We start from the raw sequence: 124,426 nt of genomic DNA, 5'->3' as shown, positions 1-124,426 counted from the left end.
ATTATACAGCAGTGGAAAACAGCCTGAATGTCCTGACGCTGAGTTTAAGCTTGTCAATAACGGTATACATAATTGATGGAATGGCCAGAATGGAAAAACCTATTAGCCTGCGTCCCACAAATGCTACTAAAGGGTTGGAACATAATTAAATAAATAGCTTTACTTGTTTCACCGCTGAGTGAAATAGGCACTATTTCACTTATATAGGCACTATTACACTTATATAGGCACTATTACACTTACATAGGCACTATTACACTTACATAGGCACTATTTAACTTATATAGGCACTATTACACTTACATAGGCACTATTACACTTACATAGGCACTATTACACTTACATAGGCACTATTACACTTATATAGGCACTATTACACTTATATAGGCACTAATACACTTACATAGGCACTGTTACACTTACATAGGCACTAGTATGCTTATATGTATAATATTTCTTTAATATTGTCCATATAAACCTGTTCTACACTCTTTGGAATTGCTGCTAGTTTACACTGTTATGTTATTTGTTATGTATATTTACAATTTTTATATTTTACTTACTACTGCATAGATGTGTGCCCTGTCATAAGAATTTCACAGCTCAGAACCACACTGTGCTATTTTGTGCTTTTGACAATAAAAATACTTTGACTTTGAGTGCTGTGACAGTAAGAGCCTATACAATATTCCAATTTATTGACATATGATTTACTTACTTGATATGGGCTATGCAAATTGGCATATCCCATACCAAGTTGTAGAGCAAGAATCCATCGCCAGGCCAGCAAGCTCTATTAGCTAAGTATGAGAGCATCAAAATCTCAATAAACAGTTTGCACACACCTTTAAAGTCGACTGCAATGTTTAAACCACACCCTGGGTGTGGCCTAGGCCATATGTCTTAAAACAAGTCAATAGTTTGTTTATAGTATGTGTATTTGTAGAGCAGCGACAGACTGATGTCGGGACTGTCAAAATAAAGTGTAACTGTCAAAATTGTGTGTAATTTGGTCAGCTGTGGAAGTGTGGTTAGGGGCTTGATGCTTGGCAACGTGGCTGGATTGACTTCCTGCCTGTTGGGCCCTGTCCCGGCCTGTCTCGAAAGGGCCATGGTCTCACTGGACCTCCCTGTCTCAGCCCCGAGGTTTTACACTACAACAGTATTCTGCTGGGGGAGTAGGGTCAGTTCTCCTACTCCACAGTAAATCCTTGTAAGTCTAAGGAATGTGCTCTCAAAGTTTTCCTTGTCTCCTGCCCCATCTAAACTTAGGAGGACATGAGGTCTTGGTACCAGGCTCGAAAGACTCGTTGCTGTCCCTGTCCTCCAGGTTGTGTTACTACGGTCATCTACTCAGATGATACTACTGTCATCTACTAAGATGATACTAATGTCATCTACTATGATGATACTACTGTCATCTACTCAGATGATACTACTGTCATCTACTAAGATGATACTACTGTCATCTACTAAGATGATACTACTGTCATCTACTCAGATGATACTACTGTCATCTACTAAGATGATACTACTGTCATCAACTCAGATGATACTACGGTCATCTACTAAGATGATACTACTGTCATCTACTAAAATGATACTACTGTCATCTACTAAGACAATACTACTGTCATCTACTAAGATGATACTACTGTCATCTACTAAGATGATACTACTGTCATCAACTCAGATGATACTACGGTCATCTACTAAGATGATACTACTGTCATCTACTAAGATGATACTACTGTCATCTACTAAGATGATACTACTGTCATCTACTAAGATGATACTACTGTCATCTACTAAGATGATACTACTGTCATCTACTAAGATGATACTACGGTCATCTACTAAGATGATACTAATGTCATCTACTAAGATGATACTACTGTCATCTACTCAGATGATACTACTTGCATCTACTAAGATGATACTACTGTCATCTACTAATATGATACTACTGTCATCTACTCAGATGATACTACTGTCATCAACTCAGATGATACTACTGTCATCAACTCAGATGATACTACGGTCATCAACTCAGATGATACTACGGTCATCTACTCAGATGATACTACTGTCATCTACTCAGATAATACTACTGAATAAGTGAATACTTACAGGATATTTTTTTTATTTTTCAATAGTTAAGCATAAATTAAAACAAATGTTTTCACTTTGTTATTGTCGGGTGCTGTGGGTAGATTGATGGCAAAATAATGAATGAAGTGAACTATAAATTAAATCTACAAAACACCCGAATTTGGACTAAGTGAATGGATCTGATGACTTTTCAAAGGTGCTGTAATTTAACCATTCTTGTCTATCAGTGTCCATCTGAAACTGCACCATATTGATGCATTCAGCTGTTTGATTGTTCCAGGGGAACAATTGCTGCTAGCCTCCTTATCTTTGTCTTTGGGCAAAAACCCCATTGTCTTCACATCCTATACATGTTCATGTACTCTGTGGTTGCTACTGTAATTCCCAAAGTCCTTCACCGGTTTGAACTAGAATGCCTTCTTCTGTGCTGAGTTCTGACACCTGTTATTTTTTTGTGTAGAACACGACTTTGTGTCCTTGGAAAGTGCCATGGAAGTATTATGTTTCATTATAATTCTTATTGTGCACCAGACTTAAGCCTAAAATCAGTGCTTCATCCAGATGTACCACATCTTTTTCAGTTGTTACAGTGGATATAAAATGTCTACACACCCCTGTTAAAATGCCAGGTTCTTGTGGTGTATAAAAATGAGACAAAGATAAATCATGTCAGAACATTTTCCACCTTTAATGTGACCTATAACATGAACAATTCATTTGAAAAATAAACTAAAATCTTTGAGAAAAAAAAAAAATATCACAATAACCTGGTGTGCACACCCTTAAACTAATACTTTGTTGAAGCACCTTTTGATTTTATTACAGCACTCAGTTTTTTGGGGTAGGAATCTATTAGCATGGCACATCTTGACGTGGCAATATTTGCCCACTCTACTTTGAAAAAGCGCTCCAAATCTGTCACATTGCCGAGAACATGTCCAGTGCACAACCCTCTTCAAATCACCCCACATATGTTCAATTAGATTCAGGTCTGGGCTCTGGCTGGGCCATTTCAAAATGTTAATCATCTTCTGGTGAAGCCATGCTTTTGTGGATGTGGATGTGTGCTTTGGGTCATTGTCGTACTGAAAGGTGAACTTCCTCTTCATCTTCAGCTTCCTAACGGACGCCTGAAAGTTTTGTGCCAAAATTGCCTGGTATTTGGAACTGTTCATAATTCCCTCCGCCCTGACTAAAGCCCCGGTTCCAGCTGAAGAAAAACACCCCCAAAGCATGATGCTGCCACCACCATGCTTCATTGTAGATATTGTGTTTGTGATGGTAATTCCATGTATCGACACTCGGAGTAAGGGACACAGAGACAAAGTTCTCTTTGTACATAATTTTATTAATTATTATGCACAGAGACTATTATGAGAGATGCGTCAACCGCTTACACAAACATGATCGTCTGAGGAGCCTCTAACTAATATAGCTCATTCAACCGTATATATCACATAGGAAAAAGGGGTGTGGTAAGATGCTGCCATCTGTCTCATGTCAATCAAACACCTTTCCCTTTGTTCTATCACACAAGTCAAATGCTATCTTCCCCCACCTTATCCTTCCTGCCATAATGTTTACTGTAGTGTTTACCCAAAGGGGCCAACTGACCTTACTGCCCCCTGTTGTATCTTCTCCTATCCTGTCCTAAAACCCATTGATCTGCATCTGGACATCTTAACAGTGGGACTCAGTCCTTTATTCAGTGAGAATACATTGTATAAAGAAATTTCCACAACATGTTCTTTGGGTGATGTGCAGTGTTGTTTTTGAGCCAAACATACCTTTTGGAATTATGGCCAAAATGTTCAAACTTGGTTTCATCAGACCATAACACATTTTCCCACATGCTTTTGGGGGACTTGATGTTTGTTTTTGCAAACTTCAACCGGGCTTGGATGTTTTTCTTTGTAAGTTTCTTTGGATGTTTTTCTTCCGTCTTGCCACCCATAGCCCATTCATATGAAGAATACGGGAGCTTGTTGTCACAAATGTAGCACACAGCCAGTACTTGCCAGACATTTCTGCAGTTCCTTTAATAGTGCTGTAGGCCTCTTGGAGGCCTCCCTGACCAGTTTTCTTCTCGTCTTTTCATCAATTTTGGAGGGATGTCCAGTTCTTGGTAATGTCTCTGTTGTGCCATGTTTTATACACTTGATGATGACTGTCTTCACTGTGTTCCATGGTATATCTAAGGTTTTGGAAGTTCTTTTGTACCCTTCTCCTGACTGATATCTTTCAACAATGAGATCCTTCTGATGCTTTGGAAGCTCTCTGTGGACCATGGCTTTTCTTCTGAGATGCAACTAATAAAATGTCAGGAAAATCCTACTAGAACAGCTGAACTTTATTCATGATTAATCAGAGTCACTTTAAATGATGGCAGGTGTGTAATGACTTCTATTTAACATGAGTTTGTTCTGAACACAGCCAGTTTTATTTAATTATGATTATTTTTAATCTTGTGATATGGTATTGGATGCTGTTGCGATCTTGGCCAATAAACATGTGCTTCAACAGGATTTTCCTGCTTAAATGTTTTCACATTTTAAAATGCACCAACAATTTCTGCAAGAATAAAACATAGAAAATGAGCTGGGTTCAGATGGATGTATTTGCTCTTAATGAACTCTCACTCAAAGTAATAACTAAACACCCATTTGGCTCGCTACAATATTTGAAAAAACTAGGCTTTCTGGGTTTGCTACATTTCCTTCATAGTGCTCAAGATTAAATGCGTGCCAGTGGATTTCGTTTGGCTGGCAGCAATCAACGAAATGTGAAACAGCTCTTGTGAGAGATACAGTAGACCTCCAATGGTACAGTGAGGGGCAAACAAGGACAACTCACTGTGAAATGAGTCACTCATATCGAATTTGCTGAAGTATCTCATTACAGTTATGTAGGTTCTTTAGAGCTCCGTGGGTTCAGCTTAGATCTTGCAGGGTTTGAGTCCCGGGAACGCCCGTGTGTAAAATGTGTGTGGTAGGTAAGTTGCTTCAACTAAAAAGTGTCTGCTAAATCAGATATTAAATCCACAATAGAATAGATCCTATGGGGGTTTCTGTAAAGGACTGCTGTTGTAAGATATTATCAGATAACATTATTACATATGCCACATATCACTGCCTTGTCCTTATTGTGGGTTAGTAAAACTGTCTTAGTTGTTTGTTTTTGAAGTCCTTGAAAGCAGATCTTTTGGTGATGAATAGTACAAAGACAATAATGTCTTTGTACTGTTTTGTGCCCCATAATTTCTAGGATGTAAAATGAGATAGGCAGTTATTGCTGCTTCACCCTTTTGGGCTCTCATCTGCAGAACTAAGTATGTTGTGGTAAGTCAATCCCCATGGCTTTTGTGTTTCCCCCTTTCAATCATCTGGAAACAACACCTGTCAGGTCATGGATATTAGTATATTTTGTTACTTTCTCTTTAAGGAATCATCGTTGACAGTTTCTCAAATGTCCAACCATAGTTGTTGTGGGACTATTTTAAACTCATATATCTAGATTATTACATTAAATTAACCTAAATATACAGTGTATTCTGTTAGTAATGTTATGTGTTTTTGGATCCACAAGCTATTAAAAAAAACTGTACATTTTGAAAAATTCTCGCTTATTATGCTAAACAAAATATATAAAGAGCATCTATAGTCTCCTGTGACCTCCTTGATCCTATATAGCTGACAGTGTCAAATGAAACAAAAGCCAGAAGAGCTCAGTCACTCCTTCAACAGTGGCCTTCATTCTTCCACTGTATAATTCAGACTCAAAGCATCGGTGTGTTCCAACTTGAATCCTATTCATTTCATAGTGCACTGCATTTCAAACCCTGGGTTCTATGGGCCTTGGTTAAAGGTAGGGCACTCCTAGGCAATAGAACATTATTTGGGATGCATACCATTACAAAGTAGTATCCCTCTAAGGAGTGCATGGGCATACCTTATTTGGGACGCGGGCCATAACAAAGTAGTATCCCTCTAAGGAGTGCATTGGGCGTTTCTCATTTGGGACGCGGCCCATAACAAAGTAGTATCCCTCTAAGGAGTGCATGGGCGTTTCTCATTTGGGACGCGGCCCATAACAAAGTAGTATCCCTCTAAGGAGTGCATGGGCGTTTCTCATCTGTGTTGTCTTCATCAGCCCCTTTCTCTTTACCCAGAGATGATCCCTGGCACTCAGTTCGTTGTATAATCCATAGGGCTCTGATGGGAAGTAGTGTACTATGTAGGGGATAGTGTACCATTTCAGATACAGATACTGCTGTTGCCTGCCTCCTATAAAGCTGACTCAATTCCCTCTCTCACGCACACAAACAATTCGCAACAAACTCTGGACACCGCAACGGAAAAACTATTCAAAATGGTGAGATTGGCTAGAATGGGAAATTATTGTGTGAATTTAGTTATTTATAATTTTCAAAAAGTTGAATACACATCTGATGATTTTTTTCTCTGCTCATCGTCTAGTTATGTTTGAATTTTTATGTGCAAGTTCGTGATTTGAATACACAGAATTTGAATGTTGGTCATTGCTTCACATTGGATATTGAAATGAAAATACATGTTATTTCGTTCCTGACTCTGTACTTCTTCTAAGTCTTACCATTATTATTAAATTAAAATCCTAGAGGTAGATACCCATTTTATGAATGGTGGCCCTGAGGGGCAAAATGTGTAATTTCATCTCTCTGTTTATCATGTAGCGTGAGTGTATTTCAATGCATGTCGGCCAAGCCGGAGCCCAGATGGGCAATGCCTGCTGGGAGCTGTACTGCCTGGAGCACGGGATCCAGCCAGACGGACAGATACAGGGCGAAAGAGTCACTGGAAAAGAAGATGATTCCTTCAACACCTTCTTCAGTGAGACTGGAGCAGGGAAACACGTTCCGAGAGCAATTTTTATAGACCTGGAACCTACTGTGATTGGTGAGTGACTAGACACTGTGAATTAAACTGACAAACAGAGCAACCTGTTGGGTTTGTGTAAGTAGCTGAAGGTCTTTGGTTCATTAGCACTGTAAATGGGATTCTGTTTAAGGACTCTGGACACAGTCCACATGCATTTATTCACCTGCTTACAAAAAACACTGATGTGGCCCAAAAGGTTATGTAGTATTATAATGTTCACATGACACAGCCCGAAGAGGACTGGCCACCTCTCCTTTCTCGGTTTCTTTCTAGGTTCCCACCCTTCTAGGGACTTTTTCCTTGCTACTGTGAATGAATACCATGTTGTTGCTTGCTCTTGGGAGTTTCAAGCTGGGTTTTTGTTTAGGCACTTTGTGACAACTGCCGATGTTAAAGGGCTTCATGAAATACATTTGATTGATTGTCAGCAATATGGCAATCAACTCCTGGGTGATGGTTGAAGTGGGAGTACTAACATAGTTATTCAAATAAGCTTTAGATCACTGTTGTAGCATAGACCATTCAAGCATGATCAATCATTAAATATTTCTGAAAAGTTATTCCTTGTCTCCAGATGAAATTCGTACAGGTATGTATCGCCAGCTGTTCCATCCCGAGCAGCTGATCACCGGTAAAGAGGATGCTGCCAACAACTATGCCCGTGGTCACTACACCATCGGCAAGGAGATCATCGATCTGGTGCTGGACAGGACGCGCAAACTGGTGAGCCACATTTCAGGCAGGTTTGTCACCTCTTAAAGCTGAGTGTAGGTTTAGGGTTAGGATTATGGTTAAACCTGGGATTTTTATTTGTGTTTGCATTATAATTTTAGAAAGTGTCCATGTATTCGCTATAAAAGTGGAACAATAGTGTTGTAATCTGATGTGATACTTGCCTCTAGAGTTTCCCCTACTACCTGGTATTGTTTTCAAAATACAAACTATTTCCTGGTTGCATTCAGAAGTTTCCTGATAAGCGTTTACATGATATTTGAAAAAAATATTACAGGGAATCATTTTACCAAGTACATTTCTGTCTAAAATATGTTGTAAAACTGATTGGCAAAAGAAAAACCACAAGGAGGCCTGATTCCATGTGTTTCACTTTTAAAGGCAAGGAGGAGAGTGAAGATGTCAGAAATGTCAACGTTTACGTGGGAGCCCCAGGAGTTTCCCTCTGCTGTTTGAATATATTAACTGAGTTCAGGAGATAGTTAAAAATACATACATATTATACAGTATTGTGAGAAAGGACACCCGCAACATTTTGTTGACTTATAGTTATTTGAAATATACACTTTTGTATATTTATACAGATTTAACATTTACACTTCACCATATTTTTGCAGTTAAAATAAAGACAGATGAGCAGGGAAAGTAAAGTGAGATTATTTGGGGAAGTTCTTTAAGAATCATAGTTCTGAAGTGTAAATAATGCACAATCTGTATTTGGAAGCAAAGTGAACTTTTAACTTATACCAATGTAATTCCTGCTCCGAATAGAAAGGAGCCCCAAATTTGCCTCTTCCACATCTAGATAATGCTTTTGATCACTAAAGAAAAGTGGAAATCCATGCCATATGTAATCTATAACTAGGAGGGACCTTTGCTTCTTTTGATCTGCAGAGGAAAAGTTACGACCCACAGAATAACTACTTCAAATATCAAAATATAAACGGGACTATGAAGGAAAACATGCCAGGCTTCTATTTTTAATTGGACATTACAAATCTACAAATGAAAAGAGGGTTTGTTTAGAATTGTTTCCTGTTTTTCCTATTTTATTTTCCATGTATTTATTATTTTGGTTTTCATTTAGTATTTTTCTATACTGTATGAACCTGAATCTGTTAAATAAAGGCAGAGAGGAAGGCTGGTCCAGACAGACATGAAGAAACTTGGTTTGGCGTTATCATACAGGAACGGTAACGTCAAAATCAGAAGAAACATTGTTGATGACTCTTAGAGTTACAACAGATAATCTACAACTAAAGAAAAATCCAGACCACAATGTAACAGGCATTCCTCTCAGAGCCGACTGAAAGAAGCTCAAAGTCTTCACCAATCAAACCATCTACACTGCTCAAAATAATTAAGGGAACAATTAAATCACACATCGGGTCTTGATGAACAAAATATATTGAAGATCAAAATCTTTAATGTACATTGTTTAATTCGTTGAGAACAAAATTACATAATAAAAGCCAAAATCACTAACCAACTGAGGGCTGGATTCAAACTCACACCGAAAATCTAAGTGAACAATTGAACTCAACTGGATTCAGGTCTGGTGAACTTGTGGGCAAGTATATGCCTCCAAGTATATGCCTTCCCAGACCATCACTGATCCACCGCAAAACCAGTCATGCTAGATGATGCAGCATAATATTCACCACTGCATCTCCAGACTCTTTCACGTCAGTCACATGTTCTCAGATTGAACCTGCTCTCATCTGTGAAATGCATGCTCGATTGGATCGAGATCAGGTGATTGACTCGGCCATTGCAGAATATTTTTTTGCCTTAAAAAAATCCTGGGTTGCTTTTATAGTATGTTTTGAGTAAATTTCCATCTGCAAATTGAAGCGCCATCCAATCAATTTAGCAGAATTTGGCTTAATCTGAGAAGACAATATATCCCTATACACTTCTGAATTAATCCAGCTCCTTCTGTCTTTTGTCACATTAGTTAACACTAGTGACCCAGTGCCATTGGAAGCCATGCATGCCCATGCCATCACACTGCCTCCATAATGTTTTACGCATGATGAGGTATGCTTCAGATATTGAGCCGTTCCAAGCCTTGTCCATACATTTTTCTTCCCATCATTCCGGTACAGGTTGAGCTTAATTTCATCTGTCCAAAGAATGCTGTTCCAGACCTGGGCTGGCTTTTTAAGATGTTTTTTTGGCAAAGTCTAATCTGGCCTTTCTACTCTTCAGGCTTATGAATGGTTGCACCCTGGTGAACCCTTTGTATTTGCTCTCGTGAAGTCTTCTCTTTATGGTAGACTTGGATAATGATAAACCTACCTCCTGGAGAGTGTTCTTCACTTTGCTGAATCTTGTGAAGGATTTTTTTAACCATGGAAAGGATCCTACGATTATCCACCACTGTTGTCTTCCGTGGAGGTCCAGGCCTTTTCGTGTTGCAAAGCTCACCAGTGCATTCTTTCTTTTTCAGAATGTTCCAAACTGTTGATTTGGCCATTCCTAATGTTCTTGCTATCTCTCTGATGGATTTTTCTGCAGCCTAAGGATGGCCTGTTTCACTTCCATTGAGAACTCCTTTGACCACATGTTGTGGGTTCACAGCAACAGCTTCCAAATGCAAAGGCCACAATTTGAATCAACTCCAGACCTTGTACCTGCTTACTTGATGTACTGTAACTTGAATATATTTAGGTAAAAAGCCAAAATAACAAAACTTGTATTAGCGTCCAAATATTTTCTGACCTAACTGTCCGAAAAAATTTTTTAAGGATTTATTTAAGGATTTAATATTTAAGGATTTAAGGATTTCTGGCCACTGTCAATTTTACCAGCTCACCTCCAAAATCTGCCTTGGGAAGATTTTAAGCTAGCAGACATGCTAGTTGGGCACATTTACTACAATAGCATTACATCTAATGATGTTATTGTTCCATTTCAGGCTGACCAGTGCACTGGGCTCCAGGGATTCCTGATCTTCCACAGCTTCGGAGGAGGCACCGGATCTGGCTTCACCTCCCTGCTAATGGAACGCCTGTCAGTCGACTATGGAAAGAAGTCCAAGCTAGAGTTTGCCGTTTACCCAGCTCCCCAGGTGTCCACAGCTGTGGTGGAGCCGTACAACTCCATCCTGACCACCCACACCACCTTGGAGCACTCTGACTGTGCCTTCATGGTTGACAACGAGGCCATCTATGACATCTGTCGCAGGAACCTGGACATTGAGCGTCCCTCATACACCAACCTCAATCGTCTGATTGGACAGATTGTCTCCTCCATCACTGCCTCCCTGCGATTCGATGGAGCCCTGAATGTGGATCTGACAGAGTTCCAGACCAACTTGGTGCCCTACCCTCGTATCCACTTCCCTCTGGCCACCTATGCCCCAGTCATCTCTGCTGAGAAGGCCTATCACGAGCAGCTGTCAGTCGCTGACATCACAAACGCCTGCTTCGAGCCAGCCAATCAGATGGTGAAGTGTGACCTTCGTCACGGTAAATACATGGCCTGTTGTCTCCTGTACCGTGGTGATGTTGTTCCCAAAGATGTCAACTCTGCCATTGCTGCTATCAAGACCAAACGTTCCATCCAGTTTGTGGACTGGTGTCCCACTGGGTTCAAGGTGGGAATCAACTACCAGCCTCCTACAGCAGTTCCTGGTGGAGACCTGGCTAAGGTCCAGAGGGCTGTGTGCATGCTGAGCAACACCACGGCTATCGCTGAGGCCTGGGCACGTCTAGACCACAAGTTTGACCTGATGTACGCCAAGAGGGCCTTTGTGCACTGGTATGTTGGTGAGGGCATGGAGGAGGGAGAGTTCTCTGAGGCCAGAGAAGACATGGCAGCCCTGGAGAAGGATTATGAAGAGGTGGGCACCGACAGCGTGGGAGAAGATGAAGAAGAGTACTGAAATATACCACTGTTATCTTGTGACCTAGTTGAGCTACAAAGAAGGATTGACATAATGAGAGCTAAAAATCTATTTGCAAATGTCTTTAATTCAGCATTCTGACATGCTTCCTTTTGCCTAAAACGTAACAATGAATCGTTGTGTTTCTCCATTCGTATTTACACTCACCTAAAGGATTATTAGGAACACCTGTTCATTTTCTCATTAATGCAATTATCAAATCAACCAATCACATGGCAGTTGCTTCAATGCATTTAGGGGTGTGGTCCTGGTCAAGACAATCTCCTGGACTCCAAACTGAATGTCAGAATGGGAAAGAAAGGTGATTTAAGCAATTTTGAGCGTGGCATGGTTGTTGGTGCCAGACGGGCCGGTCTGAGTATTTCACAATCTGCTCAGTTTCTGGGATTTTCATGCACAACCATTTCTAGGGTTTACAAAGAATGGTGTGAAAAGGGAAAAACATCCAGTATGCAGCAGTCCTGTGGGCGAAAATGCCTTGTTGATGCTAGAGGTCAGAGGAAATGGGCTCAAGCTGATAGAAGAGCAACTTTGACTGAAATAACCACTCTTTACAACCGAGGTATGCAGCAAAGCATTTGTGAAGCCACAACACGCACAACCTTGAGGCGGATGGGCTACAACAGCAGAAGACCCCACCGGGTACCACTCATCTCCACTACAAATAGGAAAAAGAGGCTACAATTTGCACGAGCTCACCAAAATTGGACAGTTGAAGACTGGGAGTCTGATGAGTCTCGATTTCTGTTGAGACATTCAGATGGTAGAGTCAGAATTTGGCGTAAACAGAATGAGAACATGGATCCATCATGCCTTGTTACCACTGTGCAGGCTGGTGGTGGTGGTGTAATGGTGTGGGGGATGTTTTCTTGGCACACTTTAGGCCCCTTAGTGCCAATTGGGCATCGTTTAAATGCCATGGCCTACCTGAGCATTGTTTCTGACCATGTCCATCCCTTTATGACCACCATGTACCCATGCTCTGATGGCTACTTCCAGCAGGATAATGCACCATGTCACAAAGCTTGAATCAGTTCAAATTGGTTTCTTGAACATGACAATGAGTTCACTGTACTGAAATGGCCCCCACAGTCACCAGATCTCAACCCAATAGAGCATCTTTGGGATGTGGTGGAACGGGAGCTTCGTGCCCTGGATGTGCATCCCACAAATCTCCATCAACTGCAAGATGCTATCCTATCAATATGGGCCAACATTTCTAAAGAATGCTTTCAGCACCTTGTTGAATCAATGCCACGTAGAATTAAGGCAGTTCTGAAGGCGAAAGGGGGTCAAACACAGTATTAGTATGGTGTTCCTAATAATCCTTTAGGTGAGTGTATATATGTTATCCATCTGAATAGCGGACGTGGTAATGAAAGATGCTTCAGCATCATGCTTTTTAAGCTGATTATCCATGAATCCTGTGAGAGGCCTTAGTTTAAACCCAACCGCAAGACCTTTTATATTGTATCGCCCATCCTCTACCTTCCCCCAACCACCTCCCCTCCCCCACACATCAGCCCTGTCCTCCCACACACACATGTCTCCTCTACTAAACCACCTCCCCTCCCCCACATATCAGCCCTGTCCTCCCACACACACATGTCTCCTCTACTAAACCAATGCCCCTCCCCCGCATATCTCCAGTGGAATTCATGTAATGAAAGGACTCCTATTAAAGCCTGTCTATGCAATTCAGCTGTCTGTGAGGAGAGATAGACCGGTGAGAATAAGTGGCCCGTTTCACTCACTTTACTAACACAAATGTGGCAATGTTAGAGCAATGGGTCAACGGTCACCTGTGAAATTATTCATGTAATAATTCAAACTATAACTGAACTGTTAACAATTGAAGGTTTCTACTCGGTAACAGTACGTTTATCATTGAGGAATGAGGAAATCAACAGCATCTTTCCAGTTTAAATAGATATATGCTACTACATTGAAGCTGTCAGTTTGACGTGCATTGGAAAATAAAGAAATGGCAAATAAAGAAATTGTGATTTTCTTTGTGAGTCTTTTCTTCAAATAGAAAGCAGCATTGCAGTCAGTCCAACAGCAGAGGTAACCAGCCTTGCACCTATGCTTTCATGAAATGGATTTGGAAATGTGTGCTGAGGTGAAGACAGTGCAGGAACATGCCAGGGAGCATTGGAGTGAGGTCCAGCCTTTTGGTAACGTGGATTGTATTCAGTAACACTGAAAGGCAAGCTGCGTCAAAAGCCTTTAGGACCACGCCCAATGAAGAGCCCTCACTGAAAACCGTTGTCGGAGTCTCACAGTGTCAGATTTCAAGAAAGCATTTTAGTGGTGTGAAACAAAAACCAGAGAGATGCACTGTGTTACATGCAAATGCCTTTTCACCGCATCTTTGTATGCTTTTTGTGAAACTAATTCACTCTAGTAAGCTCAATGCTATTGCACAGTTGAACACATCATTGTTCAATGCTAGCAAGCTGGCTATATCTCACAGGTCAATAACAATTATCAGCAGTGGACTGGCCAGATGGCATTTCTGAAAAATACCAGATGGACTGGTCAATATCTAGGTCGTATTTTGTGGACAATGTTGTATTATTTGGCAGACAATGGGGAACTCAAAGGGTAAATGGGCTTCTGTGGGGGCCTTAAGCAAAGGAACAAGCCAGTAGTGGGGTCTTAAGGTATATAAATAGGCAAGCATGTAAGAAATCCCTAGGCTGGTATCTGGTCCCAGTCCGCCCCTGCCCAGAATTATTCTCTGCGTAGTACAAATCAGCCACTCAATGCCTGCAGGAGGAGGGACTTCCCTTTTCATTTCCCAGCGACAGTGTCTGCCACCAATAACCAGCCTCCGCTCTAGCTTCCTGCCAGGCTGTCTGCTTTCCTGCGTATATAAACCCCACTCCTTCCTTCCTCCTGCAGTTCTGCCTTCTCTTCTGAATCCTCAACGTCAGCCTGTGAAGGAAAAGAAAACCAGACAAAATGGTGAGTGGTGACTACTGATTTAATATATATCTATAAATACATACATTTATATACATGTTATTTCATTTTTTTTCTGTTACATTATGTTAAAATGTTAGGATTAGATAAGATTGATGAGAGCTTAGAAGGGATCATCCTTTTTGGAGGGAAAAGCATGTGTGTGATGAGATGGTAATTCATTTACAGAAAGCTCATGTGATGAAACATTTTTGACAAAGTAATCTATAATTATGCGTCAAATATGGTAGGAAATCTGTATTTAACGTTGTAATGTGTACACTTAGAATACGTTGACCTTATTGCTAGACTGGACACAACTCTGGATATAAAACCTGAATTGCTCTAAGACAAAAACCCAAATTGCTGTTTTCTTTAGAATTTGTGTGAAATACATGTACTGGTTTCTATTGTATTTCTGCTCTTCAAAGTGGGGGGTGGGATGATCGAGCACAAAATAGAACAGGGAGGAGCGGTTGGAAATGGCAGCCATTTTCTACCAAAGACTAACTGAATACTTAATTATTCCAGCCCCTCCCTATCACCTCACAGCCCCTCAACTCCGACGTCACATGCTAAGGAAATTGCCTCTGTAACAGAACTTTGGGCAATTAAACGCAAGAACCCGACTACATTGAAAAACCCAACTACATTGATATGGTTTTTGAACAGTGACATGTTCTTATGAGCATGAACTTTCCGTTATCTCCAGCTGTTACACTGGAATCACCATGAGGCAAAACCAGAGATAGGGAGCGAGAGAAGAGATGAACAAAGGGAGGGGGGGGGGGGGGCAGGGAGGGGCTCACCAGAGTAAAGCTGTGTTTGTACGTGGGAGTTCGGCTCATTCAAATTAGACATTACTTATTCCTTTATGAATTAACAGCAGGAATGTGTGAATCAATTAATATGTTAGAAAAAATAAACATACTTATGATTTATTTTATGACATTCCCCATCCTACGCCCCCTCTACACCTTCATTTCAGTCACCACCTCGCACATGTGACGTACTTTGTAAGCGTACTTTAATGTGATCACAAGGTCATTCATAGGCGTACAGAAACTGTTTTATTAAACAAATAAACCAATTCATAATGTTTATAATATAGGTAGATAAATGTAGTTAAAATGTCTACCAGGCGGAGCATTAGATGTCTCCATCCATCACTGTCTTGATCTACCCCCACCACCCACCCGCTCCTGAATAATTGCACTTTAATTGCATAGCCACGAATTAGTAAAGGGGACCCTTATGAATTAAATGTGTGGATCCATGTAGCATCCATATAATTTCCTCTAACGCCATGTTGAATGTCGGGTTTTGGTTTCACCAGTTGGCTTTCTGTCAATCAAACAGGCACGTGTGTGAATTAGCAATCGACTTTGCTTCAAAATCACTTTGCTACACGCTTGGACATATTTACTAAGATCTTTGAATGGGAACATCTTATTACAGATACTAGATACAGAGAGATTAAAATAAAAAATGGCCTACTAACGGTGGTTGTATATTTTATATTGTATAAGTTATATTTCGGTTACATATTCTTCAATGCAGCTTAAAACCCAAGCATTTACGTAGGACCTTATGTTGACATTTCCTTTTTGTTGACATTGTTTAACATCTCTATTTCAGCGTGAGTGTATTTCAATGCATGTCGGCCAAGCCGGAGTCCAGATGGGCAATGCCTGCTGGGAGCTGTACTGCCTGGAGCACGGGATCCAGCCGGACGGACAGATGCCCAGTGACAAGACTCGTGGTGGTGGAGATGATTCCTTCAACACGTTCTTCAGTGAGACTGGAGCCGGAAAGCATGTCCCACGTGCCATCTTCGTGGATCTGGAGCCCACTGTCATCGGTAAAATGCTTCTTAGTGCCTGCTAACAATTTAATCTACTAGATCATGTTTCAGAATATTAAAATTCTGAACTTACATTTATTAGGACTTCCATAGAATATGCTAGGATACTTTGATGTTCTCTAACAATAAACCGCTAATTTGCTGACATTCTGAATCTTTGTCCAGATGAGGTCAGGACAGGTACCTATCGCCAGCTGTTCCATCCCGAGCAGCTGATCACCGGTAAAGAGGACGCTGCCAACAACTATGCCCGTGGTCACTACACCATCGGCAAGGAGATCATTGATATTGTGCTGGACAGGACACGCAAACTGGTGAGCGATCTTTCTCTTTTTCTCATTTCACTCTCAATCTAGAAAGTACCTCATGTCTGAAAAAATATATAGATAAGTACAAGTAAATGAAAAGACAACCATTTGGCTCTGTTCCTAAGGTAACATCACTTCTAACAATGTTCTTGTACCATTTGGTCCGTTCAGGCTGACCAGTGCACTGGGCTCCAGGGATTCCTGATCTTCCACAGCTTCGGAGGAGGCACTGGATCTGGCTTCACCTCCCTGCTGATGGAACGCCTGTCAGTCGACTATGGAAAGAAGTCCAAGCTAGAGTTTGCCGTTTACCCAGCTCCCCAGGTGTCCACAGCTGTGGTGGAGCCGTACAACTCCATCCTGACCACCCACACCACCTTGGAGCACTCTGACTGTGCCTTCATGGTTGACAACGAGGCCATCTATGACATCTGTCGCAGGAACCTGGACATTGAGCGTCCCTCATACACCAACCTCAATCGTCTGATTGGACAGATTGTCTCCTCCATCACAGCCTCCCTGCGTTTCGATGGAGCCCTGAATGTGGATCTGACAGAGTTCCAGACCAACTTGGTGCCCTACCCTCGTATCCACTTCCCTCTGGCCACCTATGCCCCAGTCATCTCTGCTGAGAAGGCCTATCACGAGCAGCTGTCAGTTGCTGACATCACAAACGCCTGCTTCGAGCCAGCCAATCAGATGGTGAAGTGTGACCCTCGTCACGGCAAATACATGGCCTGTTGTCTCCTGTACCGTGGTGATGTTGTTCCCAAAGATGTCAACTCTGCCATTGCTGCTATCAAGACCAAACGTTCCATCCAGTTTGTGGACTGGTGTCCCACTGGGTTCAAGGTGGGAATCAACTACCAGCCTCCGACTGTGGTTCCTGGTGGAGACCTGGCTAAGGTCCAGAGGGCTGTGTGCATGCTGAGCAACACCACAGCTATCGCTGAGGCCTGGGCACGTCTGGACCACAAGTTTGATCTGATGTACGCCAAGAGGGCCTTTGTGCACTGGTATGTTGGTGAGGGTATGGAGGAGGGAGAGTTCTCTGAGGCCAGAGAAGACATGGCAGCCCTGGAGAAGGATTATGAAGAGGTGGGCACCGACAGCGTGGGAGAAGAGGATGAGGAGGGCGAGGAATATTAAACATTATTCTCTGCCACCCTACATTCGAATACTGACGGTTGGAGGCCCACACGCAACATGAAGACAACTCTTTCCAAACTGCAGTCTATCTACTACATCTAGTCATGTTGTGTTGGCATTTTCAATAAACACCACGTCTCTTGTCAAATGAGTTCATTTTTGGAAATGTTTTAAGACTTTTCACAGCGGCCATTAATAAGGTCTCCATAAATGCTGTCAAGTATGGACCAGTCAAGGTAGTGGGATCATTAAACTGACCCATCCTATTTTGAGTTTTTAGTCTCACACAAGTGAGCTAGCAGTATGGGCAGTATGGAATAAATTCATAAGTTGGGAATGGGTTTTCCCTCGTCTAATATAATTGTATAGACCATGAATATCAAATTCAGTATCAAATTCCAGACTGCAAAAAAAATATGTTCTAGTTGAGAATATAGCCTATAGCCTATCTAGCAAACAGGTGATCTCCCGATGTCTTCATTTTTATTGACCGGCAATACTCACTCATCTGACCAGGCTAGTATGCCCTGCCATCTAGACCTAGCAACGATCACATTTCAGAGAAATTCTGTAGCTATAATAATAATAATATATAATCTGTAGCACAGATTTTCAATGTAAAATACTGCCAGTCAGCTATGCTGCATTGTGATCTTCAATTTGCTGCACTCAAAAATAACCAAAATACACAATTTTCTAATTATAGTTATTTCAATAGATATGGAGGAATAGAAACAGTGGCTCTTGAGCTTGAACACCAAAATTCCATGATGGATTGCAGGTAGTACCGCAGCTTTCAAGTATTTCAAAGGGGGCATTTCCTCAATGGCTGATGCCAATGCTGAACTTCCAATGTCTGCAGTTTAGCAGTGCAGTAAGGACTAAAACCTAATCGATGTGTCATTTCAGGCTTCTTCTGCAGAATGTCAAAGTGCCTAATGCTGGCCCAGGGTTTTCTCCAAGTTTTCCGAAAATTTCTGGGACATTTTGTTAGATATATTTTTATATTCAAATTTTTTAAAGAGATTTTTTTATTTGCTTTGTAGGGTTTTTGTAAAATATAATATATTTTTAATAAAGAACAATTTGCAGCACTGACAAAATGTGGTTGTTTTGTGGTCTCAAACCACTGAACTTGCCAATATTTATCATCAAGAATATGAACTATATGGAGTTATAATGAACGGTGCAAGTGTTGTGTAATCTTTAACACATCGCTATATCTTACAAAGACCAAAAAGCTATGCTGAATGTCTTTCCTCTAAGCCACGGGAGGTGGACAATGCATAATATTTACAAAATAGCTTGTTCGGGCTTCTTAAAGAAGTGTTTTCCTAGGACGATATGGGCGTGGTCTGAATGGGAAGAGGAAAACTAAAAATGACCTGTCATTGGCAGAGTCTGTTTTTCGTATTGGTCTGATTGACAGTGATGGTACCATGGTAAGACAACTCTCACCCATCAGAAACAGGCTGAAACAGGTCACAATTTAAAGTACACTGGTGGCCAAATGTTTGAAATAATGTACAGATTTTGCTGTTTTGGAAGGAAAGTGGCATTCAACTAACCACAAAGTATAGTCAGGAGATAACTGATGTAAAACAGCAAAATCACTATTTGAAAAATCTAGACAAGTCCCATTTCCAGCAGACATCACTCATGCTACTTTGCTAATTAATCATGCAACATTGCAAATTTGGTACCAGAAAATAACTTCCAATTATATCAAACACTGCTGGTTTATTAAATGAAGCTTAACATCGTCTTTGTGTTTATTTTTGATTTCCCACAGCAATAGACAGGCACGTCTTAAGGTCAAAATTAGGTCAAAAATTGCAAAGATGAACAGTTAAGTCTACAGACATGTCTGTTAATCATTGTTTTGAGGAATGAAGGCTATACAGTGCCAGAAATTGCCAAAAAACTGTAGGTGTAAACTACAGTCTTCAAAGACAAAGGACAACTGGTGATGAGTGGGTAGAATTAAATCAAGCTGTCAGTTGAGGAAACAAACACAATGTTAAGCTTCATTTAACAAACCAAATAGCTTTCCGCTGTGTTTGATATACTAGGAAGGGATTCTCTAGTACCAAATTATAAATTCAGCATGATTACTCAAGGTTAAGCTGTTGGAGTGATGGTTGGTAATGTTTTTTACGTCAGTTATGTCCTGGCTATACTTTGTGATCAGCTGAATGCTGCTTTTGTCAATAAAAGTACCAATTTCCTTCCAAAACAGCAAAATCTGTACATTATTCCAAACTTTTGGCTGAGTACAGGTGACCCCAACTGACAGATCCACAAATAATCTTGCATCATGAATAACAAATCCTTATTTTTCAGATCAGTCAGTCACAATTAACCCATGACATATCACAGGTTTGATCCTCTCCAACCAGTCAGTGACAAGTTAAGGGAATAGTGAGAAATCGGTTCAATTTCTTCTGTTGCCTCCTTTTCTGAGGGTCTGTGTTTATACCAGTTTGGGCATAAAATATCTAAATGTGTAGCAGTAATATGTGGTCTGTAAGAGTAACTGCCTTGATTCCTCCGCTGTACAACCACACACTGCTAGGCCCACTGAACCCAAGGACTGCTGTCAAACGCAAAGCTTTGTCACCATTGTTGCACAAAAGGCGTGGTCCCACGTGAGCCAGTGGCGACAACTACCTGTCTCTGAATGACGGATATACCAACTGTTGCCGTAAAATTCCCTACAGGTTCTCATTTGGTTCGTACAAAAATAACTTTCACAAAATGTTGACGTAACGTTCCCTACAGGTTCTCCTTTGGTTTGTACAAAAATTACTTTCCCAGAACGTTTACTGTGCTTGAGAGAACACTCCAGAACATTCCATTAACGTTCATATGACCCCCTCCAAAAAGCGTTTCTAAGAACATGTACAAAACCATTCATGTCAATATTTCGAGAACAATGGTCCATCAACCACCCCCCACCCCACAATGAAATGAAACATGAATGTCATACACATTAACGGAGCTGGCCAAGACTGACTGACTGACTGACGTTAAATAGCGTAGTGGTTAGAGACGCGGAGCTGCAACCAATAGGTCTAGCTTTTGAATCTCCTCGCAGTCATAGCAAATTAACCAATAGGATTTGTTCCGGACAGACACAAACTTTGCTGACTACAACCTTCAGTAGCTACTTTCAGGGGTGACTGGTCATTATGGGCATGTGGGGCTGTTGACAACAGCCCCACCTGTTGTCAACAGATAGAACTGCAACAAAATTATGCTATTTTTATTTCTCCTAGAATACTTCATATAATTGATTATCTATGAATCTATCTTCCTAAATTGCATATCATTTGTGTTAGGATTTTATTTCATGTTCATTCGAGTTCGCAGTAGTAGGCCATAGGCTAAGCGTAAATGTGGGACTAGCCCCTCTCTCACAATGCAAAGTACATTGTACATGTGAAAATATTAATACGCATGCTCAGAATGTTAGTGTGATCAATGTAGATAACACAAATTTGATGCCAGGTGGGTCTGACAGTTGGTAGCCCCACTACAGGGTCATTTCGTATTTCAGACCTGATTGGCTCTCTGTCTGTCTGGCGCCAACATTAGTTGGCAAGAAGAGCGAGGAGGGTAGATTGTCTTAGCTAGCTTGTTAGCTTCACAAACGCCAGATAACTTGAGAAAATGAATCAAGTGGATTTCATACTCAAGCACCGGTTTGAAACCCTTAATTTGGAGGAAAAACTTGAAGTAAAGCGACTTGGTGCCCATCAGCCACGGGATATTGTCATCACTCAAACTGCTGGTAAAAGTAACTGCAGGTTTAACATGGAATGGCTTTTGAAGAAAATGTGGCTAACGGTTAGCACACAAAAGAAGGCACTCTTCTGTTTTCCATCTTCTTCATGTTTTCCATGTTCTATTTGGTACAGATGGTACTTGGTTGAGGACGGGTTACAAAGATTTGAAACATCTTTCTGAGAGGATTGCAAAACATGAAAGCTGCGGGAGTCATCTGGACAATGCTGTGAAATTGGGCTTACTTGGAAGGGTAAATATTGCAGCCCAAGTTGACAGTGCAGACTGTGGACTCCCTGAATCCTGGAATATTCAGATGCATTTTCGAGACTGTGTGAGGGTGATTCGAGACTTCAGAGGCACTATGACGCTCAGCCCATCTTCAAAGGGACATCTAGCACTGTTCAAAACGAACTGTTAGAGTGTATGTATAAGGTGTACAGGGAGGAGATAGTCAAGCAAGTGGACGAGACATCATTTATTGCCATAGAGCCAGATGAGACAACTGTTGTCTCCTGTAAATCACAAATGGTGGTTATGTTGCGTTATATGTAACCTGACAATACAGTGACGGAGAGGTTTTAGAGTTTGTGGAAATCAAAGATAAAACTCTCTAACAGCATCAAGGGTGTGCGGGAACCACTAAAGTTGGGAGAAAAGCTGATTGCTCAGATTTATGATGGTGTGACTGTAATGAGTGGAAACGTCCGAGGGGGACAGACGCTAATGAAAGAGACATACCCACATGCCCAGTTTGTTCACTGTTATGTTCACCAGCTGAACCTGACCTTGCAGCATCCTGAAGGTGTTTTTTTTCAGATTTAACTGCTTTTGCCACCTTTTTCTCTGGCGCTCCAAAACGTGTTGTGCCACTTGCTGAGGCAACACAGAGACGCATTCCAAGGCCACCCGCTGTATGATGGAACTTTAAAAGTAGAACTGTCAATGCAGTTTGGGAAAACCGCGCTGCGCTGCTCCTGTGTATGGAGGACATACGCACACAACCAGGATGGGATGAGGCCACCATAAGTGAGGCATACGGCCTGTCAAAAAAACTCAGGGACCGAGCCTTTCTGCAGATGCTGGAATTATTTTTCTTCCTTAAGCCAGAAGTTGATGTATACAACACTCTGCAAAAATGAACCATTGATGCATCTGGGATTAGAAGTGCGCTCACTCATTTCAAGGAGAATGTCCAGAAGCAAACTGATGAATGGGCTGCCACCGTTCACGATAGAACAGATGAGCCAGGATGAGGAGTAACCAACACAGCACCGGTGATGAGGGAGGCATGCGACACAGTCATCTCCCAGGTGGAGCAGATGTTTTCACAAAGTGATCACCTGATCGCTGCCAAGCTGGTTGACAGTTTGCTCTTCCCACAATTTGTCCTGTCATTTCCTACATCTGAGCTTGACTGTGCGGTAAAACTATGGCCTCTAGGAAACGAGGAAAGGTTGAAGTCTGAGCTGACCATTTGTTACCGCCACTCTGAGCTTCACACTGGTAAGACGGCCCTGTCTCTGTTAAGATCCATCCATGAGAAGAACCTAGAGGAGGGTTTTGCTGAGCCCGTCACTCTGCTGAAAATTATCATAACAACACCTATGATGACATCCGAGTCAGAGAGGAACTTTTCCACTGAAGAGGGTAAAAACCTTCACTCGCAATACTACGGGACAGCTGCGACTCAACACATTGGCCATGTTGTCCATCAAAAGCCAGCCGATTCAGCAGCTACATGACTTCATTCCCAAAGTCATTGAAAAGTTTGCCCAGAGGAAGAACCGCCATGCCACCTTTCTCTTCAAGTGAGCCCTCAGCCTTGGTGAGTGAAAGCATATTTTATCATCCTGCCTTTGTGGTGCTTGTCCGTGCATTGGTCATATTTTTGTGCCAATCGATTGATATAGATGGTGACAAGTGTCAGTGTGTCCATGCTTATCTATTAAGGTTGTTGTCCTAGAATGGATCTGTATCCCTAAAAAGTTGTCTTTCCACTTCATTGTGGCCTTCAGTGGTGTTGAGCTCATTGCTGTTCGCGTATGGCCCTGTAGGCACACTGGTTCTGAGCTTGGTTGCATTCCTAATTTAGGTTTGTAAATGTGACAGTGGTAATTTTACATGTGTTTGAAAGAGGAGAGCAATAACACAAGAAGGTCATCTGCGTCTTGTGAGCAACATTAAAGAAACACTTCCGGGTCACGAAAATCTGGAATTTTTCAAAATAAAAGAGACCGACGAATTACTTAAAAACTGAGATAAATTGAGTTTATTAATTGTTTGAGAACATGTACCTCTCAAAACATTGACAACAATTCAAATATGATCATATTTAAGAGTAATTTCGATAAAACGTGGGTGTTAGTGGGTGTTAAAACACGTTCCAAGGGTAAAATTCAGACATTGCCAATGACAGAATATGGAATACATATTGCCTCATAACTAATAAACTATTGAATATTCCACAGAGAAAGCAGTGTAGGAAATGTCCAGGAGAATGTGTAGAGTAAGACAAACCTGTCTAATCATGGGGAACAGTGTGCTACATCTAGCAACACAATATTTCCACACCCTCTTTTTCCACAATGCAACTCAATGGATATGAAATACATATTGGCCTATAAAAAAAAAACTATTCTACACGCCGCGGTGAATGTATTTTAGGAATTGTCAAGGAAGGTGGATAGAGTAATTATATGCAAAGATATCAAGGGGCACTCTGTATTTGCAATTGTTGCTGGTGTTTTACTCCGCCCACCCCATTGGCCACAATGCAACTCAATGGATATGAAATACATATTGGCCTATAAAAAAATATATATTCTACACGCCGCGGTGAATGTATTGTAGGAAATGTTCAGGAGACTCTATAGAATGATTATATGCAAAGAAATCAAGGGGCACTCTGTATTTGCAATTGTTGCTGGTGTTTTACTCCACCCATTCCATTGGCCACAATGCAACTCAATGGATATGAAATACATATTGGCCTATAAAAAAATATATATTCTACACGCCGCGGTGAATGTATTGTAGGAAATGTTCAGGAGACTCTATAGAATGATTATATGCAAAGAAATCAAGGGGCACTCTGTATTTGCAATTGTTGCTGGTGTTTTACTCCGCCCACCCCATTGGCCACAATGCAACTCAATGGATATGAAATACATATTGGCCTATAAAAAAAAATAATTACTCTATCCACCTTCCTTGACATTTCCTACAATACATTCACCACGGCGTGTAGAATTGTTTTTTTTTTATAGGCCAATATGTATTTCATATCCATTGAGTTGCATTGTGGAAAAAGAGGGTGTGGAAATATTGTGTTGCTAGATGTAGCACACTGTTCCCCATGATTAGACAGGTTTGTCTTACTCTACACATTCTTCTGGACATTTCCTACACTGCTTTCTCTGTGGAATATTCAATAGTTTATTAGTTATGAGGCAATATGTATTCCATATTCTGTCATTGGCATTGTCTGAATTTTACCCTTGGAACGTGTTTTAACACCCACTAAATCATTCTCAGCCTCCCCGGGAAAGTCTATGCCAGGGTTCTGGAGAGGAGAATACGGCCGATAGTAGAACCTCAGATTCAGGAGGAACAGTGTGGTTTTCGTCCGGGCCGTGGAACACTGGACCAGCTCTATACCCTCTACGGGGTTTTGGAGGGTTCATGGGAGTTTGCCCAACCAATCCACATGTGTTTTGTGGATTTGGAGAAGGCATTCGACTGTGTCCCTCGCGGCATCCTGTCGAGAGTGCTTCGGGAATATGGGGTCCTGGGTCCTTTGCTAAGGGCTGTCAGGTCCCTGTACGACCGAAGCAGGAGCTTGGTCCGCATTGCCGGCAGTAAGTCAGACTTGTTCCCAGTGCATGTTGGACTCCGGCAGGGCTGCCCTTTGTCACCGGTTCTGTTCATAATTTTTATGGACAGAATTTCTAGGCGCAGCCAGGGGCCAGAGGGTGTCAGGTTTGGGGACCACACGATTTCGTCTCTGCTCTTTGCGGATGATGTTGTCGTGTTGGCCTCTTCAAACCAGGACCTTCAGCATGCACTGGGACGGTTTGCAGCCGAGTGTGAAGGGGTGGGGATGAGAATCAGTACCTCCAAATCCGAGGCCATGGTCCTCAGTCGGAAAAGGGTGGCTTGCTCACTTCAGGTTAGTGGAGAGTGCCTGCCTCAAGTGGAGGAGTTTAAGTATCTAGGGGTCTTGTTCACGAGTGAGGGAAGGATGGAACGGGAGATTGACAGACGGATCGGTGCAGCCAATGGGGTGGGCGGAGTAAAACACCAGCAACAATTGCAAATACAGAGTGCCCCTTGATTTCTTTGCATATAATTACTCTATCCACCTTCCTTGACATTTCCTAAAATACATTCACCGCGGCGTGTAGAATTGTTTTTTTTTTATAGGCCAATATGTATTTCATATCCATTGAGTTGCATTGTGGCCAATGGAATGGGTGGAGTAAAACACCAGCAACAATTGCAAATACAGAGTGCCCCTTGATTTCTTTGCATATAATCATTCTATAGAGTCTCCTGAACATTTCCTACAATACATTCACCGCGGCGTGTAGAATAGTTTTTTTTTTATAGGCCAATATGTATTTCATATCCATTGAGTTACATTGTGGCCAATAGGATCTAGGATGGGTGGAGTAAAATGCCAGCAACAATTGCAAATACATAGTACCCCTTGATTTCTTTGCATATAATTATTCTATAGAGTCTCCTGAACATTTCCTAGAGTACATTTTTACAATATACACTAAGCAAAGTGTCAAAATAGATACATTTAATATTATTAAAATCGCGTTTTACCTCGGACTTCTATTTTGAAGGCAAAATCCGAAAACCGGAAGTCTTATTGTTGCTACGGAATCTCTAATGTTGCCAGCATGACGCTAATAAGAAGGTCTCTCACTCTCTCCACTATGTGTACTACAACACCTAGTAGAAGCAAGCCGCTCTGTCGTTAAAAGTGTTTTGTAGAGCCACGCTGTTTGTTAGTTAAATAAACACATCAGTAGCAAGAGGGTGTTTTGTAGCGTTACTGGTATGTATCCCATATTTTGAAATGGTTTGTGCCCCACCAATTTTTTTACATATAAAAACGCCACTGGATACGTTATAGTAAGCTTAAAAAATAACTATTTATAACTATGTCTGCTGGATTTACGAAGTATGCATCCGTGCATGATTTATGGGGTAATATAGGCTAAATCAAAACCCTTTGAGCAGTAAACGAACAGGGGCTATCGCAACGACGAAAACACCAGTGGTGGAGCTTAGCTTTCTCTTCCATGGGTGCGAACCTTAGCCGCGGGCCCCTCCCCTTCCTCACCCCTACTTGATTTCCCTAAAAGATAGGCAGATAATATAAATATTTACTACTATTCTCCCAAAAATGTAAGCACGTTTCACGTACCATGATGAGCAGAATCTTGTTATTAGGTTACAAAAAAACGTACCTGCAGTTACAAAACTGCTAGCTGCTTTTGGACTTGGATCATAACTAATCCCCTTTCGCGATGCTGCTCCTGTCATTGTAACGTCAGATAAATTTTATCTTGCTTCTGCTGCTCAACAACTTAACAAAAGACGTTTCTCAAAGGCACATATCATTATATTTATATAATGTATTGCTTTACTTCCCTCTGAGTGGCAGACATATCTATGTTCCATTTTTATGTTTTTTACTTAATTTTCCACTGTTCAGATCCTTGCAAACGAGCCGACAAAATCCGCCATTATACCCAGGATTGCCAGATTCACTGACAATATGGACCCAATCACCCGCGAAAATCCGCACACTGTCATTAAAAATACCCCAATTGTTCAGGAAACTGTCTTATCTGGCAACGCTGGCTACACTCCACGGTCACAGATTAGTCGATAATTCAATACATTATTCAATCATAAAATAAAGATGTTTATCACTTCAATGTCAACTAAATAGTATGTAGCAAATTAATCATAATATATGTTTTAATGCTTGCGGTAAACCTCCCCAGATAAACTTCTTGGGGGCCCCTGTGATTGGCTGCCATGGGTGCTGCGCAACAATTATTACTTTTAATTGCGGGCCAGCTGAACTAGGCTTGCCTGGTTACATTTCTGGGGTTTAAATAATTTGTAAATCACTTAACCAGGAAAGATAATATAGCAAAAACAGCCCCAAACACTCACAGAAACATCCGTGGTTTCATCTTGCTTGACAGCACCATCTTGCGCGAGTTTCATTTCTTGTTGCTAAAGTAATTTTTTTTCAACTATTCATAAAGTCAGAAAATGTCAGGTAGCGTAGCATTCAGTACAGAGCAGTCCCTCTGTACAAAACATCGAAATATATAAATCTCCGTTATATTTACAAGAAGGCCGGGACTTCACTTAAAACAGAAGCGTTTGTTATTTAGGGACGTTTTCTCAAATAGCGTAGTATACGTTTGTTTGGAATGGGTAGCTGAGTAAAATTCTTTTTTTGGTCAACTCTGGATTCAAACAACACAATGTGTGTAGAAAATGTTTCATTTTTCTAAACAGGTTTTCTTCAATATAGCGCTATAATAATGAGCGGTGTTTAGCAGATGTGGTGGTGTCAACCGACAAAAACCTTTTCAACATTCTTTAGCAAAATTTAAATGATTGACACGATCTCTCTGTAAGGAGGGACTTCTTTTTAAACAATACCAACAGTTTTTCCCGCCCACCAACCGTACTAGCTTCCTGCGGGGCTCTCCGGTTTCCCGGTGTATATAAACCCCACCTTTTCCTTCACCCGGCAGTTCTGCCTTCTCTTCTGAATCCTCAACGTCAGCCTGTGAAGGAAAAGAAAACCATACAAAATGGTGAGTGCGGTCTGCTGACGTAGATGATAAAACACTTTCTTTCACATTGTATCGGGACTGAATTGACATTATTTGATGATGCTTATGAAAACGGAATCATCTTTTGGTAGGGAAAGCGTCCGTTTTAAATAATGTATATTTTCTTATAGAAAGGACCATGTGATTCTGTGCATTTCCTCTTTTATAGTTCGATCATAGTTAAATATAGAGCTTATATGGAAACATTTATTTTATTAATAATTTAATATTTAAAAAAATATAATTTGGTTAGTCATCTATGGTCATAGGCCTACTCAAATGTGGGTCAGATTTTACGGGTTCAGCTGTCAGTGTACTAAAGGCATTGTTCTACTTGTTGACAACAAACTACAAGAAAACCTTCATATAAGCTTTAAATATGTTTCAAACATTTCTTTTATAATTTGGCAGCTTTCCTGTGAAAGAAACAGTGTGTGTATATAATATATTTTTTTAAAGGATGTATGATTGAGTACAAAAGAGAAAAGGGAGGAGCATTTTGGGATGGTAGCCATTTTCTCCGCAGCTGTTGGGGACAGAGAGCTATCTCACACTGTCACTGCAAAGGGTGCGCAGCTGGGCAGGACTGTGAGGGAGGAGAGAAATTTTAAAAAAAGAGGGGGGGGGGGGGTGGGGGGGCAGGAACAAGGCTGGGCTGATCCTCTTCTCTTAAAGATACAGGGTCCTAGAAAACGATCTATTGTCAAATGGTACATTGAGGATTGTTGAAGTGACTGCAGTAGGAATGCTCTCAAGATGGTGGACCTAGAGCAGTGTTTCTAAACCCTGTTCCTGGGCGCCCCCCTGGCCTGGAGGTTTTAGATCTCTCCCTGCTCTGTCACACCTGATTCAAATGATCAGCTCATTATCAAATCCTTCATGAGCAACATCAGGTATGTTAAGGCAGTGGGGTGTCCAGGAGCAGCGTTGAGAAACACTGACCTAGAGGAATCCAGTCCAAGATAGCCTTATCAAAGATTTCTCTTAACTGTCTTTTACATTATATTTTTTTTTATCTTAAATTACCATAGGGATCATTAAGTCATATTTAATATTTTTTTTATAAATTGATCAGTGCCACTTTACACCAGTGTACTTCAATGAATAGACCGCATATTTTGGTCTATAGTTGATCTCTTGTACCCTCTCTATTTCAGCGTGAGTGTATTTCAATGCATGTCGGCCAAGCCGGAGCCCAGATGGGCAATGCCTGCTGGGAGCTGTACTGCCTGGAGCACGGGATCCAGCCGGACGGACAGATGCCCAGTGACAAGACGCTTGGTGGTGGAGACGACTCCTTCAACACGTTCTTCAGTGAGACTGGAGCCGGAAAGCATGTCCCACGTGCCATCTTCGTGGATCTGGAGCCCACTGTCATCGGTAAAATTAGAAACCTAGGATAAATCTATTTGATCGTAGTTCGTAGTCATTAATTGAGTTTTTAACAATTGGATGGCCACTCTTCATAATGTATTCTTGGACATTCTCAGCTTCTCTGTCAAACTGTCAATTAAGAGGTGCTTGTATTTTTTTTGTATGTATCTCAAATGTCTAAGTATGTAACCTGAGTAGTTCTGTGAAAATGAATGGAAATAAAATGTTGGCTAATCCCAGCTCACACTAAAAGACCCTTGGAGAGTGAGGGTCCTGGCCTGAGATCAGCCATAATTGAAAGTGACCCTGGAACAATTTTGGCCTTCCTCAAGGCCTGATTGACAGATTTGTCATCTCATTAGTGCAGTGATACTTGACATTTTCTGACATTACCTTTGTCATTTAGATGAGGTCAGGACTGGTACGTATCGCCAGCTGTTCCACCCCGAGCAGCTGATCACTGGTAAAGAGGACGCTGCCAACAACTATGCCCGTGGTCACTACACCATCGGCAAGGAGATCATCGATCTGGTGCTGGACAGGACGCGCAAGCTGGTGATTTGTTTTTCACTCCTAGAAAGTGTGCATGGAACCTGATTCCACCATGTAGATATTTCAAAACATTATTTACGGAAGGGTGTGGTTTAAAAAGGAAAAGCTTTGTAAGGAAATAATATCTTCTAATTGCACAAGCGAAGTATGAATCTCCACTCAATTCTATGAAACAGGTTCTTTGTATTGTTGCTACTTCTCATCACTTCTAACAATGTTCTTGTACCATTTGGTCCGTTCAGGCTGACCAGTGCACTGGGCTCCAGGGATTCCTGATCTTCCACAGCTTCGGAGGAGGCACTGGATCTGGCTTCACCTCCCTGCTGATGGAACGCCTGTCAGTCGACTATGGAAAGAAGTCCAAGCTAGAGTTTGCCGTTTACCCAGCTCCCCAGGTGTCCACAGCTGTGGTGGAGCCGTACAACTCCATCCTGACCACCCACACCACCTTGGAGCACTCTGACTGTGCCTTCATGGTTGACAACGAGGCCATCTATGACATCTGTCGCAGGAACCTGGACATTGAGCGTCCCTCATACACCAACCTCAATCGTCTGATTGGACAGATTGTCTCCTCCATCACTGCCTCCCTGCGATTCGATGGAGCCCTGAATGTGGATCTGACAGAGTTCCAGACCAACTTGGTGCCCTACCCTCGTATCCACTTCCCTCTGGCCACCTATGCCCCAGTCATCTCTGCTGAGAAGGCCTATCACGAGCAGCTGTCAGTCGCTGACATCACAAACGCCTGCTTCGAGCCAGCCAATCAGATGGTGAAGTGTGACCCTCGTCACGGCAAATACATGGCCTGTTGTCTCCTGTACCGTGGCGATGTTGTTCCCAAAGATGTCAACTCTGCCATTGCTGCTATCAAGACCAAACGTACCATCCAGTTTGTGGACTGGTGTCCCACTGGGTTCAAGGTGGGAATCAACTACCAGCCTCCCACAGCAGTTCCTGGTGGAGACCTGGCTAAGGTCCAGAGGGCTGTGTGCATGCTGAGCAACACCACAGCTATCGCTGAGGCCTGGGCACGTCTGGACCACAAGTTTGACCTGATGTACGCCAAGAGGGCCTTTGTGCACTGGTATGTGGGTGAGGGTATGGAGGAGGGAGAATTCTCTGAGGCCAGAGAAGACATGGCAGCCCTGGAGAAGGATTATGAAGAGGTGGGCACCGACAGCGTGGGAGAAGAGGATGAGGAGGGCGAGGAATATTAAAGGTTTAAACGTTATGCTTGGCTTTGCCATCCAACATTCCATACTTGATGGTTGGAGGTCCACATGTAACATGTCAGAAATGCATTCCTCACAGCAGTGGTAACGCTCTCTGTTTCCGTCTGGTCATGTTGTCTCAGTATTCTCAATAAATGCGGCATGAACCAACTTCAACGTAATGCTGTGTCATTTCTAGTCTCACAGATGATGTACAACTGAGTTGGGCGCAAGTAGCCTGTTACAACTGAAGCTCTGATCAGACCGCAGCTTCCAAGGAGAATGTTCTGTGACAGGAGCTGCTAGTCTACAAGATACAAGTCAAACCAATGTATGCCAATCAAAGTTTTAGTTTGAGTCTACACTACGGTGCATTTTAGGATGTCTGGCCACTGGTTGTAATCTGGACACTGTAGAGATGAAACAGTTCACTGAACATTTTGTATAATGTGTTCTTGTCATTCAAACCACTCACTTTCAAATGTGGAATGTCATGGGTAACTGAGGTATGATAGTGATTCTACTTAAAGGTCATGCAAATTTAAACTACATATTATACATTTAGCCCAATGGGAGGTTTATTTTAATTCTAAAAAGCCCCACTCTTGGTATTTCAATGCTTAAGTGCTAATATTAATAAGTGCTTAAAATACTTGTATTTATATAAAATCTGTACATCCCTATTAAGGTGTTTATGAAAACTGTTTCTGAAGGGTCAAATCGTACTATACATTATTTAGCCACTAGATGACAGCAGGAACAACAACATGAGTAACCTTTTCAACAGGTTGTTAAAATGGTTCTGGGACAGTCATGCTTTCTATTGGCTTAATCATTAACAAAACAATATAGTTCGGCAGCCGTACATAAGTTTGTGGAGATAGGCTTATACGCATCCGTAAAACAAATTCAATATATCAAATAAAGGGATCGTGTTCAGTTACAATTGTGTAACAGTGTGTTCCCAGACTGAATGCCACTGTTTGGTAGTACATTTAAAAATGTGGATCATCAAAGTTGAAGTCTACATTTATCCCACTGCCCAGGGAAACAGGGCGGGGCAACAAACGTTCCAGAACAGTGGCATGTTCTAGACGTTCTATTTCTTTCCTCTGTGCGCTGTGCCTCAGCTGATTGTGACGTAGCCGTGGGGGATTTAGCCAAGAGAAGGGCGAGGGGTAGAGGCAGGGTGACTGCCGAATAACTGCACGGCTGGGCACGGATAATAAACACGAGCAACTCCCACCGTGGATTCAAATCGGAAAGGCCTTTGGGGATTCGGAATTATATTTTCCCGCTGACCGGTGGACCGCCTCTGTGCGCCAGTCACGAATTCGAGGAGCTCTTCATGATAATTATTTACCACTTCTGAGACGAGAAAGAGACACCGAAAACATTCTTTGGTACTGTTGAAAAGGTAGGCTACAGTGGCACAGGCCATCCATATTCACGATCCGTTTCTACGTAGGTCTATTTTTGCTTAGGGACTGCGCTAAATAACAATCCCTTCCACAGTTGTCCTTCTGTTTCAGTTGGGTCCAAAATCCATCATTTTGCATTCCAATGCCACTGTAGACCGTCGTCTAGCTTAAATCTTTACCATATTAGGCAATATTACGTTACAATGTAGCCCTTCTCAAGACTGAAACAACTGTAGTCTGAAACACTCCAGTTTTCAAGTGTCATTGCTATCTCACAACCTCCGGCTGCCGACGCATGTGTCTGGGTTGGTGGCAGCTGTCAGAAGGCTGGTCTCTGGAGATAGAGCTGGAAATAATAATAGTATGGGGTTTCTAGAGAACTCGAGACGCATGGCTAGCCTCAAGGGGGAATACCCGTGGACGTTGCCTAGTCATTAGGTTAACTTACATGCCACGAAGCCGGAGGTTTATTTTGCTTGCTAGATTGACATATTGATATTACGCTCCCGAATGGGAGAATTATATCATAAATATTTATTGTCATGGAAACCACCTGTAAGGCCTCCTTTGTAATTTCTATTCGTTTCGTAGAAAAAGGGCAGGGGTAATGTAACTCGGTAGATAAAAAATAGTCAGTTACACATTGTTTACAAGGACTTAATGAACACGTAAACAATAATAAGAATAATGAATAAGAATAATGGAACATTTAGCGTTATTACGGGGTAAGAAAGTTTTAGGAAGCAAATAAGGCATTTTCCAATTATTTTCAAAAATAAGTGTTTATTAGTTAATCTTTTAGGTGCTCTGGTCCGTGCCGAAATGTATTCTCTTGGATAATATTACCGCGATGCTCCATTCTGAATGGGAGAATTAATCAGAATATATAATTCATATTAATAGTCATTTGTCAAGAATCGTTGTCATTGAGGTCTTGTAGGCTATCTCTGCAAGACGCAATTTGTTATTTTAACAGCGTCTCATTTTTGCTTTAGGCCTGGTGAAGTGACTACATCATTCTTGACATAGACTGAGCTATGACAGTACATGATCTCAACACGCTAGTTCTAAATACGTTTTGAAGCCATTTGTTTACAAAGACTTAAATGACAACAACATACACTGCATGTTGGATTCTGAGATGACAAAATATAGTCGTAACAATTCAATAAATCATTAGTGATATTAGCTATTCATCGCCACAAAAGCCTTTAATTTAAAAGATCCATCCATACGTTTCTGTTGAGCTAGCCTATTGTAGAGTATTTGACTCTGAACGGGTTGTGTTGTTGCCAACATCTGCAGGAGGCGTAAAGAAGACATGGTGGATTATTATGAAATCCTGGGGGTGTCAAGAAATGCCTCTCAGGAGGACATAAAAAAATCGTAAGTAAAGGACCCCAGCACTTCACCCTGTTTTATTTTACAGTGTCCGGGCCTCATTCGGCCTTTATCACTGTAGTATTTCAGACTGCACAAAATGCAGTCCGTGCCAAGTCTATTAGTAACAAAGATGTACAACCTGGTCGGGCCAGTTTCCCCCCATAACAACCTGAATTCTGCAGGGCATGGATTCTGCTAGGGGTTTGGATACACTCCACAGGGGAGTTGGTCCATGCTAATGCCACGACATCACACAGATTGGACAATGAAACATTCACGCTGCGAAAAGCCCGTGATCCAATCATGTCACGTCCAATGACGCCGCTTCGTCTTGCCTATAGGAGTGAAACCCGATGTGGTTCTCAGTAGCCCGTCGGTGACAAGGATATGCGAGTGGTTCAGTGGTCTGCCAACCACTGTTGTATTGTGCTGTACTGTACTGTTTCTGGTCCGCATGTTTGCTTGCAAAACATTTGCAATTGCCCTTTGACCTTTCTAATCAAATAAGCTTTTTTTGCCAAGAGTTGACCCAGGAATGTTGTTATTTCTGAGAGACCGGCGCATCAAGCAGAGACGATCATACTCTAACTGTAGTTTAGGTCACTCGTTCTGCCCGTTCTGTCGTTCAATCGAACTGTGACTGAAAAACTCAATACCCATTGTCTAGCCTAATTATAGGACTGATCCATTTCTGCGAAAACGTTGGCGTATCTAATAAACCGATCATTGAGTTTATATTTTAATGGGAGCTTACAATTAAGCCAGCATACAGTGTTTACTGTCAGGAAAGTCTTGGCAACGTGGAATCATTGCCTTTACGTGGGACGCCAAACTTTTGAGATACAGAATCCGTCTGTATTTGAAATGCGTTACCCCGTGATATTTCAACTGTAGAATGTACTTGGCTCATCCCTTTAGAATGTGTCAAGCTCCCACTCAATCTGAAATCCTCTTGATTAGCCTACTCTGGTTCAAACGTATGTTTTAATATCACCATATAAGGTCACTCCTAAAAATGACTACTTCAAATCATGATGACAGGCAAATGTGTTGCATAATAAGTACCATAAGTACCGTCTCTTCAGAGTTGTAGTCTTTTAGAAAAAGGAAACATTTTGACACCTTGTACATTTAAAAATATATTCGCTGATGGGAACATCACTGAAAGACATCCAATGTTATCAACCAAGGACAACCACATCTACATACAAATGAACTTGTAGTGCGATCAGTAAAACTAAAAGGCTTTGTAAAATGAAAAGAAGTTACTAGCGTACAAATCCCTTTCCACCGCTCCTCTCGGCCAATTATGTGTAAAACAAATCTCACTAATCTAGAAATCTCTCAAACAAGACACCAACCACCTACGGGCCCCCCAGAGTGAAATAGCCCTTTAAGGGGGAGCATCTAAGTTTCAAAACATTGACAGCCTCCTACACTCCATCGTTGTACATTGGCTCACTGCTGGGGCAGCATGACTCATCCAAACTCAGTGCTCCGACTATAAAACAGACAAATAGCAGATAATGTTTTAAATCTCTGACACATTCATTCCAATTGGCACAATGGACACCTTTTGTGATGTTGGATTAATTCAAAGACTCATCCTACTAGCTAGTTCTTTATGTTATAGACCCCTGGCAAGTGATATTTTACAGCCCCCGTTTGATGAATCACTCATTCAGAGTTCCTTCAATAAACGGTATCTTTATACGGTGAGCTAATCACCATAAAAATGTATCCCTCCCCGATGTGGTTCCTACAGGAGCTATTGATAGCTCAGCCACAGACACTGATAGAGTTACTGGACAAACAGGCCTTGTAAACATTCATGTCAGGTGTCCCAAGTGACCCCGTGTTCTCCACACTACTAATTAACAACGTTTATAGGGTTCCATTTGGGGTGAGGCCTCCGTTTTCTGACTCAGTACTTTTTCTGTGAGGATTAATCATTTTAACTTGTATTAAATCATCAGATCCTCTTATGTACAGCCATTTACAAGAGCAGCTAGGTTAAGAACCTTGCTCCAGGGCACAGCAGCAGATTTTTCCTAACCTAGGAATATCAGGAATTGCAGCGATCAACATTTTGGTTACTTGGCCCCTCTCCAACCCCCTTGTCCATCTCTCCGGGAGAGGCATTGTGCTGCCAACAGTCTGCTCCGTCTTTTAGCTCAGTTTCTCTCCTACATTGGAGCTTGTGACGGTTCCATATAGATTTATTGTTTTTCTTGATAATACTGGACTGAGAAATCTTGGTTTTAAGGGGCAATAAGCAGGATGTCTGAAAAAAACATAGAATTTATTAAAAGTACCCTGCTTTTGCAGTCCTTGTCTCAGCTATTTGTAGTCTGCATCTGTTCAACAGTCTTCTACTGTATTTACGTTCCACTTCAAATGATAAAAATAGAATGAAAAGAAAGTGTCATTGCCTAATATGAGGACCATTCTATTCATAATATTTCTAAGTATTTAAATACAGCCCAGTTTCTAAAAAAGTTGAGATGCTGCATAACTGAAAAAAAAAGTGATGTGCAAATAATTTAACCCTATATTTAATTGAAAATAGTACTAAAACAACTATTCAAATGTTGAAATTGAGGAATTTTATTGTTTTTGGAAAAATACATGCCCATTTTGAATTTGATGCCAGCAACATATTTCAAAAAGGTTGTGCCAGGGGCATGTTTACCACTGTGTTCCATCACCGCTTCTTTTAACAAAACTCTGTAAGCATTTTGGAACTGAGGAGACCAGTTGCTGTAGTTTTAAAAGTGAAATGTATTCCCATTCTTGCTTGATATAGGATCTCAGCTGCTCATCAGTTCGGGGTCTCCTTTGTCGTATTTTTCCGTTTCATAATGCGTCAAATGTTTTCAATGGGTGACAGGTCTGGACTGCAGGCAGGCCAGTTTAGCACCTGGACTCTTACAATGGAGCCATGCTGTTGTAATACATGCAGAATGTGGTTTGGCATTGTGCTGCTGAAATAATCAAGGCCTTCCCTGAAAAAGACGTTGTCTGGATGGCAGCATATGTTGCTCCAAAACCTGTTTATATTGTTCAGTGTTAATGGTGCCTTCAGAGATGTGCAAATTACCCATGCCATGTGCACTAATGCACTCCTATACCATCACGGATGCTGGCTTTTGAACTGTGCGCCGATAACAAGCCGGATGGCCCCTCTCTTTAGCCTGGAGGATGTGGTGTCCAAGATTCCCCAAAATAATTTCAAATTTTGATTAATCAGACCACAGGACAATTTTCCACCTCACCTCAGTCCATCTTAAATGAGCCCATGCCCAGAGAAGGTGGCAGCGTTTCTGGATCTTGTTTATATGGTTTCTTCTTTGCATGGTTGCATGAGTTTTAATTTGCCCCAAACTGGGCATATCTTTTTCAAGAAACAATTAACATTTGATATGTTGTACAATTTTCTATTGACTATAGGGTTAAAATGATTTGCACATCATTGCATTCTGTTTTTCTTTACATTTTACACAGCGTCACAACTTTTTTTGTAAACTGGATTTTATAGGCCAATCCTATTGGCTACATTTGGACTTTCTAAAAACTGGGCCCACTGGAAAGAGTAGTTTTACAGTTTAAACCTTCCCACTAAAAACCAGATGAGGTAGACAAGATATTGCAGAAGGCACTGAATGGAATATTGAATTGAATGTGCTCCAATGTTAAGGTATAGAAAACAGGCTCTGCGATGGCACCCAGACAAGAACCCGGACAACAAGGAGGAGGCAGAGAAGAAGTTCAAGGAGCTAGCTGAAGCATATGAAGTTCTGTCAGACCGTAAGACACCTGTACTGTTGTCTTTCTTTGGCCCACTCTGCCTACTGTGGTTCATTTACAGGAAATCTCCCTCTGTCTTCCAGGCAGCAAGCGGGAGGCGTATGACACCTACGGCAAAGACAGACTGCCCAACACGGGTAGGGGAGTATTTCTCTTCTCAGAATGCCCAACACGGGTAGGGGAGTATTTCTCTTCTCAGAATGCCCAACACGGGTAGGGGAGTATTTCTCTTCTTAGAATGCCCAACACGGGTAGGGGAGTATTTATCTTCTCAGAATGCCCAACACGGGTAGGGGAGTATTTCTCTTCTCAGAATGCCCAACACGGGTAGGGGAGTATTTCTCTTCTCAGAATGCCCAACACGGGTAGGGGAGTATTTATCTTCTCAGAATGCCCAACACGGGTAGGGGAGTATTTATCTTCTCAGAATGCCCAACACAGGTAGGGGAGTATTTCTCTTCTCAGAATGCCCAACACGGGTAGGGGAGTATTTATCTTCTTAGAATGCCCAACACGGGTAGGGGAGTATTTATCTTCTCAGAATGCCCAACGCGGGTAGGGGAGTATTTATCTTCTCAGAATGCCCAACGCGGGTAGGGGAGTATTTCTCTTCTCAGAATGCCCAACACGAGTAGGGGAGTATTTCTCTTCTCAGAATGCCCAACACGGGTAGGGGAGTATTTCTCTTCTCAGAATGCCCAACACGGGTAGGGGAGTATTTCTCTTCTCAGAATGCCCAACACAGGTAGGGGAGTATTTATCTTCTCAGAATGCCCAACACGGGTAGGGGAGTATTTATCTTCTTAGAATGCCCAACACGGGTAGGGGAGTATTTATCTTCTCAGAATGCCCAACGCGGGTAGGGGAGTATTTATCTTCTCAGAATGCCCAACGCGGGTAGGGGAGTATTTATCTTCTCAGAATGCCCAACGCGGGTAGGGGAGTATTTATCTTCTCAGAATCATTATAATTCTCAGATTAAATGTGACCCAGAATTTCACTTGGTTTCACAGACCTACTAGTGGGTGTATTAAACTATATCTCAGCTCATTTCCATTGGATGGTCTCACATCTGAACCTGGATTTCACCTTTTTTTATTATTGGAGCTTGCATATTTATCAACTGTCATGACTTTTTCTCTCCCTAACTCCCTCCCTCTTATCAGGCTCTGGTGGCCATCCTTCTCCAGAGGATTTCCCAGGTTTCACATTCACATTTCGCAGTCCAGATGAAGTGTTTCGGGAATTCTTTGGGGGCCAGGATCCTTTTGCCAGTTTCTTCGGTGAGTCTACTAATGTCATGTTTCTATTTGACGATAAAGTTTCATACAGAGCTTCAGGCTAGTGTTTAAATAAAGATTCAATATTTTGATTTCCGGTTATGTCAAAGAAAACAACTTTTTAAGGGGGTTTACTCACAACGTAGACCAAAGTGGTCAAGCCGCCAAAGTTTCAGCCTCTGGTACACATACTGCTGCAGCCTGGGTTCAAATCCCACCCACTGATCTTTCAGCGAAAAACTGCATCCCCACTTTCCTGTCTAATAAAACAGAAATATGGTAATGATAGAACCACTATGCTTTTGATAGCACCGCTCTGTCTCTGTTCTGACAGATGACTTTGGTTTTGGTGGGGGGATGCGTGGAGGAATACACAGCGGCTTCCATGGACATCCTGGCACTTCGAGGCTCGGCCCCAGTCGGTTCTTCTCCTTCCCCTCAGCTGGAGGTATGTAATAACACAATATGACACGATGACATATGACACTACCCTCTATGTAGTGCACTGGATTCCACCAGACGAGTCAGATGTAGTGCACTGGATTCCACCAGAAGAGTCAGATGTAGTGCACTGGATTCCACCAGACGAGTCAGATGTAGTGCACTGGATTCCACCAGACGAGTCAGATGTAGTGCACTGGATTCCACCAGACGAGTCAGATGTAGTGCACTGGATTCCACCAGACGAGTCAGATGTAGTGCACTGGATTCCACCAGACGAGTCAGATGTAGTGCACTGGATTCCACCAGACGAGTCAGATGTAGTGCACTCGATTCCACCAGACCAGTCAAATGTAGGGCACTGGATTCCACCAGACCAGTCAGATGTAGTGCACTCGATTCCACCAGACCAGTCAGATGTAGTGCACTGGATTCCACCAGACCAGTCAGATGTAGTGCACTGGATTCCACCAGACCAGTCAGATGTAGTGCACTCGATTCCACCAGACCAGTCAGATGTAGTGCACTGGATTCCACCAGACCAGTCAGATGTAGTGCACTCGATTCCACCAGACCAGTCAGATGTAGTGCACTGGATTCCACCAGACCAGTCAGATGTAGTGCACTCCAATGTTTAGGTAGTAGGGCATCATTTGAGATGCCAGTGGACAATTGACACTGTGACATCGCCTCCGTTCATAGTCTTCAACGCTACTTGTCTTGTTCTCCTCCCCCCGTCCTCACAGTGCATGATTTCACCTCGTTCTCCTCCTCCATGGGAGGGATGGATGGGCTGGATAGCATGGGAGGAGGGATGGGGAATTTCAAGTCGGTTTCCACATCCAAGCGCATCATCAACGGGAAATGCACCACCACAAGGAAGTGAGCTCACATCCCTCTTTCCTTTACTCTTCATGGTCGTTGGCGAGTCTCCGTTTTGAATTTAAATGCTCCCCTATATGCGATGTATCTAATCCCACAGGATTAAAGAAAATGGTCAGGAGCGAACTGAGATTGAGGAAGACGGGGTCTTGAAGACGGTGCTTGTCAACGGTAATCCCTCAACTCTGCCTCCGTTCCGGCCCTCATCCAGTTCTACAGCAGACATTTCCTCTGGAGTGTTTTGAACCAGCTCTTGTCTCTGTTGCCCCTCCTCCCATTCCCCTCCCCAGGTGTGGAGGATGAGCTGGCCTTGGCTCTGGAGCTCAGCAAGAGAGAGCTCTCACTACCCAGTCAGCCGTCAAACTCACCCAGGCAACGCCTGGAGCCGCGGTCTGAGAGGACTGTACCCGTGGAGCCGCGGGGCCAGCTCCATCCCCACCGAATTAGCCCCGGCTCTGGTTCCATGGCCCAGCGCTCCTTCAGCTCAGCTCCGTACTTCCACTACCCCGATGTGCCAAGTGAGGAAGAGGAGGAGGAGGACGACGAAGACCTCCAGATGGCCCTGGCTTATAGCCTGTCCGAGATGGAGGCCCAGCAGCGAACGTCCACAGCGGCCGACGTCATCTCAGGTGCTGGGGGTGTGGTGCTGGTTGATGGGGGCAGGCCCCGGGGAGAGTGTGGGGGTGAGGTGGGGGTGGGCTTGGGCAGAGTGGTTCTAGACCTAGGGCCCAGCCAGCCAAGAGCACCAGGTGACAGGTCAGGGGGCACATCCCCACATAGCAGCCCCTCTCCGCCAGATCACGTGGAGCTACCGGAGGGGGTCCCAGGGTCCCCTGCTACACACCTCCTCAACCACCTCCAGCAGCAGGGAGGTGCGGGCGATCCGGCTGTTAAAACTGCTGTGAAAAAGAAGAAGTGCGGATGTGTGTTGTTCTGAGTGCATTGTGTGTGTGTGTGTGTGAGCGCATGTGTGGGGTGTGTATGTTTGTGGTCCTCAGGGCAGTGGAGTCCCCTGGCAGAACAGTGTTCTAAAGTTGTTCAAAACTTTTGAATTCTACTACAGTGTTCCGATGGTTGTGGTGATGATGATGCTGGCGATGACAATCATGTCACCAGTTTGACTGTGTAGCCTAGTCTACACTGTTCCCGATATGTGGCAAAATTTCAAGGCTGGAAATTAGAATTTACTAATATTGACTGTTGGTTAATACTTTATGTGCTAAATCTAACATCCTTGCTTGTACAGTTGTCGGGTCTTCATTTCATTACCTGGCCTGTTGCTCGACAACCCTTCTAAAATGCAGGACATTAAAAACCTGTTGTAGTTCATGGTTTTGCCTTACAGAAAACATGTTAACACCTTTAAAAAATATCTGTCAATTATAATCCATCCATAAAACAATTTCTCTTTGCTGCAATAATATTGTCTTGCTGTAGTAACCTGGCTGGAATTAAGACCTCACATCTTGTGGTAAATATCTCTTTTGGGTCGCTTTGACCACTATAGGCAGTGTTAGTGGGCTTATATCTTCTATAGCCACTCTCAGTCTAAATGACTTTAATAACTATCTGTCTGCTTGACTGGCTGACTTCAATACAGCCTGACTAACCGGCTGACTTCAATACAGTCTGTCTGACTGGCTTCAATACAGCTTGCCTGACTAACTGCCTGCCTGACTAACTGCCTGCCTAAATAACTGCCAACCTGACTGACTTGGTGATTGTTCTGCTGTGTTTTGGACATGTGCCAATGTAAACAAATATTTTTTTAAAGAAAAAAACAGATTTACAAAAAAGCTCTAATTCTATATGCGGCAAAAGTGAAAGAATTTGGAATGTTTTACGTCTTTCTATAATACTTATAGAAACTGCAGCTGACCAACCATAGCTCTTATGTAAGAACTTGGTTCCATAACAGCTCTTTGTCAGTGAGGACAATTCGTGCAATACTGCAGTAATCATAGATTTCACGTGTCGTTACAAAACTGATTTGAACGTTCCTTTTGGGTTTGATGACCAGAGTTCTACTCAAAAGTGCTTCCTCGGTGGGAGCGGATTGGAAAATGCATGAAAATGGTTTGAAAACACGTTAACACCTCTAAAGAAGGCAAATGATTAATAATAGCTAAACCTATCATCATAATTTTGATGTCATAAAATGTATTGAAGATGCTGTATCACATTAAGTAGCTAGTTAAGGGGCGTCCACCAGATTTTAGCCAGCTAACGTTAGCATCACCATCTAGGTTATTCTTTGCGAATTTGTTTGGTAATTACAACATTTCCATCTGTCAATAGTACATTTGATAACATGATGATGATGATTTTTCTACCACATATTAGCCTACCTTAGACATTTTGTGGTATTTCCAAATTAGCTCCTGTTAAAAGTCAACAGGCCCGTTCAATGGATGTTAGTGACCATGGCAACAACGCGAACGATCGCGTGACGGAAGTGCAAGATACGATTACTGTAGATCAAAGTACCGAACGTATTTAAAGAAAATGTTGGAATGCATTACTTAATTAATTTAATACATTACATATTAATACGCCACACACACATTAAAATATCGTATTCATAATTGTAATATTATTACAGAATCACCAAAGTGAATGTTTTTTGTGCCTTTTAGTGCGAATGTGGCGTGTGAATGTTGCATGATATGTTATTGTGTGCCATTGTAAAAGTGCCAATATGCAAACTATCATTATATCGATCGAAGATCCCACAACAACTTTTTCTCTGCCCTATTTGGGAATTAACGTTTACATTATAAATGTCACCTAAAGGGATATTTACAAGGGAAAACATCTTCCATAATGTAACAAGACCGGCGCAGAGATTCGTTTAGCTGTGAATGCTTACAACATCAGAAATAATGTATTTTTTCCCCATTAGTATTGAGCGTTTTAATATTTGTATGTTGTCAGATGTTTTAAGATGAGAAACGGCACCAGGGGTGCCCATGTTCTGATGCTAGTAAACTCACCCCCCTCGTGTGTTCGTGTGTGTCAGGCTTACATCACCAAACTGGTGCCGCTGGAAACAGCCCAAATACTTCCCTACTCCTGAGAGATCAGATAATTGTTGTAATTATTTCATTACATTAAGTAATTATGGCAAGGGGTGAACTGACCTTTTGGCATTTCTGGGAAATGCCAGTTGTGCCGGTCAGTTATAAGCCCAGCTAGCCTGTCTAACTTTAAATTTTGTTTAAAATATTTTTGTTCTTGCTAAAAATGGGGACCTGTTGTAATAAAACCGTCTGGTGTCCAGGTGTCAAGGAAATGAATGGGCCGGTGAGTTAGAAATACAAGGGATGATTTTTGGTTCGGCGTCCATGTGTTTTGTTTTATTTTTTATCTATATGGGATGGTGTTTTCAAGTGGAGCTCATTTGGAACATATGAAGAGTATATTAAGCCAAAAGCTTTATTTTAAAAAAAATCAGCAAATGTAGTTAGACTTTATAGAATGCTATTCAGACATCTAGAAGAGTGTTGTCTTAAGTGAACTGATGTCTGCTTTCTATAAGCTGTATGTGATTATGGACAGGAGACTGTTAGGTGCTTGGGAAGAGACTGTTAGGTGCTTGGGAAATAATATTTAAAAATGGCTTTGCTGTACCTCACTAACTGTTTTTAAAAAAAATATTTTGTCAACAACTGCAGGATACCAAATAAAAGTCATGCAGCCAACCAAAAGAACAGCTTGGATATTTGCACTCTTTTTGATAATTTTTATGGAAGATACACTATATTTCACAATACATGGAATTCTATTTAGCTACTCTAGCTACATTTGATGATCTGCATTTTAGGAGTCAAACTTAAGACCAGTTGAAAGGCAGAGAGGCTGTAGTTAAAACTAGACAAGGGAGGCTGTTGTTACACTGCTTCTTGTTCTGTCTTAAACCTTTACCACCAAAAAATCTCTGTCTTTGCATACAGTACATACATAGATTATGTATTTGCTCACCCACTGAGGTAAAACTTCAAGATCAACTGTCTGTGGCTGGTCATTCCATATTATTAATTTAGTTAGTCTATAACTAGGCTTCATCCTAGATCCCGCCTATACGCACCTATATATTAATCAACTATACAGCCATATATTAATGTTATGTTTTCCATGGTGACTAACCATATGTCGGGGGTTCAGTCACAACTTGTCCGTTTTTTTGGGGGTGGGCTGGTTTATGTTTAGATTTTTTTCAGCCATCTTCTCAGCAACTTGTTTTCTTGGGGCTCATCTGCTGTTGTTTTCATCTCTTCTGGGCCAGTAATTACAGAAACATATCATTTGTCTGGACAATAGTACTGACTCAGGATCAGCACTCCTACTGTGCGATTGCAGGCCCTGATGAATTGTCCATTTATAATTCTGTTGTTCTGTGCCGCATTCATTTTTTTTGTATTCAATTGAATGGTAACGGTGCTGTACTGAACGGACGGTTGAAAGAACGGAGAGGGCCTGGGGGTTGGGGACAGTCAGCATGGCAACTTGAAACGTGTTGTTCAGTACAAAACCGATGCGAAACATAGAAAACGTTCAATTGAACTGGCCGCACCTCTGCTCTCTCGTCTGTCTCACTCTGCTTACTTTCTGTGTCACTCTTCCTGCTTCCTGTTTCAGACTCAGACTTCCAGGCCTTCACGGGCTGATCTGATTGGCCGTTGCCCATCTGACCCCTGAGCCTGAGGTAAAGCTTAATCAAAACAGTCTCCTCTTCCACCCGCTTCTCCCACAGTCAATGTGACGTGACCCCTCCCCTCTAGAGCACCCCACCCACCCCACCCACCGCACCACCCTTTTGCTCAGTGGCTCCCAACGTTTTTCAGTAACTGTACCGCAAAATAAATGTTGCTTTGGCTGGAGTACACTTTAAGTACCACTTCTATTTTACAGTCAAATAACCATGTTGCAGGCCTGTAGGACAAGAACACGCCTGAAGATTAACACGTTTAGCACCTGTATTTTGACACCTACAATCTAAGATGTATATTAAAACCTGTAGATTAACACGTGTAGCACCCGTTTTTTGACACGTACAGACTAACATGTAGATGAACACCTGTAGATTAAAACATATAGCACCTTTATTTTGGCACCTGTAGTTTAACACATGTAGATTACAACTTGAATCAGGTCTAGATGGTAATGAGGGAGGACTAGAACGCAATGAGTTGTGTAAATGTGTCCCCTAAAGATACAGATGGTTGTGTCAGCAGACAGATTGCTGTAACCCATGATGTATTTAGCTGATATATAAAATACCTGTGGGTGATGTATAAATTAAACCAGGGGTGAGAAGCCCATGGAGTACCTAGTGTCTGCTGGTTTTGGGGTTTCCCTTTCAATGGGACCCAACTATGAACGAGACAACCCAGTGAGGTTAGTCAGTAACTGATTAGTGAAGGTAACTAATCACTTGAGAAAAAGGTGGGAGCTAAAACCCGCAGATACTCGGCCCTCTGTTGGAATGAGTTGGGCATTGGCGCGCTAAATAAAGTGGCAGGAATCAGCAATGCCTGGGTAGGGAAATGTGACGATTAAGTGTTCTGAGACTTCTGGTGAAATTATTTTAGCAACACACGGTATTACCCTGTGGGAATCTCAAGGGAATGCAGATCTAGGATAGATGTAGATGTTCACTAATATCCCAGCACCCTTTGCTGTTCCTCTAACCTGACCTCCATGTCCACTCTGCTCCCAACAGGTCAAATATCAAATCTCCCATGGTGCACCTTGTCTCTCAGCTCCGCCCACAGCGGCTTAATGTTCCAGCTGATCAACACTTTTCAAAGTTTTATTTGGAAAAAAGAAAAAGAAAAGCAAACTGATAAAATCTAATGTATGTACTGTGTATGTTTGAGTGTGTATATAGTTAAATAAGGACTGGATTCTTTGTCAAGTATTTTGAGTCACAAACAACTAATCCACATTAAATCATTTACATTTTAAAGTGTCTTAGAAAGCAATGTGTCCTGAATGAAAGCATTTTAATCCGTGACAAATATCTCTGTGGGAAAATATCTGGATTCTTCCTATATAATTGCTCATAAACATTTTTCATGTGGTTTGAAATGTCCAAAGCCAGCCAAAAATAAATGTATGTGTACATTCCATTTGGAATGAAGGGAATAACTGAGATATAGAGCTGGACATTGGTCGTTTAGGTGCGTTTGATTTGGCACCTGATTCCCTATACTAGAGTGCCCTGGTTTGGGCTTTTAGGTGTCATGTCAGATGCAGGCTGTATTATGGGATGGCAACAGGAAATGACACACTGATAACTCTGTGCTGTTGCACCACGTCACTATATAGATTTAATTACATACATCAAGTTAAAAATATTTTTATATTCGTTTTCTATGTGTTTGCTACATGAATAAACAGAAATTAATTAGGTGAACTATTTACAGTGATCACAGAGGGGTGTAGAGTCACAGAGAAGACACTAACGGTCAATGATTCCGAGCAGATGTGTATGATTGGCCAATCAGTGACCGTTACTAGATGAATACAGATTCCTTGTAGAAGTGAAGCACAAGGGTAGGGTTACAGTTTAAACGACTGTCATGTTTTGGAGGCATACACAACACGCCCCCCATAGAAACACTGCTCTGACACACGTACAATATCCCTCTTAACCACACTCACTGCCTCCGTCTTCAGTCATAAAATGAGTAGTGGGCCTCATATGCTGTGTGGTGCTGTGTAGATGGATGCTACTGTATCTAAAGGACAAGGACTAGTTCTGAACAACATCTTCACGACCACAAATCAGGGCGGAGCATGGCCTTTATGGAAATCTCTCCAGTGAGATGTGTTTGAGACTGACAGACAGCTGTGGGAAGGAGATGGGATCCTGGTATTTTGTTTGCCTGGCACAGTCCACACCAAAAGGTTTCACCGTAATGGTACTGGAATATTTCTAAATGTCCCTATGAGAATAATCTACTGCAGCGTTTCCCAAAACTCTCGTGGAGTTTTCTTAGTCACGTATTTCCAAAAACATAAAGGTTTGCCAGGGAAAACCATGGGGAGATTACTAAAACACTAACCGACAGGATTCTTGGGAACACATTTCATTTGGATACTGTATTTAAAATAAAGTACTCTGACAAAGGTTTTTCTCCCTGATTGTATCAGAATGTTCATGAATAGACCTAATTTGGCAGGTGTAGAAGAGACACCCTTTGGGGGAAGGGGGGGGGGCATCCTGTTCTCAGGCCTCCACTTCCTCCATGCGTCCGGTTTACCCACTGGGGATGTGGCACAGATGGTGGGCAGGGACGGATCCAGAGCTCACTGTGGCAGAGCCTTCAGGATGGCATTGACCTCCTCCGCCACCGCTGTCAGAGCAAACTCAAACTGACCCTGAGACAGACACACACACACACACACAAAAACATGATGTTAAATGTGGTTCAGGCCCTGAGGGAGGACCGACAAACACACACCAAAACATGAGGTAAAACATGTTTGAGGCCCTGAGAGAGAGAAATCATCAGAGACACACCAAAATATGAGGTAAAACGCGGTTGAGGCCCTATCCTGTACCTTGGTGCGCACCAGGCTCGGCCTCTGGTCTCTAATATGCTCCAAAGTGGCAGCGATGTCAATCTCCTTCACACCTGAAAACACAGATGGAGACATGCCTGTTGCGGTGTGCTGTAGGAACACTGATCACACGGTCTTCAACTGGACTACGGTGAAAAGGACAAGCTATTCAAGTCAAAAAGGTTTCACTTCTGGGGATTTCATATTGAAATAAACTCCAGAATTGGCTGATTCCCGGTTCTAAACCAGAAGGTCAGACTACACCTGAAGATGTCAGGCAGATTGATGCTCACCCTTTGCCATGCGATTTAGGACCATGTCGATTAGTATATAGGTTCCAGTTCTACCGGTCCCATCACTACATGAAACAGGGAAAACACACAGCACAGACATTCAGAACAGTGGACTGACTGTGAATGAACGACAGGAAGTCAGTGTGTGTGAATAACTTGAGACGCCTGTTCACCTGCAGTGGACGATAATGGGGCAGGATCGACCTCTGTAGCACTTATTGACCTTCCTGGTGGAGGTATTCAAGGAGGAGGAACAGCAGGAGGCACAAAGGGGGAGGAGGGTGAAAGAGGAGGGAGGGGGAAAGAGGAGTGGAGAGGGAAAGAGAGGGAGGGACATTTAATTAGAGTCAACGTTGGACGCTGCAAACACAAAATGACTGTCACAGTTCTGCTGTGCAGGTCTTTACATATACAGAGAAACAGCCAGGGGCCGCTGAGGAGCAAAGGTCAGTCAGTACACAGGTACACTGGCGAACGAATACACCCCAAGAGGGAAGGGAGGAGGGAGGGAGGGAGGGAGGGGAGGGCGAAGGATGGACGACACGGCCTCGTTGACTCCTGCTGCAGTCACATCCGCCAATGATCATTTTTGTGACTATGCAACTGGACCCAGACTACTAGCTGCAAATCACAAAGATGACACTGGGAGATGTGGGAAGCCCCCGCGTCACCAGGCTGACCACTCAAAACCATGGCAAATGTACACAGCACAGCTTCAATGACACTGCCTTGGAGTGGAACAGGGAGGCTACGGGAGAGCTAATATACACGGCATCTCTGGTTACAGGCTACTGGAGCCCATACAGCAAAATTAGGGACATATAATAGGTAGGTGGGCCACATATTTGGCGGAAATTATATAAACACCAGCTGGGTTAGATCTGAAAACTTTGTGAACATTCCAAGAAAAACAGGTTGAAAGACTCAGGAGGAATCAGGAGGACATGAGCAGGAAATCTCCATCCAACCAGGACTTCATAGAACATTTTTGGGAATGTTACCTAAACTATGCCACTCGTACATAGCCTAAACTCTAGTGGCTGGTTTCACAGACACAGATTAAGCCTAGTCTAGGACCATAAGGACAAGCTCAATTGAGTTTTCTGTTGAACTTTAGTTTTTAGTCCTGGACTAGGCTTGATCTGTGTCTGTGAAATCAGCCCTAAAGCCGTTAGAGCCAGCTTGGCTAACAGTTTGCCTGCAGTACCTGCGGAAGTCCAGCAGAGGGCGCGTGGAGGTGGGGATTCCGTTGGCAGGCCAGCTGAGCAGATGGAACTGGGTGAGAGTCCGGGTCTCCTGGGTTTGAACGTTCTTCAGATAGAAACTACGAACCAGGAAGTCCTTACACCAGATGTGTTCAGAGACCAAGTTCACCTGGTGGGGAAAAGACAGCAAAGCATCATAAAGGCTTGTATATGCTTACAGTAAAAACAACTCTGGTATGCTCCTACATTGAATTTGTTTGCAGACAATGTTTCCACCTGAACTGGAGCTTTGTCAGGTCACACAACCCCCTGAACCACACCTCCTTAAATAACCTTTGTAAGACGTGGATCTGGTCGATCATATTAGTAAAGACCGGGTCCAGGCAGTTGACATTCAACCATCAGTGTTATGCAGTGTAGGCTAAATAAAAAGGCCAGTGCCCTTCGAAGCAACAGGTTTAATGTCTAGGTCCTCGTTTAGAAGTGCTCAAGAATTGAACGCGAATCCATTCATTGGCACTGGAGGATATCGTTCCCAGTCTCACAGAAAATTAACAACACTGGACTTGGATGTGCATATTCTCTCTTTTTTTGTTGTTGTTGCTTTCTGAATATTATCAATAGTGTGTTTTGGTTTTTCAAAATTGTTAGTAAAATCCTCGATACTGATCATACTTACATTCCATTACCTCTTTCATTCAAAACTATGTAAAATAAATACAGTATCTCAGTATTTGATGATCAATTAGTAACAGTGAGCACAATCTTATCCAAAAGATGTGTATATGTTCTATGAACATCTTATTTTTCAATGTGAAACGTGTCTTTCTACAAGACACACCGATGTCCAGCCTGGTTTGTTGCACTCAGTCATGTGGTGAAGTATTACCACACGCTTGTGAATCGTACCAAAGTGACTACAAACCAAACAGTAAATACACACAGATGGCCAGCCATAGATATCGCCTGCTCACCTCGTAGATGTGGTAGAGGGCGGAGCCCTCGTCAGGCCAGTAGCGGACACACTGAGTCTCCCCATCTTCGACCAGCGCGGTCGTCATGACGATCACCGTGCAGCCGTTCTCCCACACCATCTGGGGGAGCAACAGCAGAGCGACGTCGGCCCGTTACAGTGTGAATAACAGCAGTCACCATGGACCGTGTCCAAAGTGCCAGAGCTTCGCCGCGGTATTCAGACATAATCACGTAAGAGGGCTGGATGTACTGTCCATCATTTTCCACATTCGTCCACATTATGTCCAGGTAAAATGTATCCAGACGGGGAAAGGTGACACTTCGTTACATGTTTCCTGTTTGCTGGAAAGTTGTTCTGCAACTGGGTGATCACATTCAAATTCGGTAGCAGTAAAGGCTTCCTCTGAGTTCTGATGTACTGACCTGCCAGAAGTCTGAGACGGTGTGTGCCATTGGACCCTGGGTGGCGATGTAGGCTGGCAGTCGAGGGTCGTGGTCAATCTGCCATTCACAAAAAAAGGTAATTATAACGGTTGTCATTTGTCTGATACCATCAAAGGGAGAATATCCCATGAGCGGTAAGTGAGCAGGAGACATGGATCTTCCTGAGGCGTACTGAAGAGCTGGCTAACAGGATTTAACCTCATCTTGCCTTAGAACTGAGATACTGGAGACCTGCTTACTATGATGCTGGCGTTGATGTAGTCTTCTTTGGTGGCGTTGACCTCAGCTTTCAGTTTAACTCGGGAGTGATCGTCTGGGAGGAAACACCAGAACAAGGCATGGAGGAGGTTAGAAGAAAGATCAATTCAGTCCGTTTAACATCAACTAGGCAAGGAAGGAAGAAACCTTCAGAGGACTCTGAAAGGACACTTAAGATACTCCAATGGACATGAACCATCTTATTTTTATATAATCAGCTTCATCTATCACCATCATCTACTCTTTAGCTCTAGCCCTCACCACCCGTTCAATCCATAAGCTGCCCTCTCAGTCTCCTTTTGAGGCAGCTATCAAAGACGTCATGATGTATTCTGATGTATTCCTTCATATTTTTAACTCTTGAAATGCTTTGCATATTCCTTCCAATTCTTATTCTCCTCATTATTACAGTGAGCCGGTAACCCGTTTCTGGAGCCAATCCTGTCAGGTGACGGGTCTCAGTGGGGTGTGTGGAACTCACATGGCAGGGAATCAGAGCAGCGGTTCTTCTCCAGGTTCTGTTGGCTCTGAGCCACGGTTACAGCGCTGGGCTCCGCCTGGTAGGAGCACAGTGCCTCCCACTCCTTCAGGAGACGGTCTTTATTCCTCAGGTGGTCCTCCATGTAGGCCTGGGGGAAGAGAGGAGCGCCAACGTTCACCCCAGGGTTTTGGGTAACTACCCATCAGGTACATACATACGGGGCAGACAAGGATTATATTAAAGCCTGGCAACATCGGGCCACAAACACTATCCCAATGTGGGCCGGGCTCCTGGCCGCAGACCACACCCCTTCCTCGACTGAAAAGAATGCTCCCTATCACGTGAGAGACATCCGATCTGCATCCAGGAAACCAAGCACGCCTTTAACATCACAGAGTTACGCCAATGGATGGATCAAATTTTCACGTGTCTCTGGCCCATGAGTGTCACATTATGACTTTATTAACGTATGGCGTTCACTTCCTAGACTGGACCCGCCCCCTAGCCCGGATACTGACCAGGATCATGTGTCCTGTGGAGATGTCCATGTTGGACTGGGCCGGCTCCTCGCTCCAGGATGGGGTGCTGCTGTGCGAGGAGGGGCTGTGTTGGGGGCCGTCGCTGAACTGGGAGGAGACACTGCTGACCCTGGATGTGTCCGTGCCCCGGCGCCCCCCGGCGCCCACCGCCACCGTCTCCTGCCGGCTGAACGACGTCTTGGCTGCCATGTGCTGTCTGCAGAGCTCCTGGGGACCACACAACCAATCAGTCCAATGTTTTGAAACCGATCCATACAGCGGACTGAATGAAAACGTTCCGGGAAAACAACAAGACGTTACAGTTGTACGGTATTACAAGGAACAAGAAACCTTTGAGGTTTTGAGGTTTGAAAAAAGTTGTTCACTATATACGACAGACAGAGAACTGTAATAACATGTAATAATGGCTTTTATAACCTGTTATAATATTGTAGTAACACAGCTATGACACTTATGTAGACTTTGTGTCAACATATATTGTGAATTTACAACGCTATATAAAGATTTCATAACCCACAGAAATTACTACCCAAGGCAAACCTCTCAAACACCTTTGTAAACAAGCTGAACAAAAATATGAATGTTACAAATGATAAATATTTATTTATTTCTCTGAGTTATGGTTCACAAAAAATCAGCCAATTGAAATGAATTAATTGATTTCACCCGTGGCGGGGGAATACAGATCCTTGGGTTTGTTAATACAGCTCATGAAATATGGGTCCAACCCTGTTTACATGTATGTCCAGAAATGTGCCATATTTTTTGTAATTGTAACTGTGAATGTATTTATTTCCGACAACCTTTGGGACTGATACTGATATTATTCTGATAGTCACAATGCTTCCTGACAGTATCAAAAAGTGCATAGAAATATATAACACCACAAGATGTCAGATGTTATTGCATACTGTGGCTATCCGATCGTATAAAGCGTTACCAAAGAGTATTCTGATGTTGATCAAACCCTACAGAAATGTTCATTGATTACAATTATTCTCCAAAACCATCTCAAATGAATATGAAAACTCAAAACTGCGAAGAAAACAGTAAAACAATCACTGTGGTCTTGTGTAATTCACATTCCGTGGTTAAAATCACCTTCATTTTCTAAAGATAATTACGGTTAATCAACAGCTACTAACAAACAAGCATTTGACAATATAAAGGTGCTGGTCATAAAATTAGAATATCATCAAAAAGATAATTTATTTCAGTAATTCCATTCAAAAAGTGAAACTTGTATAATGTATACATTCATTCCACACAGACTGATATATTTCAAGTGTTTATTTATTTTTATTTTGATGATTATAACTGACAACTAATGAAAACCCCAAATTCAGTATCTCAGAAAATTTGAATATTGTGAAAAGGTTCAATATTGAAGACACCTGGTGCCACACTCTAATCAGCTAATTAATCCAAAACACCTGCAAAGGCCTTTAAATGGTCTCTCAGTCAAGTTCTGTAGGCAATACAATCATGGGGAAGACTTGACCGCAGTCCAAAAGACGACCATTGACACCTTGCACAAGGAGGGCAAGACACAAAAGGTCATTTCTAAAGAGGCTGGCTGTTCACAGAGCTCTGTGTCCAAGCTCATTAATAGAGAGGCAAAGGGAAGGAAAAGATGTGGTAGAAAAAAGTGTACAAGCAATAGGGATAACCGCACCCTGGAGAGGATTGTGAAACAAAACCCATTCAAAAATGTGGGGGAGATTCACAAAGAGTGGACTGCAGCTGGAGTCAGTGCTTCAAGAACCACCACGCACAGACGTATGCAAGACATGGGTTTCAGCTGTCGCATTCCTTGTGTCAAGCCACTCTTGAACAAGACACAGCGTCAGAAGCGTCTCGCCTGGGCTAAAGACAAAAAGGACTGGACTGCTGCTGAGTCATGTTCTCTGATGAAAGTAAATGTTGCATTTCCTTTGGAAATCAAGGTCTATATATACTTGAGGTAGTATATAGAGATTGAACAGAAGCGGTCCAAGAACTGATCCCTGTGGAACTCCGCATGTCATAGCCACCCTATCAGATTCATGATTACCAATGGTGACAAAGTAACTCCGGCCATCTAGATAAGATCTGAACCAATCAAGGACTGTCCCGGAGAGCCCTACCCAATTTTCCAGCTTATCTATAAGTGTTCTATGATCTACAGTGTCAAATGCTGCACTGAGATCTAATAGAACCAGAACTGTTATTTTATCATAATCAGTATTCAGCCGTATATCATTTAAAACTTTAAACAGGACCGTTTCAGTACTGTGGTGAGTATGGAAACCTGACAGAAATTTGAGTTGATTGAAGACAACTTTCTCAAAGATCTTGACTATAAAAGGGAGATGTGATACAGGTCTATAGTTGTTCATTATAGATGCATCCAGTGTTCTCTTTTTTAATAGGTGCTTAATGGCAGCTGTTTTTAGAGACGTTGGGAAAATGCCTGATTGTAGAGAGCTATTAACTATTTGCTGCAGGTCCATTGTTATAGAGTACAATATATTTTTTGTCTGATGCCAGTGTCGGGACAGCATGTAGAAGCTTTAAGATGTCTAACTGTTTCTTCTAGAGATTTTTGATCAATTGTATTATAATGCGACATAATAACCAAGTTATGTCTTGGTGGTCGTGGTGACGGTACAAAGTCCTTGTTAGACTGTGTAGTTCTGTGTAGTTTTCACTAAAGAAACACGCAAATTCATTACATTTCACAGTGGACATGAGTTCTGATGCCATCTGCTTTATTGGGTTTGTAAGCTTGTCGACCATGACAAATAGAGTGCGGGTATCGTTGATATTCTTGTTGATCATTCCCAATAAATGTTGCTGTCTGGCCCTGTGTAACTCATAGTTGAAGCTACCAAGGCTTTGTTTATAGATGTCATAGTGGATTTGAAGTTTAGTTTTCCTCCACTTACATTCTGCTTTCCTACATTCTCTTTTCAGGGTTCTTACCATCATGGTGGTTCTCCATGGTGTTTTCTGTTTGCTCATAGTTTTCTTTACCTTTACAACACCATCCATCACATTCAATATTTTGGCATAAAAATGATCCAGGAGTACATCAACGGAGTCAGCACTTATTGTTGGAGAGATATCTATGGCTTCCATAAACTGAGCATTGGTACTCTCATTAATGTACCTTTTCTTAACACAAACAGAGTTTACTGGAACATTCAGGGTGATAAGTGAATCAAAAAAGACACAAAAATTATCAGACAGGGCCAAGTCTTTAACCATGACAGAGGAAATATTGAGATCTTTAAAGATAACCAGATCTAGAATGTGGCCTTGAGTGTGTGTACGCTCTTTCACAAGTTGAGTGAGATCAAAAGTGTCAAGTAGTGCAAAAAGTTATTTGGCATTATTGTCTGTACTATTATCTATGTGGATGTTAAAATCCCCTGTAATAATAAATGAGTTATAATCAACTGATATAACAGAGTAGTTCAGAAAAATCATCAATAAAATTTGCAGAATATCGTGGAGGTCTGTAAATGGTTAAAACAGAATTTTGGGGGTACCCTTCAATGTAAAACAGAGGTATTCAAAATAAATAAAATTACCACGTGTATTTTCTTTGCTCTTGAATGTATCTTTGAAAGGGCAGCCACTCCTCCTCCTTTCCTACCATTTCAACACATATTCATTTTTCGGGTGCTGTAGTAGAACTACAATCTTCTGTTTCAGTGAGAAACATAAAATCTAGGTTGTAGGATATTATAATGTAATTTACCAAGAATTATTTGTTGGCGAGGGATCTGATATTAAGTAACGCCAGCTTAATAGATATAATAGGGGTTCCTGGACTAGTAGGTTGACGTGTTACAGTTAACAGATTAGATAAGTTTACTTTATGGGTTGCATGCTCACGGTTCCTTCTATTTCTAATCAACACAGTAATAGAGATACTGGGCCCTAGATTGTACTCAGAACAGTCGGCATTGCTATTTTCACAATAGCAGGGACCCGAAGCACATCACCGAGTATATTCTGTGCTCTGTGGAAATAAAGGACAAGGTTGTTGACGATGTGGCAGTTGTCTAAGCAATCGTTTTACACCGGTGGGAGGAGTGGGACATAGGGAAAGATGAGCTCTGCTTTCTTTGGTTAGAACTAGCTGCCTGATTGGTGAGTGTGGTGGTGGTGGGGGGGGGTGGGGTGAAATCAATCGAGTACAAGGTGAAAGCGAAAACCTGCGGACACTCGGCCCTCTGTGGAACCGGTTCGACACCTCTGCTATAGATCCTTCATTGAATAACACAGTGTGGACTGCTTTAAGCTCTCCTGCCCGACAGTTTATACTGCTGGGGTGCCGATTCAACCTTGGTCATCTGCGGTCCCACCTGGTAGTCGAAGTGGGTCTCGGGTCCAGCCTCTGGTCCCAGGCCCAGTTTCCCGCTGGCCAGATGCTGGGCGTGGTGTCTGAGACAGGCGACGGTCAGCGCCACCACCAGGATACCGCCAACACACGCCATGGACACCAGCGTTAGGACCAGCCCACTGGAGCCCTCCCTCACCCGCGTGGCGTGGGGGAGGCCATGAGCATCACTCCTCTGTCGTGGGAATGTGGGGGGAGGAGAAAAGTGATAAAAAGAGATCAGTTATGTCAGCATAGTTGTTTATAGAGGTGTCGTTAACAAGTTGTCTTCAGAGTGATATCTATAAAAATGTCTGTCTTTGCTCCATTATAAAATGTTGTTTACAATCTGCCTCCAAAGTGTTTATTATAATGATCTCTGTCTTTGCTCCATTATATAATGTTGTTTACAATCTGTCTTCAGAGTGTTGGGTATGATGTCGGTCCCTCTTCCATTATAGAATGTTGTTTAGATGTTAGTGGTCTTAAGAGTGTTGACTACCAGGCTGTCTGTTTCAGTCCTAATAACAGAGCAGTACACTCTGAAGACAGAGGGAGAATTCTGGAGGAGGATTAGAGGGTGTGTTTGTGTGGTACCACAGGCAGAGTGAAGGGCCAGCCCTCCTACACCACACACTGTTCTCCCTCACTCCTCTCCTCCACCACACACTGTTCTCCCTCACTCCTTTCCTCCACCACACTGTTCTCCCTCACTCCTCTCCTCCACCACACACTGTTCTCCCTCACTCCTCTCCTCCACCACACACTGTTCTCCCTCACTCCTCTCCTCCACCACACACTGTTCTCCCTCACTCCTCTCCTCCACCACACTGTTCTCCCTCACTCCTCTCCTCCACCACACACTGTTCTCCCTCACTCCTCTCCTCCACCACACACTGTTCTCCCTCACTCCTCTCCTCCACCACACTGTTCTCCCTCACTCCTCTCCTCCACCACACACTGTTCTCCCTCACTCCTCTCCTCCACCACACACTGTTCTCCCTCACTCCTCTCCTACACCACACACTGTTCTCCCTCACCCCTTTCCTCCACCACACTGTTCTCCCTCACTCCTCTCCTCCACCACACACTGTTCTCCCTCACTCCTCTCCTCCACCACACACTGTTCTCCCTCACTCCTCTCCTCCACCACACACTGTTCTCCCTCACTCCTCTCCTCCACCACACACTGTTCTCCCTCACTCCTCTCCTCCACCACACACTGTTCTCCCTCACTCCTCTCCTCCACCACACACTGTTCTCCCACATTCCTCTCCTCCACCACACACTGTTCTCCCTCACTCCTCTCCTCCACCACACACTGTTCTCCCACATTCCTCTCCTCCACCACACACTGCTCTCCCACACTCCTCTCCTCCACCACACATTTTTCGAAACATTTTTAGTAAACAGACTGGATGTCAGCAACTTGAGTGTCTAATTACTGTGGCAAGTGACACGTCAACCCCCCCCCCCCCCACACACACACACACTCACAATTCCACTTACACGCTCACAAATGCACATGGCCCCACATTCACACACCCACACACACACACACAAGCTGTCACGTGCTGACTCTCATGGCACTGCTCTCCCAAACAATTAGTGAAAGTCTTCACCTCCCCAGCTGAGCAAGGTTTAGCGAGGGAGAAAAGATTCTGCTACTGCTGTTGGCCTAATCACTACAATCAGAAGGAACTCCCTCAGCCTCACCTTGACCTACCACTCAGAGAGTGAGAGAGAAGGCAAGAGAGAGGACCCTGTTTAGGTTGCCATGGCGATCTAGGACCCTCAGAAGGGGAGGACAGGGCAATGTGCTGCCGTGGCAACAGAGGAATGCAAGGTGTAATTTTTGGTGGTCAGGGGGAGGGCCCAGGAGAGCTGTTGTAGCTGGGAGCCCATAAACTGCTGCTTCAACTTACAGACAACCTGGTCAGCATCTCTCTCTTTTTCTCTCTCTTTCCAACCTTCTCTCCTTCCTCTTCTCTATTATCTCTCTCTCAACCTCACTCTCTTTCTCTCACCCTGCCCTTTCTCACTCTCCTTCCCTCCTTCCCTCTATCAAATCAATTTCCAGGGTCTCTCTCCTTGGAATGTTCCCAGGAGGGGGATTGGGGGAGGGAAGGAGGAGGATGAGTGGGCGGGGGGATGGATGGGGGTTCAGGGTGGGACTCCTCACCTGCTCCTCTGGAGGGGCCACAGAAGGATGAACCTATCCCAAATGGCACCATACTCTCCATAGACTCAGATCAAATGTAGGGCACTCTAAAGTAAACAGGGCACGATTAGGGACAGGGCAGGAGAGTGACAGGTCTTTAGACCGGAGCAGAGGAGCCGGCAGGAGAAATAAGTCGTTTGTGGACAGGAGGACAAAGGCCCCCCCAGGGCCAGACCAGAGCAGCCTCACTAACACGGAGCCTGGGGAGGGGCGGGGGGGCGGGGGGGGGCGGGGGTGGGGGGGTGGGGGACGAGGACTGTGAGTAAAGACGAGATAGACTGTTGGGTAGAGGGGGGTGGAGGAGAGGACAGCACCAGGAGAGGGGGGGTTAGAAGGTGCATGGAGTTTTGGAAGTGTCTGGAAGATAAGGTGACAACACTCATTTTTACTCAATCAGCCGATGCTCTAATCCAGAGGACTTTACAGTTAATGCGGTACAGAATCCGCACAGCTCAGTAATAGGAAGTACACTACTCAGCTAATTAAAAGGCAAAGGTCAGTGCTGGGAGGAACACTATACAAATACATGCTACGCATGAGTTCACTAAAGGCATTGGGGACTTATTTGTGGGTTGGCTGCTGACTTATTTTAGGTACTCTTTGAAATGTAGGTTTCCAGGTGCTTTCTCAGGTTTGGTATGCAACAGCCCGACAGTGGCTGAACGACAAACCTGGATAGGGATGTAGGCTGTGAGCATTGCCTGAAGGCAGGCAAGCACCTTGGTCATGTAGCGGACGCAAGCTTCAACTGGAAGCCAGTGCAGTGAGTGGAGGATAATGGGACATGGGAGAACTTGGGAATACCACGCAGGCTGTGGAATTCTGGATAAGTAGCATGGATTTGGAGGCATACGCCAGAAAACCCTACCAACATTGAATTGCTGTTGCCCGCACGTGACATGACAAGTGCCAGGACTGGGGTGGCACTTGTTATTGTGGTGATCCCTTTGTGTGGTAAGATCTCTACGAATGTTGTAGAGCATGAACCTGCAGGAGTGAGTCACCGCCACGATGTTTGGGGAGAATGATAAGGTGTTGTTCTGAGTGAGATAACAGAAGAGTTGGTTACAGTGCGCTCAAGTGTCTTTGAAAGAAAAAGACACAAGGGATAGTGGTCTGCAGTTAAGGACGTCTGATGGGTCAAATGTTGGTTACTTTAGGAGGGGAGAGACTCAGGCCATCTTGAAGTCAGGGGGGCACAGCCAGTGGTCAGGGATAAGTTGATGAGGGAGGCGAGGAAGGGGAAAAGGTCTCCAGATCTGGTCTGAAGGGATGGGGCCAAGTGTGCTTTTTGTCATGGGACCAGATATCACTCTGTTGCAGGATATCATCTGCAGAAAGCTGGGAAAAAGTGATTAATGCATGGACAGGTTTAGTGTGTAAGGGAACAACTGACCCACTAGTTTGAGTAAATGGGGTGCGGCTTTCAACTTTCTTTTTGAAAGTCACCTGCAGAGAAGGAAGTGGGGGGAAGGAAATGGAGGACTTAGAAGAAGGTGGAAAAGAGTTTCCTGGGGTTGGAGAAAGAAGCTTGAAATGTCAAGTGGTAGAAAGTGGCTTTGGCAGCCAATGGACAGGAAGCGAAGGTAGCAAGGAGAGAGGAGAAGACAGGAAGTTCTGACCAAAAAGCTGTCCAAAAGCTTTTAATGATTTTGTAAAATCAAATAGGCAACAGTAAGATACTTGTGTAAAGAGTTTATAGGACTTACTCTCTTACCTTCCTTGAAAAACTTAGCCGAACAATACGCTCAAACAGTCTTTTTTTTGGCGACAGTCTTCATGTGGTCAACAACAAGATGGAGGCTTATATACTCACCATGAAAAGCCTGGCAGTGAATAACGAAAACAAGCCACTTGCTACAATAGCTAACCAATTAACTGGACTTTTGAGAGCACCACAACAATGTCAGCAAACCATCAAAAAAAATAAAAAGAGTATATGCTTCTTCTGAGTAGATCAGCCACGCTCAGGATCCTAAAACACACAGAGCACAAGCAACAAGCCCCCTGCCCATAAAAGGCATATAAAGCCTATAAGATCCCCTAAAAGTTACCATTTCTCCCAATGTTCAAAAGATGCAGGGTCACAGGACCAGGTCCACCCTATAGGACCTCTGACCTCTAACCTGGGACCTTTGTCAGCCACTCACTCACCCACACAGTATGAGCAGATAATCCTATACACCCTCCCCCCAAAGAACCACCCCCCAACACCCTGAAACAGGCTCACCAAAATGTTGATTAACCACATCACCATAGTGATATAAATGCTGAAACCATCTTTTAGGGGTAACCCCGAAAAAGGAGAATAGACTAAATATATGCATTAGAGATCTAGAGATACCAGAGATCGTTCAGTGAACAGACTCAGTGAAAACCATTGAGTCCTAAAATGAGAGTTTTCCTGCATCATTTTATTTACTCCTCTGTTATTCCGGGTAGCTATTGAGATCCGTCCAACACCCCACGGTAGCAATACGGGGGAGGCAACGTTTTTCGGGGTCTTCACTGCTTTCCTGAATTTGGATAGATATCCATTACAGGTAGATAGCAAACTTACATATGCCTGCTTTTCTAATATGTTTCATACATGGGTTTCTCAGTATCTTAAAAGTCGGCTTGTCCAAGAAGTTTTTTTTCTAGCATTTGCCCTCGCCACATTACTTTTATGAATAGCATTATGAATATTTCAGACCTTAACCAGAGATTGGATCTGTTTCTGACTCTTTTATTAGGTGCATGGTTATCTGCTATAGAGGTAAAACTAAAACAGAGTAATCTATTGTAGTGCTGGTTTGGCCTCTGGAATGGCTAAAATTAAGTCAAGGTCATTTTTGTAAAGGTCTTGTAAAAAAACTTGTTCACTAAAATGTTTAAAATGTATTTTAGTGATAGAGCGTGGTTTGGCCTTCTGAATTCTGACATCTTGAAGGCATACAATCGGACAACGGTCGCTGTCTAGGCTAAATTTTTTGGGAACATTTGTCATCATGACAGGTTTTGTTTGGTATGAACACCAGGAAGAGTAGCTGTGGCTGATGGAGGTAGATAATGGGGATCCTAATACCATCCTAAATCCTAATCCTAGACCAGAACATTACATCACCTCTTCCATCACAGACGGCACTGACCCTGTAACCACAGCAACTGCCCCACCTGACATAATCTGAGCAACAACAGGGAGCACACTCACTGTTTAAGCACCTAAAACACAGACCTCCTGAAACAAAGACTGCTGACTGACTGTTTAACCTTCTAAAGCACAGAAACATGGACTGTTTAACCCCCTGAATGACATACATGCTGACTGACTGTTACCCTCATGAAACAATGACTGGCTGGCTGTTTATCCTCCTGAAACAAAGACTGGCTGACTGCTTATCCTCCTGAAACACAGCCTGGCCGACTGCTTACCCTCCTGAAACACAGCCTGGCTGACTGCTTACCCTCCTGAAACAAAGACTGGCTGACTGTTTATCCTCCTGAAACACAGACTGGCTGACTGTATTACCACCTGAAACTCAGACTGGCTGACTGTATTACCACCTGAAACACAGACTGGCTGACTGTATTACCACCTGAAACACAGACTGGCTGACTGTTTATCCTCCTGAAACACAGACTGGCTGACTGTTTATCCTCCTGAAACACAGACTGGCTGACTGTATTACCACCTGAAACACAGACTGGCTGACTGTTTACCCTCCTGGAGTAGAGTATAAGATGTAAAAAAAGTTACACAGAGTAATTACACTGAGTAATCATAGTTAATAACTTCATTGGGGTTGACGATCATCTTTTACTTTTATTAGATAATAACGATAGGCCAAACATATTTAGTCATCATACTGCATATCCATTAAGCAATAATAATCTACTGTGTAATGTTACCTGTCCAAAAAAACTATAATTACCAGACCAAGAATTAAATATATTTTCTTAACCAGGCATATATGACATTTACTGTATTCCTCTGTATTTAACTCTGGTTACAATAAAAATATTATTTTTAATTGTTGAACCATCATTACATTCTGCTAAATATAGAGTGGGGTTAGAAGTATAATAGGTGTATATTAGTTAATTTTATTGTTTAAAAACATATACACAATAATACACAATAATATTCATTATTACTAAATTCCATCAAAAACTATTATACATTTCGCATATTACTCGTTTCCTATTATTTTAGAAGAGTGTTAGGCATCCATCCATCTTGGGATTAGGCATATTTATTTCATTTTGCTGTTGTGGGGTTATGATAAGTGTATTATGTTAAATTTGAGACTACGGAATAATTCTGTAAAATGCTCCATAAAAGAACATCATGTGACCAAACTCGCAATACGTCAAGTATGAAACAAATGGGTTAGTCATTAGGGGTTTTGTAATTCGTTTTAAATTCTTTGGAACCAAAAAGCACTTAACTAAATTGGTTTCTTTAGATCTACATTACGCATTTACAAAACAAGCACTTAACTATGTACAGGATGATTGAAAATGAACTAAGTGGAAAATAAGCAGGTGCAGGCTATTAGCGAACAAGACGTTTTATGGCCCAAGTAGTTTTAACAGTTATACTAGTAGGATATCTAATAACTGCTGTACTTCTTAAATATACGGCATCTGAAAATCAGAGTAAACTAGAAAATTACCTGGATTATGCCCACACCCTATATATAAAAATCAAGCTCATATACATTACACATACACACAAATAATTATGTCAACTACAACATGCTGCCAAAACGCAAATTACGTACAGCATTGTATTTAACCAAAAGCCGGTAAAAATCACAACTTACCAAAATCCATATATATTTGAGCACTGTAGGTCTGCCCCAGAAACAGATGCGGATAATAGGCTCCCATAAAACATAAAAGGAGCTCGTGTGCACTCCCTCTTTCTCGCTTTATATCTCTTCAACTTACGATTCATGACCTGTATCATATTTTAAGTTAGTAGTCTGAGGAGCCCTTATACCATTAATAACAAATGAATATCCTATTTAAAAATTATTTCAGAACATGCTTCCAAAAAAGCTTTTTCAAGTAGTCTACGGAACACGCGAGCGTAGCCACAAGAAGCGGAAATGCGGTTAAACGAATTGAGAAACGGAATGGAGGGAAGAACTAATGTCCCACTGTCACTCCGCCCTCTCTCACTCCGCGCTCTCCCGGGCTCCAGTGCAAGACAGAGCCAGCTCTCCCCCAAACTCCAGTCAACCGCCGCCGCCATTTATCACTTCAAAAGGTGTTACCATGGCGACGGCTGCACGTGTTGCTGATGGGGATTGTGTGTGTGTGTGTGTGTGTGTGTGTGTGTGTGTGAGTGTGTGGGGGTGGAAGGGTGGGCATTCATTTGGGTGAGCAAGAGGACGTACTTCGAACATATGATGGTTTAAATATATAAGCCTTTGGCGAACACAATGTTGTCTGAAATGCTATGACATTGTTTTAAAACGGACTCAATCATTCAAACAACAACAAAGCAGTACTAGCCTTTTCTATGTTCAGCAGACTGAGAAATATATCCAGTCTCAAATTCATATACAGAACTATTGAGTAACGATTTTGATCACCCATGAGATCCAAATTATACTAAAGATAGTTACTCTCGCAAACTAATTTGCATTGAGACTCCAGCTAAATTATTAATAAAAACATATATTCAGTTGAAGTCCATCTTGTGGACTAATTATTTATTGGCCGATGGATTCTGCACTAAGAGTGTCAAACTAAGAGTTCTAGCCTATTTCCAAACAGGACACTGAAAATAGCTAGCTAGACATTGTTAAACCACCCATTTTGGGCTAGATGTTTAAAATGTTGTTTATATGTACATAATCCATAATTGGAATTACTATCCTACCTCAGTTTTTCATGAAATGTTAAGTGTGATAGCAAAGTGGTTCTGATGACATGAGATAATTTGGTTCATCATAATAATCTATCCACATACAGTAACCTGTATAATTGGTATAGCTAATAATCTATCAGCGTGGACAATGTGCAGTGTCATTTCAGTAGGAGCCTATTTGCACTACGATAATTTTATTTTGATAAACAAGAGATTTACTGCCTAGTAGTAGTTGAATACATCGCCAGCGATATTATATGCTTCTGATAAGTAAGCGAGCTCTATCAAAATGCAACAGGCTATATCAGTGCCGGTCCTAGCCTTTTGGGGGCCCTAAGCAAAATCTGATTTCAGGGCCCCCTAGCAGTTGGGGGCCCTGAGCAACCGCTTATGTCGCTTATGCCTAAGGCTGGCCCTGGGCTATATTTCAAAAGGTATTCATGGTATTACATTCCAAGCCCCAAAGATGGCCTAATTCCATTCCAAACGGCCGTAACGTGGTACTTACGATCTGTACTTACGACTTTATAAAGTGCAACCTAAGTGGTGGTTTGAGAAACAGGCGTAGGTCCGTCGTAAAACAAAGTCTATCTGTCTCAGTAGGACCTCATCTACAGAGGTTAGTCAATAGGTCTCAGTAGGACCTCATCTACAGAGGTTAGTCAATAGGTCTCAGTAGGACCTCATCTACAGAGGTTAGTCAATAGGTCTCAGTAGGACCTCATCTACAGAGGTTAGTCAATAGGACTCAGTAGGACCTCATCTACAGAGGTTAGTCAGTCAACATGTCCAAGTACGCGGTTGAGTTTGTGTCTATATGAGCAAAACTTTTTTTTAAATTCAGAGAAGTTCAGAGGAGAGTGGGGTCAGGAGGGATGGAGGGATCTAATCTACATGACAGAGAAAAAACTAACTGGGAAAGAGAAAGAGACAGGTGCAGCCAGGTCATTAGTGAGGCAGAGTGACCCCCCCCAAACACGCACACACACACACACTTGAACAAAACAAAACAAAGAGGTTGGTGACACTGCCACAGTCCACCATGATGTTAAAATAATACCTGACGACAGCGACTGACCCCAAATTCCGAAATCAAAGCCACACATACTGAACTCCTGCCAAAGGTGCAACAACATTAGAGACTTATGTTTCACCCAGATCACACAGGATTTGAAAATCTATTATATATTAATAAAATCCCACATCTATAAGGTGAAATACCGCAATGTGCAATCAGAGCAGTTAGATGTGTGAAGAGCAGTGGGAGAAAACAACAATGTGGATTGGTGCAGATGCCTAGGGGGGAGGTTTGCTTTAATCTTAAACTTCCCTGGATCCGATTGTTGTTCTTGATACAAATGTAGGCACAGTTGTGACACATTTGGGGAAGGGAGATAAAGGATCTAAAATAAATAAATTACACTACTTATAAACAAAATGTAGCTTATTTTTCCCATTGTGGTCAAATCTTTACTATAAATCTTTGCATATTGTTAGAACAAATGACCGAAAATATAACATTTGAATTATCTTTGTCCTTTTGAAGATCTTGTGTAATGTTTAATTAGCATTTGTGTGAGGAGGGTAAGGTGTTATTAAGAGGAGGGTAATCATTTATGTATAGAAGGGCAATGTATCTTACAGTTGAGGGTAATATGTTAAATAGAAGAGTGTAATGCACAAAAGAAAGGAGTTTAAGTTTAATATTAATACATTATGATAAAAAAGTACTATGATTAACCTTTAAATAAGCAATTTGAATAATAGAATAAAATACACTGTGTTGTATGTATATATATATATATATATATACCAAAATGGCATCCAGTTCATCCTATAGCTCCTGTTGTAATTTAATAGGTTTTGTACCTCTCCAACACCTGTCTGCAGTATCTTCAGCCCCGTCTCCGACTCGAGAAAGTTTTTCTCCGACACTGAAAACAACAAGACAACAAAGCACAGCGTCTTTCAGAAATTTAAACATTCAGTGAACAAAAGTATGATTGCAACATCATATTACAGTTCAAATAATAACACCAGTTAATTCAAATACAGTCATTCGGCCCTGACCAAGGAAAATGTGTGGGATCTGTCATTTCAGTTCATGAAACATGGGACAAACACTTCCTGGGATGTGTCTATATTCTTGTTCAGTATATTCCTTTGGTTGGGTCCCCATGAAACCCTATAAACTTTATAGAATTTTCATTTGATCACCCTGTCAGAATAATTTTTTTCTGTAATGCAGACTGGATTTGAGGTTTGCAATGGCTGCTAAAGTTGTATATTTCCACTATGAATTCTCTATTTATTTTTCCTTCCCCTCCAGATGGCGATGAAGGACTATTTTTGTGAACTAGGATGAGTTTTTTAACATTTTTGGCAGGGCCTTAGAGTCTAGTCCTACCCTTTACTTAAAAGACACTTGTTCGTGATACCTATACAAAGTTGTTAAGGTTAATGTGGATCTATTACATTGTTACATGTGTTAACTTTGGTAATGTGTATCTATTAGGCTGTTACATATGTTACCTCTGTTAGTCTGTATCTATTGTGTTGTTACATATGTTACCTCTGTTAGTCTGTATCTATTGTGTTGTTACATATGTAACCTTTGTTAGTTTGTATCTATTACATTGTTATATACTATGTCACCTCCGTTTAATCGATGTAGCTATTACATTGTAATAACTGTTCCCTTGGTTAGTAGGAACTAATGCCTCACCAGCCTTCTCGGCCACTTCCTCAGCACTCATGTTCAGAGGGTTCTGTCTGATCCGGAAGGTCAGGGCCGGCCCCACCACACTGGGTTAGCAAGACCAGGAAGGAGATAAGGTTACTATTCCCTAATCCAACACACACACACACACATCTCTCTCACAAGTCAGAGGACACACACACACAGAGCAAAGTACACGCACTCAAAGTAGTGTAATACCTGATGTTGATGAAGCTGATTGTTGTAAGGTGGATTCTCTTTGCCAGGAGTTCTAGTAGTTTCACTCCATCATTCAGGCTGAGAGGACTGCACAACAACATTGTACCATCAACAAAAACAACAACAACAATATACCACCAACAAAAACAACAATGGACCACCAACAAAAACAACAACAACAATGTACTACATACAAAACCAACCACAACAATGTGAAATCAACAAAATCTATGTAAAATCAAACAAAAGCCATCAGCATTGCATGACTGTAAGAGTTGGGATGAAATAATCTGGTGGAAGTCTTATTAAAATAAATTATTTTAAGACAGCATATTATTTTAAGACACACTATATATTACATATGTGAGGTTCCCTGTTCTGTTGTTATTCTTTCTGTGTTTTCCATGTTTTTTGGTTTTTTTGTATTTTGGTTTCTGTTTGTTATCTTGAACGTAGCTTGTGTCCTTTGTTGTTAGCTCCACCTGTGTCACACCTGTTACCAATTAGTAGTCCCTACTTGGTCTGTCCAGTTCTGTTCCCTCATTTTGAGGCATTGTTGTTTGCCGCTTGTCACTAAGCAAACTAAGCCAGATTAGATTGTTCAGTTTTCGCCTTATCAGTGTACTGACTCTAGATTACCCTTTTTGACCATTCAGCCTGCCTTGTATTTCTGCCTGCCGTTGTGATTACCTGCCTGCCTTCTTGACCACCCGCCTGCCTAGTGTTTCCTAGTGTACCACTGCCCGCCTTTATTGGTTGACTGTGTTTCGACCATTTGCCTGCCAGACCACGATTTCCTAGGCGAACCCTATAATACGTCTGATTGTCGCTCAATGTCTGGGACCACACCACTTCTGCCTTTGCTGAGTGATTCATAACAACATAAGTATGTAAAGACTTCTATTTAATAGGTATATTATTTTAAGACACAGTATATATTACATATGTTTGTAAAGACTCCTATTTAATTGGTACATTATTTTTAAGACAGTATATATTAGATATGTGTTTAAAGACTCCTACATAATATGTATATTATTTTAGGACACAGTATAAATTAGATATGTATGTAGAGTCTCTTATTTAATAGTAACACACAGTATATATTACATATGTGCATGAAGACTCCAGTATAATAAATATATTATATTATGACAGTATATATTACATGTGTGCGTAAAGACTCCTGTATAATAAGTATATTATTTTAAGACAGTATATATTACATATGTGCATGAAGACTCCAGTATAATAAATATATTATATTATGACAGTATATATTACATGTGTGCGTAAAGACTCCTGTATAATAAGTATATTATTTTAAGACAGTATATATTACATATGTGCGTAAAGACTCCTGTATAATAGGTATATTATTTCTAAAACACAGTATAAATTACTCCCATAGTTCACCTCTGGTTAGTGACGATGTATCCATACACCTCCTTCGTTGCGAGGCCTTCCACAGCAGCCGGCAGACTTGCTGGGACCTTGGAGACCTGGACCTTCTCCTCCACCTCCTCTGCTGGGATTCCAGGGCCCTTGGTGGACACGCTCGCCCCAGGCGTGATTGTGGTGAGGGGGGCGTGGGTGGCAGCAGGAGCCTGGGTGAGGGCTTCCAGAGACACTTTGTCACTGCTTTTAAGAACCTCCTGTGTCTGTTGACGGGAGGAGGAACAGAAACGGGGGGAGGAGAAAAGGAGAAAAGAAGAGCATGGGATGCAAGACGGATGAGAAGCAGGACGAGAAGGAGGTTTACGGTGGAGAAGGTTGATGGAGGAGAAAGAGTTGGAGTAGGAGGACAGTTTTGATTTCATAGTGTTGGGATCTTATCAACGAATAAGAATCAGGGCTGAATTATTTGACGTGAGCTTACCTCTTTCACTGGCAAAACATCCTTCCCATACAGATCTGAAAAACAAGTGAGAAAGCAAAACAAAGTATTTGCAATTCAGATGGAGGACAGGAAATTATTCACGATAGTTCAATTCATTATTCATTTGTAGTGAATGACTAAGTGGCCTTCTGCAGATAGAAACAGGCTTTTCACACTACTGAAGGAAAGTGAGTCAAACCAAGCTATTCCGTTCTGGCCTGTTAAGCGTTCACCACTGTTGCTGCAAATCCTGAAAAGGACAGCGTGAAAAGGCAATACCAGAACCAGTTCAGTTTGATTCAGTTTGGCACAACAGTGTAAAAAAGCAATACCAGAACCAGTCCAAGTTTGATTCAGTTTGGCAACAAAAGTGTCAGAAAGTCATGGTCATGATCACTAAAGCTACTACAATCTGACAGTCCAATCAGAATGCACCTTTCCCCCGTGTCATGAGGCAGAGACGGGGCATGATATTGCACTGGTGTTTAGTACTTGAATTGCCCTAGTCCTCGAAGACAGACAGGCTGCCAGAAATACAGCCTGCCAGACAGACAGAGGGACATTTGTCTTAGGTTAAAGACACTCAGTAACAGACAAGCCTACAGTCAGTCAGACAGAAAGGTCTGTAGTACCTGTTTTCTCCTGGTTCTCGGCCTGCATAAGCTCCAGCACCAGGGCCAACCTGTAGAGCTGCTGGGGGTTCAGATCTTTGGGGTGGATGGCGTACCTCTCCAAGGTGTCCACCATGCGCTGCAGGATGGACTCTTCAACACGTCCGTTGGCCCAGGGGAAGAGAAAGCACACATGCAGAAACCTAAGCGGCTCATCCTGCTGTCGCAGGAACATTAGATTCAAAGTCGAAACTTAGTAACCTCCTGAAAAACGAACCCCCCGCCCCTCGGCAGCCCCCCCCCTCTTACCATCCAGCGTGTCCGGAGAGCCGTGCTCCTGTGGGACCCTCTGTGGCTGCTCCACCCGCTGACGTTGCTGCTTCAGCGCCGGCTGCTGCCGGGCCCCGCCCTGCTGCCAGGCCCCGCCCTGCTGCCGGGCCCCGCCCTGCTCCTCCGCCAGGCTGTAGTCCTCCACGTAGTCCAGCGGGAGGTCCAGCGGGAGGTCCAGTGGGAGGTCCAGGTGCTCGTAGTACGGAGAGGCGGGGAGGGTCGCCGCCCCCCGGTGGCGGAACGAGGACTGCGCCGGAGCGGTGGACAGGTAGAGGGAGATGACGTCCTGCATTAGCTGACGATCCCTCGCCCTCTGCTTCGCCTGCTGGGACCTGGATGGGGGGCGGGGCCCGGCGTAGGCTCCGCCCTGGTGGAGAGAGCGCTCCTTGTCTTCCTGGTACATGTGCTGTAACCACGGAAATATGGGCTTAGGACACTTCTGGTTCGCACAGAGGGGGGAGTCGCGCGTTTGTTCATGAATCTGTTTTGGCCCGGGGATTCAGATCAACGGCCCGCACACGGCACCTCTACAGGACGGCTGACTGGAGCAGCATGCGCTTCAACGCCAACCCAGATTGCCAGGGAAGTTGGGTGTAAAAGTCCATCCCTGGGTGACGCTGGATTGCATTAGAGTATGTGTGTATGTCCACACTAGTAGGTGTGACTTTACAGCAGGGCTGTCAGTGACAAAGCCACAATGTCATAAAACATGCCTATTTCCATTACTTATATATGTAAAACCCGATTTTAAGCCTAACTATAACCATAACCGTGCTGCTGAACCAAAGCCCGGCAGTGACCTTCCAGGTACCTGCTGGTAGGTGTAGGGGTCCATGGGAGTCTGCATTCTGAAGGGGGTCCGAGGAGGCTCTACCATGATGGGGTCCTCATAGCCATCTGGCAGGGGGGCGCCTGCCTTGGTGTGGCTGGGATAACCTCCCGACTTGGAGGAGCTCTGCTTGGAACTGCCAGGGAGAGAGGAGTTATTCATTCCTTATTTACAGATGAGCCCTGAATAAACACATAAAAATACACACTGAACTACATATGAACACATCATAACAAATACACACTGAACAATACATGAACACATCATAACAAATACACACTGAACTATACATGAACACATTATAACAAATACACACTTAACTATACATGAACACATCATAACAAATACACACTGAACAATACATGAACACATCATAACAAATACACACTGAACTATACATGAACACATCATAACAAATACACACTGAACAATACATGAACACATCATAACAAATACACACTGAACTATACATGAACACATTATAACAAATACACACTTAACTATACCTGAACACATCATAACAAATACACACTGAACTATACATGAACACATCATAACAAATACACACTGAACTACACATGAACACATCATAACAAATACACACTGAACTATACATGAACACATCATAACAAATACACACTGAACAATACATGAACACATCATAACAAATACACACTGAACTATACATGAACACATCATAACAAATACACACTGAACAATACATGAACACATCATAACAAATACACACTGAACTATACATAAACACATTATAACAAATACAAACTGAACTATACATAAACACATTATAACAAATACACACTGAACTATTCATGAACACATCATAACAAATACAGGATATATAACTCAGGATGCAGACAATGAATGACAGATAGAAGCCGTTGATTATGGAGACAAAGGGAAATTAAATGGGAGAGACTCAGTTCTGTGGATCATTCTGAATATCTACTTTTACTTACAATATTATGTTACAGGCACAATAAGAGACTGTTTAAATTAACTTAAAGATCAGCCCCCTCTTAAAATCATCTATCCACGATCTAAATCAACATTTCTGTTAATGTGGAAGATTTAGCCAAACAGGAGGCCCTGATGAAATTCAATGAAAGCATATAGACCAGTTTTTGTTTTAACTTGTCAAAGGTCCTTACTGGTGCGACGACGAGCCTTTAGATGAGGTCCGTGTGGTGTGAGGAACTCTGCTCAGCTCTTTGGCAACGATGTACTGCGTGATGTCATCCTGCCAGGAGAGACCTAGACACACACACACACACACATCCATCAGCCAGACCATGAACATTTTATAACAATGTCTACAAAATTGAATAGACTTGGAAGATGTTTGCTAACCTAATGCATTGTACATTCAGTTGTCTTTATTATAGTACATACTACTATTCTCTTCATAAGATTACATTTTATTTATACAGGGAAAAACAACTGAGACCAAGATCTCATTTACAATGGTGCCCAGTATTAAAATAATGAACATTAAAAACATATATAAACTGCAGATTTGAAAAAGATTTGAAAACACAAAGAATATCAAACACAAGTCACTGTGAAGTGGTATTTCAACCATTGTTTGAACTGTATTACAGGCTTCACAGTGGACTTCAACTTAAGGTCTTCCTGCAGAAGATTCCAAGACTGGAGAGCTTTGAGTTAAACAAGACTGGGGGGCAATCAAGGTAAAAAAGACTGGGGGCAGCTAGGTAAACAAGACTGGGGGGCATCGTGGTAAACAAGACTGGGGGGCATCGATGTAAACAAGACTGGGGTGCATCGAGGTAAACAAGACTGGGGGGCATCGATGTAAACAAGACTGGGGGGCATCGAGGTAAACAAGACTGGGGGGCATCGAGGTAAACAAGACTGGGGGTCATCGATGTAAACAAGACTGAGGGTATTGAGGTAAACAAGACTGGGGGACATCGAGGTAAACAAGACTGGGGCAACTAGGTAAACAAGACTGGGGGGCATCGTGGTAAACAAGACTGGGGGGCATCGAGATGAACAAGACTGGGGGGCATCGATGTAAACAAGACTGAGGGTATTGAGGTAAACAAGACTGGGGGGCATCGAGGTAAACAAGACTGGGGGCAACTAGGTAAACAAGACTGGGGGGCATCATGGTAAACAAGACTAGGGGGCATTGAGGTAAACAAGACTGGGAGCATTGAGGTATGCAAGACTGAGGGGCACTGAGGTAAACAAGACTGGGGGGCATTGTGGTAAACAAGACTGGGGGGCATCGAGGTAAACAAGACTGGGGGGCATCAATGTAAACAAGACTGGGAGCATTGAGGTATGCAAGACTGGGGGGCATCGAGGTAATCAAGACTGGGGGGCATCGTTGTAAACAAGACTGGGGGGCATTGAGGTAAACAAGACTGGGGGCCATCGTGGTAAACATTACTGGGTTCTTCGTGGTAAACAAGACTGGGGGGCATCGAGGTAAACAAGACTGGGGGGCATCAATGTAAACAAGACTGGGAGCATTGAGGTATGCAAGACTGGGGGGCATTGAGGTAAACAAGACTGGGGGGCATCGTGGTAAACAAGACAGTGGGGCATCGAGGTAAACAAGACTGGGGGGCATTGAGGTAAACAAGACTGGGGGGCATCGTGGTAAACAAGACAGTGGGGCATCGAGGTAAACAAGACTGGGGGGCTTCAAGGTAAATCAGACTAGGAGGCATTGAGGTGAACAAGACTGGGGGGCATCGAGGTAATCAAGACTGGGGGGCATCGTTGTAAACAAGACTGGGGGGCATTGAGGTAAACAAGACTGGGGGGCATTGTGGTAAACATTACTGGGTTCTTCGAGGTAAACAAGACTGGGGGCATCAAGGTAAACAAGACTGGGAGCATTGAGGTATGCAAGACTGGGGGGCATCGAGGTAATGTCGCTTCTATGCTTTTAGGCTAATGCATTGTAGCACTTTGAGGTCATTTAATTGATATAAAGTGCATTATAAATAAAATGTATTATTATTATTATTATTACTGAGGGGCCTCAAGGTAAACAAGACTTGAGGGCATCGTGGTAAACAAGACTGGGGGGCATCAAGGTAAACAAGACTGAGGGGCCTCAAGGTAAACAAGACTGGGGGGCTACCACTCCCTATATAATACTACATAATACTATTCCATATATAATACTACAAAATACTATTCCATATATAATACTACATAATTATATTCACTATATAATATTCCATAATACTATTCTCTATATTACACTACATAATACTATTCCATATATAATTTTGCAAAATACTATTCCCTATATAATACTACATAATCTTATTCCATATATAATACTACAAAATACTATTCCCTATATAATACTACATAATGCTATTCCATATATAATACTACAAAATACTAGTCTCTATATAATACTACATAATAATATTCTCTTCAAACTACTACATAATACTATTCCCTATATAATACTGCACAATACTATTCCCTATATAATACTACATAATACTATTCCCTATATAATACTACATAATACTATTCCCTGTATAATACTACATAATACTATTCCATATATAATACTACATAATACTATTCAGGTTGACTCACCCTGCAGCATGAGCTGTTTCAGGACCTCCTGCATCCGTTTCAGAACCGGAACCGACACCTGGTACTGAACCAGGTCCTGCTTGGAGGTGCGGCACTGACCAAACAGCCCGTCTGAAACACACATCCACATCCATCCCCATGGTGATTACAACACACACACATACACACGCACACACACACACACACACACAGGTTACAACTAAAAACTATAGATAACTCTAGATAACTTCAACATCACATGGCAAGCTTTAACATGTGTAGCTCAGACAGAGAAGGCAGAATCAGGAGGTCAGTTAACCCAAAATGTATTAATTGGTCAGATGGTTGATTATGTTCTGGTTTGTGTCGAGAACAGAGATTGGACCAGGAACGGAAGAAATCTGCTTCTCTCTGCTAAATCTTGCAACATTTAGATTGGTTGAAAGTTTTCCTGTTATCCCACACATACCAGATCTATCAGGATACATGCACAAACACATGCACAAACACACAGCTATTCACAAACACACATGCATACACCCACACACGCAAACACACACACACACACACACACACACATATATACAGCCCTCTGGCTCATAACTTCTCCATAACTGAATGAAGATGATCCTGTAGCTAAAAACAGACACACACTGCATTGATCTCTGAGCAAATGAAGCGCCTCCATAGGGAACCAAGCCCACTCTCCCCTCTCATCTATCCACCAAGAACCCAAAGACATGAGTCACTACTATTAAAAGGACAGAGGGAGGGAGGCAGGGACGGAGGAATGCGGAGATGGAGGGATGAAAGGGAGAATGGATGGAGGGATGGAGCGATATAGGGCTAGAATTTAAAGACAGACGATGATAACACATTATTACTGCTGCATTGTGACAGTGTTTGTCTCCACCACTGGCTGCTGTGTCGATGATGAGGGAAGGATTCATAGTGTCAGTGACTTCATGAGTCATCTGAAGACAACTGACACACTGTGAGGACTGTCTGAGGGTGCAGTGCACGTGCAAAATAGTAACAGGCCATTGGATCTAACTGGGAATTGAACCTCTGAGTCCTGACTCTTCTGCTTGATCTGCCATGTGTCTGTGTCTGTGTGTGTGTGTGTGTCTGTGTGTATGTGTGTGTGAGTGTGTGAGAGAGAGAGAGAGAGAGAGAGAGAGAGAGAGAGAAAAAGTGAGAGTTTTGCCTACAGTACAGAGAGGCTGAGAAAGAGAAATGTCCCTTGTGGAATGATGAGGTGAGGACGAGATCGAGATGTTCCAATAAGAAGAGGGTCCTGTGTGAAGGAAAGAGATTGAGAGACAGTTAGGGAGAAGGAGAGAAATACAGAAAGAAAGGGATGGCAAACGACAGAAAAGAAAATGACTAAGGGGGGGGGGGTGCTGAGCTGGTGAGTAAGAGCGAGATGAGGGCGAGGAGGAAGTGGAGAGAGTACGTATGTGTGTTTATAGGAGACACCCGTAAGTAACATAATGAGCAAGTGACTCATCCACAAACAAGAGATATATGAAGAGAGGGAGGGAAAGAGAGAAGGATGGAGAGAGGGAGGGAGAGAAAGAGAGGGAGAGAAAGAGAGGGAGGGAAAGAGAGAAGGATGGAGAGAGGGAGGGAAAGAGAGAGAGGGAAAGAGAGAAGGATGGAGAGAGGGAGGGAAAGAGAGGGAGGGAAAGAGAGAAGGATGGAGAGAGGGAGGGAAAGAGAGAGAGGGAAAGAGAGAGAGGGAAAGAGAGAGAGGGAAAGAGAGAAGGATGGAGAGAGGGAGGGAAAGAGAGAGAGGGAGGGAAAGAGAGAGAGGGAAAGAGAGAAGGATGGAGAGAGGGAGGGAAAGAGAGAGAGGGAGGGAAAGAGAGAGAGGGAGGGAGATGGAGGGAGTGGGGGGGGTGGATGCGTTGACCCAGCTGCCTAGCCACCATCAGCCTGATGATGTCACCGTTGCCAGGGAAACAGTCGTGATGGTGGGGAGGGGCTTTGATGAGCCTGTGCAGGGGGAAGGCAGGTGAGGAAGGGAGAAAGAGGGAGTGAGAGAGAGGGTAGGAGATCTCCCCCGTTTGTGTCCATCCACCCGTGGCTAAAACACGTGACAATAACCATACGCACACACGTGCTTATGGTTACACATTAACAACCACTGTCCTCCTGAAGCCTGTCTAACACTAACAACCACTGTCCTCCTGAAGCCTGTCTAACACTAACAACCACTGTCCTCCTGAAGCCTGTCTAACACTAACAACCACTGTCCTCCTGAAGCCTGTCTAACATTAACAACCACTGTCCTCCTGAAGCCTGTCTAACACTAACAACCACTGTCCTCCTGAAGCCTGTCTAACACTAACAACCACTGTCCTCCTGAAGCCTGTTTAACACTAACAACCACTGTCCTCCTGAAGCCTGTCTAACACTAACAACCACTGTCCTCCTGAAGCCTGTCTAACATTAACAACCACTGTCCTCCTGAAGCCTGTCTAACACTAACAACCACTGTCCTCCTGAAGCCTGTCTAACATTAACAACCACTGTCCTCCTGAAGCCTGTCTAACATTAACAACCACTGTCCTCCTGAAGCCTGTCTAACATTAACAACAACCAATTTTGAATAGAAAACAGCTGATTTTGAATGGAATAGCTACATGGGCGTACTGAGGCCCATTATCAGCAACCATCACTCCTGTGTTCCAGTGGTATGTTGTGTTTGCTAATCCAAGTGTATCATTTTAAAAGGCTAATTGATCATTTTTTTGGGATTATGTTAGCTGAAATCTGCTGATTAAAGAAGACAAAACTGACCATCTTTAGACAAGTTGGGTATCTGGAGCATCAGCATTTGTGGGTTCAATTACAGGCACTAAATGGTCCGTGGGTTCGATTACAGGCTAAAAATGGCCTGTGGGTTCGATTACAGGCTCAAAATGGTCCGTGGGTTCTATTACAGGCTCTAAATGGCCTGTGGGTTCTATTACAGGCTAAAAATGGCCAGTGGGTTCGATTACAGGCTAAAAAAATCCTGTGGGTTCGATTACAGGATCAAAATGGCCTGTGGGTTCGATTACAGGTTTAAAATGGCCCATGGGTTCGATTACAGGCTAAAAATGGCCTGTGGGTTCGATTACAGGCTCAAAATGGCCTGTGGATTCGACTACAGGCTAAAAAAATCCTGTGGGTTTGATTACAGGCTCAAAATGGCCTGTGGGTTCAATTACAGGCACTAAATGGTCCGTGGGTTCGATTACAGGCTAAAAATGGCCTGTGGGTTCGATTACAGGCTCAAAATGGTCCGTGGGTTCTATTACAGGCTCTAAATGGCCTGTGGGTTCTATTACAGGCTAAAAAAATCCTGTGGGTTCGATTACAGGCTCAAAATGGCCTGTGGGTTCGATTACAGGTTTAAAATGGCCTGTGGGTTCGATTACAGGCTCAAAATGGCCTGTGGGTTCGATTACAGGCTCAAAATGGCCTGTGGGTTCGATTACAGGCTCAAAATGGCCTGTGGGTTCGACTACAGGCTCAAAATGGCCTGTGGGTTCGACTACAGGCTCAAAATGGCCTAGGATGAGCAAAAGAACACCAACATGGACAGAGGAAGATCTCTGCCCAGAAGACCAGAATTCCGAAGTAATGTCTTTAAAAACCCAATTGTCCAGAGAATGCATTGGCCTGCCTTGGGGCATTCCCCAAATTTTCTCTGTAGACATCAAGTCTCTTGGCACTTTCATATCCTCACTTTCCTGTCATTGCCATGCAGAAGACACTCAGCTTTTCTTTTCATACCCTCCTTCAAAAAACATCTGAAAACTCACCTTTTCAATGAGCACTTAAAATAGTTCCACTGCCACCAAAATCTGAAGTCTTTTGTAAACTTTATAGGTTTTATGTTAATTTGTATGGTCTTCTTTCTAGCACTGACCTTTGCCGATAACTACTCGGCAAAGGTCTGTAGTAAGTGCATTGATTAGAATGCACATACTACGAAACTGTATGGTTGTTTCGCCAAGCTCTTTTAAAACGTATGCACTCTGGAAAAGAGCGTCTGCAAAATCACTAAAATGTAAACAAATCTACATGTATGTCTGTTGAGCAGATACTGTATCCACACATCTATAAGTGTTTCTATCTGTCTGCCTGTCAACATAAACAGTATATACTGTACATACATTACATACATTCATGCAGCCAGGTGAAGATAACAGTACATCTGCCAAATCCACCCAACAACTGCCGGCAGTGAGGAAAAGGACAGAGGGAATAACAGGGGGAGAGCAGCGAGGAATGAGTATGACATGTAAATAATTCACTCTTATCTACTGTGTGGTACTGTTGTTTTGGGGGGGGGGGGGTGGAGGCAGTAGGTTAGGTTCAGCTTGAATAGAGCTGGGATGATGTGTGTGTGTGTGTGTGTGTGTGTGCTGTAGGTTATGTCCTGCTTGTGTGTCATGGTGCTGTGATGAGAGGAATAGTTTTTTAGAAGGACTGGTTAAATCCTTGTGGGAAGGAAGTGATGGAATCAGTACAGCAGAGAAGGAATGTTCTCAATGAGTCCTGTTGTATGGAACTTTTAGAATTCCATTTGTAGACATTCTGTTTTACTGTAATATCCTTCAATATTTGACATCCAATGTAAATGGAGAGCTGAGATGCCTTGCATAGAAGGTTGACGTTTCGAGTAAAGGCACTATGATTCAGGAACCACATCTGCCAAACTACATGATTCTGATGTTCTCTCCCTGTGTCTCATTTCCTCCCATTGTGATGCAAGGTAAGAGATATCCTGGGTGGTTTAATGAGTCTCTGGAGACAAAGAAAGGGGAAGATTTTAGGGTTGGCATCACGGCTTTCTAATGTGGAATGGGGATGGGAGATTTGCTGAAGGTAATAAGGAGACAGGGGGTATACTGTAGGTAATAAGGAGACAGGGGGTATACTGTAGATAATAAGGAGGCAGGGGGTATACTGTAGGTAATAAGGAGGCAGGGGGTATACTGTAGGTAATAAGGAGGCAGGGGGTATACTGTAGGTAATAAGGAGGCAGGGGGTATACTGTAGGTAATAAGGAGGCAGGGGGTATACTGTAGGTAATAAGGAGGCAGGGGGTATACTGTAGATAATAAGGAGGCAGGGGGTATACTGTAGATAATAAGGAGACAGGGGTATACTGTAGATATTAAGGAGGCAGGGGGTATACTGTAGGTAATAAGGAGGCAGGGGGTATACTGTAGGTAATAAGGAGACAGGGGGTATACTGTAGGTAATAAGGAGGCAGGGGGTATACTGTAGATAATAAGGAGGCAGGGGGTATACTGTAGGTAATAAGGAGGCAGGGGGTATACTGTAGGTAATAAAGAGACAGGGGGTATACTGTAGGTAATAAGGAGGCAGGGGGTATACTGTAGGTAATAAGGAGGCAGGGGGTATACTGTAGGTAATAAGGAGGCAGGGGGTATACTGTAGGTAATAAGGAGGCAGGGGGTATACTGTAGGTAATAAGGAGGCAGGGGGTATAATGTAGATAATAAGGAGGCAGGGGGTATACTGTAGGTAATAAGGAGGCAGGGGGTATACTGTAGGTAATAAGGAGGCAGGGGGTATACTGTAGGTAATAAGGAGGCAGGGGGTATACTGTAGATAATAAGGAGGCAGGGGGTATACTGTAGATAATAAGGAGACAGGGGTATACTGTAGATAATAAGGAGGCAGGGGGTATACTGTAGGTAATAAGGAGGCAGGGGGTATACTGTAGGTAATAAGGAGACAGGGGGTATACTGTAGGTAATAAGGAGGCAGGGGGTATACTGTAGATAATAAGGAGGCAGGGGGTATACTGTAGGTAATAAGGAGGCAGGGGGTATACTGTAGGTAATAAGGAGACAGGGGGTATACTGTAGGTAATAAGGAGGCAGGGGGTATACTGTAGGTAATAAGGAGGCAGGGGGTATACTGTAGGTAATAAGGAGGCAGGGGGTATACTGTAGGTAATAAGGAGACTGCCTTAAATAACTACTAATCATCCCTGCCTCCCTGCTTTAAATAACTACTAATCATCCCTCTCTCCCTGCCTTAAATAACTATTAATCACCACTGCCTCTCTGCCTAAAATTACTAGTAATCATCCCTGCCTTCCTGCCTTAAATAACTAGTAATCACCCCTGCCTCCCTGCCATACATAACCACTAATTATCCCGCCTCCCCACTTTAAATAATTCCTTATCATTCCTTACTGCCTGCTTAAAATAACTATTAGTCATACCTGAATCCCTGACTTAATAATCATCCCTGACTAATCATTCAATGATTACAAATCATCCCTGTCTGCCTCCCTGCCTTAAATAACTCAAACTCATCCCATGACTACTACTCATTCCTGCCTGCCTGTCTCTTTCTGTAAGTACAAGCCTTATCTGGACCAAATCTTTGTTTCTCTCGGGTGCAATGATGGGATGTTCACAGTAAGAGTAAGAGCACACACAGTAAGAGTAAGAGCACACACACACACACACACACACAAGATAGGATACTCACCCTCAGAGCAGAACTGTTCTCTGGAGCACAGCCTCCTCTCAAACACACATCCTAAGACAGAGGGAGAGAGAGAGAGAGAGAGAGAGAGAGAGAGAGAGAGAGAATGAGAAAGACAGGGAGATTTACAATGGCTCATCTTGAAAACATTTATTGATTGCAAAGTGTTTCAGTAGTTTGTTAAGGGACTAAATTATGCTGTTTCAGTAGATTGTAAAGGAACTAGATTATACTGTTCCATAAGATTGTACTCCCATTAAGACAGTGTAGTTTCATGAAGAGAGTGTACCCTCATAAAGACAGTGTACTTTCATGAAGAGAGTGTACCCTCATAAAGACAGTGTACTTTCATAAAGACAGTGTACACTCATAAAGACAGTGTACATTCATGAAGAGAGTGTACACTCATAAAGACAGTGTACACTCATAAAGACAGTGTACATTCATGAAGAGAGTGTACACTCATAAAGACAGTGTACTTTCATGAAGAGTGTGTACCCTCATAAAGACAGTGTACTTTCATAAAGACAGTGTACACTCATAAAGACAGAGTACATTCATGAAGAGAGTGTACACTCATAAAGACAGTGTACTTTCATGAAGAGAGTGTACCCTCATAAAGACAGTGTACTTTCATAAAGACAGTGTACACTCATAAAGACAGTGTACTTTCATGAAGACAGTGTACATTTGTAAAGACAGTGTACTTTCATAAAGATAGTGTCCTCTAATAAAGAAAGTGTACCTTCATAGAGATAGTGTATTTTCATAGAGACAGAGAACTTTCATAAAGACCGCACTTTCATAAAGATAGTGTACTTTCATTATGGCAGTGCACATTTCTAAAAACAGTGTATGTTAAGCCCTTTATTATAAGATATATTTTTCTCATAACTGTAAAATAGAAATTACGATATTTAGTGACAGTACAAGATTTGCACAATTTCACAGAACTGATGACAGAGACAGATCTGATTTGACTCATTTTTCACTGGAATTCAGGTCGCTTCTTTCCCAGAGTGGTTCATTAACCGCTTTCATGGTCCCCGAACACAGGTTTGTGAACTCGTGAATTCTATTAATTCACAGTGTTTCCCATTTACGCCTCAGTGTATTCACATGGAAATAAATAAATGATTATTATACACACAGAAAGGGGCTCACCATTGACCGAGTAGAAAGACACAGGTTTAGACACAGCTGGTCAAATAAAACAGAGAGACAGGGACTGCGAAGTAGCAGGTGAAGCCAGGTTTAGTATGTGAGTGGGTGTGTGTATCTTGTGTGTGTGTGTGTGTGTGTGTGAGTAGCCGTGTGGGAAGACGAGGGCTGCTCCATCAGGGTCCACTGCTGTAAGAACACAGGAAGACAAACACTGATAAAGATGTGGGTTTATCAACCAGCTCTGAGGAAAGACTGAAATGGCCTGGTGGGAGTTGGAGCAGTGCAACTCTGTCTACGCTATCGCTCTGTCTCTCTCTCTATTTTGTATTGATACACACACACACACACACACCACTTCCTGTCAATTCTCTCTCATTTTTCTGTCAGGGTCGCTCATTTCTGTCAACATCTCTCGTCTCTCCTCTCCTGAAAGGCATTTTCTTGTCAGTCGACCTCACCCCAAAACAAAACGTAGCAGCTAGTCTAGAATAGCACTGCATCCAGGCACGACCATCTGGGATAACTGGGAGTGCTGTTTAGATGATGACGTGGCACCTTGCTAGTGTTGTTTTTCTTTAGGGGAGGATCGTCGTTAGCTTTTTTCTGACCAGCGGTCCCAGGGGTTATTGGGAGCAATGAGGTGCTGCTCCTTAGCATACTGTGTCACATCCATTAAGTGATAGTGTACATGAAAAATACAAATTGGAAGAAATAAAATGACATTTCTAAAAGGAATATTAGTAAATATTCATTGTTTTATTATTTACAGTACATTTTAAACCAGAAAGAGAGGAGCAAGTGATTGTGACAATCTAATCTGGATTTGGCACCCTACAGCAAATCTCACCAATACTCAAAATTATTGGGACAATCCTAGTCTGGATTTGGCACCCTACAGCAAATCCCACCAATACTGAAAATGTGTGTCAGAAATACCTGTTGAGAAATTTTATGCTTTATTGGAGAAGACAGTTTGAAAAGAGAAAGTTTTTGCAGGAAGAGTAGAGTTGTTAGGGGAAGTCACAGTATGGAATTGCGTCTGACAGCTGTATGAAAACACTGAGGCCTTCCACATACTACTGAATTATTCCACTGAGGTAAAAAAACAGACACACTTCTGCGGTTTCACACAAACAAACAATCCTCCGATCAAACCTGACATTTTTGAATCTGACTGAACCTGCGTGCAGTGCAGGCTCAACGCATAACTTAACATATAAACTGACCTCCAGGACCAGAACGGATCGCCAGAATCCCACTTGTTCCCCCTGAGTGGAAAAACAAGGCCATGGATTTTCAGTTTCCATTGACATTGACATGTACTAAACCACAGCCTTTGTGAACCCGGACCCTCCATTACCACGACGACCTGCGGGGGACGACACACACACACGCCCACACAGACCCTCCATTACCACGACTACCTGCGGTAGGACGACACACACACACACACACACACCCACACAGACCCTTCATTACCACGACTACCTGCGAAGGAAGACACACACACACACACACACACACACACAGACCTATTATTACCTCCATACCTGTGGAGGGCGACGTGACGTATGGCCATGACTCACTGCTCTCTCCTGACAAAACACACACACACACACTCACACACACTCACACACACACACACACACTCACACACACTCACACACACACACACACACACACACACTCACAGAAAGAGATGACAGAGACAGAGTTGGCTCATGAAATAAATATTAGAAGACTGAGGATAGAAGGTGCGAAATTTAGATTTCAGATTGTTTTCTCCCATTACATTCAGGCTGTACGTTCTCTCTACATTCAGGACGTACATTCTCTGTACATTCAGGTTGCACATTCTCTCTACATTCAGGACGTACATTCTCTGTACATTCAGGTTGCACATTCTCTCTACATTCAGGCTGTACGTTCTCTGTACATTCAGGTTGCAGTCTCTCTCTGTACATTCAGGCTGTACGTTCTCTGTACATTCAGGTTGCAGTCTCTCTCTGTACATTCAGGCTGCACATTCTCTCTACATTCAGGCAGTACATTCTCTCTACATTCAGGATGTACATTCTCTCTACATTCAGGCTGTACGTTCTCTGTACATTCAGGTTGCAGTCTCTCTCTGTACATTCAGGCTGTACGTTCTCTGTACATTCAGGTTGCAGTCTCTCTCTGTACATTCAGGCTGCACATTCTCTCTACATTCAGGCAGTACATTCTCTCTACATTCAGGATGTACATTCTCTGTACATTCAGGCTGCACATTCTCTCTACATTCAGGCTGCACATTCTCTCTACATTCAGGCAGTACATTCTCTCTACATTCAGGCAGTACATTCTCTCTACATTCAGGATGTACATTCTCTCTACATTCAGGATGTACATTCTCTCTACATTCAGGATGTACATTCTCTGTACATTCAGGCTATATGTTCACTGTACATTCAGGTTGCAGTCTCTCTCTGTACATTCAGGCTGTACATTCTCTCTACATTCAGGATGTACATTCTCTCTACATTCAGGATGTACATTCTCTGTACATTCAGGCTATATGTTCTCTGTACATTCAGGTTGCAGTCTCTCTCTGTACATTCAGGCTGTACATTCTCTCTACATTCAGGTTGCAGTCTCTCTCTGTGCATTCAGGCTGTACATTCTCTCTATATTCAGGCCGTACATTCAGGTTGCAATCTCTCTCTGTACATTCAGGTTGAACATACTGGCCATGTCTACACTTGACAGTTAATGTAGCATTTGTGTTCTGATCACAACTATAACATTCTGAACACATTTGTGTCTACATCTGAACTGTAAATTGTGAAATTAACACACCAATTTCATGGCAATAGCTTACAGGTGTTGCTTGCTAACAAGCTATGTAGCAAAACTAAAGAGACTGCAAACAGGTAAACATAATCATCTGCTGTAGGTAAATCTAATCCTATTTTTAAAAAATAAAACAATTAGTTGGCTAGGATTTAACAAGCAATCAAATACTCAGATGCAGGTAAAATATTTCCACTAGCTCCAAAAACACACTTCTGGAGAAGGCAGAGTCCTTATGACTTGGCTAAATGTATCTCTCAGTGGCCTGGTTGAGACCTAACATATCCCACAGAGGCGCAGCCTGATCTGAACAAAATCTGATCACTCCATAGCGCCAAAAGCTGGTGACAAATACACGTTTGTGTGCTACTTGCTATGCGAGTAGTTACACTTTTTCAGACCCCAGCATTGGGATGACCACATTGTTATTGTGAAAATTACGGATCCCAGCTTTTAAGGAATCGTGTGTACATGCTCGGTGTTTCCCGGCTGTTCTCTGTTTCGTCATTTATAATGTTCACAGGATGATCCTTAACAAGAACTGAATGCTTCCGATTTACTCGTTGCATTTACCCGCATTCGCGTAATGCTACGTGGACTTAAAAAAACATTGGTTAAACCAGGGTTATGATTAACCATGTAGGCCAACTCAAATTGCCTGTACGCAGTGTTGATGAAACACAAAAAACACCCCACAGAACAGCAGGAGGCTTCGACACAGATACCGTCAATAATGATTAGTGACGAATCACATTGTCGAAATGGAAGAACTCCTTCCGTCATTCAAATGAATAACATTAAAGAACTACATCCCTGAACCCTCACCTTTGGAACAGCAGGTAGCCATGGTAACAGGCTGTGCTGTGCGCCGTACTCCCCTGTTACCAAGGAGAGCGCATTATGACGCCTTGGAGTCAGAATGATGCTCATTGTGGAACTAAATAGTGTGACGAGGGTGTAGGAGGAGGGGCGGAGGATGAGAGGAGAGCGGTAAAAACAGGGGACAGGAGACCAAGGTTTGCCGAGAGGAATGAGAGTAGAAAGTGAACATGCAAAGCAACTTGCACTAAGCCGTATCCTAGACGCTCTCCGTGGTACTGAAACACTTAGACCTCATGCAATGACGAACTTATGACGCAAACTACTAGAGCTAAAGCAATAATTGTATATGGCGAATAGAACGCAATTTACTTTTGTAGATTTCCCATTTCCTGGAAAATGTACAAACAAAAAATCCAACAGCGGACGCTTATTTCAAAGTGGGAAAAGATCACATGCTCGCCAAATCAAACTTAGACCTAGAACGCATTTATAAATGACACACAATGCCTTGTATTAGTCTAAGTTTCAAGCTTGTCTCCTTTACAATTATTTGTGTCTATAGCTGTTGTAAATTACTCAATAAAAAAAAATACAAAAATTCAAAGACGGCGTTACAAAATCTTTCCATAACAGATCTGAACATAACTGATTTATTGAACTTTAATGCAATGTAATGCCATCGGCACCTCGCAGATCCGTAAAATAAACAGACAAGATTGGCTCGTGAATAATGCATTTCTCAATACTGCGGACCACATTCAAAACATGACTTCACTCCCAGAGGTTGTTCCCTTGGATGCCCAGCCTTTATGGTCCATCCCCTGCCACTGAAACGACAAGCACGCGACACTCCACCATCGTCTTACCGTATCGGCTTGACATTCCAAGCTGGTACATCATCGTCATGAAAAACAACGCTCTCCATAGCTTCGGGTGCTTCATTATAGACAGAGATCTGCAAGATTACCGTCTGACGTTCCTACACGTTCCAGTTCCAGACCCTTTGGATACCCTTGTCTAAATCCCCATGTTGTTTCACAGAACTGCGAGCACACCTATATACCCCGTTGGATTCAGTCCGGGAACCTTATCTAAAGTGTTCCAACTAGGCTTGAGCTGGAAGAGTGGGACAACATTTATGATACGACACACTGCACTTCAAAGTCTGGAAATTGTGGAGCGGATTGGGAGCGGGAATCATTCGATTCCTCCCTCGCCTGGTTTCCCCTTCCGCAATATTCTGTATGTTTGGTGGGGACCCGCAATGACGTCACCGAAGGACTGTAGGTTTGCTCAAGATGTTACCAGAGCTAATTAGGGGCTTTAGGGCGGACTCCCTCCCAGGTGTCATGTCTTATACCGGAGAACAAGGCAATGCAATGGAGGAGGGGGTAGAGTCATAGAGAACCGTGCCTCTATAGTCTCATGGTCAGTCTTAGTTCTCCTTCCCTCTGATTTGAATAATGACAGTGAGGCTTGTACAGCGCTTTTAAGGGCGGGGTTCACTTCTAGGTTACAACTATAGTGAACTGTTAATGATGGCTAATGTTTGCTCTTCGTTTTTAGACTTTTCCCACATTAAATTGTTATGTTCTTTTTGTATTATTAATTCAGTCTTATTTACTGCAGCGGTTAGAGTTTGCTGTGTTGCTCAGGGACAAAGCCACGGGGATTTTCATAACGTAGTAATGGGAATTTGAACCAGCGACTTCCCATTACTGTCCAACTTCCCCCCACCCCCAACCTCCCCAAAAAGAAAAACATCAACGTAGCGGACAATTGTCATCCCTTAGGCTGAGGGGCTCATTCAGTAAATTAATGTTAATGTTTAATGTTAAAATGACCGAGGCATCATATTCCGTCCAGATCGCCTAACACAATGTCAGCATCAACATCATTTGCCCTACTGAAAGACACTGAGGGATGGAACGTACAACGTTCCAATACCGGGGTTCTGTTATCTCTTATGCTGTCATCTGCTGGTTGCCATCTTCTGTGTTCTACTTCAGCCTTGTGAACGGAAAGTGCTGTCGGCGTTGAGACTGTTCACTCAACAAGCAGGGCTGTAGTGACACCTAGTGTCCGTAAGTTAGTACTCATTTGCGTCTCCACCGCCCTGTACTCTCTCGACCCACACTAGTACACCCACAACACGTTAAATTGACTCAGGCAATGGGAAGAGCTCAGTAGGGATTCCTCACACCGTCTCTCCCCGTTTACTTCTCACGACTTATTGGATAAGAACGCCAGTGTTCCCTCCCCGATGACCATCTCCTCCAATGGGTTTTGAGAAGTAGGCCTACACAGAGAGGACATATTGCGATGTAAAACCACAGAATGGTTGTAGGTAGGCTACTGAGATTCTGTCAAGCAGTAATGAATCAGGATCACCTATCATTGCCAAGTACATTTACACATTCTCTAAATATTGTTAACTTTCAATTCACAATTAAATTCCTGAAATAAGGACATTAAATCCAGAAACCCCTGACCAATATTTCTGGCAAATCAGGGAATTTATTGGAAGCTCACTGAATTATGCTTTCAAAATTCTTACATAGGAAACAAACTGAAAGCTATTTCCTGCCAGCACACCTTCATCTGGCTCAGTGGCGTAACATTTGGGGGTGCAGTTTATGCAGTGGCGCCAGGCATGTGGAGGACCTCTATCACACAATTATTTTGTATTTTTATTTGATATTGTGTGTTTCCATGCTTTTGTCACAAGCAAAACACAGGCAAGATCGGCTTCACATTTACCGCTTTATAAGGTTTACCTGCTACGCCAGTACTCTGGCTCACTGGATGCTGGTAAATGGTTGTTTCAGAAATTTTTTATTTAAATGATCCTATCTTATATTTACTGGGATATTATTTTTCAGAATTTTCAGATTTGAGGTATTCAACGTGAACCACATAGAGTGAAATAAACACAGGTCACGTGTTTCCTTTTGTAGGAATCGTCTCTATATGCTTGTTTGTGCCCCTGAGACACATGCAGCTGTAAAACACTTCACATATTCTCTCCCTCTTTTCTTTTTCTGTTTCAATCTTGCTTAATTGATTCACAGTTATTTTCCTCTATAATGGTGCTACTTACTTTTTCTCTTTCTTTCTCTCTGTCTGTCTGTCTCCCTCTCCTCACCCTCTCCTCACCCTCTCCTCTCCTCACCCTCTCCTCACCCTCTCCACTCCTCTCCTCACCCTCTCCTCACCCTCTCCTCACCCTCTCCTCTCCCTCTCCTCACCCTCTCCTCACCCTCTCCTCACCTTCCCCTCTTCCTCTTTTTCTCCCTCTCTTTCTTCTGCCCCTCTTCTTCTATTTCTTTCTCCCTCTCTTCTCCCTCCCCTCTTACACTTTTTCTCCCACTGCCCCATCACCCCCCCACCCCCCTTCCCGTCCACGGCACTACCTCACCTCTCTGGCATGTGTGTAGGGGTGTTTTCGGGGTTGCTAGGCAGCAGCTATGTGTTTCAGAGCGCTGACCCCCTCAGTGCCACCCACATCTCCCCAACACCTACACCCACACACACTGTCAAATGTCACTGGCATCCCTCCCTGCCTCTCTGTGCCTCTCCCCCTTCTTCCCCTCCCTGCCTCTCTGTGCCTCTCCCCCTTCTTCCCCTCTCTGCCTCTCTACCTCTCATTGTCGTTCTCTGATATCTGTCATTCTGCCCATGAGCAAGGCACTTTCTCCCACGGCACTCAGAGTAGCAGCTCCCCAGTTCAGAGTGGTTGGTTGAAATGCAGGCACCTAAATCTCAGTTTGCAAACTGACAAATACCCTCATTTTCTTTTCCATAACAGGCTATATGGAGGCTGGTCCAGGCCTCCATACACTGTCTTAATAACAGCCTGGATAGTTTTTCAATTCCCAGCATGCCGTCCTTCGTTCCCTTGACTCCTACCTGGTCCACATGCTCTAGGGCCCAGCCCAAACACTCGACCCCAAACTCTCTGTCCATTTCAACACATCCCTATTAGATTCTCTGCAGGCTGACAGCCGAATCTGGACGACCAAAACCCGATTTATTAACGAAAAGACAAGGTTGTAAGATAACGTTTAGGCTGTTACATCATAAAGAATTCAGATTTATCATCATTTTTCAGAGACTTTGTTTTATTGATTCCAGAGGGAGCTACCCTTCCTGTCAACATTAACCATGACACATCCAGTCAATGGATGTGCTTGTACATTTACTGTGGTCAGTGTACAGAAGAGTGTAGGAAATGTTGGTGTCTGTAAACGACCACCACGATTTAGACATTCACACAGCGTCACGTCTAAATTTACCTCACGGTGAGGGCCCAGACTAGTCACAGCGGAAGATTTGCTTCCGGGTGCTGACAACAGAACCGTGACATTGCTCTTCTCTCCATAGAAAGAACCAGAAAGCATTGCAGTTATTCCGAGATAATAAATATATTTATTATATGACCGTTGGCGCAGGGCAGCCTGGGCAGGGCCAGGCGCTATATTGGGTGTAAGAGGATATCTGGAGCACAGGTCACTTTCTGTCACTCTGTTTTTGGGTTGCTGGGCAACGTTGGACCCAAAAAACACTAATTAGGAAACGTCTTGAGCTTCAGACCAGGGGCGTGAATTGCACTCAACAGGAAATAGGGTGCCATTTGGAACATAGCGGAAGTGTATTGTTACATTATGTTGAAATAAGAAATTCAGTTTCAATGACAAATGTTTTTCATGCCTGGGAAGGGTATGTCCATCAGGTGTTACAAATACCTACCCAGAGATGCTGTGGAGACACTTTTATAAGGTCAACTTGTGACACTGTCCTGGGGGTTCTCCGGCAGGTCCCATTTAGCCATGAGAATTCCTTTCGGGGGATGTTTGGGATGGAGCCGGTTACTAAGACCTCTCTCCTCCCTGTCGGAATTAAGTAGAGGTGGATCCAATAAAGAGACGTTGGATGTCTGTCCCAGTCAGAAACATTCTCATCTGTGCCGTCCGGCCGCAGGGCCACCCGTTGATTAGAGCATCTGACCAGTAAACAGAAGCCATCCTAGATTTAATCCCCGGGCCGTCACTGAAGGACATGGCAATAACTCCACTGGCTCCAGGGTGAGAAAGTGTTGTCAGTCAATGAACCTGGCATAATGAGGGTTTGGGGCTAACGGGGGAACTGGGCCACAACGGCAGGCCAAACCCAACCCAGTCGACTCCCCTCTCACCAGTGTCAGCCCAGCTCTTCTGCTTGGTGTGCCGGGTCCGTTTCACGGTACGTAGCGGTGAGAAATGGATCATGGAAGCTGAGAGACTGAATGCTCCTGTGGGAACGGTCCCTATGACGACGGCGTCACATACGTTGTACCGAACAGATACATAAACTCCTTGAGGGCACATTTCTCCACCATGTCCGTTGCTAAGTGATCAGTTAGATTGTCCGTTTGTTGAGGACACCGTAATGGAGTGAGAAACACATTACCCTGCATGCTAATCAATGAAACACATCTGGATTGTCTTGTTTGTTACATATGTTTTATACATCGATCAGCCATAACATTATGACCACTGACAGGTGAAGTGAATAACACTGATACACCCATAAGCCATAACATTATGACCACTGACAGGTGAAGTGAATAACACTGATACACCCATCAGCCATAACATTATGACCACTGACAGGTGAAGTGAATAACACTGATAATCTCGTTATCATGGCACCTGTCAGTGGGTGGGATATATTTGGCGGCAAGTGAACATTCTGTCCTCAAATTTGATGGGTTAGGAGCAGGAAAAATGGGCAAGTGTAAGGATCTGAGGGACACTGACAAGGCCCAAATCTTGATTGCTAGACCAGGTCAGAGCACCTCCAAAACTGCAGCCCTTGTGTGGTGTTCCCGGTTTGCAGAGGTCAGTACCTATCATAAGTTCTCCAAGGAAGGAAAAGTGGTGAACTGGCAACAGGGTCGTAGGTGGTTGATGCACTTGGGGAGTGAAGGCTGGCCTGTGTGGTCCGATCCAACAGACGAGCTACAGTTGCTCAAATTGATTCAAAACTTAATGCTGGTACTGATAGAAAGGTGTCAGAACACACAGAGCATCTGTCGATGAGCTCAGGCCTTTATACATTCAGTACAGCCCACTGTGTCCCCCTCCTATGCCTGGTTAGTCTATATGTCTCACCAGCTGCTCTGCGAACTTAGAAAGATAACAAAATGTTTACAGCCCTTGAGAAGTTTAGCCAAAACTATAGCTATTAGGCCCATCCTGTATAAGTGAGCAGAGCTGAAACACATAATGGCCTTACTAAATTATTCGATTATACTTAGAATAAGCAATATGAAATGATTGTACTATAGAATAAGAAAAGTTCTACCACATTCCCTCCTTTGAGACTAAATCTCAACAAAAGTACGTTTTAACAGTACAACTAAGGGCCAGTAACATACTAGTGGTGACAAGTGGTTCAGTGTAGTAAGGTAGTGAACCCCCAGCCGAATGGGGCATGAGTGCACAGGCATAACAGGGTAGAAGGGTCGTGAACCCCCAGCCGAATGGGGCATGAGTGCACAGGCATAACAGGGTAGAAGGGCAATGAACCCCCAGCCGAATGGGGCATGAGTGCACAGGCATAACAGGGTAGAAGGGTGGTGAACCCCCAGCCGAATGGGGCATGAGTGCACAGGCATAACAGGGTAGAAGGGCAATGAACCCCCAGCAGAATGGGGCATGAGTGCACAGGCATAACAGGGTAGAAGGGTGGTGAACCCCCAGCCGAATGGGGCATGAGTGCACAGGCATAACAGGGTAGAAGGGCAATGAACCCCCAGCAGAATGGGGCATGAGTGCACAGGCATAACAGGGTAGAAGGGTCGTGAACCCCCAGCAGAATGGGGCATGAGTGCACAGGCATAACAGGGTAGAAGGGTGGTGAACCCCCAGCCGAATGGGGCATGAGTGCACAGGCATAACAGGGTAGAAGGGTCGTGAACCCCCAGCAGAATGGGGCATGAGTGCACAGGCATAACAGGGTAGAAGGGTGGTGAACCCCCAGCCGAATGGGGCATGAGTGCACAGGCATAACAGGGTAGAAGGGCAATGAACCCCCAGCCGAATGGGGCATGAGTGCACAGGCATAACAGGGTAGAAGGGTGGTGAACCCCCAGCCGAATGGGGCATGAGTGCACAGGCATAACAGGGTAGAAGGGCAATGAACCCCCAGCAGAATGGGGCATGAGTGCACAGGCATAACAGGGTAGAAGGGTGGTGAACCCCCAGCCGAATGGGGCATGAGTGCACAGGCATAACAGGGTAGAAGGGCAATGAACCCCCAGCAGAATGGGGCATGAGTGCACAGGCATAACAGGGTAGAAGGGCAATGAACCCCCAGCAGAATGGGGCATGAGTGCACAGGCATAACAGGGGCTGGTGTGCCTCATGACCCGTCTCACCGTGTGGTTCATCAGCAACCACCAGCCTTTCTCATGGGGGCGTTCCCTGTGGGCTGTTGCCCAATCATGCAGTTGAGCGGTCCTCCTGTAACGGCTGGGGCGGCTGTCATTTGCTAGACTCCAGTCTTGAGCCTGCCGTGGGCTCGCACTGAGGCGGCTATTATTTAAGTACTGCCGTTGGACTATACCGCTGCTGTTGGTTCCTCAAGGTTCTCCGTTGTTCCCCCCAGCCTCAATGGTCCAGATAATGGCAGAAACAGCAATTCCGGCGACGAAGGCAACAAACGTGACCTTCAGTAAGCTCTCCTCGCTACTCCATGGCAATCGTGGTGGTGGTCATCCTTGCATCAGCTGATACATTGTCATGAGGGTCATTTGGCACCTTCCTACAGTGGCTGGCGTGGACCCACATAGCTCTCTCAGCAACCTTCATGGCCATCTGGGTGATCAGTAGCACCTGGTATGGTCCCGACCACCTATGCTGATGCCAGTACTTCCTATGGAGGTCCCTCACGACGACCAAGTCACCTGGTTGGATCTTGTGGAGTGGTCCTCTTTTTGGCTCAGGCAGGGCTGCTTTCACCTGAGGAAAAAGGTGCCCCTACCAACATTGTTTGTCATACAAATCACACATTTTGCACAGAAATCTTCCGCATATAGGGAAGATCCTGGTGCAAACCAAAAGTTATGTACAATATTCACAACCCCACCCTTGGAAACATGGTCTTGGCCATAGACGGAATCAGAGGCGTTAGTATGAGCCTGACATTACCTTTAGAGACGGAATCAGAGGCGTTAGTATGAGCCTGACATTACCTTTAGAGACGGAATCAGAGGCGTTAGTATGAGCCTGACATTACCTTTAGAGACGGAATCAGAGGCGTTAGTATGAGCCTGACATTACCTTTAGAGACGGAATCAGAGGGGTTAGTATGAGCCTGACATTACCTTTAGAGACGGAATCAGAGGCGTTAGTATGAGCCTGACATTACCTTTAGAGACGGAATCAGAGGCGTTAGTATGAGCCTGACATTACCTTTAGAGACGGAATTAGAGGCGTTAGTATGAGCCTGACATTACCTTTAGAGACGGAATCAGAGGCGTTAGTATGAGCCTGACATTACCTTTAGAGACAGAATCAGAGGCGTTAGTATGAGCCTGACATTACCTTTAGAGACAGAATCAGAGGCGTTAGTATGAGCCTGACATTACCTTTAGAGACAGAATCAGAGGCGTTAGTAGGAGCCTGACATTTGCCCACAGAAATGGAGTCCAGTAAATTAGCAACTAACCTAGAGTGACAGATTGTCTTACCAGATGCAGTTAGGAACCAGCGCTGGCGCTACAGAGTACCAAAATCAGGCACAACCCCAAAGGCATATCTGCTGTCTGTGTAGATATAAACAGACTGATGTTGGGCTAGAATACAGGCCCTAGTGAGCACAAAAAGTTCAGCTGCCTGAGCAGAGAGGTCTGAGGGTAATCTAGCACTTTCAACAACCTCTAATGCTGAAGTTACGGCATATTCTACCAAGGGCTCCCCCTTAGGGGGAACACTGGGCTGAGCCATCCACAGAAAACTCAAGATGGGTGTGTCTGAGAGGTCGGGTCGTGGCTTACTGACTTCTTCCACTATGGAGCACAGTCGTGAGGTTCACCATCATCATCTGCAGGCAAAAGAGTAGCAGGGTTCAGAACAGTGCATCTCTTTAGCGTAACATGAGACATTGTTAGGAGAATGTTTTGGTAGTGCAGTAACCTAGCAGGGTGCAAATGTGCTGTCTTAGCCTGTGAGATGAGAGAGTGAACAGGATGTGGAACATGAAAAGTGAGAGGGCACATGGCAACAATATCTGCACAAGCCAGAACAGCATCAGTAGCTGCGGCAACTGCCCATAGGCAGCAGACCAGAGCCAGAGAGACTAGATCCAAACGCTTGTAGTAGTACGCCACTGGCTGCTACTTTCCACCCATTTTCTTTACAGACTAAGAGGTTAAACAGCTTTGCATGATCCGGTTATGCGTGATGTCATGGCCTAGGTACGTAACAGATCTTTGGACAAGTTGCAATTTTGTTTTGGAAACTTTGTGGCCATTCTCAGCTAAGAATTCCAGCAACGCTCTGGTATAAGTTTCACAATCCTTCTGAGTCTCAGAGCACAAGGGTAAATCATCAACATATTGTATGAGCTTACTTCCTGCCGGAGGTACGAACCCTTCCAAATTCTGAGCAAGCGCTGCAGAGAAGACAGCTGGAGACTCAGCTTACCCCTGAGTCTCCACGGAACGTAAAAGCAAACCAATATTGAGATTCCTTTCCCACAGGAATACTGAAAAATGCGTTAGCCAAATCAATAACTGAAATCCAATTTGTGGTGGGTGGAACATCAGATAAGACAGTGACAGAGTTGAGAACAACAGGGGAACGAGCTTGTATTATTTCATTAACAGGTCTACGATCTTGAACAAATCGACCAATCCCCATTAGCTTTACGAACAGGAAGGATGGCAGTGTTACATGGAGAATCAGGGCAGATTATTATGGCACCCCTCCCTACCAGGCAATCATTAATAATAGCAATCCCTTCTTCAGCTTCCTTACTAAGAGGGTGCTGGGCCCTACTGGGCCTGAACGTGGATTTCGGTGTGATATCATTTGTCCAATATCAAACTCTTTAGCCAATATTTAATCTTTAGCCAAGCCTTTTGGGTGTTGACCTCAGGCATCCATTCGTTATGGCCAGCCTGTCCTTGGCCTGGCCGTGGCTGTGGGTTAGGGTAAGCCACTAATGGAGGCAAAGGAAAAAGCCTGGTCAGGTTCGGCTGATCGTCCGGACCTGGTAGCAATGGGAGCTGGTTCAGGAGAAGGAATGAAGGCGGTGTGGGAAGAGGGAGTGGAGGCAGACGGAGGGTTGAACCCTGTAGGGGAGACCATGAGGTTTTCCAGCTTCGGGTAGAGGAGGAAAGAACTAGATTGCAAGTACAAGCGGCTGAAATGGGTTTTCTCAGAAGGGTGGCTGGCTTCTCCCTTAGGGATAGGGTGAGAAGCTCGGCTATCCGTGAGGAACTCGGAGTAGAGCCTTTGCATCGAAAGGAGCCAGTTGAGGTGGTTCGGACATCTGGTAAGGATGCCCCCAGGACGTCTCCCTAGGGACGCCCAGCTGGGAGGAGACCTCGGGGTAGGCCCAGGACTAGGTGGAGAGATTATATTTCGACACTGGCCTGGGAACGCCTCGGGATCCCCCAGTCAGACCTGGCAAATGTGGCTCAGGAAAGGGACGTTTGGGGTCCCCTGCAGGAGCAGGATAAGTGGATGAAGATGAGATGGGTAGAGGAGTGGCAGGGGTGGCGCCTTGGTTGGAGATAGAGAAGGGCCCGAGACCGGTGCTGGTACAGGAGTTGGAGGGATTGGAGTACAGTAAGGAGGTGGAATGTCACGCTAATCATCCTCTCTATTCCTTTTCTTCACTTTCTCATCACCCTCTGTCACACTTTCCTTAACCATTATCTTTTTACTCCCACTGTCTATCCTTCTCTCAGTCTCTCTCTCCCACTTACCATCGTTATCCCAATTTACTTTATCTTACTTTCCTTTCTTACTCTTTTCAAACTCTTCTAACTTCCTTCTACATTCTTTTAACTTTTAACTCGCTAAATATTCCCTTTAATGGAAAATCTGATACTTTGTGCCACAATGCCACTTGTCCTGATACATCCGTGCCCCACTTATCCACCATTATCTTTACTGGTCCGATCAGTTGATCTGGCAGGCAGGCTTTGTTTTTACTGCTGCGAGTTTCCATGGTATCCACACACCCGTCCCCATTGTATCCGCTCACCCGTCCCCATGGTATCTGTTCACCCGTCCCCATGGTATCTGTTCACCCGTCCCCATGGTATCTGTTCAACCGTCCCCATGGTATCTGTTCAACCGTCCCCATGGTATCCGTTCACCCGTCCCCATGGTATCCGTTCACCCGTCCCCATGGTATCCTCTCACCCGTCCCCATGGTATCCTCTCACCCGTCCCCATGGTATCCTCTCACCCGTCCCCATGGTATCTGTTCACCCGTACCCATGGTATCCACTCACCCGTCCCCATGGTATCCGTTCACCCGTCCCCATGGTATCCGTTTACCTGTCCCCATGGTATCCACACACCCGTCCCCATGGTATCCACACACCCGTCCCCATGGTATCCACTCACCCGTCTCCATGGTATCCTCTCACCCGTCCCCATGGTATCCTCTCACCCGTCCCCATGGTATCCTCTCACCCGTCCCCATGGTATCTGTTCACCTGTCCCCATGGTATCCTCTCACCCGTCCCCATGGTATCCTCTCACCCGTCCCCATGGTATCTGTTCACCTATCCCCATGGTATCCTCTCACCCGTCCCCATGGTATCTGTTCACCTGTCCCCATGGTATCCACTCATCCGTCCCCATGGTATCCATTCACCTGTCCCCATTGTATCTGTTCACCCATCCCCATGGTATCTGTTCACCTGTCCCCATGGTATCCACTCACCTGTCCCCATGGTATCCGTTCACCCGTCCCCATGGTATCCACACACCCGTCCCCATGGTATCCACACACCCGTCCCCATGGTATCCACTCACCCGTCCCCATGGTATCCACTCACCCGTCCCCATGGTATCCACACACCCGTCCCCATGGTATCCACTCACCCGTCCCCATGGTATCCGTTCACCCGTCCCCATGGTATCCTCTCACCCGTCCCCATGGTATCCACTCACCCGTCCCCATGGTATCTGTTCACCCGTCCCCATGGTATCTGTTCACCTGTCCACATGGTATCCTCTCACCCGTCCTCATGGTATCCGTTCACCCGTCACTTGTACTCAAAACAGATGATAACACACACAAAAATAACGTTTTAGTCTAGGGAGATATCGCTATTTATCAACAAACCATGCCATTTTGTAAATTCTTCTCTTTCTTTTTATTTATTATTTTTTTTAAAGTTTTTATTACTTTGTTTGTTTATTTTAGGTTTTTGAATATTTTGTGTGTTTGTTTTCGTTATCTTTCATGTATACATCTATGCCATGTCATAGCAATTCTCTTGTCTATACATGCATTTTATATTCATCCACGATGAATTACAGTTTCCCAAAAACTGTTTACTGCGCAGCCTGTTCCAAGAGGGGCCCCACGGGCCCCAACAGGTTTTATTAAAAGGTCTTTAGAACCTGTCCCCCAATGGAGTTATTCTAAGAAGAAACTCAGTCTCACCCTTTAGTGTTTATGTTGGGGATGGCATATCAGTCTCACCCTTTAGTGTTTATGTTGGGGATGGTGTATCAGTCTCACCCTTTAGTGTTTATGTTGGGGATGGCATATCAGTCTCACCCTTTAGTGTTTATGTTGGGGATGGTGTATCAGTCTCACCCTTTAGTGTTTATGTTGGGGATGGCATATCAGTCTCACCCTTTAGTGTTTATGTTGGGGATGGTGTATCAGTCTCACCCTTTAGTGTTTATGTTGGGGATGGCGTATCAGTCTCACCCTTTAGTGTTCATGTTGGGGATGGCGTATCAGTCTCACCCTTTAGTGTTTATGCTTTTTGCCTTTCAAACAGATGAGTTTTATAAATAGTGACCCAGAAGTCTGTTTTCATGTGTTTTTATTGTAGCCAGAGGGGTTGCTATTACCAGGATACATCATAATAGGTTGTATCTGTTACAGAAATGAATCTAGGACCCAAAATGTCCCAGTAGTGACATCCGGCCGAAAGCCCCATAGGCTACCAAGGGTTAACCTTGGAGTCCTCGGGAACCATCAGTGAATGGAGTTAGCCATCCCATCCTCGTTGCCAAGTTTTCATGGAAATCACTAAATGGGAAAGGCACAGAGGCTGTAGATTATTTTCACAAGTAAAGCTTTATTCAAGATTTGCAAACCTGGAGCAGTTAACAACACTCAGCAGAGTCAGTTCAAAAGCTCTCAGTTGAAGGTTGAGCTCAGGTCTATATACATTCAGTACAGCCCACTGTGTCCCCCTCCTATGCCTGGTTAGTCTATATGTCTCACCAGCTGCTCTGGGAACTTTAGCTTAGAAAGATAACAAGATGTTTACATAACCAAAACTGTAGCTATGTGTTGTAGGCACATCCTGTACAAGTGAGCAGAGCCGGAACACATAATGGCCTTACTAAATGACTGGATTATACTTAGAATAAGCAATATGATATTATTGTACTATAGAATAAGAAAAGTTCTACCACACATCGCAGTTTGTTGCATATGGGGCTGCGTAGCCGCAGACCAGTCAGGGTGCCCATGCTGACCCCTGTCCACTGCCGAAAGCGCCTACAATGGGCACAAGAGCATCAGAACTGGACCATGGAGCAATGGAAGAAGGTGGCCTGGTCTGATGTATCACATTTCATTTTACATCACCTGGATGCAGGTGCATTGCTTACCTGGAGAACACATGGCACCAGGATGCCCTATGGGAAGGAGGCAAGCCGGCGGAGGCGTTGGGGTGCTTTGGGCAATGTTCTGCTGGGAAACCTTGGGTCCTGCCATTCATGTGGATGTTACTTTGACACATAACACCTACCTGATCCTTGTTTCAGACCATGTGCACCCTTTCATGGCAACAGTATTCCCTGATGGCATTGGCCTCTTTCATCAGGATAATGTGCCTTGCTACTAAGCACAACTGGTTCAGGAATGGTTTGAGAAACACAACAACAAGTTTGAGGTATTGACTTGGCCTCCAAATTCCCCAGCTTGTATCTTTAAACAATAAGGCCATGAAGTTACAGAATTTTCTGCAATTCAAAAATGTGTGATACCACACAAAATATTTCATAGGCATTTCCACATAGGTTTTTCCACAATAAAAGAGCTTCTGACTAGAATACTAGTCTCTGCCTTTCCTTGTCCCACCCACAGTGCTCGATTTACAAGTCTGAACCCCCACGAACTTTGACTCATCTTGCCGTCTCCCCTGACAATCCCTCCCACAATGACTGACTGACTGATCTAAATGTTAAGAAGTGCTTGTTATGAAGTGTTTAGGTGTCCTATGTCAGCTAATATTCGATCATAGATGCAGGAAGTGAAACAGGTGCCAGAAAAATGCTTCTACTTTCCTACCCATATGTCAATCACTGAGTGAAAGTGTCATTTGGGACAGGATTATGTAAATAGTGGTCAAGGTGTGATGAAGAGGAATCACACAAACAAAAGGACCTGTTATTTGTCTAGTAGAAACGGCATTGCAAATGGGAAGACTGCTGTTGGTTTACCAAATACGGGTTTGCCTTTGAATTCCCCCATACCTTGCATGGTGCCTGAAGGCCCCTGGTGCCATAATTCACAATAAATTATTCAAAATTTTCCTCGACAGTTCAGAGTGTAGAAGATGAGACTGGAATTTTATGTTCTACTTCCTGAAAGTAAATCTATTTCTCCCTGGGCCATGAAAGGCTAAGAATAGCTCTGACACCGACAGCTGAGTTGTAACACACACACACGTACGTAAGAGCATGTGACACACACCTGATGTACGCGCGCACACACACATGCGCACGCACACACCATCAGCTGGGGTATACTTTAATGTGCAAAATGTGACGTTGCAAACAGCTATTAACAGCAATGCACTTAAGACCTCCACCCACTAACTAGCAATGCACTAAGACCTCCACCCTCTAACTAGCAACACAAGACCTCCACCTTCTAACTAGCAATGAACTAAGACCTCCACCTTCTAACTAGCAATGCACTAAGACCTCCACCCACTAACTAGCAATGCACTAAGACCTCCACCCTCTAACTAGCAACACAAGACCTCCACCTTCTAACTAGCAATGAACTAAGACCTCCACCTTCTAACTAGCAATGAACTAAGACCTCCACCTTCTAACTAGCAATGCACTAAGACCTCCACCCTCTAACTAGCAATGCACTAAGACCTCCACCCTCTAACTAGCAACACAAGACCTCCACCTTCTAACTAGCAATGCACTAAGACCTCCACCCTCTAACTAGCAACACAAGACCTCCACCCTCTAACTAGCAATGAACTAAGACCTCCTCCCTCTAACTAGCAACACAAACCCTCCACCCTCTAACTAGCAATGCAGTAAGACCTCCACCCTCTAACTAGCAATGAACTAAGACCTCCTCCCTCTAACTAGCAACACAAACCCTCCACCCTCTAACTAGCAATGCAGTAAGACCTCCACCCTCTAACTAGCAATGAACTAAGACCTCCACCCTCTAACTAGCAACACCAGACCTCCACCCTCTAACTAGCAACACAAGACCTCCACCCTCTAACTAGCAACACAAGACCTCCACACTCTGACTAGCAACACAAGACCTCCACACTCTGACTAGCAACACAAGACCTCCACCCTCTAACTAGCAATGCACTGAGACCTCCACCCTCTAACTTGCAACACAAGACCTCCACCCTCTGACTAGCAACACAAGACCCCCACCCTCTAACTAGCAACACCAGACCTCCACCCTCTAACTAGCAACACAAGACCCCCACCCTCTAACTAGCAACACCAGACCTCCACCCTCTAACTAGCAACACAAGAACTCCACCCTCTAACTAGCAATGCACTAAGACCTCCACCCTCTAACTAACAACACAAGACCTCCACCCTCTAACTAGCAATGCACTAAGACCTCCACCCTCTAACTAGCAATGCACTAAGACCTCCACCCTCTAACTAGCAACACAAGACCTCCACCCTCTGACTAGCAACACAAGACCTCCACCCTCTGACTAGCAACACAAGACCTCCACCCTCTAACTAGCAACACAAGACCCCCACCCTCTAACTAGCAACACAAGACCTCCACCCTCTAACTACCAATGCACTGAGACCTTGACCTTCTAACTACCAATGCACTGAGACCTTGACCTTCTAACTAGCAATGCACTAAGACCTGTCTATGGGCACCGGCCCCACAAGCAGACCAGACCCGTGACCGTGTGTTAACGGGATAGAGTTGGACATGTCCATTTATATGTCAGTGTCACACGCGGATGCTGGGAGCTCCAGCTCACACAATCAGTCAGAAGGCATCTTGGTAACGTGAGGTCACACCCCAGATATCCAGGCCTGATCAGAGGGGCTCTGGCCCGGCAGAAGCCCCCGGATGACTCATCAGTCTGTGCCTACTGTTCTAGCCTAATCTCCGTCGTCGGGTGATGTCTTCACACAGCGGACCCTGGCTGCCGGCCCGTCCAGCGTCTCACTGACCGGGAACGCTGGGAGAACGTCATGGCTGCCAGAGGCCCATGTCACTGGCACTGTGGTGAGTGTTCCTGCCCGGGTCAAGACTGGTGCCAGATGACAACAGAACCGCACAAACTTGGTCATACTCACACACCCTACTAGAAGGGCCCTGTCATCAGTCCAAATCGTTTGGATAAATGTAGGTAACCTCCAGATACAGTAACCATGGCAGCAGTACGATGGAGGTTCACAGTCAGAATGTAAACATTTCATCATTGTGTTGTACTTAAAACATTCTCTAAGGTGTGCACTTTCCACTATAAAATGCTACACTTGATTTGTCCCAACCGCTTCCAGAAATGTCTATTATAGCTGGTACAATTCTCAAAATAGTTCCCATTTCCTGGTGAAGCAGATCCTACATCTGTAGGATTATGTGACTCAATGACAAGTGGATGGTTCTGGCAGGGAGCGGACCAGTATCTACTGTATCCATGCTGACAGAAGTATCATTGGGTCCCTGACGGGAACCATAATCTCAGGTTTCTGGGAGAGCCCCCACTCTGTCCCTCTCCGCCCACACACACACACCCCCTCAGTTTCCCCCCACCCCAGTCTGGTCAGCCTTCACCCTTCTACTGGAAACTAGACAGCTGACTCAAAGACTCGGAACGAAAGAGAGAGAGAGAGACAGATCGAAAGAGAGAGAGGAAGAAAGTGGAGGATTCTGGGAGTGGGCGTTGTAGGTCTACAAATAGTCGTTCCCTGGGTCTTCCGCCCCTCATACAGTCCTCCAGCTCTAACACAACAGCCCAGTCCTCCAGCCAACCAGGACAGCGTCCACAATGAGTAAGTCTTTCTCCTCCCAGTCCGCTCAGTCGGCCTCCTCCTACCGACGCACCTTCGGCTCCGGAGTAGGATCCTCCCCCAGCATGTCTACCCTGTTCTCCCACGGCGGTCGCGGCTCCTCCGGCTCGGCCCACATTTCCTCCAGGGTTTACGAGGTGACCAAGACCCACGGCCGCCCCATCTACTCCTCGGGCGGGATCCGTTCCTCCTCCGCCGGGAGCATGCGCTCCTACGCCGGGATGGGCGAGAAGCTGGACTTCGACCTGGCCGACGCCACGAACCGCGACTTCCTGGACACCAGGACCAACGAGAAGGTGGAGCTGCAGCACCTGAACGATCGTTTCGCCAGCTACATCGAGAAGGTGCGTTTCCTGGAGCAGCAGAACGCCACGCTGATGGTGGAGATCGAGCGGCTGAGGGGACGCGAGCCGACCCGTGTGGCGGAGATGTACGAGGAGGAGATGAGGGAGCTGAGACGTCAGGTGGACGGCATGTCCAATGACAGAGCCCGCATGGAGATCGAGAGGGATAACCTCGCCGACGACCTCCAGAAACTCAAACTCAGGTGAGGAGTGAAATGTCAAAGGTGAAATTCATGAAGCATGTTTATTTGGCACAGGATGACAACAGGTGCAAACTGTGAGGAGTTTAAAACAAGGTAGGGATGAAAAAATCTGATTTGTAGAAAGACAAGAGGGGAGGTTTATCACTCACTGGAAGCAATGGAAGGAGATTTCACTCAGACCTTCTCACTCAAAAGTACAAGTAGTAAAACCACTGAAAGAGTACCACTGAAAACCATCACTGTAACGCACTTTTTATCAAAATAAAAAAATCAGCTTGTAAAGTTTGGTCCATTTCATTACAAGCTCTTAGATATCAACTCTCAGATAGTTTAGTCTCCATTAGGGTTTTCCCTCTAATTACTCGACATTTAGCAATAGATTTTGGAACAGGTAATAGGTATATAATGTCGACCATTCTAGCTGAGGTCATAGATTGAATGCAGTGATACTCCAGACCTCATCAGATGTCCTTAGCATGTAGCCTCAGGTAGCATGTCACACTGCAGAAATGGCATTGAGAAGGTTAAAATGCATGCATTAGTCTACGCAGTCAGTGGCGCTGGCCATACACTGACTGGAGACCAACCCTGTATGTATGAGAAACGATCCACACCATCTCAGATTAGAGAGAACGACAGCCATGCCATGTCAGTACAACCCAGTGACGGTGTCAGTTGACAGGCATTTCAGACATGTCAGTTGTTGTGTGATGAAACAGGTGGATGGCAACAGCTGCCAAAATATCCAGGTCAGTGTTGGTAGACAGACACTCCGTGTCATGTCCGCTCCTCAAGAAGAGGACTGAAGTGAGTCGTTCAACGGTTCACAACCAAGGCTGAAAAACACGTCAGAAGGGTCATTAACTTCACAAAGCGTCTCTGATTAGAAGTGTCCGGGTGTGGTTTTAAACGTCCCCGTGAATATGGGCCCAGGCCTGGATTCCTGACAGACAGGGCTGTTAATGACATCCCCAGCGATTTACCTCTACTCACAATTTTTATGTTGCAGTTCACTTATTTGCCAAAAAGACAAAAACAGTCCTTAATAAAACTCAGTGCTGGAAGCAGTGCTGGAATGAAAGTTATAATAAATGGTATCGCCTGTCGAATTAAAATTACAGTTACAGTATGGTAAAGTCTGTTCAAAACAAAATCCAGAAAACATGTTCTCTTCGGCTTTGCTGAAGAAATGTTCAAATTTGCCGACAAAAGAAAGGGCTAATGAATTAATGCAGACCAGAAAGAGATTTCTTTGGGAATTGATGGCAAAAATCATTATAGCAATGACAACGCCAGGGCAGGACAGCTGAGACGCAGTGAGACAGGCAAACAGTGCTGGTGTTTGTCCCCTCAGCTGCTCACGGAATACCATTCCCATATTAGACCACTGTTCTCATCCACTCATCCAAAAATACAACCCTTCAGAGATCTTAGCTGAGAGGCGGCGTAGAGCCTCGCGTGAGTCGGAACGATCAAACGGACCGTTGTGGTAGTGCGCCGTAATGGAGATGTCACCATGAGAGGTTTTCATGTTTACATCCATCCATACACAGCCCGGGTTCTAAACAGAATAAAAAGCCTGGCACTTAATCTTATATAAACTGTAATCAGAGCTTGGTTTGAGTGTTTCTTGACACTGCGTGGCAACATTCGAAGGCCACCCACAATGCCAGGCTCCACCTTTGCCTCTCTCCGTGGTTTAAACTTCACACGGCCAGCCCCCGAGGAGACGTTACCAGTGATACACTGAGCCAATGCAAGGCTCAAGGGGATGGTAATGGGGGCTCTGCTTGGGGGCACAGGCTAAGCAGTGTGAAATAGTCTTTGGGTTTTTCTACACTGGATTTTACTGCAACAGCTGAACTGGGTCCCAGCTAGTATTTCAATGGGATTTGGGATTTGGGGACGGGGACGGGGGGGGGGCGTGCAGAATGCAGCCTAAGCAATGTTTGGTACGATTTAGATGGTTGGGTGTGGAGGACACAGCTGCCATGTCCTTCTGATCAGTTCTTTGCTGATTGGGCCTGTATTCACAATGTGTCTCAGAGTAGGAATGCTGACCTCATTGCTGTTAATGAATGGGCCTGTATTCACAGAGTGTCTCGGGTTAGAAAAGTTATTTGATGATCAGTTATGTTAAATCATAAATTACACTCGTTTAAAACACCTCATCATCTTACGCTCGACTCCCATGGCCTGCTCTAGCTTTTTGTGGGCCCTAAGCAAAATTTTAATGAGGCCCCCTTCTTTTGTGGTCCCCTAGTGGTCAGTGGCCACCTATTGGTCAGAGCCCATTAATGACAGCTCACGTTGCTTGTGCTTGGAACCGGCCCTGTCTACCCCCACAACCCCACTCTGCTATGTCTGACTTTAAAGACGCGCTTTCACCACGGAAACATGACACACACTGCATCGTGTCCGGCGACATTCAGAGACCGAGTCCTGGCATGCCCGGGGCCGCCAGCTGTCACACGCAGGGGTGCAGCACAAAATCCTGGGCCCCGTACATAGGTTTCGGAGGGCCCCTCCACTCTTCATTTGAGATTCAAACATTTTCAAGGGCCCTTTTACACGTTAGGGCCCTATATACTTAATACACCTTCCCCCCTGGTCTGACGCCATTGGACACACGCACAACATGGTAGAAGTACAGAGTTTGGCCTTGGGCTCTGGATGAATACCCATCGTCAGTAATGCCTGCATCCTTAGAACAGAAACTCCGTGAGGGACATCAGCATTCAATATGCTATGACTCAGTGATTTTGAATGTATTTATTAACTGCAAATTCATTCTGATATCTCACAGACTTCAGAAGCCTCTTCAAACAGGAAGTACATTCACATCAATGGCACATTTCCTGCTGACGATAAAATTCCTCCCCTGGGAGATGCTATTTGAGGCCAAAATTGCAATATATTACTTTTCACCGGAGCTCATGTTCTTAAATGAGAAACACACTTTGTAGTCTCCTCAAACAGCTTTTTAATGTCAAAGGCAAGAAGAGCTACTGAACTCAACTTGAACCTTTTCTTTAATCTCTCTACCCCCCCCTCCTCCCCACCCATGAGTAGACTGCAGGAGGAAATCCACCAGAAGGAAGAAGCAGAGAACAACCTGTCTGCCTTCAGAGCGGTGAGTCCCATGTCCTCAGACGCCCTTCCTCAGTCTGCCTTCGTCACTCACTCTCTCTGTATTATTAGTGGAGTACATGGAGTCTATACATTAGTCTTTTCTTCCTCTGTCTTTCTGACCTTCTCCCTCTCTCTTTCTTTCTCTCTCTCTCTAGGACGTAGACTCCGCCACTCTCGCCAGGCTGGACCTGGAGAGACGCATTGAGAGCCTACAGGAGGAGATTGCCTTCCTCAAGAAGATCCACGAGGAGGTCAGTGTTGTCCCAGGGCCTTGGTTTTGACCTTTGTCAACCGGCAATAGATTAGCATCAGTGTATTTCTGGGTCACGCTGCCTCACGCTCCAGAAACTGGAGATATACTTCTGCACTTCTGGCTCAGATTAGCCTTATTTGCTCTACACTTGAAGGATGCTGTATCTTAATTTGAACATCCTGTTTTTGCTGATCCTGGGAGTGTTGTGTACTGCGGCAAACAGAAACAAATTCAGATATGTAGGTCACCAAAAGAGGTGCAGTTATCATTTTGTCCGTTTTCCTAACATTCTACGCTTCACTATTCTCTCATCATTCTTACTCTCATTCCACCCATAACTATTCTATAGTGAGTCATCCACTATAGCATGAACAAACCTGTACATTTAATTCAGTACAAAAGTTGGATGGGTTTAGACTCAAAAACTTTATTTTCCAATTATATTTTCTATTTTATTCAATGCATCAAAGTCACCACGTCACAGTCTGGTCTACCCCTGCAGCTGTTGTTCTTGACAACATTTTCATGGTCAGACATTCCCTAATGTAGATATGCCTCAAACTTGACCGCTGAAATAAACACCTACACTAATAGAGGTAGCACAAGGATCAAGTAACATGGTAGAATATTCATACTTTTAGATGTTAACATGCCACATCTACTGATCCAAAGATAAAGTTACACCTGGCACAGACCACCTATATCTACAGGTCAAACATACTGTTACGCCAGGCACAGACCACCTATATCTACAGGTCAAACATACTGTTATGCCAGGCACAGACCACCTATATCTACAGATTAAACATACTGTTACTCCAGGCACAGACCACCTATATCTACAGGTCAAACATACTGTTACGCCAGGCACAGACCACCTATATCTACAGATTAAACATACTGTTACTCCAGGCACAGACCACCTATATCTACAGGTCAAACATACTGTTACGCCAGGCACAGACCACCTATATCTACAGGTCAAACATACTGTTACGCCAGGCACAGACCACCTATATCTACAGGTCAAACATACTGTTACGCCAAGCACAGACCACCTATATCTACAGATTAAACATACTGTTACGCCAGGCACAGACCACCTATATCTACAGATTAAACATACTGTTACGCCAGGCACAGACCACCTATATCTACAGGTCAAACATACTGTTACGCCAGGCACAGACCACCTATATCTACAGGTCAAACATACTGTTACTCCAGGCACAGACCACCTATATCTACAGGTCAAACATACTGTTACGCCAGGCACAGACCACCTATATCTACAGGTCAAACATACTGTTACGCCAGGCACAGACCACCTATATCTACAGGTCAAACATACTGTTACGCCAAGCACAGACCACCTATATCTACAGATTAAACATACTGTTACGCCAGGCACAGACCACCTATATCTACAGATTAAACATACTGTTACGCCAGGCACAGACCACCTATATCTACAGGTCAAACATACTGTTACGCCAGGCACAGACCACCTATATCTACAGGTCAAACATACTGTTACTCCAGGCACAGACCACCTATATCTACAGGTCAAACATACTGTTACGCCAGGCACAGACCACCTATATCTACAGGTCAAACATACTGTTACGCCAGGCACAGACCACCTATATCTACAGGTCAAACATACTGTTACGCCAGGCACAGACCACCTATATCTACAGGTCAAACATACTGTTACTCCAGGCACAGACCACCTATATCTACAGGTCAAACATACTGTTACGCCAGGCACAGACCACCTATATCTACAGGTCAAACATACTGTTACGCCAGGCACAGATCACCTCCTGTTGTAGCAATCATTTAGTTGATTCAATTAATTAACATTTTCATTTGAATTAAATGTGAAAAGCCAACCTGAATGTTGCTCCCCTTCTTCCACAAAAAAAGTACAGCAGACGGAGGCAATTTCTTGCTTTTCCTAAAGGTCACATGTCTCTGTATTGGCCAGCAGATCAAACGCAGGGGTCACATATCTCAGTAAGATTCTGGGCCAATATAACACACACTTAACAGCATGTTCACACACACACAGGCTGGAAGGACTTTATCATGTTTCTCAAGGTCTTTTCATGCTTCCTCTCATTCTCCTGTCCTGACATTTGACTTGAAAGCTATGCTGGTCCGGCCAGGAGTGGTGAAGGCAGAGTGACAGCTGGGTTTGGCCTGTGACACTGAGGGCCCTGTAACGTTGTTCAACAGATGCATGGCTAAAAATAAACAATAAGAGAGAGAAAGAGACTGGAGCAGCTGTGGTGTCTATAAAAGAAAGCCAGAGACTATTTCCAGTCCTGTATGTATTGTAGATCCATGGGTATTTCAGAGTCATGCAACATAGACCAGAAGAACTCAGTGCCCTGTGAAATTCAGGAGAGGAGGAAAATGTAGTTCTACAGACCAATAATTCAAAATAAAATACTGTGCTACACCCCTAGAGTTAACATGTTACCTCAGACACCTAACCTTTAACCGACTGGACTCAAAACTTTGCCCCCCGCAGGAGATCATTGAGCTGACGAGCCAGATGCAGGAGACATCTGTGCAGGTGCAGATGGACATGTCCAAGCCAGACCTGACCGCTGCCCTCAGGGATATCCGCGCACAGTACGAAGGCATCGCCGCCAAGAACATTGCCGAGGCTGAAGATTGGTACAAGTCCAAGGTAGACAATGGCTATAACACACATGTAGGACATCATAGACGTGACATCATCAGTACGGGACAGACCAGCACAATGATGTGGAATAAATTAATCTAAGGTCAAAGCTTGGTATAATCTGTGGACAGTAACAGTAGCTAAGCTAACTAAGGTCAAAGCTTGGTATGATCTGTGGACAGTAACAGTAGCTAAGCTAACTAAGGTCAAAGCTTGGTATGATCTGTGGACAGTTACAGTAGCTAAGCTAACTAAGGTCAAAGCTTGGTATGATCTGTGGACAGTTACAGTAGCTAAGCTAACTAAGGTCAAAGCTTGGTATGATCTGTGGACAGTTACAGTAGCTAAGCTAACTAAGGTCAAAGCTTGGTATGATCTGTGGACAGTTACAGTAGCTAAGCTATCTAAGGTCAAAGCTTGGTATGATCTGTGGACAGTTACAGTAGCTAAGCTAACTAAGGTCAAAGCTTGGTATGATCTGTGGACAGTTACAGTAGCTAAGCTAACTAAGGTCAAAGCTTGGTATGATCTGTGGACAGTTACAGTAGCTAAGCTAACTAAGGTCAAAGCTTGGTATGATCTGTGGACAGTTACAGTAGCTAAGCTAACTAAGGTCAAAGCTTGGTATGATCTGTGGACAGTTACAGTAGCTAAGCTAACTAAGGTCAAAGCTTGGTATGATCTGTGGACAGTTACAGTAGCTAAGAGATACCATAGTTAGCTTAGCTACTGTAACTGAAAAGATACCGTTGAAGAGCGATGTCACCACCGGGGATCAGCAATTACTGACAGCGACCTCTGACCTTTAGGGTCAAGGCCACATCACCTGGTCAGGGATTCACACTGGCAACCATCTGGTTACTAGCCCGGTGCTCAACCCGTTACCGCCGCCAGGCCAGGCAACAGACAGCACTAGACAGGACACTAAAGAGTGATGGTGGCGGATCAGTAACTTCACCCCCTCCACCTTCTCCACAGGTTTCCGACTTGAACATGGCGGTGAACAAGAACAATGATGCCCTGAGACAGGCCAAGCAGGAGAGCATGGAGTTCAGGCACCAGATCCAGTCCTACACCTGTGAAATCGATTCTCTGAAGGGAACCGTAAGTCCTTGATTCCCCCCTCAACCCCACCCCACGCTTTCCAGTCGGTCTGACCGCACCCCTCTCCGACCCCACAGAATGAGTCCCTGCTCAGGCAGATGAGGGAGATGGAGGAGCGTCTGGGCCACGAGTCCGGAGGTCACCAGGAAACCATCTCCCGCCTGGAGGGCGAGATTGCAAAGATGAAGGACGAGATGGCTCGCCACCTCAGAGAGTACCAGGACCTTCTCAATGTCAAGATGGCCCTGGATATTGAGATCGCCACCTACAGGAAACTACTGGAAGGAGAGGAAAGCAGGTGAGAAAGGAAAAGAGAAGTAGGGTGAGGTGGGGGAGAGTAGAGGGAGGGAGAGAGGAAGGCAGGGGAGTAGGGGGAGTTGGGGGAGAGCAGAGGGAGGGACAGAGGAAGGCAGGGGAGTAGGGGGAGTTGGGGGAGAGCAGAGGGAGGGACAGAAGGAGGAGGGGTGAATAAGCAGAGATGGGGGAGAGCAGAGGGAGGGAGAGAAAAAGGAGGGGGGAGATTAAACTGGAGATTGGAATAATAAACATCAAGTCAGTAAATCTAAAATATTTTATGTAACCTGTTCTGTTTCTCTTCTGTCTTCCTGCCTGCCTGTCTCCCTGTCTGTCTTCCCCAGGATCACTGTGTCTGGCTCCCACTCAGCTGGTCACTCAGCCTCATCATATTCCACCATTGGGTTCAGAGGTGAGTAGAGTGAAAACACTTCCTGACAACCAGGCAATCCACCGATACATGGAACATTAACCTGAGTGCAGTATCACAGATTACCCCAAGGTGGCGCAGTTATACCTAGACATTTGTTGACAGGATGGTTAATGGATATCAGTTTCTCTATCTGATGATCAATGTGAGGTTGGGATTGGGTTAGATCGTTAGTTAGATTGTGGTTAGGTTGAAGTGGTGATCGGGTTAGATTGTTAGTTAGATTGTGGTTAGGTTGAAGTGGTGATCGGGTTAGATTGTTAGTTAGATTGTGGTTAGGTTGAAGTGGTGATCGGGTTAGATTGTTAGTTAGATTGTGGTTAGGTTGAAGTGATGATCGGGTTAGATTGTTAGTTAGATTGTGGTTAGGTTGAAGTGGTGATCGGGTTAGATTGTGGTTAGGTTGAAGTGGTAATCGGGTTAGATTGTGATTAGGTTCAGGTTGTCTTACCTCTGTGCTTCCCATCTATAGAGACATCTCCAGACGTCCCACGTTCGTCAGAGGTTCACTCCAAGAAGACTGTCCTGATCAAGACCATTGAGACCCGCGATGGAGAGGTGAGCATGACGCATCGAATGAAAATACCAACATAAATGAGACACTATTACCCATGTAGAACAAGAAATGTCCGCTATACAGGAAATAGTGCAATTCAGACAACGCATTGTGTCCTTGCAGTCAATTGTTGAGAAGTTATTCAGTACACGTTGTATTCAGGTTGACTGATTTATTTGTATCCAGATCACATTTTCTATGAGCGAGAGTGCTAACGCTCAGTGTGTAAGTGCAGATAACATCTCCGTCTGTTGACCGGCCATCTTTAATTAGCCCTAATTAACTCACATCCCCTATAAACACACCTTCAGCACCACCTTAGTGGGGCTGCAAAAATCTGGAGAAATTTTCCAGAAATTCCAAGGTTTTACAGAAATCCTTCCCCTAGGTTGTTGCTGAAAATAAAAGGTAAAATAAAAATAAAAACATTGAAAAAAGGATTTGGACCCATTAGTCGGGGGAATAAGCCAAACCATCTAGAAACCTCCATCCAGGATTTGTGGAAAAGTTGGAATTTGGGGAAAAGTCACCAGCATTTTGCAACCCTTCACCTTAAGGTCTCTGTTTTCGTCACACCACGACCGAGCACATTACTCTTGTCTTGCAGTTAGAAGGCCTACAAAGACCACTAAGTTTGAACATTCTGTTGAGGAGAAAAAGGAAGTGAACTGAAACTTTTCTGATCTTTTTTTTCCCTCTAATTGGCTGTTTGACCAATCACATTAGATGTTTCACATCAGATCTTTTTTGGAGCTGATCTGATTGGACAAAAGGCTAATTTTAACCAACTAAGGATAAGTATGGGGCTGCGTGTGTCCTAGAAAAGCATTTATGATCACCTGGAATTGGGGAATCCTCCGGAATGGACCGAATTTAAATGGATTTGATCCAAATCAACTCTTGAGAACACACTCCTCTTCAGGCTAAATTACAGATGTGTGTTTACTGCAACCCTCCCGTCCTGTCCACACATTAGTAGTCATCAGCATATTGTTATGGCCTAGTTATGGCCTAGATTCCATCTGTACTCCCACGGAGTGTTGTTTCAAACACTCCGTGATGCGGATCTTCCGCGATCTGGATTGAATCTAGTTCCATATGGTTGCGTTTACACAGTGGGGAAAAAAAGATCTGAATTTGCCTGCCTGTATAAACGCAGCCAATTGGTTTTATTTCTTGAACCTTTATTTCCACAGGGAAGTCCCACTGAGACCATGTCTCTATTGGAAGATAACGCTACTTTCCAAAAAAAAAAAAAAAGCAGCAGGAAACAAAAGGTATTTTAAACCAGGAACTCATGATAAGAAAAGCAACAACAGAGACGAGTACGCCAGCAGTCGGATCTCTGTAGTGCATGTTTGCACGAGAAAATACAGTAAATGTAAATTATAAGTACATTCATTTAAAATACTCAAAAATTCCTGAGACGAGAGCGTATGTATTTGTAGGTTAGTTTTAATTGCACATGCGCCCCCAATAAAAGTATGCTTGTAGCTCAATAGTATTTCCAGAGTTAACCTGTCCTCTATGTGTATATGGTATTCCCTATGTGTGAATTAAGTTCTGAAGTAGGATTCAAAGTTCAAGGAACCTGGAGAAAAAGTCTGCTATAGAAGTCTAAATGAAATAATCTTCTCACTCACTCAATATTGCATTCGCTTGCATTCCGTAAAGTTAAATATCACTAAAAATTCAGGGCTCCCATGTGAAAGAGACATTGGTCTCAATGAGACTGTTGAAATAAAGGTAAAATAAAATATACAATTCAAGTATGTTCGACATTGCACTGTGTGTCAGTGACCTGCCTGTCTGTGTCTCTGTTCGAGCTCTCCACCCTGACTGACCTCTTCCTCTTCCGTCACAGGTGGTCAGTGAATCTACACAACAGCAGCAGGACATCATGTAAACAACATCAACAACGCGACAACAAGACAACACATTGCTTTAAAAAAAATAAAGAACAACACACTACGAAGGGCTATAAGCACCCCATGAAGGATTACAGATGCCCTAATGAATGTTTAGAAATCACTAACTCCCACTGACTAGATATTAAACGACTCATCTTCAATTTGGAGCAAAACAAAGTATCGAGAAACGGAGGGAAACCTGACAGGAATCAGAAGGTGTGAACAAGGTGGACAGTGTCATGTCAAGCCCGGGCCAGAACAGAACCTTGCCAGAGGGGAATTCCAGGACGTTGGGAGTCGGATGTCTCTGTGCATGTTTCTATTGTGTGTGGATGGGAGGGTCTCTGCTTTTCAATGTTTCACAATGTCAAGGGATTGGAAATAAAAGCACTGAGATTTAAACACGAATGGCTTTTTCCCCTTCTCCATCCTTTTACAGTGGCCAGGATTTTAAAATGGACTAACAATTATTTGATTTCTGAGTCTTCATAATAACCGCTTTGTTTCGGTCAGGGAATGCATATAAGAATATGAGGAAATAAAAATCATATCACACACACACACAGACACACACACCCACCCACACACAGCTTTGGGTTTGCTCTAAGCCAAAAGGCTTTGAAGCCTGAGCTAGTTCAGAAGACATATCTGGCATGTGTACCGTAGTTCTGCCCTGTCCAGTTCTGCACTATATTACTACTGAAGTGATTTGTGAATAAATTGTCACCTACATACAGAGAGTCTTCACACTTTCAGACATGATACAATGATGACTCACATACAGGAACCAGAGGTTGAATGTAGAAGCTCCTGTGCACATAAATATTACACACTTTAAATCTAAGAAAAATGTTCTTCTTTCAAAACACTGGCTATATTTCTGTAAAACAATCCAGCCTTGATTACAATCTTTAGAATATCAACAATATCTTTTAAATTAAATCTCATCAAGCTATCTACCAAGACACTAATAGTTTGTTGAAATTTCGGATCAGTCCAGGGGAGTTTCAAGTTCATTTGAGCTAAGAACTTTAGATAGTAGCACATATTATGTTCTGTTTGCATTACATAATAACCTAATAACTGATTAGAGATTTCTGTAATCCTTAAAACAATTAAGATAGTTTAGAAAAGGTTTGTTTTGTGGAAGGGGGAGCGAATGGTAAGACTGCATCGTCAACAGCAGCATTTAAACCTGAACAATGGATTTAATCAGTGTCAACCCCCTCTCATGCAATAGCCTGAGCTCTTCCAATCAAGTCATTCTAAAGCCACACAAAGTCACCATTTCCCAAATGCAAAGACATCAACTTCAGTAAAATGACCGCATGATTACAGCATCAACAGTGACACAACAGAACTCATCACCACAGTTACAGTAAAGACTAACATCTGGTTCACTAACCCCCCCAACCCCCCCATTCCCCCTGAATCACCATGAACTGTCTGTGCTTTGGACATGAAAAGATCACACATCTTTACCGTGACAGAATATTATGCGGATCAACACAAATAATGACAGTTATTCTATTTCTAAGATAGCACTAAAATAAAATGTTTAAAACATTTTCAGTTGTTTGAAAAACCCGAATCAGAAATTGTCTGTCCCCCAATAATCCAGGTTTCACACAACAGTACATTCACAGCAAAAGTTATGTACGTGCCTGTTAGTCCCGTTCATTGAACAGAGAGCAGCAAAACAGGGAGAAACAGAGAGAGAAAGAACAAGCTAGAGAGCGGACAAGAGAAAGGGAGAGCGAGAAAAAAAAGGGAGAGAGGGAATGAGAGAAAGAGACTCCTCTGGGAAGCCTGAACTAAATGAGCAGAACTAGGAACAACACCAGTTCTAATTGGAAATGTGCAATCATTCTAAATCTGTCTGGCGGGCTTTGTCTGTCTCTCTGCCTGTCTGACTCTCTGCCTGTCTGACTCTCTGACTGCAAACCACACAACAATAATTCTTCCTCGAATGCGTCGGAGAAAAAAAACCAACTGACAGAAAAAAGCCAATAATAATAATAATAATGAAAATAACACTGTAACTGTAAATCTCTGCAGTTTTATTAACAAAGGAAGAAGGGGGAGGGCAGGAGGTGAGGAGGTGAGGAAGTGAGGGAGAAATCCAAAGCAAACCCCAAAATCTAAAACTACAGAGAGTTTGTGATAGGTTGGTACCGTTGAGTCTGGTGATGTGCGTAGAGAGGGCCAATTAACCAGGACGTAATTAACCAGGACGTAATTAACCAGGACGTAATCAACCAGGACGTAATTAACCAGGACGTAATTAACCAGGACATAATTAACCAGGACGTAATTAACCAGGACGTAATTAACCAGGACTTAATTAACCAGGACGTAATTAACCAGGACGTAATTAACCAGGATGTAATTAACCAGGATGTAATTAACCAGGACGTAATTAACCAGGATGTAAAGGTCACAATGAGGAGGGTTGACAGGGTGTTGGGGATGTCAGTGGCAAATTACATCAAATTCACAAAGAGCCTTTTAGTCTATAGACAATTGAGGACAAGCAGGATGGTCTATTTTACAAGCGTACCTTCAGCACTGTGGGTGAAGGTTGACACAAACCATCTTCAGACTGAAGGTTGCTGATATGGCTATTGGATGAAAGTGAGCTGTGAGCAGTCAAGCCATCCAATATGTGTGTGGGTCCTGATATACTTAAGTTAGACATTTTCAACAGCAGAAAGGTGGGTAAAGGAGTTACCAGCAGCATGAGTGAAATGCCATTGATTTAAACAAACAGTAGGGTTGGCCCAAGACTGGACCCTGGAGAAGCTTTCGTGGACACCGTCAGTCTCTGTAGCCCTGAAGTCTGACCTGAACCGCAGAGAGAACACCATGGAACTCAGGATGATGGGCTAATTGTTTGCTGGCTCGGCATTCACTCACTGTTTTATTAGACAGGCGATAGGCGCTGAGATGATAGAAGTGGACAACGTCAGGAGAAAGATGGGGTATTCATGATGACAGTTACGGGTGCATTGGGGCGATGGTCATTACGACATATTAACGGGGTTTACTTGGGCGCTTGGCCAATGTGGAACTACAGTGTGAGATAGGGACAGGTTGAGGATACACCTGTACATATAGTTGGGAAGCCTGCCAGCCGGTTGGCACACATTCTAATGCGACCAGGCATGCCATCTGGACTGGTGACTTTGTGAGGGTTCACTATCAAGATCGTCCCTCATTTCAACCTCGGAGAGGGAGAGCGCCTTGTCGTTAGCGCAGCGTTCATGGTGTTCAGTGATGTCTGCCTCGAGGGCGAGCACAGAATGTGTTGAGCTCATCTGGAAACACCAGGCAGCTGGAATTACTTTGGCGATCTGTGATGGAGTGAAGTCATTTACACGTGCGCCTCGAGTCTCAGTCGTTAAACAGATTCAAGCTTGAGTGAGTATTTCGTTTTGTGGTCCCTAATGGGTTTGTGGACGTTGCATTCACTGATCCTGTATGCAGAAAGTCTCTTCAGGAGCATTAGGATGATATGGAATGCTGAAGGAGAGGATCTTGGTTTCTTCATTTATCCAATGTCTTCAGTTAGAATATCACGGAACGCAGTTTGGGTCTCGATGTGTCAAAAAAGCTTCTGTAACACTAGCAAGCTACACCAGATTTTACATATGCAACATTCTAGTTTCTACATTCTGATAGATTTTTGTTATTTGACATATCAAATTAAAAGCTTATATGAAGTATCATAGTATAATTTGACATGCTAATTTAAAAAATGCAACTTCATCCAAACATGTCCTGTGATTGCTGATGAATACTGCTCAACATTAGTGTAGTCCTGAGCGGATGAGTCTTTGGATGAATCTCTGTGCATGAGTGGATGAATCTCCGTGTATGAGGGAATGAATATCCGTGTATGAGTGAATGAATCTCTGTGTAGGAGTGAATGAATCTCTGTGTATGAGTGAATTAATCTGTGTATGAGTGACTGAATCTCCGTGCATGAGTGGATGAATCTCCGTCTATGAGTGGATGAATCTCTGTGTATGAGTTGACATGTTTTTAGGTAAGTGTCTGACTAACAGCTTTAATGTTGTTTAAACCATAGCAGTGCTTTTACCCAGACTCTACAGACCGCATGTGGCATGTTGTGTTGGTTTTCTCGTCCCTTCAAAGCCGATACATCCCCTGCAGCATGAGCTAAAAATAGAATTCTGATGCCCCGAGCAGACCATTTCACTTCCTGCTCATGGCATTCCAACAGTGGCCCGGGGTCCTGCATGGGGTGCTCCATAATTGGGAAGTAGAATGTGGAATTAGGCCGCTTTGTTTGGTTGCGCTCTAGCAACTCCTTGTGGTAGGTTAGGTGATTGCAAAGTAAATCCTGATTGTTGATAACACTCTCCTCTGAGAGGCTAACTATCGCAAATACTTCCTGGTTTAGCAAGCAGTGTGATAAGAACCAACTGTGACGGTGTGGTGACGGACAGCTCCGTCAAACCTCCCGCTTTTCCCGGATTCCCATTATTCATCAACTCACCCCGGACTCCTTCATTTGTCTTGTCTCCAATTGTCACTCACACCAGGTCCCAATTAAGTCACTAGTATGTGTTTAAAGGTTTCTCCTCTGCTCCCCTCACGTGTTGGTTATTGTTTCCCTGTCTCTGAATGTGTTGCGTCAGTGGTGAGTGTTACTGTTTCATTTTGTTCGTGTGCTCGGTGATAAGTTGCCAATTAAAAAACCAACATTGATTGCCAGTCTGCCTTCGCCTGGTTCCTCCTCTCCTCTACACCATGGTTACACCATCGTTACACCATCGTTACACCATCCCACCGGAGAGTTTCTGCGATTAAACATGGTTGTTATTGTAAATTGGACCATCTGAGAATTGGAATGAATCTTGAGAGAAAATATAGCATACTTTTCTCCATGTCACATAGAACGTTGGACTAGGCCTTTGTGGCTTTGGTCATGAATAGTTTGCAATATAGTTAATAGGATGCCATGCCTATGGTCATGAGCTTTGGGTCATGACCGAAAGGACAAGATCCCGGATACAGGCGGCCAAAATTAGCTTTCTCCGCAGGGTGGCTGGGCGATCCCTTAGAGATAGGGTGAGAAGCTCGGTCACCCGGGAGGAGCTCAGAGTAGAGCCGCTGCTCCTCCACATCGAGAGGGGTCAGCTGAGGTGGCTTGGGCATCTGTTTCAGATGCCTCTGGAACGCCTTCCTGGGAAGGTGTTGCGGACCCGTCCCACCGGGAGGAGACCCCGGGGAAGACCTAGGACACGATGGAGGGACTATGTCTCCCGACTGGCCTGGGAAGAGCTGGAGGAAGTGTCTGGGGAGAGGGAAGTCTGGGCATCTCTGCTTAGACTGCTGCCCCTGCGACCCGGCCCCGGATAAGCGGAAGAAAATAATGATGATGATGATGATGAGGATGCCATTTTGAAACATAGGATCTCTGTGTATAACCCTTTGAGTGCAGATTTCTCCCATTTGGCTCAAAGAACCATAACAAAGAATACTGTTTCACTCACGGTCTAAGATGTGTATGTCAAATGGAATAGAAAACTGTAGGAAACGTACTGTCAAATGTAGTTTTTTTTATTAGCTTTGATACAACTATCAATACATTTGTGGTTTTTCAAAACTCTTCGAGCAAAACACTGATCACATTTGCATCGCATTAAATCTCAGATTCAGAACAACAGATTATGCTTTCATTTAGTTTCTAAACATCTTCCACTACAAGATCATTAACTCAATCACCAGAATTTGGTAAAATATAAAACATAACAGGGTGCACTTCTCTCAGTTAAGTCATTGGAACCATCAGTCAGTCCAAAAAATGTAAGATGAGTATTGAAATTAATCTTTGAGGTGTTAAAGTTATTCTGTTAAAGTTTATTTCTGTGTTTTAACATTAGGTAACCTATCACAATTGATTGAGAATTATTTCCATCATTTGTATCGCATAATCAATGAAGATACAGTTAGGTCCAGAAATAATTTTTGCTCTGTACACCACCACAAAGGATTTGAAATGAAACAACCGAGACAGAATTGAAGTGCAGACTTTCAGCTTTAATGCGAGAACAAAAAAATTGTATGCAACGTTTAGGAATTGCAAACATTTTCATTCATGGTCTCCTTATTTCAGGGACTCAAATGTAATTGGACAAATTAACAGAATCATAAATAAAATGTTAATTTTTTATACTTTATTGAGAATCCTTTGCAGGCAATGGCTGCTTGAAGTCTGGACATAACCAAATGCTGGGTTTCCTCCTTTGTGATGCTTTGCCAGGCCTTTACTGCAGCTGTCTTCAGTTGTTGTTTGTTCGTGGGTCTTTCTGCCTTAAGTTTTGTCTTCGGCAAGTGAAATGCATGCTCAATTGGGTTGAGATCAGGTGATTGACTTGGCCATTGCAGAATATTCCACTTCTTTGCGTTAAAAAACACCTGGGTTGCTTTCACAGTATGTTTTGGGTCAATCAACTTTGCTGAATTTGTCTGAATCTGAGCAGACAATATATCCCTATACACTTGAGAATTAATCTGGTTGCTTCTGTCTTCTGTCACAACATCAATAAAACACTAGTGACCCAGTGCCATTGGAAGCCATACATGCCCATGCCATCACACTGCCTCCATCATGTTTTACAGATGAAACAGCATTTGAGTCAATTGTCCAAATACTTTTGGTCCCTTGAAAAAGGGTTCCTAAAACCTTCCTCCAATTTGGATGTGAATACCTTCAAATTAAAGCCGTGAGACTGCACTTTAAGCACATATTCATTATTTAACTGTAACTTGAATATATTTTGGTAAACAGCCAAAATAACAAAACGTATGTCTGTGTCCAATCATTTCCGGACCTAACTGTTTCTTCTACAATCATTGATGGCAAAAAATGTTTTTGCATCATCACTTTCTTGTCTAATCCATTGTAACAAGTTCTATCAGAAAGAATTTTGGCGAATTCTGTCTGCAGCATTTGGCCATGAAATCTTGTCCAGGTCATAATAAATATGTCAAGCACTGCAGGACAGGTCTTTTGGCATGGCAAATCCAAACATGACATTGGTCACCAGTGAGGTCATAACGTCTTATCCATCAGCTGTAGGAGGGTGACATGCTCATGGGGATGGTGATCATAGACCTCCCACCTCCGTAATAAAAAGGAGATTTTGGGGCAGGTCTAGGGTCAGGAATCAGGGAATGGGCCAAAACCATTCCTGAATCACCTCTAAATGGTGGGTTCTAACAATATCCCACACAATTTCATTAAGGAACTCAGTGTGTGCAGCCCCTGCATTGAAGTGTCTTATGTCCTCCCACCCCATCTTCAGATATGGTTACAGACAGGAATATTCTCCTCCACGTTGTCCAGGCACATGGACAGTTGCTCATTAGCCAATTATATTTTGCCAACACTGTTGTGTTTTGGCACGGTAGAAGCCTGCTTTAACAACAAAGATGTACTTGTGATGGTTCACAGCAGTCCACGAGCATTCTGATGTATTCCTCTGTTTAACTGTCTGTCCTGCTCCATGTTGAAAGACTCTGCTGGTGTTTACCAGGTTTATATGTTTACATGGTTACCAATTGTGGTTACTAGCTGGCATGGAATCTCGTCATTTTATGGGCAAGGTCATTTGGCCTTCCGTGTCCCAAAATATTTTAAGGCACCAAGGACATTGAGTGAAATAAGAGGATTTGGAGCTTACAAATAAACTTCTTGAATTGCTGATAAGAAAAGAAAAAACATGCATGACATAAAATTTACATTATAAAAAAAATTATATCATATTTTGAATAATACCTTAGTATAAGTGATATTTTGTTTCCACATAAAGTTAAACTATCATTTTTAATCCTTGAAATTACTCCTCTCTCAAAATGTTTATAGATTCGGGAATCTGTTTAATTTCAAAAGTTTTAATTGGGAGGGTTTCACAAACAGGCAACGGTATTGACAGTTATGTAACGTTAAGGCTAGCTGGCCAGAAGGATAACATATTAACTCCGTTACCCAAAAGTAAACCGCGATGTGTCCTTTCACATCACAATTACCTGCGCTAATGAGTACGACCGAAATAAACCATGTCGAGTGATGTCAAACTTAACGTTACTTCTCTGAGCTTTCAAAAAGCGGAACTTTCTCACCTCCCAGTTTCTCATGAACGCACCTTCCAAAACGGAGAGGTTTGATTCTGGTACGCGCGAAATAAATCAGCTATCTATCGACAACTAGCTAGCTTGCTTACCTGCATGTAGTCCGTGGTCTGGTTGTTCTCAATTGTGAACTTTCGAACAAACTGTGGGCCGCGAGATTTTGACAGTAGCAGGGGCCATGGCTGTAGGGCGTACAATGATTTTCGGGGCATCGCGGCAAGAGCGAAGGGCAACCACGGACATGGCAGTGTGGGAACTGCATGAGTATGGATGGCACATTTGTCCAGTATTTGACTGTACAGTGCAGTACAGTATTGAATTGACATTCGTCTTTTGTAGATTAGTTGTTAGAGCACACTGCTGCCAACCCCAAGGTTGTGGGTTTGAATCTCCCTGGGAACACATTTGAATATATGCTTTTCAATGTATTTCAATGGGAAACGTCCTATATGACACTGATGTTTGATGTTGTGTTTGTACTCAAAGTCAAATGTGCTTAGAGTTTTTGTTCTTTGTGTACTAAGGGTGGTAAGATCTTACTACTTGTGTGAATAGTACCAATACCAGTTTCTGTGTTGATTTTTGTTTTCTCTTCAATTCATAGTTGATTTATGCGTCCCTCCCAATGTAACTGTCTCAGATATAACAAATGCACACCAGGCGGCACGTCAAAAACATTTAAACCGATTCCACAGAGGGCTTGGCCATGCTTTTGTTTCGTTTTCAATTGGTGCCAGATTGAGACCTGTACAACACAGTGTGGGAAGATCCTGACTAATTATCTAATTGATCAATCAAGTACAGGGTAAGAGCAAAAGGACTGTTCTAGGGTAAATCAATATATGATATGTATCTGAAGGTTGGGTCCTGGACTTATGCCACATGTCATCATTACTGTATGCAAGACCGTTCCAAACCTGTGAGCTCATTGGTACAGGTAAGGGTGCTGAGGCTGGTTTTGAGCGATTGGTCCAGGGTGGTTTTGGTTTCATTGGTCCAGGGTGGTTTTGTTTTGGTTTCATTGGTCCAGGGTGGTTTTGTTTTGGTTTCATTGGTCCAGGGTGGGTTTTTTTTTTTGTTTCATTGGTCCAGGGTGG

The 124,426-nt window shown here is 43.6% G+C and overlaps 6 protein-coding genes across 11 annotated transcripts; 5 read left to right on the top strand and 1 right to left on the bottom strand.

Moving 5' to 3' along the window:
* Window positions 1–6,465: 6,465 nt before the first annotated feature.
* Window positions 6,466–11,664, top strand: LOC105030355 (tubulin alpha chain-like). Its single transcript, XM_029115895.2, has 4 exons — window positions 6,466–6,483; window positions 6,824–7,046; window positions 7,603–7,751; window positions 10,681–11,664. The coding sequence occupies exons 1-4, from the start codon at window positions 6,481–6,483 to the stop codon at window positions 11,647–11,649; spliced, it is 1,344 nt and encodes a 447-aa protein (XP_028971728.2). The 5' UTR covers window positions 6,466–6,480; the 3' UTR covers window positions 11,650–11,664.
* A 2,911-nt stretch (window positions 11,665–14,575) lies between these two features.
* On the top strand, window positions 14,576–18,102 carry LOC105030354 (tubulin alpha chain). Its single transcript, NM_001304150.1, is given in 4 exon segments — window positions 14,576–14,640; window positions 16,276–16,498; window positions 16,667–16,815; window positions 16,981–18,102. Coding segments are annotated over 4 exon segments (1,353 nt in total). The 5' UTR covers window positions 14,576–14,637; the 3' UTR covers window positions 17,959–18,102.
* Window positions 18,103–28,506: 10,404 nt separating this feature from the next.
* On the top strand, window positions 28,507–31,937 carry LOC105030353 (tubulin alpha chain-like). Its single transcript, XM_010904182.5, has 4 exons — window positions 28,507–28,607; window positions 29,783–30,005; window positions 30,406–30,554; window positions 30,794–31,937. The coding sequence occupies exons 1-4, from the start codon at window positions 28,605–28,607 to the stop codon at window positions 31,769–31,771; spliced, it is 1,353 nt and encodes a 450-aa protein (XP_010902484.3). The 5' UTR covers window positions 28,507–28,604; the 3' UTR covers window positions 31,772–31,937.
* A 947-nt stretch (window positions 31,938–32,884) lies between these two features.
* Window positions 32,885–47,187, top strand: dnajb2 (DnaJ heat shock protein family (Hsp40) member B2). Of its 4 annotated transcripts, none has more exons than XM_010904180.3 (11): window positions 32,885–33,182; window positions 34,492–34,572; window positions 38,267–38,376; window positions 38,460–38,513; window positions 39,543–39,659; window positions 39,991–40,104; window positions 40,844–40,979; window positions 41,080–41,150; window positions 41,270–41,608; window positions 45,618–45,684; window positions 45,891–46,695. In XM_010904180.3, exons 2-10 carry the CDS (start codon window positions 34,508–34,510, stop codon window positions 45,644–45,646), a joined length of 1,035 nt encoding a protein of 344 aa, XP_010902482.1. In that variant the 5' UTR covers window positions 32,885–33,182; window positions 34,492–34,507; the 3' UTR covers window positions 45,647–45,684; window positions 45,891–46,695. The 4 variants fall into 4 exon arrangements, with proteins under 4 accessions (XP_010902482.1, XP_019896848.1, XP_010902481.1 ...); XM_010904179.4 differs by lacking the exon at window positions 45,891–46,695 and adding an exon at window positions 46,702–47,187 and having other exon boundaries at window positions 32,886–33,182; XM_020041289.2 differs by lacking the exon at window positions 45,891–46,695 and having other exon boundaries at window positions 45,618–45,685.
* Window positions 47,188–47,286: 99 nt separating this feature from the next.
* Window positions 47,287–87,914, bottom strand: ptprna (protein tyrosine phosphatase receptor type Na). 2 transcript variants are annotated; one of them, XM_034288808.1, is made up of 25 exons: window positions 87,590–87,914; window positions 81,909–81,959; window positions 80,097–80,180; window positions 76,589–76,674; window positions 75,399–75,509; window positions 72,953–73,055; window positions 71,766–71,919; window positions 70,934–71,360; window positions 70,646–70,777; window positions 70,014–70,048; window positions 69,551–69,795; window positions 68,135–68,221; window positions 67,922–68,001; window positions 67,066–67,130; window positions 57,099–57,308; window positions 52,723–52,950; window positions 52,205–52,352; window positions 51,705–51,778; window positions 51,445–51,522; window positions 51,021–51,140; window positions 50,049–50,215; window positions 49,015–49,068; window positions 48,842–48,906; window positions 48,549–48,622; window positions 47,287–48,365 (listed from the first exon to the last, which is right to left on the bottom strand). In XM_034288808.1, exons 3-25 carry the CDS (start codon window positions 80,135–80,137, stop codon window positions 48,294–48,296), a joined length of 2,856 nt encoding a protein of 951 aa, XP_034144699.1. In that variant the 5' UTR covers window positions 80,138–80,180; window positions 81,909–81,959; window positions 87,590–87,914; the 3' UTR covers window positions 47,287–48,293. The 2 variants fall into 2 exon arrangements, with proteins under 2 accessions (XP_034144699.1, XP_019896847.3); XM_020041288.3 differs by lacking the exons at window positions 76,589–76,674; window positions 80,097–80,180 and having other exon boundaries at window positions 87,590–87,913.
* Window positions 87,915–104,143: 16,229 nt separating this feature from the next.
* On the top strand, window positions 104,144–115,574 carry desma (desmin a). Of its 2 annotated transcripts, XM_010904177.4 has the most exons (10): window positions 104,144–104,792; window positions 107,865–107,925; window positions 108,080–108,175; window positions 110,717–110,878; window positions 111,851–111,976; window positions 112,054–112,274; window positions 112,615–112,682; window positions 113,173–113,258; window positions 114,453–114,533; window positions 115,121–115,574. In XM_010904177.4, the coding sequence occupies exons 1-10, from the start codon at window positions 104,224–104,226 to the stop codon at window positions 115,160–115,162; spliced, it is 1,512 nt and encodes a 503-aa protein (XP_010902479.1). In that variant the 5' UTR covers window positions 104,144–104,223; the 3' UTR covers window positions 115,163–115,574. The 2 variants fall into 2 exon arrangements, with proteins under 2 accessions (XP_010902479.1, XP_010902480.1); XM_010904178.4 differs by lacking the exon at window positions 114,453–114,533 and having other exon boundaries at window positions 104,145–104,792.
* Window positions 115,575–124,426: the final 8,852 nt, after the last annotated feature.

Source organism: Esox lucius, chromosome 20 (genome assembly GCF_011004845.1).
Source record: "Esox lucius isolate fEsoLuc1 chromosome 20, fEsoLuc1.pri, whole genome shotgun sequence".
Taxonomy (NCBI): domain Eukaryota; kingdom Metazoa; phylum Chordata; class Actinopteri; order Esociformes; family Esocidae; genus Esox; species Esox lucius.
The sequence above is the reverse complement of the archived record's forward strand: the minus strand, read 5'-3'. Positions and strand labels throughout refer to the sequence as shown.

Excerpts from the sequence above, each read along its gene's own strand:
- dnajb2 (XM_010904179.4), top strand. The coding sequence starts at position 34,508 with ATGGTGGATTATTATGAAATCCTGGGGGTGTCAAGAAATGCCTCTCAG. Across the intron at positions 39,660-39,990 it reads TCCTTTTGCCAGTTTCTTCG|ATGACTTTGGTTTTGGTGGG; the intron begins GTGAGTCTACTA and ends CTGTTCTGACAG. Across the intron at positions 41,151-41,269 it reads GAAGACGGTGCTTGTCAACG|GTGTGGAGGATGAGCTGGCC; the intron begins GTAATCCCTCAA and ends TCCCCTCCCCAG.
- desma (XM_010904177.4), top strand. The coding sequence starts at position 104,224 with ATGAGTAAGTCTTTCTCCTCCCAGTCCGCTCAGTCGGCCTCCTCCTAC. Across the intron at positions 112,275-112,614 it reads CTGGAAGGAGAGGAAAGCAG|GATCACTGTGTCTGGCTCCC; the intron begins GTGAGAAAGGAA and ends TGTCTTCCCCAG. Across the intron at positions 113,259-114,452 it reads TTGAGACCCGCGATGGAGAG|GGAAGTCCCACTGAGACCAT; the intron begins GTGAGCATGACG and ends TTATTTCCACAG.
- LOC105030353 (XM_010904182.5), top strand. Across the intron at positions 30,006-30,405 it reads TCTGGAGCCCACTGTCATCG|ATGAGGTCAGGACTGGTACG; the intron begins GTAAAATTAGAA and ends TTTGTCATTTAG. Across the intron at positions 30,555-30,793 it reads TGGACAGGACGCGCAAGCTG|GCTGACCAGTGCACTGGGCT; the intron begins GTGATTTGTTTT and ends TGGTCCGTTCAG.
- ptprna (XM_034288808.1), bottom strand. The coding sequence starts at position 80,137 with ATGGGAGGAAATGAGACACAGGGAGAGAACATCAGAATCAT. Across the intron at positions 69,796-70,013 it reads ATGTTTTGCCAGTGAAAGAG|ACACAGGAGGTTCTTAAAAG; the intron begins GTAAGCTCACGT and ends TCCCGTCAACAG. Across the intron at positions 52,951-57,098 it reads AGACCCACTTCGACTACCAG|GAGCTCTGCAGACAGCACAT; the intron begins GTGGGACCGCAG and ends TGTGGTCCCCAG.
- LOC105030355 (XM_029115895.2), top strand. Across the intron at positions 7,047-7,602 it reads CCTGGAACCTACTGTGATTG|ATGAAATTCGTACAGGTATG; the intron begins GTGAGTGACTAG and ends CCTTGTCTCCAG. Across the intron at positions 7,752-10,680 it reads TGGACAGGACGCGCAAACTG|GCTGACCAGTGCACTGGGCT; the intron begins GTGAGCCACATT and ends GTTCCATTTCAG.